Here is a 121,896-nt window from a genome sequence, read left to right as displayed (position 1 = left end):
TTAATTACCTTTAGGTTTGATTTTTCAGTCAGTGATTCCAAACTTTTTTGGCTGGTCACCCCTTAAAATTAAACAGTGTCTGCTTGCAACCACTCCTCAGGTTAAATCTGTTTATGAGTTGAGTGCATCATAACTAATTGTTAAAGCCCTGAAGAGGTCAAACGTTTCAGTATTTCACAAGAAATTTGCAAAAAAAATGTTAAAAATTTAATGGAAACATCAGCCAAAAAGAACTTTGTGGGTGAATAAAACATGAACATGAGCGATTTTCTGAATTCACACTACAGTGATGTTACAATGGTAAGTTGGGCATCTTTTGATCAAATCTGAACAAGTCTTTCCTTTGTTTGAAAGGAACAGAGGCAAGATTGTAGATGGCGTCTTCTTGGAACAAATCCTGGAGCTTCTCCATGCATAGTTAATAATAGAGCAGCTCCTAATTTATGAAAGCAGATTTTACTGGGGGAACACATTTTGTGATTCACAGCCAGAGGCCCTGCAGAATCTAAATAAAAAAGAGTTAAAGACTTACAGTATTATACTCTTTTTTTTAATGTAATTCTAAAAAAAAAATGTTTCTAATTCGCCGTCAATTAATTGGTTACAAAAATTTATCTCCCAATGACATAATCTCTGATTTCTTTTTTTAGCAGTTTGATTGTTTCAAGTTATCAACCTTACCATCCAAAATAGTCAAACCAAGATGATGTAAATCTTTTTTAAACTGGATGAAACATAATGTATTAGTGGCATATATACTGTATAGACTGGGGCTATGATGCACTGAAAGATAACATGTGCATGTATTAGAGAGATTAGATTTTTTTTTAGTATTTTTCTTTATGAGCTCTGGTATTTGATAGAAGGTGCTGGAACAAACAATGATTCATAAAAACCTGCAGACATCAGTTTCATTTGATGATTTATTGACATTTATTTTTTTCCACCATGGTTTCTCTTGATACCGATGGTATTTACCATAAAGTTTCTTTTTCATTTAAATTACATTTATAATGTTTTACTCACATACACATTTATTGTTTAATTTTCTTATTGCAATAAACAAGAGTAGCCAGAATGAGTCAGGTATTGCTACAATTCGCCATACAAACTCTTTGTCCCCTCAGACAATGAAATTCAAAAATAACTTTATTGGCAAGACAAAGTTACACGATAGCCTCTCCATCTCTCTCTTTCTGCTCTGGGAGAGACTGAGGGCAGAATAAGGCTAAGGCTAGTAGCCTAAACACAGCTAACATGAAATACCTGCCCAGAAAATAGGAATCTAACATTTATTTCCCATATGTGAATTATGAGGATGGATCAATGGGAATTACCACAGAATGAACATATCAAGAACAATATGAACATATCTGTGGTGCTGCTACTTGACTGACCTACAAGGGACAAGATTGGAGTACTTTGATCACATCTGAGAGTATCCAGGATGATTGATCAATCTTCCTAAACCAAACGTGCAGGTTTTTGTCTCCATTGTTGTATTAGGCCACTTTATAGCTCCAGGTTGCTTCTGTCTCTGATTGGTGGGAAGTGGGGAGAGAGCCGGTCCCAACACACACTAGAATACATATGTTACACACACCAACAGGAAAGAGAGCACAGGTCCTGGAAAAGTATCTCACTCACAAAATGAACTCTGCAAAGGAGGTTTCATTCAGCAACAAAAAGAGCACAATGGTGGAAGGCTGACGCCAAGCCAGCTTCTTCTTTAAGTAATGGCATTGATAATGTTCCTCAGGATTTTCACTTAAACACGTTTCGCACACACAGAAAAAAAAAAATGCAATTCAGTAAATCCAACTAAAAATAAGCCTGTTGAACACATCTATCTTTAATCCCTTGATACCTGGCGTTGTACCCTGTTCCCCAAGCAGAGATTACCATAGTAAAAAGGCCCTTTAATATGAAGGGTCGGTACCTAAGCCCAGCTACACCTCTGTCGCTCTCTGCCCCTCTCCAAATCCCTTCTAGGGCTAGCACTCCTCATGGAAGAACAGAAAAGTCTGTCAGTTGGCGTGCTCCCAGTTTACACTTGACTCCAGACAACATGTCACAACATGTCACAATGATAACAAGTCACTCTGATAAAAATTGCTCATTGCATTGCAATATTCAGACAAAGGTAAGACATTAGAGCTCATTGCTTCTCAATGAAAGGGCACAGTGTACATCTTGTTCAGAAAAGGGTGATAGCTTCAAGCTGTCGAGCAAGGTAGGTCTGCTGCTGCTTAGCTAGCTTTTGTGGCTCCCCGCTGAGTCAGTTAGTCTGCCTCTATGTCAGTCTGTCTGACTCAACACTTATATAATCCACTATCCAGTAATTCCACCCCTTTTTTCTTTTCCCTTCATGGACGCAGTTATTAGCATTTCCTACCTACAAAAATACTTTTATTGTGTTTTTTTATTTTGCTCTTGTCTTATGTGTGATATAAACACAAACAGTCCAAACCAAACAAAAGAAAGTGCTCACCAGTCTTTGTAAAAGAAAACAAATCATGGTGCATTTCATGGCTTTCAGTTGTAAGACAGGAAGTATTGATAGATGCCTTGGGCTGGACGTCTGCTCCGGGCAGCCTCGCTGGGCTTCTGGCTCGGTTGTCACTACAGCTCAAGATCATTTCTCCAAGAAAGTACTCGTCTTTCATCTTCATCTCTTTAATTTGTTCCAGTTCAGCATTATGGTTGCCAGTGTTGATGTGCCCTCTACCATAGACTCATATGAACCTTTGGAAATGGGAGAGGGGAGGAGGATAGGGCAGGAATGGAAGAGTTCAACCCACTGATGCTGAAGCCTGACCCTGCAGGACCTTATTGCGAGGCTGCATGCAGAAACGACATTAATACATCAGTGCAAAGGGTTGCGCCTAAGTCATACCTTCCCACCTACACAGTGAACCAACCTGTGATTGAAAACCACAGTAATGTTAAGGATGTCAATAAAATTCTTTTTGTTGGCTTAATGTGAAATGTAGTCTCATCAAATACATATGATCTATGCTCTCTCCAGTATAGAATTTCTCACTACTGTACATAAAAGCACAGAATCTTGCTATCAAACACAATCTAAGTTTAGGACAGTGACTATGTATCAAATACAGCAGTGCAGTATGTACCAATCTGTGACTTCTGCTGTTTCTCCCATCCTCTCTCCCCTTTGGTGAGGCTCTTCTCTGACTGTTATGAAGGTTGGCAGATGTGCCCTGTAGTGATTTTTGTTGATACAGTCTATTTTGAAACACAGATTCATTTGGGCCTGTGTGTGTCTGCATGCGCCCTGGGGTCAATCCACCCACTGACCCATGCCAGCCCTCCTCTCACCTCACCCTCTCAGGAAATGACAGGGGATTGCAGTCCCCCACAGTCATTTTTCTGCTCTCTGAACCCCCCCTCCCCCAACCATCAGACAGGTTCAGATGTGGCTACCACCTGCCTGTCAGATGAAGTCACATTGTATCTAGCGAGGACCTAGTGTCACAAACTGAAGAGTTGCTGGCCTCCGGCGCAGAACAGGACATGTACAGTACCATGAAGGCCGCCACAGCTACATGTGACGCATACAGCAAAGACCGATGGAAGCAGCTACCCTACTGACATAACATTATTGTCTTGGTTTTTGAGGTGCATAGGATGAGAAGAACACGTTGAGCCGTGATGACAGAAGAAAACCAACCTGGCCCAGAAAATAATGCAACACTACATGTGGTCTAATGTTTCTAGAAAGTTCTGCATGTGTTTCTTCTGTAGCTATCGAGACGGCCATGACAGGGCCACAGTGCAAGGGAGAGGGACCAGTGGATGTTAGAGATGTACAAGGGAGTTTGATGCATAATGAATATCTCTCCTCTGCTCATCCCATCTACAGATCACTTGGAAGTCTTTGAAATGGAGGGAGAATTTCAGGTAAAGGGAAAAAAAAGAGAGACATATACTTCTACTCCTTTCAGCTGCTCCTTTGCCTTGCTTTTCTCTCAGTTCGATACTTAAATTATTGGATTTTTTTCCCCTTATCAATTGCTGTTTGTGGATCATGTTTGTATCTTCACAGTGTGCTTTTGGAGTGGCTGCTCCTGACTGGCCGAAGTCAGAGGGTGATGTGTCAGTAAGGGGAGAAGAGGATTGGCCCGTGGGTGGTGCGGATAGGCCCTGGGGCGGGTCTTAGGATGGCGTGGCTGAGAGGTGGGCCTTGCAATAGGTGATGGTGTGGGTGTGGCCCAGGAGCGGCTGCACGGAGGGCCAGCGGGTTCGAGGAAGCTGCAGCGGCCATTGCTGCAGCAACAGCCAAGGGGTTGGGCAAGAGCCCTGCACCCAAAGCTTTGGTGAGATCCTTGGAGAAGGTCAAAGAGGACTAGTTACAGAAGGGTTTGAACAAAGAGACACGAGACAAGAGAAAGAGGAGAGAGAGGGATAAAATGATTAGTTCCAGAAGGTCAACACATATAGAGGAAACAAAAATATAGACCTTCCTTTTCAGACTCCCCAATCTGTCATAATACAGAGATTTCAGTTCAGCTGAGTTAGTATTTTTCAGGTGGAGGATACAGCCAACCACAGAACAACTGATAGGCCTTTGAATGGATCAGATCAACACGCTCTAACCACTCCAAAGCGTCGCAGACTTCATGTTCGTGGTTATCACTTTCTATTTGCTCTGTGGATCTCAGGTTTGCTGACTATGTCACAGGAGGCATCAGAAACTTGAAAGATTACCGTCAGATCAGCCCCCCTGTGCTTCTTGTGTCGGCTGAGGAGGGGGTTAGGCTTGCCCGCCATGCCGTCCCGGTGCCTTCGACTTGATATGTGCTAAAAAGAAAGAACACAGGAATCAGGAACACAAGTTATTCCCACTTTCCGTAAGTGAAAATATTTTCTATACTAGACCATTAAAGTGGATGAAATCCAGCAATGTGAAAATGCAGAGTTGTGTGAAGTTTTTGGACCGATTGTATCTTAAGACTCTGAACCATTGGTTGGATATCTTCTTCTTCCTACCTGTTTGAGTTGCAGTTCAGAGTTGACCCGCACATTGCAGATCTCACAGTGGAAGGTTCGTTCCTGAGTGTTGGGGTCGACCGGCCCCCCTCCCTGCTCTCCACTGGGTTTGGGGCCCAAGCGAGGATACGCCTTGATAGGGCCCAGCCCGCTCCGTGCCTCCAGGATAGTTTTGTGTTTGGTACCTTCAGGCAGACACACAAGCAAAAACACAGAAATGTCATTAACCAAGATGAAATTACAGTCTTAGCAGCTAATACAATCAAATTAAATAATACAGTGGAGATCTATTACAATTGATAACATATGAGTCATGCTGCTTCCACCTGTCTGAAGTAAAATGAGTCTGGGCAGTGTTTCTCTGTAGCTCAAAGCACTGATGGAAAAACAGTGACAGTGACAAATATCAGAGCATGAAAGAAAAGAATATGTATGAGTGTCTCGATTCTCCAGTAAATGACCACATATGCACGACATATATGGAACATGTTCCAGTATAAAGTCGTAGTGCTAAGTTTTTACCACTAGAGGGCTGCAGTCAGACAGCTGTGCACCTGGTAATCTGGAAGATGAACTCAAAACCCTCTCTACTGTTCATATTGCAATAACTGATTGATTATGTTTTATTCAGTGGAGAAGTTGAGATATGGTATGCACTACAGTATGCACTGTAGTGAATTATATGCACCGCAATGTGCCAGTGTGCCAATATCAATGACAGCGCTGGACCACTGAACCTTCACTTTCAAATCAATAATTTTGAAAGTAAATGTCAAAGTTTGGAAATTTAAGGGCAGGTTATTATTAGAAGCAGGTTTGTCTGGTATTATTCAGTCCAAGCATTTGCTTTGCTGAAAGATCATTACACCTGTGCTTTTTACTTTTTCACTAAATATGTATGTGATGAAGTAAAACTTCCAGCTCCGTGTTTTGTAAAACCGGGAACAAAATATGATACCTAAAATCTAATTCTGAATGAAGTTCATGCTGTATAACACTTGATATGGTCATGTTTCTGGTTGAGCAGCTGTTGTTTCTGTCAAACCATACTGCTGAGCAATCAAATTACTGACCTGTTTCATTATAGATGCATGTGTAACTCTAGACATAAAACAGTTAAATAAAAACATAACAGATGTCTTTCTTTGACATAAAGCAATACCAAGAAAAATAACACAACTACATGTGCACTCAGGCCTCTTAATGGTGTGACTCCCCATAGTCTCCCTACACAATGCTATTAATCCAATTGTGATTCCAGCAATGATAATTTAAATATTGAGCAATTCAGAAAAAGATATTCTGAGAGATGTTAGCAATAAATGTTGTCCACCTGCTAACAAGAATTTACAAGAGATTCTAAACTGTGGGGATGCATGTTTCATACCATTATGCATCGTATTTCTATATGCAGTATTTTCTTTACATTCTTAATTTGAACAAATCTCACTGGCTGAATGTGCAAAGGAGATTGCATAGAGAAAAGTGCTCTTGCATATTACCTTCCCTTTCAAGTTGTCTGCAAAGCAGCACACTAGAGAGTGTGCCAGAATAGTTCTTCATTAAATAATCACGTTGTGTTCTTGGCTTAAAAATTTTAGTCATGTCCCCCCTCGACCCTGTGGCTTCTTAACCTCCTTACTGCTATGCCTCTCTACTCCAAAAGTAAAGCATCTCACCATCATTGGCTCTAACTATGAATTTGAGTCACTTTCTAAAATCCCTTTGACCAGGGTTAAGGTTACAGAGGAGAGCGAACTCATCGGGGTTGGGTGGCCATGGAGGCTTGTGGGCTCCACTGGGGAGGAAGGGGCTGGAATGACGGATTTCGCTCTTGGCCAGAAATCTGCTCCTGGGGTGCCTGTTTTTATCCTTTGTTCTATTTTGGTCTGACAATGGATGGCTCAGTAGATTTTTCTTTGTCTTTGTATTGTTGATTCATAGTGCGAACCAAAAACGCAAGAGACAAAGCACATTGAAAATACAAAAACATGCAATGGGTTGAAGGGAGACTGTTGCATAAATGTTAAAATAACATTACATACATCCTTCTCTCTCTTTTCTTTTTTTGTCTTTTCTGCTGTTCATTCTCTGCCACGCACACTGTTCATGTCTTGGTGTCTACATGACATATGCTTTTATTTTTGAACCCTGCTAACATGCACCGTTTTGATTTTGTAAATGAAGGAGGGTGACTGCTTCCACTGCATTTCTCTCACTTTCAGCTCTGTTTTTATCCATTGGTTGAACTTGAGGTAATTAGCTGCAATTAGCAATTAGCTCCATGTTTAGAAGCTGTGTGTGTGATCTTTGGTTTTACTTCAATGTGCATGTACATAGTAAATGTGCTGGTGGGCAGATGCAATGCAAATCTTCTGTTGAGTAGTTATTAGAATGATACAGAATTAATCAAAGCATGATTAAATCAAAGCATGATAAAGCATGAATTCCAAAAGCCCTTCATACACTGTGCCTCTGTAGTTTTCCTGATGTACGGGTGATGTATGTGTAGGAGATTATACTCCCCAAAGAAAGAGTGGAGATACAGCAGATAGAAACTGTCTTCAGGGGGAAAAAAGGTCACGGGCAGTGCTAAATTGGTAGGGCATAAAGGATTAAAGCAGGCAGTGGGCACCTCACGGGTATTTGGAGCCTTGAGAAAGTGTTGCCATGTGTGAAAGCTGTCTGACTGAATGTTGAGGCTGGTATTGTGGAGAGCTCACCCACATAACAGCCTATTTTTCTTTTATTTTCCCACTAAATCCCCCATGCAGTGGTTTCTCGCCTTAACCTCCTCCCCTGCAAATTTTTCAAGAGAAAGAGGCTTCAGGCTGTGTGGAACACTTTTTATGCCGCGTGCTGCAAACGACAAGATAAATCATGAATCTTTGAGTGGTGGAAGAGTTTTCTTTTAAATACCTATATCTTGTGTGACTTAAGAAATTGTAGTGTTGTGTGGGTGTGTTAGCAGTGTGCTGTCTGAAAGAGCAGGCACTCACAGGTGAGGCACCTTGACAGAACTCCTGAAACCAGGAGAGCAGAGCTTGGTACAAAGGTCGTCCCTGTCAGTGTCAAAACAGATCAGTTATCTGCTGATCAGTGTTCATCTCAGCACCATCTGCTGGGTCGCACTCAACCTGAAACAATTACTAAGGGCATTTCTTTAATCAAATTCATGAACCCAGACAGGTACGCTTACAGTGAGTGCAGTCAGGTTCTTGTGCGTACTATACTTTATTTTTTATAGTTTGTGTGTGTACAACTGTGAGGAGCCCAAAGTAAGATAAATTAAGTATATTTTTGTCATTTCATATTAGTACATAGTACTCAACCTCCTCACAGTTAATAAGAACTGCTATATTGTTCTAAACACATGATATTGTCTGTTAGAGCTCATTAAAATATAATAATTCATCCCCTTAAATGAATATTAATTAATTAAATGTTGTCTTATAAATATATTTTAAGAGAGAGTGTAATAGTAAGTGCTATTATATAAATAAATGATGTTACTAAATTCACTTAAAATATGTGATGTTCTTTATTTAGTAAATATTTAATTTTCATGGCAAAAGTATCCCACATCATTTAAAAGCAGTGATGTTAAACTTTCAAAGTTGTGAACTAAAAGAGAGATTTTCAATGAATTTCCTCTCTTAAATTGACCAGTTTCTGGTTTTCTCTGAGTCCATTAATTTCTTCTTGTCTTGACATTATCAAGAAATGTATTGCATTAACAACCACTGCAATTTTTTTTTTACACTTGTAGACACATTTTTTAAAAATTCCAATACGTGGGTCGTTCCTGGCAAAATTCCTCTAACACACACCGGATGTGATACATTTCGTTTCCAGCCACAACAACAGCAGTGTGGTTTGAGTAAACAGAGAAGAATCCAACCATAGCGGAAGCAATGAGGGAGTAAATTCCAGCTCCAGAAACTAAACACAAGATTCAAGGAGAAAGATGTCACAGTTAGTCCCACGTGGTTTGATTGCCAGCTAATTTCTGGAAAGTTCACAAGCACCACAGCAATTTCAGTGTATCAGAGCTCACAGATTAACTAACCTTTGTTGTGGGCCTCCAGTTGTGACAAGGAGTTGACTGCCACCTTGCACAGTGAGCAGTAAAGCAGCTTCTTGGCCTTGTCCTCCTCTGTCTCTGGCTTGGACGAGCTGTTGGAGGCCGAGGTGCCGGCAGCTCCTGAAACCGGTGGTCCGGATCCAGGTTGCTCTGAGTTGGTGCCTCCGCTGCCACAGCCTGGGGAGGAGGAGGAAGGGGGGATCAAGGGAGGGGTGGGGGTAGGCAGGAGGGGGCACACTGAGGGCACGGGGGAGTCCATGGGGGGGGTAGGCGGGGTGGTGAGAGGTGGTGAGAGTGTTTCATCTATAAAAACAAAGGGAGAAACAAAGAAAGAAACAAAATAAACATTAATTCAGTGTTAAAAAAAAATCAAAGAACTAATTTTATAGTCCAAAAAGTTCATACCTCAAACAATAAAGTGTTTTACTACTGACCTCATTGTCTTTAAACTCTGTGGTAAAGCAAAGTCCCCCAGACAAAAAACGCTTACTACGTCAAACCATATCACTAACGACTCCCGAATGAATGTGGAAAGCACAGTCAGCTCCATAGATCAGACAAACCAACGTAAAATGCTTGCACACAGAAGTGCGTTTTATCTCCTAATGTATAGGCCATAATTGGCCAAAAAGAGCTCCTTTTAATTTAAGTTACACATGAGGTGGATCAGAGAGGGAAAACGTATGTCCCATGAGTGTAAAGGGAAGGGCATATGGTTTGATATGTTTCCGGGCTTTTTGAAGTTTTCAATTCAACCTTTCCACTGATGTGGTCTCTTATTGGAAATCTTCCGAAGAGAGAATTAAGAGGAAGATACCTCAGCCTGTGCATGTTTCCACTCTTTCCAGCACACCTGTCGTTTTTGGCTGGTGTTGAAGCAAAATGGCACTTGCTTTGTCACAGGGCAAGACATGAAATCCAAAGATAATATCATTAAGCCTCCTCTCATTCTCTGCTCACTTTTCCCCTGCTCTCTCTCCCTCTGTCTCTCTGTGTAGTTTTCATTTCTTATATTAGCATGTGTTTCAGTGTATGATGGTAACTCTTTCTTTTTTCATCACAGAACATATTTATACATACATTTCCAAACACATGTTTCTGCTCAGCCACTCCCATACGCAATGCCTTCGGTATTCACAAAGTAATGGGTGTTGGCTGAAAAAAGACCCCCTAAATTTGGGTGGGGTATCCAGAACGCCCCCCATCTGCAGGGACCAGCAGGCCCCTTTCTCAAACTCCACAGGATGTAGCGCCAAAGGCAGAAAATGGAAAAGCCCCACTGGATTATGGTATTAAAGGGATAATATGAAGTATTTCTGGGAAGAAAACAAACATTGACTTCAACTGCCCAGTTTCCTTTTTAGAATCTCCACATGCTTTATCATTTTGTCACATGACAGAATCCATAGGGGCCGTGGTATTTTTATGTTTTTGTTCTACCCTGTGATTCTTATGTGACGATATGATAATTTGTGTATTGTATAACTACAGAGTTGCTCTGGCTATTCTATTGCATCATCTCTGATGAAAATGATATTTTGAGTGCTTTCCATTCCACTGCTTTCCAAGATCAAAATTCCCTCTCTTTCCATATTGGAAGTTTCCAGCTGCAGAGCTGCTGGCTGCACAGAGCGTTTGTCAAACAGATGTTAAGTTAAAAAGGAAAAAAAAAAAAAAATCTTACTCTGACTCTATAAGGCGTTGAGGGGTCAATAAAGCAAACCTGGATCAAAGTGCTGTGCTCTTTGAAAAGCTTTGTGACTCATAATGTGCCTACTTTGCCATAGTGCAACTGAGCTGGTTAAGCTGATTGCAGTGCCTGTACCTGCATGTGCAGGAAGGAAGCATGATAGAAAAGCTAGAGTAGTTCTTTCCAGTATTGCTGTTGAAGTTTTGCCCACACACAGCATATTTCATTACAACGCAGAGAAACAAACCCAGAATCCAACACGTCTATAACATGTGGTTTGAGTTAAAATCAAGTGGGGCGGAACAGAGGTTGTTGGCCAAATAGTAATAAGAGATTTCATGATCGATGATAACCTGAAGGTCTGCCTTACCAAACCATCACATCCAGTCACTGTTTCACCTCATACCACGGTGAATGTCTCCTACAGTCATCCTCCTTACAAGTTCAGCTTGAGGCTAAACCCTTGAGGCCACATAGCCATAGCCACAGTAATGCACTGTCTGTCTCAGCAACCCAAAATAACTCATCTCACTGAAAAGAAAAGTGTTTCTTTTTATTGTATTTACTGACTAAAATGAAAAGCATGAAAAATTCCTTCTAGGGTAGACAAATTGCTTTATTTTCTTGCCCGGAGGATCCCACTGTCAGAGTTACTTGATTCTTCAGAAACTAGGGATATGAAAGTCTAATTAAAGGAAGTTAACTGACCTTCATCCCTGCTAGCTGGCCTCATAGCCAAATAGAAGAAGGCATTATTCACTGGGAGAGGTCAACAGAGGGAGATAACTCAGTCCAGATGCTTTACACCACAGCCTGGTGTGTCTGCATTGCCTTAATCAACTTCAGGAAATTAAAGCTATGTATAGTATGCAGTCCATGGGGAGAAGTTTTGTTGATAAAGCCATGGGATTTAAGAGATTCAGACCAATTCAAATTCAGACCAAAGGAACTTCCATTGTTTGCTGCAAGAATCAATGATCATCCTGATTCCTTAAGTGTGAAATTTTCTCTTTAGTCTGCAATAGCTTCCTGCAAATATAAAAAATATCTGACCGTGGAATTGGTGGGGAAGGCAGTATATTAAGGAGTGCCTATGTAAGCATATGTTCCTTATTCTACACAGAGTGTAAGTGATCCATGGCGCTAGAAAACCAAACAACGAGTAAGCCTTTTATTTTTACATAAAATGTGAGGTTGAAAGCAGAACAACAGAGTTATTGCCTTAATCAATCCTTTGTGTAGGTGGAGCATTATGCGGTGATGCATATAATTTTAAACATTAACTAAAGGCAGTGCAAGTAAAACCAAGATTAACAGAAATACAGAGGCTTGCATTATTTTGGGATACAAATCATCAAGCAAAAATACCAGGAGGTTTACCACAACACTGGGGTGTTGACTAAGTGTGGGTATAGCAGTTTGTAGGCAGGCCTGTTTCATTGTGTGTGTGTGGGTGTGTGTGTGTGTGTGTGTGTGTGTGTGTGTGTGTGTGTGTGTGCGCGCGCGTGTGTGACCAGGGGTTACTTAGGCAGGATGCCTCTGTCTGCCATCAGTACCCCCCCACCACCCGATGCCCATTCTTAATGTTTAATGACCTACGAAACCTAATGCTGGCCCCACAAGACCCAAGCCTATTTCATAATGCAGTTGGGTGCCTTTTTCCCCAGCCTGGCCTACATCCGAACTCTGAGTCATACACACACATACGCACAGTCAGGCAAATTATGTCCATCAGATACTCATGTTATTGCAGGTAGATTTCATCAAATAGCTCACTAGAGAGAAAAAAATTTGGTGAGTTCCCTCAATTAAACTCCAAGACCAACAACAAATGTAGACGGTGCATGAAAAGCATATGAGCTCTGTGTAACTCAATACTACAGTCACCTCACAGCCATGCAACCCTAGCCTTCTCATGAAAGTCAGCTATTTAATTGACCTTGGGTGTGTGCGCCTGTGAGTGTTTGTGTTGACTAAAGACTGCTATAATATCAGGGTGGTTTTAACAGGGCCCGTCATTAGAGTGGGCGTGTCGGACAGCGGAGGGATAGAGAGGATGGGAAGGAGGGAAGGAAGAGCAGTAAACAGCTGCCTCTCCATTGCCTACAGGCGCAGCCAAACCCTCAGTTCTCCAGGCCAAATCCCCCAAAGCCAAGGGCCTCCTCTTTGGGGGGGAACACTGAGCACAAACTCTTTAAGGGTCGTAAAACTTATGACCTTTTCTGTTAGCCATAAGGTTGAAGAAGCAACAGCATTCAAACTATAACTGACCTCTCTCTATTTAAGGAAGATCTTAATGTGTCCTGTTTATGGCCATCACTGCTTCGTGACTGTGTCATTAATATGTTAATGAGAAAGAGAAGGCCATCATACCAACGCTAGACTGTACTACTACTGTGTCATACCTGAATGTCTCAGAATACTGTGATATTGTGTAAGATCCCATATCCACAAACAGACCATGCACAGGAAAAAACGCTCAACATCAACAACAAATGCTGCTCTGGGTTGTATGGGATTTGCACTGTGGGAAATCTTCTCCTCGTCCTTGCAAATGTGTGCTTGCATGGGCATAATCACATTGTTTATCTATGTGTGTCTGTGTGTGCATACACAATGGATATAACCCGGTGCATCCAGTTTCAGAGTAACTGCCCCTGAATGACCTGCATTCGGCTCCACAGCCCAAATCACAGCGTCCGTCTTCCAGATGCTGCATTCCCAGTTGAGGTCAAGCACTGCTTCCTGCACCCAAAGATCTCTCCCCGTACCATGGAGCAGTGGGACAGCATTATGCTGAGGACACACACACACACACACACACACACACACACGTTTGTGCAGCTATCCTTGTAAGGACATTGCATTGACTTCCATTCATTGTGGACAGCCTAAACGCTAACCTTAACCTAACCTCAATTCATATCTCACCTTAACCATGACCTTGTAAATAATATTAAATGTTTTGCTTCATTAGGACCGTGCTTTGGCCCTGATGAGGAATACTGATCCTGAAAAGGTCAGTATTTTTACCAGAAAAGTTCCCTGTGAGGTAACAAAAATACAAACACACGCACACAATCACACACTCACAAGTAAGCAAGCATGCAGGCCGACCAGGAAGAGACAAGGTTCCAGGGTCACGAGAAAGAGGCTTGGATGGAAAAAGGCATTCTTTCACATGTTGCTACTTTCAGATCTCAATCATGGCAGGCTTGTTTTGGCTCCTCATGTGCTTGGAGTTCAACATGGGAAGTCTCGCAAATGGCAATTGGCCTAGAGCTGATCTCAGATCCCCCATGAGGGAGAGTGAGTAAGATAGGACTTGCTTTTTACTACTCTTGGATCAGCTAGAAGACATTTTTAAGTGTTATTTTTGTGGATAGTAAAAGACAGTGAAATGCTAAGACCTTTGGTCTGACATGTTGCTGCATTCTGGCCTTTATTGGACCCGAGTTTCATCTTTTCATTCATCATGTTTACTCTGTGCCCTCCTGTAAAAAAAGTGGAAATGTCTGGCAAACAGTCAGCTAAAGAAACCTTTGTAAATGTCATCAAAACAGGACCAGTCTATTCATTGCCTCGTGTTTCATCCAAGGACAGAGTGATGACACTGAGGGAATGGAAAATTCTGGGTGGAGAAAGGAGAAGGGCAGAGGCACACAGTACCCAGTCTCTGAATTACAGCTTGAAATAGGAAGATGAGCAAGACGGGGAGAGATTAAGTAAGACTGAGACAACAGGGAAAGAGCTAAAGACATACTGCTAAAGAAAGAGCTTGCGATGCCTTGATCATACCCTGTATATTTACCAACTAATAAATTAACCTGCCAACAGTGAATTGCTTTTCATTAAAGTCAGATCAGCTGGCATCTCTGTGCTATCTGGCTTAGATTCTGGTGTATTAGACTCTTCCACAATGGTGTCATATTTATTTTTCTCATTCAGTCTTAGCACTCATTACCACCACCCTGGACTCAGGTAACATGGTCTATTTTGACACTGTGGCAAATGGTGTTGCACTTCTCAATAACTCACTCAGGATTGTGCAAACACCCACACACACAAACATGTGCACAGCACAGTGGGGTTCCTTGAAAAGATGCCAAGAAACTGCCACATTGCCATGTTCTATGCCAACTCACCATCTCACTCACAGTCTAAATGGATGGACACCAAACTAGTTTTACATTGCCCAGCTGAACAAAGCATTGCTGTGGTTAGACTAATACAGAGGATTTTCTGTAGTACGGTAATGATGCTTCTACTTTGATCAACCTATCACTCAGACAGCAAGACACCTGACGCCTGGCTTTCATGTTGGTTAGTCTACCCATCTCTACGCTAAACAGCTGTTGGCCAGACAAGATCAATAAAAGGTGATCCTTTGGCCTCAGTATATTGTCCTAAAGTAAAACAAAATAAACCCTGTGATGTAAACTAATGAAGCATCTCTCATGACAGTAAACATGTATCTGTGTGTTTGATTTACTAACACTGCCTTAATACACTGTGGTCTAGCCGAGTAAGCAATTTTCCTAGTTGTAAATATTTTCAGCTTTGCCAGAACATACAACTGATTGTAATGAACTGAATCGATCTCTAATATGTGCAATGAATACATATATTTAATATCATATATTCGGTTACGGTCATGCTAGAATTTCAATTTTGGCTCTAACTTCTCAGCCCTATTGGAAAATGGGGTCAGAATCCCTCTGTTTTTAGTTTAACTTTCCTGTCAACATGCTTCCTTTCTGGCAGCTGATCATTATTTTTTCATCAAGCATTTGCCAGTGCTAATTAACTGTAGCTACATTCCGACTGACTTGGACACACTGCTTTGAAGTTAAAGCTCAGTTTAATTACCATTCCACCACTGAGGTTTTGTGATCATGCACGTTTGTTTGGTTGTGTGTTTGTTTGTTTGTGTGTTTGTTTGTGTGTTTGTTTGTTTGTCTGTTTGTTTGACAGCAGGATTAGGCAAACACCACTGAACTGATTTGCACCGAACTTGGTGGAGGGATGGGGCATGGGCCAGAGAAGAAACCATTGCATTTTTGGGTGGATCCAGATCATTTACTATGAATTTGAATTTTTTCCTCTGAAGTCTGGTTGTTGAATGTTGTTTGACATTGGCCGTGGCAGAGGTCTGCGCTCTACTGAGAACATTTTCTAGTTTCTTAATGACATTTAATGTGTCCAGGGTCACAGAAAGTAACTTAATGCTTCATCTGTGTCCCACTTTTAAAGTAACTTCCTCGGTATTCTAAGTTTATTTTTAACTTTTAATCATTAAAAATTGTTTTTGTCACTTTAAAATGAAGTCCTGGCATCTTTCTGCCATACAATAAACACTACTGTCAGTGCAAGCAGTTTCTGAGGTTTGTGGGACTGCGTTGTTGGCCATAAGATATGCTTCAGCCAAATCAGACCACACACAGAGCTGATATGCTCACAAGAAGAACAATACACTGAAAAGCCGCTGTGATTAGATGCCTTTGTTATTCTTACATATTTTCCAGAAAAACGATAAGCCTCTGAACATCCTGCATGGTTTGAAATGATTATTTCTACAACAAAACTCACACAAGCAGTTTTTCAGTTTCTAGAACTGGTTATAATTTCTGCTTTTCTCACCCGCTTTGCTGGGCTCGCCGTCTGAGACAGTGCCTGGGGCTCCGGGCGGAGATGGGGAGGAGGTGGGGGGCACAGAATTAGGCTTGTCCCCCTCCTGAGGACGACTCTTAGACGTTTCGATGCCTTTGACCCTCCTGGCATGACGGTTTCCTTTGTAATGTGCTTCTGCCTGGCTCTATAGGAGAACATGGAAGAAAATACATGTTTATGTTTTAAGTGATCACTGATGCCAAAAGGTGAATAAAACATTGCAAGTTGGATTATACACGTGCACATGCATGCATGTCATTATGATGGTATGTTATTCAATATACTCTGGGGACTGGATCCACAGACAGTAGGCAGGTTACAGCGGATAAATAGATGGAATACAAGAATGGGAACATAAACACGCAATGATGTGGTGAAGGAGACATCTGAGACCTATACCTGTCTGCCCCCCTTGTACCTCAGTCATCTTATTGTCAGGTTTTCAAATTGACAATAAATTATCATGCAGTATATTCAGACAAACAGTATATCTATTTTGGATAATCTGGTTGTCTACATTGGACATAACTGCTCAGCTCAAAGTGCATAAATCCTCTGCAGTCTAAACCCCTACATTCACCCTAACAGTACTTGGCTCCAGCTTTCATTACCACGGCCATGCTGACAGACATACCGAGGGGAGTTGCGCTTGGGGTCAGTGGGATGCCATGCTATCTGCTTTGAGGACCCATAAGCCCCATACTGACACTACTGTCCCTCCTCCAACACACACACATTATTACAGTACATATTGTCAATGGGCATACATGGGTTCTTACAACATAAATACTGTGATTGCCTTCAGCTGCTGGCTGGACAGGGTCAGGCTCTTGCACAATCCTAGACTTAATTGCTTGCCTGTGAAGTGGTCAAAATCTAAATATACATGCTCTCAGGCAGCAAAGACCCTGTCTGTAATATCTCATAGTAAAGATAAAATGTGGATTCTGAGTCTTGAGGTTTTCAGAGATTTAATCATTCTACATTCCAGCAAAGGAAAAAAAATGTGATGGGATCTATTACTAGTGTGGCTAATCTCCTGATGAAATTCTAGCTACTGGCTAATATGTTTGTTCAGAGCATAAACAACAGAGGTGAGTCATTTGTCAGGAGACTACTGGGATATCAGGGGAGTCTGTCTCTAGTCTGTATATGTTTGTGTGTCTGTACAGAAGTATGTGAGTCAGGGACAACATGCTGGATAGGATGCTTGGTTGCTATACTGAGCTGTCGCCAGTGGTCTAGCTTCACAGTATGGTGAATGTGAAACAAAACAGACATCGGCACTGACATACACACAGACACAGGTGGGCAGTGTGTATTCATGTAACCCTATTTCCCATCTTTTCACACGTTCTTTATCTCTCTTCTATCAGGCGGGCCTCAATTACCTAGAATTGCCACCTTGCCGTTGTATACCTCCGTCAATCAGACCTCCTCACTTTTTTTTTCACATTTAGTTATGTTGCAGACATATGTAAAATAATTTAAATACCCCCCCCCATCAATCTATATTCAATTCCCCATACTGACATAGCAAATCACAATTTTTGAAATTTGTGAAATTTTAGAAAAAAGGAAAAACTGAAATATTACATTGGAATAAGTATTCAGACCCTTTACTCAGGACTTAGTTGAAGCTCCTTTGGCAGTGATTACAGCCCCAAGTCTTCTTGGGTATGACACAACAAGCTTTACACACCTGAATTTGGGGATTTTCTGCCATTTGTCTCTGCAGATCCTCTCAATCTCTGTCAGATTGGATGGGGACCGTTGGGTGGACAGCCATTTTCTGCTCTCTCCCAAGATGTTTAGTTGGGTTCAACTCAGGGCTCTGGCTGGGCCGCTCAAGGGCATTCACAGTCCTAACCTACTCCTGCATTGCCTTGGCTGTGTGCTTAGGGTCATTGCCCTGTTGGAAGGTGACCTTTCTGCCCAGTCTGAGGTCCTGAGCGCTCGGGACCACTTTTTCATTAAGGATATCTCTATTCTTTTTTCTGTTCAGGTTTTTCTCAACCCTGACCACTCTCCCTGTCCCTGTTGCGGAATAACACCCCCACAGCATGATGTTGCCACCACCACACTTCACCGTTGGTATGGTATTGGGCAGGTGATGAGCGGTGTCTGGTTCCCTTGAGACGGGACACCAGAATTGAGGCCAGACAGTTCAATCTTGGTTTCAGAGAATCTTGTTTCTCACAGTCTGAGAGTCCTTTAGGCGCTTTTTTTGCAAACTCAAAGCAGCTTTCATGTGTCTTTAACAGAGGAGAGGCTTCGGTCTGGCCACTCTGCCAAACAGCCCAGATCAGTGGAGTGCTGCAGCAGTGATTGTCCTTCTGGTAGTCTCTCCCATCTTCTCACAGGATCTCTGGAGCTCAGCCACGGTGACCATAAGATTCTTGGTCACCTCTGATACCAAGGCCCTTCTTCCCCGATTGCTCGGTTTGGCTGGTCAGTCAGCTCTAGGAAGAGCTCTAGGTTGTTCTTCACTTCTTCCATTGAAGAATTATGGAGGCTCTTGTGCTCTTGAGAACCTCCAATGCAGCAGTATTTTTTGTAGCCTTCCCCAGATCTGTGCCATGACACAATCCTGTCTCTTAGCTCTGCAGGGACTTCATTTGAATTCATAGCTTGGTTTTTGCTCTGATATGCATTGTCAGCTGTGAGACCTTTATATAGACAGGTTTATACCTTTCAAATCATGTCCAATCAATTGAATTTACCACAGGTGGACTGGAATAAAGGTGTAGAAACATCTCAAAGATGATCAAGAGAAATGAGAGACACCTGAGCTAAATTTCAAGTGTCATAGCAAATGGTCTGAATACTTTATCAATGTGATATAACAGTTTTTCCTTTTTAATACATTTGCTAGAATTCTGTTTATGCTTTGTCATTATTGGGTATTGAATGTAGATTGATTAGGTAAAAAATGAATTTAAATTATTTTAGCATATGGCTGCAACGTTACAAAATGCGAAACAGTGAACGGTCGTGAATACTTTCGGAATGCACTGTATGTGGTGATGTGTTCACATGCTTAGCCAATTAATCTAATTCTGACTGAAAAAAAAGTTGTAGCAATGACAGTAGACAATGTGTTTAAATATGGATGTTGCTGCAAGAAATTCTAAAACGTGGATGCTTCACCCACATCTTCAAGCCCGGCAGCAAAGAAGATCTATACAATCACCACAGTTTCAAGGTGGGTACCCAAGATTAGTGTCACAGATTCAGTATCTGACCAACTGTGTAATGTGATCACAATCTCCCCTTCCGTTCCTGAGTTATGGTGTTGATTAATGGTCAGAAAAGTTTTTGCAGGACAGTATGATGTCACAGTGAAGTTGACCTTGACTTTTTGGATATAAAATGCCATCACTTCATCATTTTATCCTTTTGGACATTTGTGTGAAATTTTGTCATGATTAGTGCATGAATTTTTTAGTTATGCCTAAAAATATGATTTGTGAGGATACACAGACCTTGACCTTTGACCTTTGACCACCAAATTCTTATCAGTTCATTTGTCAGTCCAAGTGGACATTTGTGCCAGATGTAATGAAATTCCCTCCCCGTATTCCCGATATATTGTGTTCCTAAGACAAGGGGTCACAGTGACGTTGACCTTTGAACACCAAAATCTAAACAATTTATCCTTGACTTCAAATAAATGTTTGTGCCAGGCTTGAAGAAATTCCCTCAAGATGTTCCTGAGAATGGGACGGAAGGGTGGACAACCTGTAAACATAATGCCTCTAGCCAAGGCTGTTGCTGGTGCAGAGGCGTACAACCACAAATAGGCCCCTTGAGTCAGATAGCGCCCTGCTATCTCTACGAGTATACTGAGGGAGCAGGTGTGCCACGCCATGTGCTGTCGGCCAAATAATTTCTGTATCAAGGGGCGTATTATCAAGACGATTATTTCGTAGCTTGATTACACTTAGTAGCCAGTTGCCATTCATGGTCTTGAAGAGTGGCTGACAGCTGCCATAGGTGCTGAAAGGCTTGGAGGGTTTGACTGACACTTAGGACATCACACCGAATGCAGGCTCATAAGTGGGGATAGACTGGCTTGGTAAAAGAGGCAGGGGGTGATGAGTACTGTTTGCGAGCCCAGTTGTGTATGTTTGCTTTACGTGCGTGCCTGATGGCATCCAAGACTTGAGCTGGCATGGTAAACCAGGGGCATTGGCTGCAGTGATTTAGAAGATCATGTTTCTTATAAATCATGATGACAAACTGGGCTGAAACTGTACCCTGTCAGAGGGGTCTTAAGGAGCTGCTCTAGAAAAGCCTGCAGATCAAGGTGGAGAGAGCTGTGGGGGGAAAAGAGGGGTGAGTCGGGGGGGCTGCTGAAAGAGAAGTGATTTCTCAGATGAAGAAGGGAATGTGAGGAGATATAAAGGTACATGGTGCTGCATGGGCTGCATGGCGAAGCGGCCACAGAGGCTTTCTTAACCTCTCCCACCAAGCCAAGGGGATCAACTGCCAAGCCACTGAATGCCAGTGTGAGGTCCTGGATGGAGAGAAGGGAAAGAGGATGAAGTGGAGATGAAGGAGCAGTGGGTTCAAGCCAGGGAACTACAAGACAAGGAAGATGATGTAGTGCTGGACTGAGAATGGGAATGATGTAAAAGAGACAAAAATCTCAGAGAAAGGAAAAGCTGCACCACATCAGCCTGTGATGCCTGTGTTTCATTATGCAGAGGCTTCAAACTGAACAAGTGCTTTCCAGCATGATTATCATTCGGGGGGGGGGGGCTGTGATGTTACAGCATAGTTACAGCTACAGCTCCGGATGAGACAGAGGGGAAGAAAAAAAGGACAGGAAGTTAAAAGTGAGAGAAAATAACAGATAGACTGGGACGATAAAAGAAGCAGGAAACAGAGGGGGGGATGAAAATAGAGAGGGAGAGCAGTGAATGAGAGAGGAAGAGGACAAAAATAAGGGATGCATATCAGCCAAGTCTTGCTGCAGCAGCTGTGACGTTGGTCAATGCAGCGTGAGCCTGTGATGTCACTAATGCAGCAAGCCACCAAGGTTATTCTGCATAAAACCACCGCTTAGCACCTCACACCACCACGCAACGCACACAAACCCTCCCCGCATTCTTTCCCCTTGTCCCATCCTTCCCCTCCAACTCTCCTCGGTCTAACTTTCCCGCGATGCACTGGGGCTGTCAGAACCAGACCCCTTTCCATGCCCTTGATAAATTCCTATTATAATAAGTAGTGGCCGGCAATTTTAGGCATTTCCACATTGTAAATAATGCAGCATGAGAAAGGGACACAGATAGGAAGAAGGGGAGAAGGTTACTGGGAGAGAAACAGGAACAGAAAGAGGGAGGCACAGAAGAGAAAGATCAAATTGGATGAATGAATGGTGGCTAAATGATGCGTGAAATGAGAGGGAGCACAGGGTGGGAACAAGAAGGCAGAACTGGATCCTTTGGAGATAAATAGATTGATTATGACAATACATGGTGTGGCCCTATTGCCGTCTTTGACCTAAGCAACCATATCAACCTACAGAATGCAGATAAAGACAGAGAAATGTCAACATCAAGGGCAGAGCCCGAACTGTTTTATTTTTATGAAATATTCATTGTGTGGGTGGGAAGTAATTCTCTGGCAATATGGAGGCCAGCTTTTCTCCGGCTGAGCTTTGTAGGACACCACAAACTACACACAGCCTGCTGCAAGTTTGACATTACTGATACAGTATTTTGCAGTGTATGCTTTTTCTTTGAGCACACTGGCTGTGAAAGTGACAATGACAGCAGAGAGGTGGTGCAGTCCTGCACATCACAATCCTGAGGATTCACATGCGTGTGTATGTGTGTTTGTGTATGTGTGTCCGTTGTCTGTCAGAAGCCAGAACATAGAGTAGGCCATGGCTGCTGTATGTGTCACCTATTGTTACTTTTCCACTCATTTCCACTTGTCCACTCATGTGCACAAAAATTTGTTTCACTGTTGATACCAAATGCTCATGAAACCTTAATCTGTTTTCTTCACTGATCTAACCTAAATTTGTCTAGACTCTTTTATTGGATATGTGTGACATGGGTCTTAGTCTCGTTACATTATATTAATTTTCTATGCTGTCTTGTTGGCCCGGTCTCTCTTGAAAGAAAAAGAGATTTTAATCTCAGTAAAATTTTAACCTGGTTAACAATAGGAAAATGAAAATTAGATGAAGTCAGACGTATCTCAAGTCACTTGTCCAATTGTTCATAGTGTTAATGCCATTGTGAGCAGGGGGGATCTGTGCAGGTGTGGGGAAGTCTGTTGCAAGGTATCACTCCCTATCCCCTCACTTCTATGTATAAACAGTTTTCCTCAACCACCCTGCACATGCTTTCCAGTCAGAAATGCTCTATTTTTCATGATAACATACATTATTTTGCTTATTTTGGTTTATATAGGCCTACAAATGATAGCAAAAATAGTAGATTCTGTTCTGTAAGTATCCTGGGTTTCTTTTGTAACTTTGCTGCTTGTGGAATTTTAATTTTAATTCTTTAAATTCTACACAGATTTACATATCCTAACTTTATTCAACAGGACACGTCTTTACTAAAGAAGCCACTTTTCGATGGGTCTCAAAGTATTTCATTGTATAAACATCCTTGTCTGTTTCCTGTGCCTGTGAAGATATACAGCAGAGAACTGTGCAAAGAGTAGGCTCAAGATTACAGCCCTGCAGATCCCTGACCAAATGAAAACCATGATTGTAGACCTGAGGAATATATATAGCACCGGTCCACTCCTTAATGTTGTGTATTGTGGATGAATGTATGCCCTGGACCTGAAGTCTGCACCACTGAATATGGAGAACCAAAGCCAAATTATACACTACTCACATGACATTTGGCACTGATGTTGTCATGTGTCTATCCTATTCCTCTACAGCAAAAAAGAAAAACTGAGAATGAGTTGGTACCACTTCACAAATAATACTTCCATATGATTTTTGTTTTCATTAGTTTGTCATCAGTCATGTATGCATGTTGCCCTTGGGTATATTGTGCCATTAAACTCCCATTATGAGTTCAGATAAACTACACCATATGGACAAAGAGATTAAAGTGCCGTTAAATTTAAAAATAAAATACATCATGACATGCTGCATATGAAGCTAACTTTCCACATGTTCAAAATCTCAATCAAGCTTTGGAACTGTAAATCAGCAAGAGAAAATCACTTTGAAAATTCCGGGAAAAAAAATCCTGTCTCTCGCTCTCAGTTTCTGCAGCAGCTCTTGAAGCTTTGTGCTGCAGTGATTATTGCTTCTGCTAAACTGTCTTGAAACAAATGGTGTCGCAAATGTCAGAACACAGCCCAAACAAATGTACCACATCCTCTGTGTCAGTACCTGTACTCAGGAGAACAAATAGTATCCTATTCGTTCCCCAACGCATTCCTAAGGAAAATGTGTATGATTGTGAAAGGTGTATGTGTATGAAGAGCAGAATATAGCTTATTTAATGCCATTTGGGAAATAAAGAAACCATAAGAGATGAAGGGAGAGAAATACTGTGTATGTGGTGGCTTTATTTTGTGTTCCTGTACCTCTGAGTTGAAGCGGATCTGGCAGACGTTACATGAAATAACTGGCCGCTTCGTCTTGACCAAAGGGACTCCAAAGGTGTGGTTGATCACGGCCTTCTGCACCGGGTCCATCTGACAGAAAATGACAGGGGAGGAGATATAGAGAGAAACGAGAGAGAAGAGAAGAAATCTGTAAGCTATAATTCATACTCTGCAGTTCTCTGCTCCCAAAGTCCTGGTGCTACATCATAATGATGTGAGGGGTCACTGTGCCTCTGATGGTAGAGGCCATTGTGGAGTAGAGAGGCCCACAGTTTTTTCTGCCCAAGGGACTAAACCTAAAATGACCACAAACAGGGGGAGATAAAGTGCGCACTGACAGAAGTGTTTACAGCGTCTATCCAGTGCTTACTGTATGTCTGTGTTTATAGTCAGAAAACAGCGCTTAACAGTGTTGACAGCGTGTTGCTACAACTGAGACACCTGTTGCATCCTACCTAAGCTCAGGCTTCAGATCCTGACCAGGATGTAGCAGCAAACTGTCCCTATGCTAATTGTTTCAGCCAGGACGCCTATTAAGCACCTCGTATAAATTTAACTGACATGCTTTAGCGTGTGTCGGTGGCTAAGCTTCCCACTTAAACTCTGTCCCAGACACAAAAGACCTTGCCTGTACTGATCTAAAAGGGCATCATTCCAAATATTTATCTTGGTTTGAAGCTGAATTTATCCAGCAATCATTGTTAATTGACCTTAGCATTAGTCTGGAGTCAATGGCTGGTTTGGATTTCCACCACAGACAACTGTCTGGCACTATGTGTGCAGATAAAGCAAGCAACATTTAGAAGATGATGTGGTACTGTGTGGGTATTCAAAAGGAATGAAGAGAAACAAAAATCCTGGCCTGAAGAACAATATGGATTTGAGTGTGAGTGTGTGTTTTGAATTCATAAGGCAGTGAGGGAATGTTCCAGCGAGTCCTCCAAGTCTGATGCAAGCCTGTTGGTTTAGAGAGCCTGACAGACTCTAAATGACTCAATCTGACTCATCAATACATTTAATTTGGCTAATCACCAAGCTTTACCTTAAGCTGTATTACAAGCAGAACAATAGTCTCATCCAATATAGAAATGGCTCGAGATTCTGGCCTGAGGAGTGACAGAGTAAAGCGAGGCTGAAATGAATATTCTCATAACTCAAGCTTAAACAATTAGAATTTCTGAAAAGTGCTTGTTACTCGGCAACTCCAGAGAAACAGGGTAAACAGCGAAAGAAAGAAATGGGAAGGAGGCCCAAGGCATTTAGCTGGGTGACAGCACGGTACAGAAACACACCATCTGGAGGAGCGAATGAGTGGGAGAGGAAGATGAATTGGGACACATAGAAAGAGAAAGAGAGGGAGAAATGGGAACGAGCCAGGGAGAGATAGATAGAGAGAGAGAGAGGGCGAGAGAGAGAGAGAGGCCCATGCAGGACATCCTCACATTGCACATTCTTATCTCATTTAGCTCTCTTTACCATATTCTTCGTTCCATGAGTCCCCCTTATTTCTCTCCCCAGAAACAGCCTAAAGTAGGCTCTGCTGGTTCTCCTGTTGTTGTGAATTCACATGGATTGGAGGGTGGGGGGTTGAAGGATGGGGCAGGGTAGGGGGGTCGTAGGTGAAATTGGGCAATGATGATGGTGGATGATAACTGTCTGAACAACAGCAAGAATAGCTCAGCGGTGACTATGCATTAGTCAGCTGAAACCAACAACATGACTACTTTAACAAAAGAAGTGCAATAAAACACCCATATATATATATATATATATATATATATATATATAAACAATCAACTCTGTATTTAGATCAAATCATTCCGACTTCTCCCAAATGTCACCTCAACTCCATGCTGCATGTGTCCATGCTGTGACCTATCATCGCCCCTCTGAGGAAAGTTTAACAAGAGGCTGAGCAGGCCTGGTGGAGTAACTGTACATTCCTAACTGTACAATCATGGGCTTTGCCCCAGCCAGTCAATCCAGTGCTCTGGGTGTGGGTCAGCAATGATCTATCCAGTTGATTCAGCTGTTAAAAACACTGTCCAGCTGCCAACAAGCCTTTTTGGACGGCTGTTCACATGGCCTCTTACCCAAATACTCTCCAAAACATGTCCTCATGAAGTAGGAGCAGAGCAGTGTGATGTAACTGAAGGGGGATTTTCCAAAACTCACTCAGTCGCTTTGACCAATTTTAAGAAAATTAGCAGTTGTTTTTCAAATTGGCTTTGTTTCCTGCATTAATATTTAGTTTATAATTAAATTTATTAAATCTTGAAAAGCAAATTAGTACATAATATATACTGTCATCTTGATTACTAAAACTCAGCTTTTGGAAACTCTCATGTCAGGTGGCGTATGGAGCTGTCTGAGTGCGGTGAGAGCTCTGGCAGATGTAAGTAAACAACACAGATCACTGACTTTAGCATCGCTCAGTGGTCATGTCAGCAGCTCCACTGGGCCTTAAGACCCAAACACCCTAATGCCTTTTGTTACCACAGAGCCTCTTCTGTGGAGAAACAGCTCAAAGAGCAACCAAGCATCTCCTGGCACTGCACAATGGCTTGCACCTAACCTCAATAACATCCTCTTTTGTGATTTTTATTGTGCTTTCCTTTTCTTTATTGCTCTCTCCTTGCCACTATTTATTTTTCTGTCTTTCATCCTTTCTTTGTTTCTCGTCTCTTCGTCTAGTGTGTTTGATCAGTTCCCTGGTACAAAATGTATGGACGGGTTGAATTCCAGCAACAAGGAGCACACTGATCTGTTACTCAATGGGACCAGTCTGGCAGTCACAGTGTAGTCTGCACTGTGGCAGATAAAAACAGCCTTTGAAGTTCTACAGTACTTTTGAGTTGTGCTCAGATTAAGACACAGTCGGGTGAAAAACAAACAAACAAAAAAAACAGCAAAAGGTTCAAACCTTTAGGTACTCACCTTCTTCTCCTCTGTGTCTGTAGAAGCTTGGAGCTGCATTGGTCCTCCTGTGTGTGTGCTACTGACCGAGAAGTGTGTGTGGGTCTCAGCATGTGCGAGACTGAGAGTATGTGTTGCCCCTTCCTCACTCATTCAGCCTCCTGGTCAGTTGTCAATGCTGAATACGAACTAACTCACCAAAAAAATAGGACTTGTGCCTCGTGATGCATTGTCAGCTAAGATTTCTTTGTTTTTCCTTTTTTGGCACACACTCTGCTTCTCTTTGAGTTGCCACAAAAGATCGTCTGCTGTAAAGATTTTCTCAAATCTCTCCCTTACCCTCTGGTTTTTACTGACACATTACCTAACAAGTGCCTGTCCCTTTTGTTCAGCAGTTCTCCACCTCCTCTTCCCTCAGCTGCTTTCTTTGCCTCTGTCTTACAGTTCCCCATAGTGCATTTCCCTTCACTCCGCTTTCCAGTTATCTCCTCCCCTTCTCGCTCTCTCTCTCTCTCCCCCTTTTTCATGCATACTCAGTCTGTCCAGATGCAGCCAGGATTGTGTGCCCCACTCTCCTCCTGCTCGACTCTCGCCCTCTTCCCCATGATCACACCATCTATCAAATGTCATCATCAGCCAGTGGAGCCTTTAGCCTGCCTACCAGTCCCCCCAACGACACATGAATACACAGAATTCTCTCTGGTTTCTTGCTACAGTGGCTTTAAGACATACAGTATGGGATGCCTTTCAGCCAGACATCATTACAAATAACCCCAATGAGGAACTGGACAAAACATACTCTAAATGGTTACTATTTTTGATTGACCAGCCTCAGTCTGAAACCTGTAGAAGCAACAGGTATGATGAAACATCAGTCAGTTAGCCTCGGAAGATTAGTGCTGAAATAAAAGTGTTTATGAAGGAGGACCCACGCTGTTGTAGAGTGAGTAGTTTAGGAGGTGACTGGAATATAGATGAAAGGAAGACCGACAGCAGGTGAGATTCAACAAGTCTGCACACGGTTTCGCATGATTAGACACCTTCATCGGAAATTCCTGACTTTGCAGTCTGAGCAAGTCCACATCAGGGCAGGCAGTTCGGCTCAGAGGTGTGTGAGCATGCGTCTATATCAGGACCAGCTGCCGCAGATAAATAATTCAGCCTCGTCACTGTCTAGAGGCACACTGGGCGAGACAGGCAGGTAGAGGACAAATCACATTAGAGGACCATTAAAGCTGTATATGGCTTTAGGAGAGGCCATTTCTCTGCTGTGGGGCTAATAACCCTCAATGTGAAGTAGAGTCCCATTAAGATTGTACAAACTCAGCACAGGTCACTTATTAAGAGAGAATGATAGAATAACTGGCTGCTAAAGGCCGGCTTAGTGCAGGGACATTTCTCAGTATTATTGCCGCTGTAATGCTGTGTATTTATGGAGATATTGTGCATATTCATATTTATTACAGTACATTGGTGCAGGCAGACACCATTGGCTTCAAAGACACTAGAAATGGTATCTTTATTTTGAAATAATCCTATAGTTCACCCTCCAGTCATACAGCTATGTGAAAGAGATGAGATCCAAGCAGATGAGATCCATTCTCTGATTGTTTAAACATTCTTCAGCCTAAAAGCCCAACAAGCTCTAAGATATAGTCAGTGATGTAAAGAGAGCTGCAAACACTTTACTCTAGGACTTCCTGTAAAATTACTCAACTGCACACCACTAACTTAAACATAAAAACATCTCTGGGAAAGCTGAGAGTCATGACTTCCTCTGTATGAGGCAACCGAAATTGTATCTTTTATTTTTGCATTTTTACAGCTGGAAAAGGCATTCTAAAGATATACTATACATACCATTCTCCAATGTTTTTAATGCAATGCAGTACAAGACCTAAGGTCCTGTCCATGTGTACGTGCCAGTGTGCAGTGGTGCTATAAGGTCAGAATGCCCTCCAAGCCTCTCCTATGGCCCCCTCTCCTGGCCACAGGGCTGTAAAACACCAATCACTCAGGGCTGGCTCGCAGTCATCAGCAGCAATAGCTGTTATCATTCACAGGGTCCCTATGGACCTTCAGACATAGTTAATGTTCCGAGGAGGACGATGGGGAGCAGAGGGATGTTACAGAAAGAGGGAAAGAGCGATTCACAGGGAATATTGCAGAGGGAGTGTTGCAGAGGCGGCGAGACAAAATGAAGAAAGAGCTAACAAGAATGATTCCGGGGCTGTGCTAACAGACACAAGAGTAGAAACTGAGTGCCTGCATAATATCAGTATCTCTATTAATCCATGTCTGCTGGGTGCACTGCAGCTTTAAGATCAGTGAGAATGCTTCCACTTATGTCATGGCCCATGGAGGGCTATTAAAATGAATGTATTGTTAAAACGTGTTTAACAGTGTCTGCACTCCTGTTACTATCCCCGTAGTATCATACGTGGTCAGAGCACATGCCAGATATTTCCAATTAGTGACAGGAGATTGCTATGTCACGCCGTTTCAAACTGCAGCTAAATATACCAGGCTGACACATGCAGAGAATAACTCTGGTGCAGACATGGTCCAGGAATAGCACTGCTCCACATACAGTACCTACAAAGTTCACTGATTTTACATATTGCTGACAAGAAATGTGTTGACATTCCCTAATGGAGTCTGGAGGAGCAGGCGGCACATTATGCTTAGCTGGTGAAATGCCAAATGTCTCTACAGTCTAATCTAAATTATGAGATGTTAGTTAGGGCCTGTGGAAACAGGAAGATTCCTCTCTGTTAAAAAAAAGACCCCATTAAACAAACAGTTGTGAAGTACACAGCTATAAGGGTGGCCTTAGAACTGCTCTTTAATTCTCAGGTCTTTGATAAGGAGTAGGAGAGAGTGTGTGTACATGAAATAATATAATCTTAGGAATGTCCTGCTTCCCTTATACAATGAATTATTAATGTGGGTATAGCAGCAATTCAACAATTTAAAGACACACTTTAAAGCGTAAAAAAGCATTAAAAATTACATGTTACACATAGATCGTGAAAGCATCATGAGGGTAAATACACAGACACTATGCTAGTACAACCTTAATGTCCTGCATGCACTACAGGGCTCCCAGATTTTGTGGAGGACATAGCTCTTCTTGTTTGGTTTTCTTATTGCACTGGGTGAGTTAAAAGAATGCAGTATGTGTATGCTGCTTTGTGTCTGCGTATCTGCATCAATTCTCACCGTGTTGAAGTTGTGGAAGAGGCTCATGCTGTGTGGAGGAGGGGGGGTCTCCATGGGGAACTGCAGGAAGGGCTTCATGTCCAGGTGGGGCTGGATCACCGTGGGGGTCCGCAGGAACGTTGGCACCGCCGGCCCGGCCCGGTTTATGCCTCCTACACACATAAAAAGACAGAGATAAATAAATATACGACCCTCTTTATTATTAACCAAATGTATAAAAGTAATGTAAGATAATCGTACTGGTAATAAATGTCTTAAGTAATATTCTTAAATAAAATATAAAAATAGAAGAGCGAAATAGAGAAAAACATAACAAAACATGTACCTCATTACAAATTGTGCACTGTTGTTTTCTGGAATGTGCTACTTAATTCCAAAAGCACAATGAACCATAATTGCACTGCAAAAGCAATTATTTCTCTCTGGACAGAGCAAAGCTATGTGATACCCCAATGGATCACACAATCTCTAAACTGTGAGAAAAAGCAGCATTTGGGCCGGTAAGGACGCTCCAGTGATTGCTGTGGACGGACATTCTAGTTTTCCTGACAAGTTGACAAGACTGAAGCGCCAAAGTGCAGCGGCAGATGCGGTCATACTGATGGTTTTGTGGGCTTTGCAGAATTTACATCACTGAAGCATTTCATTATACTAAAACATTCACATCAAATGAAGCGGGAATGCCACGGAGAAGACAAGAGTGCCACAGAGGCAGTGGGGATTCCTCTACCTGCCTGCCAGTCTCCTCTCTTCTCCAGGCAGACATCTGCAGCTTGAAGATAATGAGTTTTATCTCAGCATGTGTTGCTTTATGTCATCCTGCCTCTTGCACCAGAGTTGGATTGCTTGGTTGTGTGTAATTATAGAATGAATGAATCATAGACTCTGATTCCTCTACTCATGTCTGACACATGCTGCCTTGCTTTGACTATGTCCAACATGCTTTTTGACTGGATAGAAAACACAAAAACACACACACACACACACACACACACACTTGTGCACTATGTTGATGTTTAATTCTCCTATAAAAGCATGCAAGGCTGTCATAATGACACACGGCTGCCTCTTCCTGTCATTGCTCCCATCTGCCTCCTCGTCCTCTCCTCCTTATCCCCCCTCGTCTCCTCTTTAACCTCTGTCAAGGATGATAGCGATGGGGCCCACACAGCAAAACTCTGCCTCAGCAAGCTCTTAGATTAAGCCTCTTAATATCCGCAACTGGATTTCTGTGGCTTTCAAATTCCCCCGAGACTTAAAGCTCTGCTGCTCTCCTTTTTGGGATTGCTTTAAGCTACTCTCTCGCTCCGTTACTAGCTGTCCCTCGCTCTGCTTCCTACTGCAATTGGTTTCTACCTGCCCCCACACTTTCAAATGATAATTTGGCCATTATTTGACACCTCTGCATTTTCATCAAGCTTTATGTCAACCGAATGTGATGAGAGAAAATAATATGGCTGCTGCATGGAAGAATATGGTGTTAGGAGACGCAGTCTCCAAAGTTTGGATTAGAGAGAGTGGGAGAGAAAGAGAGAGAGACTGACTTTGTCAGACTGAGTGAAAGTGCTGTCTCAGCTGAAGCCCAGCTGCCTTCTGCTGCGCATCTGTGGGCCTCAGGGTGGAGAGAACTGCATCATTACCTCTAGTTAGGCATGTAAGTTTCTTCCATTGAACAAACCACAGATATACACATGTACACAAGCACAAGCTCATGCTCACACACACACACACACACACACAACTATTCTTACACCAGCGGAAACAAGTTAGTGGCCTTGTGCCTGTTGGTTTTCCAGCTGGTGGATTGTTTTTGTTTCATCATTGCAGGCTGACTCAGTACTCATAAACATTTCTGTTTACATTTCAGTATAAATACTAGGAAGTGATGTGTTTTTGTGTGTTTTTCCAAACTGGAAAGTCTCACCCATTCTGTTAAGTATACACAGTCACAAATTTCATCCAGTTTCCTCAGTCAGACTTTTAAGACGAGCTCCCCCTAGATGCTGTGTTTTGTGACGAGAGAGGATGGGAGGTCCTGGAGCTGCTCTCTCCTCTACATATACCTCCATGACTGATGAAGACACCTTCTCCTCTGGGGCTGTGCCACTAACAACATGACTAATACACTGCCTCTTGACTGCATTTATCATGACACTTTACCACATGTTGATACATGGCCTTGTGTCTGTGGCTCTTTGTGCAAGGTTGTGTGCCTGCATGTGTGTGTTTTGCTTGGAAGAGGTGACACTCTGTTAGTTGAAGTTGCACAGTAGTAATATTTGCAGCTCCCCAGTGAGTCTGCACTTTAACATGGAGACTGTTACTGGCAGTGGGTCGGCAAGCCTCTGGCACGCAGACAAACAGAGAGACTGGCTGACCAGGGAACACATCATGTCTCTGCAGCAACAGAAAACTGAGGAAGTGAACAGAGCTAAGGATCAGACTGGAGCGAGAGGAGCAGTCGTCCTTGAAGCAAAGACAGAGTCTGTCCCATTGGGGACTCTGGGTGTGTGTACGTGTGTGTGTGTGTGTGTGTGTGTGTGTGTGTGTGTGTGTGTGTGTGTGTGTGTGTGTGTGTGTGTGTGTGTGTTTGCGCGCGCACATGCATGGAGGCATGTGTGTTTGTCAGTGTGAATAAGTGAGAGTGTGACTGCTTTCTTCTCCCAGTGTATAATTACCCCATTAAATTAAACCTCTCTTTGGGGACCCTCTCACAGTGTAAATCAAACAAATTGCTGTATGGTGTCGGAGTGTGCCTGTGTGACCTGCACTACGTTTTGTGTGTGTTTGTACAGTTTGTGAATAAGTGAATATTTCTATGTGGTCCCACCAGGCTCTACTCTGCTCATTGACAAAATCTTCCAGTAGAGCCAGAGCTAATAAAATGATGAATCGTAAGTGTTTCTTCTTATTGTGTAACAACAGAAAAAGACAACCACGTGACATAATAAAAACACAGCATACACACTCTGCACTACTGTGGAACACTACTCACAGCTGTAACACTAGTGCTGAATGGCTGCTTTTCTCTCTTTAATATTATGGCAATTTAATATTTTTGGGTTGTAGACTGTTGGCTGAACAAAACAATCACTTTGGAGATATAACCCTTGGCTTCAGGAAATTATGAAGCCAAGGAAGCATTTTATACTGTTTTCATTTTATGAACCACCTTATTACTGAATAACAGATAAACAAAAACAATTATGCACAGAAATCATCAACAATCAGTAATGAATAAAACTGCGGGCTGCAACCCTAAGAAAAGCTAAAGCTAATTTCTGCATATTGAAGTAAGTGAGGACAAAATGGTGTCTTTACTGTGTGTATTGCCATATTTCCTCCCTCTTTTCTCCTTACAGGCATTAGGAACCTGATCTGCTTGAATGTTTGTGTGAGACAGAATGACAGACAGTCCAGTCTGGAAGAGCTGAGAGGACTTGGACAGTGATTTTGATGTTGTTAAACCCTCTGACATGCTAGGAATCCTACCAGGCTTGCAGGGCCCATAATCAGAGCTCTTAAACTGCCTCTTGGACACTGCCTGAAGGTTTGGTGTTGCAGCTCATGTATGCTATAAGTGTGTGTGTGTGTGTGTGTGTGTGTGTGTGTGTGTGTGTGTGTGCGTGCGTGCGTGCGTGTGTGTCGTGTGCGGATTTTGAGTTTTGGACCTTGGGAGTAATGACATTTTTAGTTGGAACTTTGATTTAGATTATAGTTAAAGGAATGGTTTGGGTGAGGCATGTACTTGTAATGGTCAGCACTGACGACCAGGGAATGCATGTTACATGGTCCTCCCAAGTATGAAAATATTCATATGTGTGTGTGTGTGTGTGTGTGTGTGTGTGTGTGTGTGTGTGTGTGTGTGAAAACACCCACATTTGGAGAAAACAGGGAAAACCCCATGCTCACACTGCTCTTGCATATACACAGATAACAGTAAAAAAGGACAAAACAAGCTATCTGCTGCTGGAGGGGGTGGGGGGCTGGGGGCTGGGGGATTTAAAGCTAGAAACTGGTTTAGTATAGACAGAGTGTAAGGGGGAAAAGAAGGAGGGTTAAAATTAGAGAGCAGGCAGCAGAGAGTTCAAAGGAGAGAGACTGATTCTCTTATTTGGCATAATTCGCCAGCCTGCGTGGCCTTGATAAATCTGCTTTTGGCCACATCACCGCTTCCACTTGGGAAATACATATATATATATATATATATATATATATATATATATATACACACACACACACACACACACACACACACATACACACAAATCAATGCTCCCCAATCCTATTTCTCCATTGGACACACTTAATTTCCTAACTTTATATGTGTGGAATGAACAAGTGGAGGCAAATAACACACAAGTAAAATGCAACAGATGGGGGATCATTGCATTTTCTTATTGTTACTGCCTATGTTTTTCGTGTCTTGTGCCTGTTTCCCACTTCATACAGTAATTACGATACGATGCAGCATCATGATGATAGTGAAAACAAAGCTCAGACTCTATTCCACACTCATAGACAACCGCATAATTATTCATAATCAATCAATTATTCAAATTAAGGAAAAATATGTTTAAAGAGGGTTCACAAGATGATTTTCACATGAAAAGAAACATTCTGTTATTAAATATTACATTATAAAATTATTAAATCAATACTATATAAGGTTATTATGCTCATGCAGGATTGTATTATTACATCGGTGAATGTCTAACTCTAGAAACAGAAGCTGATAGAGGAAGAATCTTATTGAATTCCCATTTGGTGTTTTCCTTGCCTATGCTGCAAGACAGAAAGCTGTCTCTGGAATCTAGGCTAAGAGAATCTTTTCATGTCTTGAGATTATCTAACAGGCTGTGTAGGTTGGGCCACACTGTGTTCAGCCTTCTTTCCCATGGGCGTTGGGTGCATTCAGGAGAGAACAATGAGAGCGGGGTAGTTGGCACAAGGCATGCTGGACAAGCACAGATGTGCCAGGGTTGCTGGCAGCAGAGACGGGGAGAAGGAGGTGGTAACAGTCAGACTGCCAACTTGCCTTTCTGCAGGGCTGTGAAGCAGGACCCTGTCCTCCACATGGCTCAGAGGCAAGGGAGACATCAGGAACACATACACAGTTTATAGTCAGTGCTGCCGATAGAGTTGACGTTGGAATGTGACCAACAGAAACACGGATAAGATTCAAAACATTTGATAATACAGCACCTGACTGGGATTAATATAAGTAAACGACAACCAAGAAATATTTTTTGGCATCTCAAAATTTTGTGGCAAGCTTTGGCTTTAGTGATTAACTGTGCAGTTTTCATAATTTACTTTATTGATCTAGTGCATGCATGGCATTTAAATTTCAGACTAACTGCCGACTCTAAAGCCTGAGAAAACCTGCTCTCGGCTTATGGATACATTATTGAGAGAACTCGAAAACAGTGAGATGATTTAAAGACACCGGGAGGTGCACTGGGAGCTTTCTCAACATAACCCCCAACATTGTTTCTAATCACACCTCCTTTTTCACTCTCTCTCTCTCTTACACACACACACATGCACACACAACAGAGTACACTAGACTCGTACTGTAGGAACACCATTAGCAGCTCCTCAGTCCCAGTCTGACGGTTCAGAGGATGGTGGCTGTCTGCACATTGACAAACTAATGGCAGAGATAAAAAACTGTGGGTGCCTGACTATTTTATAACCACTGAAGAGAGAATTCTCATGACCTAAAATGACTGGCTTATTATTATTACAGTATTTGTGGTCAGGCAAAGCTGTCAGATTTTTCTGTTACATCCCTCCTGGTTTACTGTTTCATATGGTTTGTAGTGTGTGACGGATGACTAGCCATCTGTCTGTCTGTCTCTCTCGATTTCTCTTGCCATCTCTCTCTCTCTCATCTCTCACTTTACATTCATTTGTTGCCTCCCTCATGATCCGCTCAGTGTGTATTCTGTGCTGTACACAGCTGTGCCCAGGACTATAGGAATAGCCAATTCATTTTAGCAGTGGAGGCAGCGCGATAGAGTGCGGACACAGGGTCCAAGAGGTAGAAAGAGAATGAAAATTTGGCCCTGCTCCATTCAGTATTCCCTTCCAGTCTCAGGCCCAGCAGGACATTGTGCCTCCCTTTCACCTGACCACCAGCGCAATCAACAGGATCACAGGCCTTGCCAAAAGCCCTGCTGAACTGTACATAGAAAATAGCACAGACACACTAAGGTTGACAGATACATACACGAGCAACAGACAAATGCATGAACATACACATGAAAGACACAAGTTTGTGCACGCACGCACGCACACACACACACACACACAGTGACAAAGACTGAATTAACTTTGTCTGTAAGACACACTTAAACCTCAGTGCACTCTGTTGTACACATGTAGAGGATTATCCAGTCAGGCCCATTCAAGGCAACATTCCTCTGACTCACATGTCTCAATGGCTTTATACCTGTGTCCATCATAAAGCATTTGACTCTGTTTTAAGTTTGCCTCCACACACCCACATACACATGCCACGTCATGTTCATTGAAAGAACTGGTTCAGCCTCATGCCTCACCTGTCCCCTTAAGATCCTGCACAGAGGCACAGAGTGCCATGCAGGTCATTAGTCTTGAGTGTTTGTCTGGCAGCTGTGTCCTGAGCTGCTTACCTGCCTGGATGCTCCCCTCCCAGACAGCTGTGGCAGCACCATCCTTCATCCAGATAGCTGCCTCAGCCTCTGCTAGAAATGAATTAAGGACTCATAGTGTCAGACTCACAGGGAGTGATGCACTTCATCACGGAAGGCAACAAGCCACCACCTTCACGCCATCAAGCAAAACCACCAAACCCCCAAAACCTGAGCAGGCTTGACTGTAAGTGACCACAAGAGTGTGCTGCTGAGCCCCTCTGTAAACTTCAAAGCAGCCATTTCAAGTTCTTACTTTAGCGCCTGAAAATGATTATGAAACATAAAAACTGCATGTTCCGATTAAACTTTATCTCCCCCATCTTTTCTAATCATAGTATGCTAATTTATAGCTTCCTATGAAGGTTAATACAGGCACACAAGGTAGGTGGATGGAGATAAAGATCTGTTTGATTTGCTGCCTGGAACTGCTGGTGTTATACTACGGTTTAATGGGAGGATTATGCAGGAGAAGCTGGGAAAACTGAAACTTGTGTGATTACCACAAAAGCCAGTTGGCTTCTCTGTTTGTATTTGTGTTGCATTTAAGATGTGTGTGTGTGTGTGTGTGTGTGTGTGTGTGTGTGTGTGTGTGTGTGTGTGTGTGTGCGTGTGTGTGTGTATTCCTGGAAGTATGTGCATTTGTGTGTATATTGGTTAGTGTAAAAGGGTCTCGAGAGCTTAGTTTCTGTGATATGATACAACGGTTGCTGCTCAAGACTTCAGCACAGTGCTAAGTATCAATCCTTAATCCAGATCTACGCACTACAGTGAGACTCATGAACAAACACTCAAACAGACACACACACAAACAATGTGTTATCTAAATGGCTTACAAATGAATATTAGCTTTGCTTCTGAATTGTTTTGTTAGCATCTGTGCAGCGTAACTGCGCGGGCAACATGTTTGTGTCTGTGTGGGATGGTGTTAAACTTTCCCCTCTAATTGCAGGTCTTTTAGATTTTACCCAACCTACCAATTTGGAGAACAGCAATTTACTGCATTCATTGTACTGTAAGGTAGGAGTAAAGTACAGCCTGCAGCACGCATGGTATTATGCTCTGTGGCTAGAATTTTTTAAAGAATGTCCAAGTACCAGCAACATGAAGGTCAAACAAAGTTAAAACAGCTTCACATTAACGATCAAAGCTTCCCAAATCTCATACGCATAGTTTAGATTTTTAGGTAAAAGGACCAATTAGTGTAAGTTCATCATTGCCTCCCTTACACACATACACACACCAGAAAGTCAGGCTGCCCTTTGCAATCTTATCAGGGAACTTAATTCCAGACAGGTCCATTTCAAGAGCAGCTTCTATTCCAAAATATATATAACCCATAACAAATAACATCAGACACACCAGCTCCTCAAAAAACACACACTAAATACAGATATACTTGATTTAAGGAAGGGTAAACCTTCAGTCTCTCCCCAAGGTGAGTATTGTGCATAATGACAGAGTGGACGGGGTGGTAATGACACCCTAGTGAGATAATATGACAGTTGCAGGCCCCAAAAAGCCCCCCTCCAAGATCCTACCTTGATCTCTCCTAAGTAGCTGTATCAAGGCAGGGAGGGTTTAATTGCCCGTCTGTCTCTTTGGTAGACACAGAAGAGCTGACTGGGGATTCCAAAAGAGATGGAGAGAAGAAAGATGGGAGCTAAGGGAGGAAGCATGATGCAAAAATAATGCCATGGAATGAGGGTGAAGACAGTCTGCCCCTGATACCCCTGCCTACGTTGCCTGTCAACCCTCAGCTCCACAATAGACAGAATACACACTAGAGCCAGTGCACATGCTTGAGCCGCAGAAGCAGATGCACACCCCTTTAATCCCTCAGATAAATCTCCTGCTGGCTCCTCATCCGGCAGCAACTGAACTTTTGGAGAGTGTTGGCTTTTGTTGCTTGTGGGTTGAGGGATTGTGTGCTGGTACAACACACAAACACAGAGACACACTTGCACACTGACATGCACACACATGCACACAGATCCCTGATCTCTGTAGAGCAGCCAGCGACCTTCCTGATTTATGCTGTAGATATGCTGTAGCGTGCCGATCAGCTCAGTAAAGCCAAATCCTTTGACTCATTTTCCTTTTCTTTTCACACTGGATCTGTAGTATCTATTCATCCAAGGGCAGTTAAGGTGGGCTAGTAAAATGATACAGTTCCATCCCTTCCCGCATGACTGATATCCTGTTTGTGTGTGGCTCCTACCTTAAATCAATGGCAGCACTGATAATGATGATACTTTGGGCTTCATGTTGCAACTTGCACCAACCCATTCAGGACAGGATTAATAGATTTAATGAAAATGTCTGAATTGGCCTCAGTCTCATTACATTCCAATGGGATATTTATCTCTATAGCACCTTGTGTGATGAAAGCATACCATGTAATTAAGTTTGAACTATAGTACAGGCCCATAATCATTTAGTGGTGCAAAGCTCAGCAAGTGCAGCCTGGGTGTGTGCGTGCGTGCGTGCGTGCATGTGTGTGTGCGCGTGTGGTTGTGGTGATGGAGAGTGTTTGTGCTGTTTTGAGGTCAGTAATGACAGACAAATAGCAGTCAGGGCTAATGGGAGAGGACAGCCAAGGATAAAGTGAACACAGAGAGAACAGTGCAGCATAGCTCAACGCAGGCTGACTGTGGAGACAAGGCATACAGCACTGTTACAGCATTCACACACAGAGAGGGTCACAATTGGTGCATAAAACAAACACACAAATATGCGCAAACACACACCCCTGTGTGGTTACCCTTGTCAGTGCATGGGCTTACATTCATTCCCTAACTTCCCTAACCTTAGCACTAATCCTGACCCACATGGTTACATAGCTAACCCTATTTTATGTAACATTAATTCTAAACCTGGACCTTTAAAAGAATACTCCACCCAAAATGCATATTTTGAGTATCAAATACTCACTGCTTGTATACTTGGAAGGTAGCTCTGAAAAGTGTGTAGCTTTCTTTTTCACAGACGATGGCAGCTGTAAAAAGTAGGATTTTGTTGTAGTGGTATGAGAATTTTCTATGGACATTTGATCATTTTTGCTATGACTCACTATTTGAATACATTTTAACTACTATGAATTTAAGCTGACAATATAAGCTGCCATCCTCAGCAAGTGACGAAGTTTTTATTATTTGAGACTAATATATTTGAGATTCAAAAGACAGATTTTTTTGGTGGAGTATATATCTCAATATTTCCATACTTACAAAAAGCTATAGGGAACATTGAGATGAAAAAGCGTACATACAAACAAATGAACAAACAACAGTTCCCACAGTGTACAGTTCCCATATTTCACATTGGTACATGTTTTGGTCAACTGTAATTTTTCTGCAAAGCCCAGAAGTTTCAGTAGTTTCAGTGATTACCCCTTAAAACGGAATGAACTGACATCTGTCATCCGGCAGCTAAAAAGACGAAAAGCTTCACAGCAGATTCCAAATTCCTCTCTTCCAAGACCCCTGTCTTCTTTGAATTTCCTAATGTCTGCTTTCTTTCTTCCTCAGGTTTCTATCTTTTTATGTATTTTTCTTTTGTAATGAATGCTCCCTTGGCTGACAGCCAGTCAGGTTTGTAAGATGATCACCGAGTTGTCCAACAGAGATGTGTCTGAATGTCACTGGCTAAGGGCAAAGTCTTAGTCAGTGATGGATGGACTGCTGGAATGCAGTGGAGGAGAAACCGGAGCACTGCTTTGTTATGTCTGTTGAAAGACAGTGATCCACTGTAGCGGGGGCAGGTTAGACTTACTGGTAGAAAGGGGAGAGAAAATGCTGTCTGTACATCAGTGCACTGCAACAGAAACAGAGGGATAAAGAGATGGAGAGAGAAAACCAGAAAAAGAGGGAGAGACAGAAAAACAGAGGACAAGGTGACATTCTTCGTCTGAGAAGGCAGTACACCGGAACACGTACCCTCTTTGCCTCTCCCCCTCTCTCCACCTGTTCTCTTTTGCTGGTTGTTTTCCTTTCTGCAGCCTGTTCAGATCCGCTCCCCCTTGTTCCCTGCCAGCCAGCCCCCACCCAAACCCACATGTCTCTCCCATCTTCTCCCCTTCTTCTCTTGTTCAAGGCGGTGGTCACACACCCAAGTGGAACAATAGCCAGCGACTTTATTCCCATGCACCTCCCAGAAACCTGTGCCCTCAGGTATGGAATTCTATCACTCAGCCACTAACAGTTGGATCAACCCAAATACACTTCGAACAGAAGCAACAAAGGCAGCAGATTCTCTCTAAGATTAGACCACCAGCCCTAAGGCTGAAGAGAAAAGAAGGAAACATGATGGGTTGGTAGAAGGTGTATGTGGGATTTTTAAAAATTAACCTGCGCTGTTTGAACAACACCAACCATAATATCCTCCTGCCTGGTGTTTGCCAGTCCATTTCATATCTTCCATTCCCAAGGGAGGGTAGAGGGTAATATGCTATCAGCCTAATAGAGTGGGGGAGGAGACTTTATGGTTGATGGCCACTGCTTTCATTGTAGCCCTGCAGTGTATTGTCTATGAACATGGAGTAGCCTAACAAACGAGCATGTCCTCTAATATAGTGTTCTCTGTTTAACCTCTCTGTTCACGGCCCAATCTCTTTAAGTGCTGGGGGTCTTTTCCGTAATGTCACTTGTCATTGGTGTGACCACAAATGACACTTTTGTTTAAATCAGCATCCATCACCTCCCCCTGTAAAGTGTGGCAGGCAGCTGGGGAGCTGTGCACACTCAGAGAATCCGGACAAGCCACCAAGCATTTTTTAAAGGTTAAAACAACAACTGAAATTTAAAATTCTGTGCCGAAAGTGAGCACCACCATAGTGTAATTGAGACTTGTGATAGAAACACACACAAAAATCCCCCATGGATGCTAATTCCCCTGGCAAAGCTCACTATATGAAAGAGGGAAACCTCCTTGAACCAGACCTGAGCTCATTTTTCAAAGTAGAGAGCAATTCCCACCGTTGTCTCATACATAGAAGCTAAGTCGAGAGTAATCTTTTTGCTTTTTCATACCACCTCCCACACCATCAAGCTCAGCTGAGGCATATTCAGCACATTTTTTCATGATAGCAGGTGATGCATTATTCAGTCAGCTCTGGTTGATTTTGGCTGTAATAAATCTCCAGTCTATAGACATGTGGACATAAACCCGCACAAACTCATACACAAACTGGCATTCTCCAGAGTTGATGCTTGAGGAATAAAGCATGAGCACTGAGCATCCACAAATCACACCTCCGTGGAGAGATCTTAAACAAAGCATACGGTGGATGAAAGGAGTGCTAGGCTTTTGAAAAGCTATCCAAAGCAGCATGGTAATGAGAGTAATGAGGATATCAGACACTGAATGTGCTGCAATATGCTTGTTAAATGTGACAGCTGAATTACATCAGAGGTTCACCCCTGTGAATCAAAACACTGCTGAAGCAAATATTCTGTCCTATGGCCAAACATTTCCTCAGTTCACACTAACATTTAAGGACACTTTACTGTAGGCAGGGTCATTGAAATGTTCAGAGTCATTACATAACTTAAGAGAGGGGTAGCAGGGACACCTGGCGATGGGCAAAACTGGTCCTGAACTGGTGGGCCATATGATCACATACCTTCAAAGAGAGTTAAAGGGCAGCTCCACCAATTTCCAAAGAAAAACTCAGTTGACTAGTCATGGGGAGTACCACTCAGCCTGTGAAAACAGTTGTATAATGTTCTCTATGGCACTGGAAGGAGTCTGAGAGACTTGTCTGATACATCAATTGTGACCATTCTTCATGAAAGTGAAATACTAGATCACTGCAGTGCTATTTTAAATAAGATACTGAACTTAAAGGTCAGCATTTTGCTTTCTGGCAGAGTTAGATGAGAAGATTGCTAAAACTTTTATATTTTATATCATACACAGATTAGCCACAACATTACACGCTACACGTTTCAATGGGTGAATGGGATATATATCTGTGTGTGTGTATATATATATATATATATATATATATATATATAGTTTTGGTTGATCGTGTGTGTCTCTTAACACAAAGCTACAGGTCTGCACCCTCACGCACTCTGCCTGTTTTCCTTCACCTCCTCCTTCTAACTCACACCCACCCCCCATGCCCCAGTCTGACTCCTTGGTTTGTCTGAAGATCGGAGGGCAAAAGGAGGATGGGTAGAAAAGAGGGATGATCGTCCAGCAGTGTTTTCTGAGAGAGCAGAGTAGAAGAGGGTGTTCAGTGCCATGGCTTAGGTGCTGCTTGCCTTTGCAGCCTGGGCCTCATTGTTATTATGATTTATTTTTTAATGAGCAGTGCTGCCCTACCCTCTGCCATACAAAGGCCTGATTGAATCTGGCGTTCCATTAGCATGTTAAAGAGGCCCAGCTTCATCTATGAGCTGCTGACTGACAGTGGATATCATCTCTGTAATTGCTCCGTATACTGGAGCCAGAGCCAGCCAGCCAGAGAGAGAGAGAGAGAGAGAGAGAGAGAGAGAGACGCACACACACACACACACACACACACACACACACACACACACACACACACACACACACACACACAGACTGTGGAGGAAGGGGGGAGTTGAAGAAAGATGGGAAGGGAGGGATTAGGATTTAAAAAAGAAAGATGCAGGAAAGAGGGGGAGAACTGATGAGAGGAGCTGGTGGATCAAGCTACATCTCGGTATATCTCAATTTGGCACGGATGGGACTCCATGCAGAGAGTTGGGAATAGTCTGTTTGAATAAGGTTTTTTTTAAAGCTACACTCACAGGCTATGACACTTACCAAAGCAGAAACAGTGGCGGTGTTTCATAACAGAAGCCCTGCATGTACGTAGCTGAAGCTGTTATACAAGGAAATTATGTTGCACAGATTTTACATCTATTAATGTGCAAGTTGAAGCAAAGCACATATGAGATTCTGTTGCATGTACAGCTGGTATTTTTGAGCAGGGATGTCACGGTGTCATGTAAGTACATGTCACTGTGCCTGACACCTTTATGTGACAGTGTGCTCTTCTTCTTTTTGTCAGCTCTGCACCACATCTAACCCCATGTCTTCTGCTCTCTCCCTACCTCTGTATACAGAGGGGTTTTGCATGTTCCCTCTCTCTCCCTCTGTTTTTGTACTCACTCTATTCTCTCCAACTCTTTCACATCTACTTCCTCATCCCCTGCATCACTGAGCACCACTCCTCCACCTCCTCCTCTTCCTTTCCTTCCGTCGCCCTTGTTCTTCCCTTTCTCTGTTCCCTCCCTCTCTCTCTCTTTCTCTGTGTCCCTCTCTTTCTCTGCAGTAAATGGTAATTGAACAAACAGTGTGGTGGAGGAGAGCTGCAGAAAAGATGGTTATCCTAACCCCACATGCCATGCATCCAAAATTAGCCCCCCTCCCTCTCTCTCTCTTGCTCGGCTCGCCTCTGCTCTGCTGTGACAGTGTGACATGCATGCAGTCCCACAGTATCATCTGCCTTGTGTATTAATATTGGAGGACAGCCCAATGGTACCATGGTGAGTGAGTGTGCATGTGTGTCTATGTGTATGGAGGTGGATGTGTGAAAGAACTCAGATGTGCAGCGCCAGCACATTTCCAATCCTAAGGAGACCAGGTCATAAAGGAAGATGACAAGCACACAGAAGTACTCATATCCCGAATCTGCACAACATTGCAAAAGGGAAGGCTCGAAAGTGTCAACGTGCCACACGTAATCCTGACTCATTATATTAAATTTGCTACTGCTTGTCCTATCATCAGAATGTGATAGATGCTTCACGACCTGCCTAGATATAGCTAATCTATAAAGATGTTTTTATTTTTTTTTTACATCTTTTCAGGATTAATATGAATGAAATGTCGTGTTGTGCAGCTGAAAAAAATATGTGGGAGTAATGGGGCTTCCACATCAGAAACGACAAACCACAAAGCGCAGTATGTCACAAAGTCTGTTTTAAACAGACTGGATAGATTTACTAATGACATAATTAATGTGCTCAGTTAATGCTTTCAGGTTTTACTGTCAAACAAAGCAGCTTAATCCATCAACAACAGGAGGGTAGTCTCTGAGTTTTATTTGGCGTTTGAATGTAGTTTATTTAAACAAAAACAGCTAAAGCGTTCCAACTAACCCTGTTCTCGCAGATATTTTCTGCTGCTTCAGATTTTTTATTTTTTTATGCCAAGTTCTGGTATGAATATGTAGAACTATGTTATTTTGGATTCTCTGACACAGATGAAACTCTGACAAACTAAAAATTAACTTCCTTCCTTTTTTCTTCGTTGGAGTGAAAAATGCTAGCTTTTTAGTGGCATCGGACATGCTTCATAAAAGTAAATATGGATTTCTAAGTTTAATTTAGTTTAAACAAATGCAGAGGCCAAGTGCACAATCAGTTTCATATGTAAAGATAAGAAACCTTACAGTGCTGGTCATCAACAAGGAAAAGGTTCTCCAACTCTAAATCAAAGCAAGGAGAAAAGGTATTTTAAGAAGCTTTTATTTAATCAGACATATTCATGATCTAAAAGGCCAAAGGTTTGACCGGATAGACTTTGCATCATGGCAGACCTAATAAAAACCTTGTTATACAGACAATTTGGGACAACATATGGAAATAAGTTATTTTGACTTATAGTCTGTATCAAACTTAAATTTTATGCATGCATATTTTATATAGTGTTCATGCTTGTTTTATTCTGCTTTATGTTGTATTTTGTGTTTTTTCATTTGATTGTTGTATCTTGGATTGAATGTGTGTCAATGTGGATGTCAGTGTTTGGATAAGTGTGTCATGTGTAGGTTGTTTTATAACAAAATAAAACCAAACCAAACACCAGAAGTATAACTTCTTCTATCACCTAAAACTAAAACTTTTAGGTGATCTAAAACTTCTATCACTAGATTATTAATAATTTAGTTATTTTGGCCACAAAAACTGTTGGAATATCTGGTCAGAGTCTGTCTCACACATGAAAAACACAGAAAGGCGCAGCAACATCTTTTATTGAGAAAATGACCTTACTTTTCACATCAGGTGTGAAAGCTAGGTAGCAACACATTATTTCATGGGCACACTGGCCTTTCACATTAAACATTGGTTTAAACCAAGTCCATTAAATTCATTCAACATCTTCAGTGTAACCCCCCCCCCCCAGCACCAGCACCAGCACCACCACCACACACCTGTCCTTTCTTTTTTCCCACCTTTATGTTTGCATTCATTATAACTATCATTTATTATCATAAAAATTAGTACTAACTGAAGGGGTCTTGACTCGGTGCCACAGCACCTGAACACTATGTACCCTTCAAATATACAAATGCACACATACACACACACAACATAGTCCTCCTCCCACCCTCCAGGCTCTCCTTGCTCCACTAACACACCATGAAATCTCTAACACTCACAACACATTTACATGACATTACCGCTGAACTGCTATAAAATTGGTGCCTGAATAGCAACTGCTGAGATGCATTGTTTGTGTGTGTGTGTGTGTGTGTGTGTGTGTGTGTGTGTGTGTGTGTGTGTGTGTGTGTGTGTGTGTGTGTGTGTGTGTGTGTGTGCGTACTTGTACTGGCAAAGCACAACAGGAGTTTCAGCGGCTGTTTACATTGTGCTGATTGTCAAAAACATAATTTTACGACCGGTCTGTAAAATGGAGAATATTAATATGTGTTTGTGTGAAAAGGAATTCTACATCTGAGTTGAGACTATATTCGAGTCTGTTGTCTGATTGTAATGATCTCCTGTGGTCTCCTGTGTGCTGCTCTGGGATTAGCATGGTAATCATGCAGCATGTTGACACACACTGTTAGATTGATGTGCTTGTTTGTGTGGTGTAGGGCTGCACAGCTTTAAACACCAACTGACTGCATTAGCCACTTGCTACTAATCTGAGACTTAATGGCTTTCCCCAACAATGTTGTTCCCATGCACATGTTTTATTCAAATGCTTGCTGGGTCTGTTCGTAAAGTGCAGAGATCTATCACTGTTACTTTCCCTTACAGAAACGCTCTGGCCAGATCAATGTAGTCGTGTCTGAAGAGGTAGTTTATCACCAGCAATTATCCTCCAAGTAATACCCTCTCTTGTTTGTCTTGGACCAAGCAAATGGGACAAGTCAGAGTTTCAGATTCAGTGACTATTGATGCAGCCCCTAAGGCCAGTGCTGACATATGTATATATGTGTGTGTGTGCATGTTTGTGAATGTGTCCAAAGTAGAGCACAAAGAGGATCAGCTGGTAGACTGCTTTGTATCTGCAACAATAAAAACAGCCACAGGAAACAAGCAGACTACTGTCTTAATTTCCATCTCGCTCCCCTATTTTTGCCCAGTTGCTACTATTCTGAAAATGTGTACTGTGATAAAATGCCATGCGTATCTCAAAGGCTGCAACTGTAGTTCTTGGAGCTACTCTATATTTGACCAAAGCTTTATACAGCTATGGCATCAGAGTTAAAGATTTGCTCATGTCTTGGATAAGATTTATATTCTTTGCCTAACCCATGGGGTCTTATTCCGGGCATGCATAGCACACGTAGCCAAATAACAGCAACTCTAAGTGTCTTCATTCAGTAGCAGTGAAGAAGTGTGCACATATAGTTTGCATGCTTGTACATGTCACTGTGCACACGCACTTGAGGCCACTGACAGTGTGGTGGAAAGCCTTGGTGATGCAGACAGTGTAGCTTTGTGTGCTAGCTGGTGCTCCGCTGCTGCTAAAAGGACAGACAGATGTGACGCTACAGTGACGATGACAACAAACCATTATGTAGCTTTTCCTGTTCCTGCCCTGCGTGTTGCACACGTTCCACGCGCACCTCCTTCACCCTCATCTGTCTGCTTCTCTCCCCTGCTATCAGAGTCTCAGACTGCGGCAACACAGGGCAGTGAGACGGAAAATACAGTGATTGTTTCCGACGAAAATAGAGGGGCTCAGTGAGAGGGAGATGCAAAAAGAGAGCAGGAGAGAGAAATAGGGAACCAAAGGATGACAAGGCAAGGGGAGAAACCAATGGAGTAAAGGCAGAAAGAGAGAGACAGCGCATTAGAGCAGACCATTTTAAGGTCACTCTGTTGTTGTATAGGCTCAGGGGAGATTTTTGAGTAGCAGCTCCACTGACTAACCCTGATATTGTGTATATTTGAGGGAGTGAGCATGAGAAAGAAATGGAGGATAAACAGAAAAAAGGGAGAGGTTGAGAGTAAGAGATAGAGAGAAAGACAAGGAGGGAGAGAGTGCTGGACTGTACCATAAAGAGTCTCACCTTGTTCTGCACCATGCACACACAGCACCCCAGCTGTCATCCAGTTTTGCTCTCTTTCTCCATCAGGGCCGGTGGGGACATGCATCATTCATGAGCAGGGACTTATTTGGCTGCGTCATCTCCTCACATAACTGTCAATAACTTTTTTTCTAGCTCTGGCTTCACCTTTACACAGGCAGCAGGGTGCACTGGATGCACACAGCAAATGATAAATAGCATTTTTTCTCCAAGACAGAGCAAACTGCAGGAAGAGGCTTTATGACTGAATGGACTGTGACAAATTTCTTTCCAACAAGATCTTGACTTTCACTCAAGATTGAGCTATACTCCATTAGAACCCATAACATTTACAAAATGATAGATATAAATGATATTTCAAAGGATAAAGAACAAGTGTCAAAATGACAATATATTTAAAAATGGAATACACTATATATAGAGGATTAAATGGATGTGCTTGTTTTCTTTTTGAAATTAAAACATAGCCTTTTGGAAAAGAACACTTTAATATTCATCATAGCTGTTGCACGAGAAAGCTAGCAGCCACATGAAGAGAGTGTAATATGAAAAAGTAATTATCTAAGAACTGCCGTGTCCTGCCCCCAGCTCCCTTTTTGCCCAGCCTGTCCTCTTCGCTGAGTGCCTGTGTCGCAGCCTGCTGTGAGGCTGCCTGCTGTGAAGGTCACCCTCCCTGCAGCTATGGATTACACAGGAGCGCACAGCGAGGCAGAATGCGATACTGGCTTTTAGGGGAGGTCTGAGGCTCAGGTTGGCAGAGATGAGACCTCTGGAACTTCTGGACCCCACCGGGACTAGCCAGAATGATAACATAGCTACCTCTAGTCAAGTGCTGGAGCAACAGTACATATAAAGATGTAAAAGTCATCTATCTGTCTATCTATCTACCTACCTATTTATCTCATATCTATGAGTTGTTTATAAGTTGTTAGCAGTTCCACCAAAGATACTTTTCATCTCTAAATTTCTAGATGGTAGCAAAAAAGTAAAGGTTAGATTAAAGTCCCAAATATTCATACAAATTTATGCAGCAGAAATTCCAATTTTCTGTGGAACATGCACTTTTCCTTTTGAAAAGTACCTGTTCTTCAATTGGTGCAGAACACACAAAAACACAAACACAAAACCAGACATCAGTTTGCTCCAGTGTATCCGTGGCTGCTGTGTAGGCTCACCACCAAAGTGCATGAAAAGGAACCGTCAGGTATCAGAGCAGCACTGACGGGCCAGCAACAGCCCTACATGAGTCACAACACTCCCAGCAGGCACAAGAGGGAATCTAATCCTGTGGTCTTCATTAGGTGATATCAAAAAGCCTTCAAAAGAGCATTCATCACTCTGTTTTCTAGCCTGAATTCAAAGAAGGGGGGTGGCACCTTTTATCCTGCAAAATGGTGCAATGAGGGTCATTTTTCCTTTGAGTGGGACCAGAGCCATTTAACAATGGCTCTCTCTGGAGTCATGCCACTGTTTAGAGGTCACAAGAGACAAAAAAAAAAATATTCACGCATACATAAAGATGCACTGCGCAGATCATGTTGTCCTTTGCTGGCTCGACTCTCCCTGCTGTGACCTTAATTTGTTCTGTCTTGAGTGTAAATGCCCACCGGGCAGCTGATGCACCCCAAGGGAGCAAACTGACAGGATGTGTGAGCATTATGTACATGTGGGTTTGAGCATATGTGGGTGAAAGACAGAGATAGAATTAGATTAAAAGAAGAGGGTAAAGACTGAGACAAACAAAAAGGCACAGAGAAAGAGTATACATTAAGATGTAGGTGTGGTGTGTATGTGTTTGTGATTGTGAGATTCTCAGGTGAGCCACAGCTATGTTCACAGGTTTAAGTAGAGGCGACAGGAAGGGGAGAGACCGCAGCTGAAAGTGCTGGAACCAGGGCCACCAATAAAAGTAAAAGAACACAAGCTGTCTGCCTGCCAGCTAATCCTCTAATGAAGATCTGTGGCAGTGGCTGGCTGGTGATTATTGGTCCAGCACAGTGACAAAAACCATCTTCTTTTGCTACTGTAAATACAATCTCTCACATTTACACAAGCTATCACAGGCGCGAATGAGAAAATTTAGGATGGAGGCAGAAACACTGCTGATACAATGTATATGGGCTGGCTACTGCTGTGCTCAGACACGCTGTCAAACCCCTGATGCTAAATTAATAAGCAATCCCATTACAAGCCCAAACATTAACCAACATTATTCAGTTGTGAAGAATGCAATGCGAAGTCGCTTATGTTTATGCTGTTATTCCTGTCTCATTGGGCCAAGTGCACCGATCCTGACTATGCTAATTTTATGGAAATGCTTGTTTCCATCCTTCCTCTCTGACTCCCATTTGTTAGCATTCATCAGTGCTCTTTTGAACCAAGACAACTGCAACTGTCTGAGCTTCAGTCTTAGCTGAGATGTGTGTTGAACATATAAGCAGGAGTTCATCCATCCATGTATCCCATAACAGACACTGCTACTGCATTAGGAGAAACTGAGAGGGGTAGATTTGAGAATTCAGTCCAGCCTACCATCTCCACACTTCCTGAAAAGATCAGCACTTGGATCTTTATATACCACAAACACAAAAATCGCTGCAATAGATATGTGTTTTTCATAAAAAGTTGCTCTTCAAGGAAACCAAGAGCCCAAAATACGGCACGTTACAAACACCAGCCTCAAGGTAAGTAGACATGGTAACACTGTAAATGGATGACCTCAGATACCACATTACCCCTGTGTCCCTTACAGCCTTCTAATCCACACCTCTGGCACCTCACCCTCCTGATCCTCCCTCTCTCCTCTCCCCTTAGGCAAGGGCAGGGAGCTACGTTGCAGGTCCTGGCAGAGTCCTTTCTCCTCCCACCCTCTCCCTCTCTCTCTCTCTCTCTCTCTCTGAAGGGTAGGGCCGCTTGTTCAGGGAAAGAACTTGTGTGGAGACAGGTGTGCATACCAGACGGCTGCACTAAACCCTGTGCCACACGGATCCAATAACTACCTGCTAGAGAGGTTTCTCCGGCTCTCATCCAACACGGAACTAAGCACATCCAAAGAACCCTTCTGCTGGTCAAAGCTACGGTAGCTGTCAACGGACAAGATGCCACAGAGGGCAGGTCTGACCTCAGCCTACTGCCACCTTTTTTATTCACAGGCCTTTCCGCATCCCATCAGCAATTATACACACCATTAAAACACATTGGAACAGATTTAGCTGGCAGGGGGGAGGCGTTTGGGGTGGAGATTTAGGCTATTTTGAGCTGTTCATGTAACATTAAGGATTAAAAGCTAGCTCAAGGCTTTCTTGGAAGCAAAAGCTAGTAGTATTCATTTAGTCTGTGTGCCTGGTTAACCCTGTGTTAGTAAAGCAAGAGCTGGATGGATGAGGTCACAGAGCGAGGAGATGTCCTTGTGGCTATAAGTAAAGTTCAGGCAGGGCTGTAGGATGACATTCCCAACAGTGTCAGTCGGATATACTGCTCGCATTTCCTCTTTGCATGAGTCAGATGATACAGAGAGACTACAGCTCAATGCAGGCTGTTGGAAGGAAGCATCTATTTCTCCCCGTAGGCCAGCTTAAACCGAAAAATTGTCACACCACCCCATATGCAGTCTTTCTCATCTCACTGTTTGCTCATTTCCTCTCTGCCTTTATCCCTTCAATACTCCCTTAAGTCTCTCTCCTCCTACACTATTCACTTGGTCCTGCGCTCTCATTCTTTGGTTGCTTAATCAACTTCCTCCACCTCCTCCTCGCCTTCAGCTTCCTCCTCTCTAGCCATGCCCCTACGAATTGACCTTGCTACATCTCAAGGAGAATTGATTTCTCTTTGGGTCTTTGTGTGAAACCCTATCTCAACAGCACTCAGAGGAATCCCCCCCCCCCCAGAGCTGCATGGAGGTAATTCTCTTTCATAAGGACACTTTTCATTCCATTTTATCTGTCTGCCTTTCTCTCTCTCTTCTCCCTCCTCTTCTACCCGTCTTCTCTTCTGAGCACACAGAAATAGAGCAGGCATGATTAATGCAACATCTATCGCCGCAATGCTTGGCTGCTGTTTGGGAAATTGTTATTTATGCACCTTCCAACACTGCTGAATTATCACATTAGTTGACTGATAAAACAGTTTGACTTTTTACATTTGATGAGGATGATTGGTAAAGAGAAAACACAAGGGCTGGATCAGACATTAATTTAACATGTATTTCATATATTTTCATAAATCCAAATACGGGGGGGGGGCACTATGCTACTTCAAGCATTGCAGCAATAGACTGTTGTATTTGATATAAAAAATGTAAAATGAAATTGAAAAAATTGTCATGTCAACCTTTTAAAAGTAGCCAAGCACGGTTGCTTTGACGCTATAGGTGATACATTTTTTCCGTACATTTATAGTGCACCTGAACTTGTAGGACGTGTACAATAATAAACCTCAGTATACTGACTCATGTCATTATATATACTATACAGTGTGCACATGTACTATCATGCCAGTACTCATTGGAAATGTAGTTCAGCCCATTAGTAGTTTCCAAATACATACAAAGTTCTAAAAAATGGCATGTCACAAAACATGAACATTAATCAAAACAACAGGTAATTGACAATAAAAAAATCAGTCAGTTATATCAGAGTGAAATATCGGAGTGAAAGTTTAGAGTTACAATACTACAAACACATCATCAAAGCAGACAACAGTAATATTCTACATGATAAAGGTAACAATGCCATTTTGCAAACCCTAGAGAGCTGCAGTGTGAAGAATCATCTGTACCTCTTTCCACTTTGTGATCAGACTGATTATTGAAGCATACGGAACATTTTCCAGGCTTCAACTCCCAGGTGTCTTGTAGCCCCAGGATTCCCAGTAAGTAGTCAGCCAAGCTGCCTTGGTGAATGCACTAATGTGACACCATAATCATGCACAGGTGCATTTTTGTGCTTCACAGAACAACAGCACCAAGCTGTTGGTGGTGGTAGGTGCCGGCACTGGTATATGTGTGCGCGTGTTTGTGTGTGTAAACTGTACATTTTATTAAAGTGTAGGCTTGTTCTGAAAAACTGCATCATCTTTACTCAGTGTGTGTTCTGAGTAAAAAAGACCTCATCACTCAAATTCACAAAATAAAACCATGCGTACTCTTGTACCGTTGTGGCCTTTACTTTTAATGAATGGTCATTGACATAGGGCACTGCAGTGAGGCAGAAGAAGCAGTGGGAGTCAGAAGAACAGACACCTCCACCTCCCTCTGCTCTGCAGTGCTACATACACTGATAGGCCACACACACACCCAGATGCACTCACAGACACAATGGGTTGCCTTCCCACCGGTCCAATAACAGGCCTATTCATTAGAGTCTCTCACAGACAATATTGACAACCTGCTGACATTGAGTCACTCCAGCATAAACAAATAGACCAATAGAGAACAGCAATGGAGGGTTGGGAAGGAAGGGAAGAGACCTGTTATAGTGGCTTTTTGACTGAGGAATCCTCTCCACAATCCAGGGGTGAGCCAGATGCAGAAAAAGAAAAGAGAAGAGAAGAGAAAGACAGCTGTAATTCCTGCTACTTCTACCCAGCCACATACATAAACTCCCGTCCTCTCACACGCACAGACAAGCACACACAACACAGTGTCACATTAATCTTGCATCCTAGATCACTCCTGAGATGTGTGGCCGTTTCTAATTATGATTAAGAGAATACGTCTTATCAATGAGTGCCTTACCACATGGATGAACTACTGAAAGGTGAACAGGGTCAAGTGCAGTGGACCTTCTCATCACACAGCACCATGTCATGCCATCCCCCCCGAAGAAATATCCTTGCTGAAAGGAAACGGGATATTCTTCAAAATAACGTGGGGAAATTTGAATCCACTGTCCCACGTGTCCCAACATCCAATTTAGCAGTGAGTTTACACGGTGATTTAGCGAGATTTATCACTCACAGGTGCTAATTGCTTATGAAAGTTTATATCTCAGTATATGCCAAAGCATCAAGAAGTATTAATGCATAATTTGTTCAGCATGTTTCTCTGCAGGATTCTCACATTTCAGCTGCAATAAGGTGTTCCAGCTTTATGTTGGATTTGCAAAGAAGCGTAAAAGGACTAACTGTGCTATGCATACCAAATATCTGACTCATTAAGGAGTTATAATTACTCTGTCACTTTGACATAAACTAAGAGAGCAGAGCAGTCATAGGGAAAAAGGGGGGGAAAAAACTGCTGATCTGCTCAATGACATATTCTCAGATGTCTCTTTGACCTGACCTCTGAAACCAGGTGAGTGTGTGCAGGCGGTTGGAGGAAGGGGGGATGGAGAGCTGGGTGAACGGAATGAGCAATAGCTATGCAGACAGGTCAACAAAGAGACACACTTTATTAAGACAGATGAGGCTGGAGTGGGCACACAAACACAAAGACAAAGGAGCAGATAGACTGCATGGCCCTGAGCTCAGGAGGTTAGCTCTGACTCAAACAAACAAGATAGATGAGACAAAGAACGACATCCAAACATGAACTGATTATGACTGAAGCTCCCCTAAACACTTTGAGATGAAGCTAAAAAAAACAAATGCCCCAGGAATGCTTGTCAGACAGTCATCATGCAACATTCGGGGTGATAGTGAGAGGACTTTACAGACATTTCTTATCTAATAGTAGATTCCATACCAGCAGCTCTCTCCAGGCATCCGCAAGCTGGAAGCGTAGGAGATTTTTTTTACACAACATGGCGGCTGATCACAATGACACCACAGTCAATCGAGAGGCTCTACATTAACATTAGCCCAGTGATCATGTTCTCTAACAGCTTGCAATTGTTCTCTCGCCACTTTGCTCTGTTCTCTGTCCAGATGACATACTCACATTTTAATACATGCCCATGTCAGGCTGAGCTAAACTGGCTGCCCGCAGCTTTGTATAGAGCAATCTGTACAGCACAACCACACATCCATTGCCATTATCAGCATCAGGACTGTCATCACTATCGCAGACCTCTGCCAGGGCCACAGATTGCCCACGTAGCTAGTTATCATGGATTTGTGAATACAATGTCAAGGACAGAGCAGCACTGGAAAAGGTTGTTTGCTCAAGGTCATACAAAACGAGGAATAGGAACAGACTAATAGCCATACAGTCACAGCTAGTGAGGCACTCGGTTTACACAGGCATACAGACACCATTCATATTTTACACACTAATTTTTAAAAACGATATATATTGCCATTTGTCAGAGATATGTTATCACAACCTTGCAGATTTATATCAGTGAGCATAATCAGGAAATATGCTGATTGGAGGTCCAGATCAGCCAGTGCCAGAATTGTAAAGGTCATTACAATGACATTACCCTTTTCAGAGGAAGAAACCAGAAATGTCAAATCGCTCAGCAGCCACATCATGCAAATGGAGCGGAATGTTAGGCACTGGGAAATCTCAATATTCCGACAGACATAATGGAAGATACCTATCTGACTGACAACTTAAATAGAAGGAGTTTAGGTCAGCTTTTTTGGCTGCTGTCAAGGGAGACAGACCATCAGATGTGATTAAAAACAGACACAATTGGCATTTCTGAGTTACAGTACATTACCACTCTTTAAACACGACTCATTCTGGTGTAAATAGCTGCCATACATGCAGTGAACTGATACTGACGGCATTCTGTGTTGCTACAGAGGCAGAAAACATGGCACTGCACAACAGAAGTCACATTCCATCTTTTATTACTTCTATCACAAATGCTGTGCCAAACAGTTAAAACCGACCCAGTGTAATAACGACACTAAGCTCAAACCATTGCTCTGATGATCAGGTTGACCCACTGTTTGTTACTGTGGTACAGCTGTAGTTGAGAGTTAATGTTGCTATTAACATCTCCTGACCAAATAACATTCACAGGAGGTGCCACGACATGTATCCTGATGAAGACACTGCTTGCCTAAATGTTAAATGAGGATGAAGTAAGGGAATTCTTTACTTTTGACCGGCTGCATTAACTGGAAATGTAGCACATGAAAAAACAGACACAGACACAAAATGACACAAATCTCAATATAAAACAGACAAAAGAAAAACTTGAGCGAGTGAGAAAGTTCCCCATTGAACAGTCATTCTATAGCATGAACTTCAATAACTTGCTTAGAGCCTTTAGCTCACGGGAATATATTTCCTTCAACGTGCACACTTCAAACTCCCGCACCTAAGACTACATGACTCCCTATAATCATTAGAGATGTCTGCTTGAAAAACATGCCTGCCGGGAGAGTAGAGGAGCAGAGCTGCGCCTGAATCAGCCCAGGCATGCGTTAAAACAAAGTGGCCTCTCTGGCCGAGCTCATAGCAACACATACACACTTAAAACAAATGCACACACAGTCTCACAGACAGGACCATACAAAAATTAGAAGACTCTAGAATACTTTCACAAGCTTACATGCACTGCGTTACTTATTTTACACACACACACACACACACACACACACACACACACACACACACACACACACACACACACACACACACACACACACATACACATATGCGTTCTTTCTATCATATCACTGGACTTAGAAAGGCAAGCTCCCATCCTCTGTATGAATGTACAAGCTGACTATGTAGAGCACAGAGACCACACAGAATCCCCTCTCTCAGACATGGCCAATATGAGACCAGAATACTAAAGAAGAAAGGACTGGCTGACTCAGAACAGATCATCCCTGTATAATAAGTAAAAGCTATACTGTGCTGCAAGCAAAGGACTGATTCTTTGTATGCTCATCATTGATTAGGATGGTTACAAGGAAAGGTTACATAGGAACTGGTACTAGTGTAACAAATTCCCAAAAGAAATACATACGCAATGCATTAATCATATATCAAGTTGTTCTATAAATTTGCATTTCATTAGTTATCAGTAAGTTGGTATGAAGCCATGTTTGTGACTTCACCTCTGCTGGCAGGATGTGAGAATGGTGGAGCCTGGTCATGTGACCAAACAGCCCATAATGATACAGTCCAGCTCCAAACACTATGACCTTCCCTGTCATCATTCACACCTGCCATATTAATGGCACACTGTTATTGTAATCACACGCACTAACCATGATTTAAGGGTTCATCCCGGCCAGTGCTCAGTACTGACAGATGTCTGTGTGGAATGGTAACCAAAGTTTAAGTAGGGATTAGTGATCCAACGGCATGACTGGCCTCTCCAAAATCCCATGCACCAAAAACCGACAACTCACCCAAAATCATGCTGTGTGTTGCCTTTGTTATCCCGGGTTTGACTAGTGATCCCTCACTGCCCCTGTCTCTCCTGTTTTTGCCAAGGGACAATGGCTCCAAAATCTCTTTTCAGAGTTCCTCTCCACTGTCCAGAAAGAGGCAACTCAGAGAGGCAGTGCTAGATCTGAGGAGAGACTTCTGCTGCTGCTGCTGCTGCTGTTGTTTCTGCTGCTGCACATGTCGTCCCTTGCGCCTGCCCTCTCCAGGTGAAAAGCTGAGTGTGTGTGTGTGTGTGAGAGAGAGAGCGTTTTTGTATGTGTGTGTGGAGGAGGGGATCCAGCGTTTCTGCAGTTGTGGCTCAGGTAAGCCCGAGGACAGTATGGAATGGGTTAGAAGCAGAGGGAGAGAGAGGGAGAAGAGGGGGAGCCTAAAGTGTGACAGCCAATCAGAGGGGGAGGCTACAGAGCCAAGATCTTCTTCTCCACAGCAGCCAGGAGGAATTGCAGTGGTCTTCAACAAACAGCTGACAAGCAGTTTCTTCTCAACTGTATAATTTCGCAGGGATCTTCAGAGGGATGGTCTTCAATGCACTTTAAAGTCGGCGCTTGCTTTGTCTTTCTCTGTAAAATACACACTCCCTTTTCCACTCTGGCTTTTGCTCCCTCTCTCTGCTTCTTGTTTTTGGGGTTGGGTATAACCTAAAGGTACCTTACATGCCTCTGCTCTGATTGGTGGCAGCCTCGACCAATGGGAACAGCGGCAGACACTTGTCATCATGCAGACTGGAAGTCATGCAGGAGAGACAGAGCATGACTGAAAATGCCGTCTCCCCCAACCACTGTTTCTCCCTTTCATTTCCCACATTCTCCTCACCCAACTCCCCCGCACAGAGAGCCTGATTGTCAGATCTGTTTATTGCGTTTGTTGTCTATTACCCCTCCCCCTCTCTCCATGTGTATGTGGACTTGTCAAAGGATTAACCTTTTATCTGTGTGGCTCTGTCTCTCTCTCTTTTTCCCCCTCCATCTCTTGACCTGCCCAGGCAAGGTTAGACATTTTATCAACCTCTGTGTTTTTGGCAAAGGGATGGAATTCAGACTTGGAGTGGAGTGGGGAGCGGGGGGTGGCAAGCAAAAAGGAGAGATGAAATAGAAAGCGACAGAGCGGAGGAAGCAGAAGAAGGAGGGGCAGAGATTAAACTAAATACAAACTGACAGAGGGATGAAGAGACGTGGAGTGACAAGAAGACACGACCGCGAGGATGGAATACAGAGACGAAGACAGACAGTCGGACATAGAAGAAGGGTTGCGGAGAATTAAGCTGTGGACCATAGCAATGCAGTCACTAATTGAAGAGGAGCTTCACAGCCAGCTTCTTATGGTCCACTTCCTTCACACCAAGAAACCACTCAAACAACGTCTGCTGTCATGCCTCTGGACCACTCTCTGCTTCTCTCTCTCTCTCTCTCTAGCTTCCCTTGTAAAGTAGAATCACAGGAAAGCTAGAGACATAGAGAGAGACCTTTTGAAAATCACACAGCCACAATGTTATTGAGAAGCTCAGTGCCTAAAAGAAGGCTTAACAAAGCTGTCAAAAAATTAATCCCCTTGGGCAGGCATGCTTGCAAACACACAGATACAAATACGTGAGCTTGGGGCTACAGAAAATGCTGCCTGGTGTTCATAGTGCCTCCTCTTGTCCTGCCCCCCCTTCTCAGGCTGAGGCTGTGAGTCACAGGGTGTTGGAGTGAATACTAAGGAGGCTGGCTGACACCTCCAATACCTCTCTGCACAGCAGCTCCCTTGCACACATTTAATCCATTGTATGTAAACACTGGCAGATTTAGGGGCCACAAACACCCACACAAATTCTTATGGATTGTAAATTTGGGTAAAATCCACTTACTAAAAGCTGCTGGTATTATAGAACACATGGTAGCTCTTAGCGAAGGTGCACGAAAATCAAGATGTAACACCTTGTAGTAGTTTATCATACACATTAAATAGTGAACTTAAAAAGTGACAGAAGAGGGCCAAACATCTTACAATGCAAAAAGACAAAGAGACAGAGTAGAAAAGGAATTTGACCCAGTGAGTCCCTGGATCAAACACTCATCATGTCTGCAGGAAACTGACAGAGCACTGACAATATTAGCTTTTAAAATGGGACACTAGCAGCTGGACCTATAGTTATCAGCAATACAGCTATGCGTGCCAGTCCTTCCATGAGCATCTGTGTGTGTGTGTTTGTGTGTCAGCAAAAGGACTGAGATAGGGTTTCCTCATTAGTTGTGTTGGTATCAATAATTCAGAGCCGGTCCTTGTTGGCGTTCAATGGGCCGAGTGCTAATGTGCTGTCAGGCCAACGGGGGCCCAGGGCCCAGCGCCACTTTAATGGATGTCATGATGAGAGGGTGAAATCGGAGCAGGGAGATCCTGTATCATCCATAGGAAAGAAAAAGGTGGGAGGACATGGCAGAGGAGACAGGAGACAGGAGACAGGGGTGGGGTGAGGGCCACGGGAGGGGAGCACAGATGGCATTTTTGGACAGGTATGTGTGCAGAGAAGTGATGGAGAGAAACAGGGAGAAGAGAGAGGAAGAGGGAAGGAAATTGGGTTATTAGGTCCCTTTGTTTGCCACTGGCTACAGATCAATCATTCTGAAGATGATGTGCTGACCTCTATCACCTCTGAATGGGGGGGGGGGCATCAAGGGACGCATCTTAAACGGCCACTAGGGGATATTTTAAATGAATAATTAACTGACATAATTTCATTTTGCCAACCACTTGAATCGCTAGAGGTAATTTACACACAAATGTCTCTTAAAAAGTGATGGGAAAAATAGAATATACGATGACGCTTTATTTAACAGGTCCATAATTTACAAATCATTCCCCAGGAAAATTTCTAAAAAATGTGTCACTTGGGACCAATTATAGGGAAAATGGTATTTTCTTTGAAAATGCTGTCCCATCAAAACCCTTCATTTATTATTATTCATATATGTTGAACTGTGTGCTTGATGCTTTTCTATTTTTGCATGTTCAGCTGACCTGCTGATCTCTGACTGAAAACAACTTTTGGAATTAATTTGTATTTCTATTTTTCATGTAAAACCATCAACTTACATAATTATTTTTGGGAAACATTTTAGGAAATTATTAAGATATTATTCAGACATTATAGACCAGTAAAATTAAGCACTTTTATTGTTATAAGACAGATTTTCAGTATAAAGATTTTTTTTCTTATCCTAGAATGATTTTTTGATCCGTTGTTTTTCGAACAACAGATTAAAATTAGCCTTCCAAGATAACTGTGGCTCATATACAGTTTTTTCAACTGATTGTCAGGCATTCCAGGCTAAATAAACTAACCTAAGAAGAATTACTCTACTTTATAGTAACAAAAAAAAAAACAGGCTCCTGTGATGCATAGGAGAAAGAGCGAGAGTCAGATACGCCCAGTGTGTGTGCTGTGTGCATAAGGTACATGATGATAAAGATAAGATGCCTCTGAGGTGATAAACACAGCAACATTTGACAAACCAAAATAACAAAATAGAATGGAAGGACAATTAAACCAGGAGAGTGTCAAGCCTCAGCAGTGCTCCAACTGTGAGTCTCGTAGCATTGTCAATGGGAAAAGTGAATAGAACTTGTTCTTCCTTTACTTCCTGTGGCTGAGTTTTCTAACATTTTGTTTTCTGTAATGCTGTTACATTTTATGAATTGTTGTTTTGTTTTTTATTTTGTTGCAGTGTTTTGTCCAATGTTGTTGTGATTCAATATTATATTGATGCACCTCAGACCATATAAGATGATGGCAAGGTTGAGGAAGATCAGTGAATTCAACCAACATAGAGTACATGACTATTTCACTCTGCGGTATGAGAATTACATTACCTGTCAGCCACCCTTCCACCCACACACAGAGACTTGTTTTTTTTACTTGTGAGAATGTTGTTTTGACTCACCCTAATTCCCTGAAGGCTTATCCCAACCTTGACCTTAAGTACCAGATGCCTAACTCCAAGCCTTACCCTAACTTTATCCTGAGCCTAATTCTAACCATAACACTGTAACCAAGTATTAACCCTAAAAATAAAGGGATGACCTAGCGAGGAATCCGTCTTTGTCAGGAGATTGAAGGGGTGGTCCCAAAATGTGATTAATAAAATTGTAAATGCACAGTGTGAAGCTAAGAGAGGACTCAATTCACTGGACATCACTGCTAAGCTTAGATAGTGATTACTGGTTAACCTATGCTGCCGTCTACTGGTGTAAACCTGTCAACACAAGATAATCCAAGCAGACACTGGGAATCTGTCACAGTATTCTAGCTTTAGCGATCGGGTTACTAGATTGGAAGTTATATAATGAAAAATGATCCCATGTAAACTGCGAGGCAAGTATGTTACCAGATTCATTACAACACACAGAGGGGTAAATAAGGGAACCAAACGGATATGAGGTACAGCTGGTATAGTATTGATGGCCTGTCAGACTGAATCAGAAATACCTTACTCGAGCAGAAAGCTTGACTATCTACAGCATACAGGCTATCTACAGCATACAACAAACTTGACAAAGCAGCTGATGCCAGTACCGTTACTGTAAATGTTTTTATCGGCAGAATGGTGAATTACGCAAAGTGCAAAGAGCCTGAGTGCAGCAGGTCAAATGTGAAAGGAATGACTGCTGAGTATGAATGACTTATAAAGCTGATGTGAAGCAATAGTGTGTGAGAGATATATCAAACCTGAGGGAGAGAGCACATCAAACTCCACCGATCATATAATGCTATGATCTGTCTTCCTCATTCTTTTCCTGCGGGGGATAACCACAGTAAATCTACACTCACTGAAATCTGTCAGACAGAGCCTAACTCACTTCCTCAGAACAGCTCAAACGCAGTGTCAATACGCTGCTTTTGTTGATCATAAATTCTAGTCATATTTTATGAGCCGAGGCCTGCGGGCTCTTTGTGACTTTCCAGAAACCTTAGTTTGCCTTTTTCCTTCTTCTAGAGTCTGCTTGCATGATGTAATGAAAGGGATTTCTGTTGATACAGTGTCTGCACCTAGGTCATATATCATGCCTTGGGTGTCTCCTGGCACTGGGGTGGTGAATTTAGAGACTGTCTACGAAGGTCAAAGGTGAGAGGGCCAGGCAAGCACCAAGCAGCATACTTGTACTTCCCCTCATAATGTGGCAAAGCATTTACTAAAGCCTATTAGACAATGAAATCTTAAGTAACTTTAAAAGAAAGCAATCACCTCTCTCCGTTTATATACCAGGTAATGAGCCTGTCATGACACGTTTTCCATTTGCCGGCTTCATTAAGAGCATGCATGGCACATAACAAGTAAGTCAGCTCAGTATGAACAAAAGGACCTCTGCATTCCCCTTGAACTGGCCTGAGCCTGCAAATCTGACAGTTAAGCATATCAGTTTGCAACTGTGAGGGATAATCATCTCACTAAATTTAGAGTATTGATCAGGTGTGGATATGTGCAGGAAATGTGGCTAGCTGTACAATATGTTTCCTGTGCATTCATTTTTCCCCAGGAAAGAGTTCCTGGGGAAACATGCTGTGTTTTGATTTCTTACAAGTGAAGTGGGTTTTTTTGTTGCTTAGAAAGCAGTTGTTAGAAACAATGCTGTGGGGAGTGTGAAACTGAGAGAATGGAGAACAGAAGTAAATTTTCCTATAAAATGCCCGAGGTACAAAAAACAGAAATGGCATTTTTCCCAAATTTACCAACCCAAAAATCCATTATGTTCCTTGCCATTCAGAAGAATTGCTTACTCAAACTGTTCAGCAGACAAGGCTAGCAAAAGAATATAGAGCCGTTTGTCATAAATAATGACAAGAAATCAAGGACATATTTATGTCCTCTTTATTTTAATAAACTGTAAAACAAAGAATTTTCACACTTTCTTTTCCTGATTCTGAGTATTTCTCTCTTTGTTTAAGTGTTGTGAGTTGCCAGTTGGTTCATTTCATATGTGTATGTTTCCGCTTTGGCAGCATGTTTTTTGATCAAAATGTAATTGAATCTATAGAGAGAGAGATAAAAATATAGAGACTGGGTTTTGTGAGGATTCACAGTTGTGTGTGCACAGGTGGGTGTGCCCGTCCTGTGAATCCACGCCTGCCTGCAGAGATGGAGAATGTTGATGTTGACTGTCACACTCTCGCACTTCCCTGACATTTTTACACCAGCACCAGAGGACAGGACATCTTTCTTTCTGACCACATTCAGGTTACACATATTTGCTCTATAACTGCTTGTAGTTTCTACACATTGAAATTTTGCTACATTCATTTCTGTTATGCTGCTCTCTGCTCTGACTAGACTAAATACTTTAGGCTGACACATTTCTAGTTGTTATTACATAACGCTGTGAGTATTTTAGAACATAGCAATTTGAAGTAAGTGTCCTCTCTGATGAACAGAGTCTAAAGCTATGACATGAGAGTGATGTGGAAGATGGAAGAAAAACATCAAGGGTCAATTACGTCCACGCAACAAAATTTAGTCTCATTTTTATCTTATTTTGTTCTAACACACAACTACAATTGGTCCACACACTAACATGAACAAGTCTGACACAAAAAACTATTCCTTAACCCTGCATACAAACACACACACGTGTACTCCCTGAAAGCACGTACACACACACACTATAAGATCAGCTAGCCCATATGTGCATTTTCAATCCGGGTGTGAGGGCAGTAGAAGACAGGTGGAGCTGTCAGGACAGTTGTCAGCTCCACAGGCACATGTATATATACATGTACAGTATATATTTAAGCCGAGAGTAAAGATCAATCACTTATACGCACATGAAAGGACATACACATATTTGTCTAATCATTCATTGAAAAAAACTCACACAATAATCTCCAGAAAAAGATGTCCAGTGTAGTGGATGTATTTCTTGCTCCCCATAAAGACAGCAGTAGCAGTGGATGGTAATAGGTTTGATTTCTTACCTGCGCTCCACATTGATTGCACCTCTAGTCCTCCTGTTGCTCTTACTAAGTGAGTCCAATCTCCAACCCTACACGGGCGCACTGAGAAACAGCTATTTCTTCTGTGAGCTCCTTCCCAGCATTAACCTGGCCAGGGCTCTTCAGGTGCAAGAAAAACGACCAGAAAGATCCTCAACTGTTCTCATTCATTCAAAAAGATTCCAAGAGCTGCGAATACAAACAACACAGCCTTACACCCACAAAGGCAATATAAAGGACATGTGGAAATAGAGACCACAAACACATTGATTCTATCACCTCCCCTCCACTTCTCTGCATCGTATCTCCTCCCTCCCTCCCTCCCTAACACTCTCAGCCCTGTGTGAAAACAAAGCTGGAGAAGGAGATTCCAGCAGCTAATCGTGGCAGACCTTAATGAGTGAGGGCAGTTGTGTCAGAGGAAGGAGAGAGCAGCGAGCTGAAGGTTGTAGCAGAGAGGCAATGAGAGGAGTAAATGGAGTCAAATGTCAATGGAGGCACGAAACGTAAAAGTGAGGTACAGTTACAGGGAGAAGAGAAACATCAACCTAAGAAGAGATGATTTGTGGTACAGCACATGGCATAGTTTTGAACTGTCTCTCATAAAGAACCACCCACTGGGCAAGGGAAAGTAAAAAAAGCAAATTCTTAAACCTCTGTAATGGGGCAATGCTATGGTCCAACAATGTTGAGAGAAACAGCACAAGTTGAGAAAAAACAGCGCAAATATTGATTGTATGGAAAAATGCTGCGTGGCAACAGTAACACACACATGCAGAAATTCTGAAGTAGATGTTATTCTGCAGTTACTAGAGTAAGCAACCACACACTATACAGGCCACTCTGAGCCACTATAACATGCCATCAGATGTACAGTAGATGTCCAGTTCACCTATACTGCTCAGTAAGCCCTTACACAGCATCACCTCTTACAGGGCTGCACACTATTAGTGTGATACACACAAAGTATAAAAATCATACATTGCCAAACTTGGAAGCGGGCACACTGTGTCTCAACACTCCCATCGGCACTCTGCGGGAAGATAAGGACAGCAGTTTACAGTTGTAAGCACATTTCAACACCAAGGGGCCTGAGGGTAGTGTTACAGGGTCATACTGCAGACCAGAACTGTCCCTGTCTCTCACAGTACTAAACACACTAGTAAAGTTTACACCACAAATCATTAAACTGGACAATGGGTCACTGGTCACGGTGTCTTTGTTTACTTTTATATTTATTAAAATTTTTCAGCTGGAATCTGTAATTCAGGTCTGAAAAGTCAGTTTCAATAGGGAAACCTCCTTGTTTTTGTGGCTTTGTAGTCACATATGCATACACTTATACAAATCTTTGACTGAGTGAAATATATGTGATATGGCGCATTTTTAATATTAGTTGTTTCTTAGACAACATGAAAGACCAGGTTATAAAGAAATTAAAATGTCATGACAGACTAAAAACAACCGTTTTGGTTAGTACATTGCATAATGAGACAGGACAAGAGAAATGAGGGAAATATCCTTCAGCAAACAGCATCTTTAAATATTTCTCAAGTGCTACCAGGGGGAGTCATGTTCCCCCATTTTGTCCAGTGTTATTAGATCATATGTTAGAGTTGATGTGACTGCCATTTTAGATAAATACATTTTATTTAATCTTTTAAATATTTATGATTTTATGAAACGCAAATGCTTCAGAGGGTAAAGTCGGGAGATCAGTTGTCATTTCACAGCTGTGGATTAAGGTGCCTTAAAGAACGGGTTCACATTTTTAAAATCCTGTCCTAAAATGATACTGACACTGTACATTGAAAGAGTTTCCAGTTGCTGTTATTGTTTCTTCTGTCCATAAAGACCATTAAAAGTGTTTTTGGATAAAATCCACAGTCCTAGTTCTGTGCAAAAATATTTTCCAAAGTTAAACTCAAGCTAAAATGAGGCTTCAGCAGTATGACTTAGACAAATTAAGTCCTTATTTTCAAAAGTCACAGTCTTTCATGTGTAAAAGTTCATCTTAACTGTCCCTCGACTGCCGTTCAATCAGGAAACACTGAAGAGGAAAACACAAAGAGGGATTTTGGTACTAAAAAGAATAAATATGTAAATAAATTAGAATAAGAAATATAAAGGATACAAATCTTTAAAAAAGAATGTAAATAAATGTAATATAAGTATTAAAATTCTAAAGTGTACACTGGCTCAGTGTGTTGTTGGGACGTGCCATTTTTCCAGTGTAAAATACACATATGTCACAGTAGTAAAGCAAACTGTACAATAAGGCCAAGTCCACACAGAGGTCGGTTTTAGGAGTGGCAGCAGTGTCCTTTGATGTAAAGAAAGCATTTGACATGTATGTCACAGAGAGAGGCACTTCTGGTTACAGTAAGTATTACTTACTTTTTCTTTTGTACAGATAGTTAGAGTTTTAATTGGATATTTAACTTTTGGATCTGAGAATTTTTAGTCTCCATTATGAAAATAAATAATTTGTAAATATAGCCTTAGACGTGAAATGCAGGGACAGGAGGTGTATGGGGGTGCAAAAGAAAGAAAAAAGACCTCGTAGATTTGGAATTAGTTCAAATTAGATTAAGAGATAAAATGTTGATTTAGTGAGTGAGTATCCTAGATAAGAAGAAGGTGCTGAGGCCCAGAAAATCTATGTTTGGATTGCACAGTTTTATAGATGGTGTTGTAGATAGAAAAACATTACCACTGAAAAATAATTATTTCTAATGAAATGGACTTTGTGGTGGACAACATGAATTTATGCACTGGTTGAATCTTTCTTCTCTTTCTCCGTTAGAGAAGACTTTTGGAACATTAAAAAAAAAAAAAAAAAAAAAACTCAAGCCAAACTCACACAGAAACTCAGTGTAGGCCTACCTTGAACACTCTTGCTGAGATTTTCATGTTGTGGTGTGAATGGTGAAGAGCGCACACTAGCATCTTGGCAAGTGGGCTCATTTACCTCACACTGGCCAAGTTGTCCCAGTAACAATGATGGGCTCATAGCTCTACCCCACTAAGTAGCTGTCTGCAACAAAAACACTCCAACTTATAAAACAGACCCAAAGCAAAGAATGTTGCTGTTACACCAAACTCTTTACTTATGCCCGTGTTGAAGTGACTAATATTAGAGACAGACAGAATTTACTCCATCTGTTGATGAACACTGTGAGATGCTGTTGAAAGCTTTGGAAAAGGCAAGTAAGAGACTGACTTGAGTTAAGATCTAAGTTGAAATGTTATTCATATATGAGAGCCTTTAGAAAGGAAGGCTGGTATAATCGTTAGATTTGTTTGTACTGAAATGCACTTTGTTGTTTTATGTAAAATCATAATATCTGTGTTGTATATTTTCATCAGATGTCTTACATACATCCTGGTGTAGTTCCTGTAATAGGTAGAAAAAACATACATGCCACTTCTGTTTTGCTACATTTAAAACATATAGTGTAGCAGTACAACAGATTGACTTGTAGTTTTCATGCATGTAGAATATACCAAACAAACACATTTAAGGTGTAAAGTAACTGAGAAATGATCAAGAAAATGTATTTTTTAAAAACTGTTTAACAGAAAAAAAAAAAAAAAATATGGCTACAGATCTGCCCTGCTGTATTTTTGCCTGATTAGACCTATTGTAGATGGAGTCTGGTGACCACACGTTCCCATCGCAGCCCGGCCTACCTTGAACCTGAGCAGAGTTTGATCAGCCAAAACTTGAAACACCTGTGGAAGTGTGCAGGGCAGTCTGGCCATCGGTATATTTCCACATCAGCCCTGACAGTGTGAATTAGATATACATTGGGTTGAGCTTGTTTTTGCTGAAGATATGGCCAGCATAGATGTATTGAGAACCAGGTTTTACTTTTATGACAAGATGTATAGTCATGATTTACGTGAACAAAGCTTTGCTGACTGGCCATTTAGAGAGGAGTGTAACTGCACACCTGAAAAGGTAAGGGGGATGCTGTGCTTAAGCAGAAATCCTAAGAAGTCTTAACTTCAGAACAATGGTTGAATTATCATAAAATGCTTTAAAAATATTTGATTGATAGTTCATTTTGACAGTGCAGTGGTAGAACGTATTTAATCAAGAGAATCTTTCTGCAGGGAAGGCACTAACAAGGTTAGACCAGGCCTGCAGGATGCTGGACTGGGCTCATACAGTATGTGTGATGTGTCCTCTAATTTTAGACAGCATTGTGTCAGAAACCTCTTATGCAATTCACAATATAGCCTAACTTACATTAACCTACACAGTACATGACTATGGCTTATGAGAATAATTTTGGATAGTATACCCCTGCCTTGTTTACAAAGCAATTTTTATACCACGGCTTTTTATCTAAGGCTGTGACAGGTTGTGATTTATGGTTAAACAGGTGTCGGATTCAGTTTCGTTGTATCAGATTTCGAGTGCATACCCACTGCTCTCTGCCCACCCTTGTCTTGTCATGATGGATGGGCTGCTGACACCTCACTTGATGAGCAACACTATATGCCATGTTGCCAGCTCATAAACTCCCCACCCAATCATCCCCAAGAACCAAAAGGCGATCATCCTGTGGTTTTATTCCCACTGAGACTCAAACATGCATCAAACATTATTTGTTGCTGTTTGTTTGTCTTTGCAGATGGCCAGGGCTGGGTTTGTCCACTGCCCCAGTGAGAATGAGCCTGATGTTGCATGCTGTTTCTTCTGTCTGATTGAGCTTGAGGGTTGGGAGCCAGATGATGATCCCTGGTGAGAAAAGCACGTCAACTACCTTCATATAAGCTTTGACCCACTGAAGAATATTATGCCAAGATCGTAAGGACGTTCAGTAGCTTCAGATCTGAAATTCTTCATCTGTATTTCTGTAACCGATTGTTAGCTATAACTGTTAAAGGGCAAATTTTGATATGAAGTACATCACCAATGAATGAAATGACAATGAAAAGGAAAGATGGCTGCCATATAATGTTAATAACTCCTAAAAATTCCTACTTGGTTGCAGCCATTTCTTAATTTTGATCAGTATAATGCCAAATTAGAATCTCTTAGCTTTTTGAGGATTGTATTCTGATTGAGCTGGATTATTTAAGGATAGCATTATTTGTCTTTATATGCCACATTCACTTGTGTCTTAGACAGATTTTTCTATAGTATCTTCTCTGCCCAGGACTGAACACGTAAAACGTTCCCCTAACTGTGGATTCTTAACCATGAAGAGAGACTTCACCGAGCTAACTGTGGCTGATTTCTATCAAATGGAAAAGGAGAGGCTAAAGGTCTACCTTGTAAGTGTCCTTACTATCTGTGTAGATCGTGTGCAATGAAGTGAGGCTTAAATACTTGTGCAGTATTTGTTCCACACTCTGCTTTTTATTTCTTTCTAGAGAAAGGTTTGTCATAAGGAGATGGCATATTTGCGGGATGACATAGACCATACACTTGAGAGCCTTAAATCTCAGTTGGACTCCATATGACTGAAAATGTAATTTTTATGGCTACACTGATCTTAAGGGTGTAGCAAGAGCCTGTACTCTTGACCCACTAGTTTGATGCAATTGAAGATTAAAATATTAATAAAGTTTGGGGAATGTTACACTTTGGTAGTAGTATTGTCTTTAACCACAAGATGGTGCCTTTGCATTAAAGCTACAGTTCTCCCATGTCACAAGCACACTTTTTTTATGGAGTTCCCAATCTCCCACTCAAAACCTTCACAAAGGCGACCTGAAATGAAAGCGCACATTGTGCAGGATTACAATGTGCTATATTTCCTCCTTTTTAAAACCAAATACTTGCCATTTTCCTGAACGTGCCACCATCTCTACCACCCCTTTTCAAACCTTGACCCTGGACAGATGGCCTGAAGCCCCTCCCTTTCAATACCAACTGTTGCCCCAGTAACATCTGTTACATATAGGAGGGATAGTGTGCACTGAGGACACTATCACAGGACACTTGCCTTGCTCTGTTAGGACAGATTTAAGAAACGCTGAAGGATGCTGCACCTAGCAATGAAAAGAGAAGGTCCTCATGCAGTAAACACTCCTAGAAAGCTGTTGTACTGTAATGCCTCACAGCTCTTATTGAGCATTTCAAGAACAAAGGTTTAACATTAAAATTATTTGCCAAAGTTGCTGCTAAGTCTTGAGAGTTCCATGTCTTTTGTGTAACAGAAACAGGGTTTGAGAGTCTCTCCCAGGTGTCTTATGGGAGGGTTGGCTGGATGGAGTGCAGGATTAAAAGATGCTATCCCTTCTCCAACCTTCCACTGTTCTGGATTAATGTCTAATGTAACACTCTGGCCACTGAGCACAGATCAGCAGCTTAATTCTCTTTTATCCGCTTGCTGTAGAGCAAATTGAAGAGAATATTTTTATCAAAAAAAAATACGCATATGTGATGTAACATTTCTAATGAAACTGTTATGCTTAAATTTTTTCAGGACTTATTATACTCTAAATCAGTGGTACTGTGAAATACTTGTATTTTGCTGTCATGACCCAAATTATTCATTTTAGATGTTGCTATTGCGTATGGAGAGAAACAACAACTAAATGAACTAGGTTTTTTTTCTTTTTAAAGATTAAAAAAATTCCATGCAGTTTACTGAGATAGCTGGTTTTGACATTTAGTTAGGTAAGTGGGGTGATTTTTGCATAAGTACACAGATCATAAGGAGAATGTCTAGAGTAATTGCTAATGTAACTCTAATCAGGGCTTATACCCACATACCATGTCAATCCATTTATGTGTGCTCAGAAAATGAACAAAGACTGGCATGGCGTGACTTCTGTCCCTGATTAGCACAGATGTGATAAATGTACTCATCTGTGGGAATGGTGCAAAACCGTTAATTTGATTGGATCGCAACTGGGGGGGGTGGGATTTTGCTTTCTTTTTTTCCCCCCAACCCAGTTTATTTTGCAATTATAAATATAAACCAATCAAAATTTATTTAAAATGAGTCATTAAGCTAATAGGAATTTGCATTTCACCCCTGCACACAGATTTGGGTCTTTTCTGATGTAATTAATAGACGTTGACAAAGTGTTTGCACCACTAGCCTCTACTGCAGTTTTCTAATTAATGATATTCTACTAAACAGTGAGTGTAGCAGATGGACAAACGGACAGATGTTACTAACAGAAAGTTTACAACCTGAGCTTTCCATCAGGCCCCATCTGTTGCTCCTGTGACTGGTACCTCCCTCTATCCTCCTCCAATGATTCTCCTTTCTTCTCATCAGCATCATACCTTGAACCTTCTCCCTGATGCTCCATACACTGCATTGCTCCAAATGAATGACATCAGTATTTACCCTCTTGCCTGACCTGGTTTAACCTTTAATAAACAAAGGCTAAATGAACAGCATAGTATCACATCAACTAGGATTTACACATCTTACATCTTTCACAATATAATTCTTTTAGCTTTGCTGGCTTGTTTCACTCTGAAAGGTACTATACAAAGCAGCCTAAATGACTATAAAGACTGGCATGTATACAGGCCAGATGACAGAGAAGCCTAGACAGCACAGTGGCCCTGAACCAAAGCCATGTGAATGTGTCTAGATCATGCTGAATTTACTGACAGATTACGAGAGCAAAGGGACACTTCGAATTACTCTTTCTTGCATTATAATTAGTAAGAAACTGAAATCCCTTTTCAGTTTCTCCTCTCCCTCCTCCACCTCTAATGTTCTCCCACGTCTCTGGCAGTGGGGCATGCTGGCTGCTTGCTCCCTGACATCATGGCCCTCCTACCTTGGCTGTTTTTTGTGCCCTCTTCCAAAGGGACCTCCATCTGTCCCTACACTCAGCCCATTGTGGTGTCCCAAAGCCGTGCAACTTCCACAATGCAGTGGGCGTGCAGAGGGGGGCCAGAGTAAACACGACAGCATCCAGATCCCATTAGAAGCTCTTTAACTTCTATACCCTAATACTCTCAGAGAACTCTGGGAGGAGAAGGCCAACCCCTTATCCCCATGCACACGATATCATCTCTTACACCCACTCCCATAGGTAATGAGTCTGCGAGCTGCCCTCTTTCTTCCCGTCCCATGTCCATCTCCTTTTTTTTTCTTTTTCTCTTACCATAGTAGAACAAGGTGTTATTTTATATCTTTATCATTATTTTTCTGACAATATTGACATGATTATGTGAATTTAAATTTTTACATTGGAGCTGGAATTAATTTTATTCATGTCTCACTAGAGTTCAGTTTATAAATGAGTTTAATCTCATGTGATATGCTAATAGACAGAACCAGGGTCAATAAAAGGTAGCGTTTTATTTATATCTAATTGCCTCCACCATGTTGACCATGACCATCCCTCATCATCTTAATTCTCCCCCCTCCTCCAATCCCTACATGTTCTCATAATGCCAGCATTGCCATCTTTCATTGTTTCCATCGGGCTTTGCCCACATCTCTGTCTCCATCCATCTTGGTCTTTCTTCTACCAGCTGCTCCTCTAAGTCTGGGGCGTCTCCGTTTCGGGGTGCTCCACCTCTCAACCTGGGCACTCATATCCCTATGCTCCCCACACAGGCGTGTGTGTGTACATGTGTGTGCATGTGCACTGAGGCCCAAAAGGAGGGGGGGGGGGGTTCGCTGTGTTCGCCCCAGCTTAAAGGCAGAGGGATTACCGGCACACAGACACTGATTAAAGCCTTCCAGCCTCCTATGGCCCCATTAATACAATCTTAATCACAATGCTTTATCCCTCGATCTAGCTCCTATGGATCAGGACCTTTTCATTTTAGTTGGAGCCATTCTTGTTTGTCCTGTGGATTAAGTGTGCTGCACACAGAAACTATAATATAAGTGAAGAGAGAGAGGGGGAAAGAGAGAGTAAGATTCATACTGCACTTCAAATATTCTATTCCGCTCATATTTTTTCTGTTATTTTTCTGTGACGTCAGCTTCCACTGCCAAGTGAATTTGCCTCAAAGTTAACAAATATTTGTTGTACTAAGGGCCCATAGTGTTGCATCTATAATGTATATAAAAATAAAAACCACAAAGACCACAAAAGTTTAGGAAACGAGTTGGATTGCAGCTACATTAATTTTCTGTGGGCTGATATCTGTCATGACCTCACTCTCCCAGGGGACTGAGCTACAGGTCGCGCTCTGCTGGCTGCCGCCTCGGCCAAGATGGCATTACAGAGCATGTGTTCCGTTCCATTTAAGATACCCTCATGCCCTTATCATAGGTGAGAGCCACTTGATACACCAAATCTGTGTTTACTGCCTGTACTAAAAAGTACTGTAAGGTCAGGACTTTTTGTAGCACATTTTGAAGTATTTTACAGAATGATTTGTTTTATCATTTTAACATGACAAACTTCCTTGTTTGTACCAATGAAATATAAGCTGAATACAAAATACTTAACCTAGAAAAACTTGTATCTTTTCTATATCTTCCTGAACTCCATGAAATTATCAAACTATTTCTCCATTACTATACAATTTCCCGAGACTCTCCTGCATCTCTGTATTTTGTAATCTTGTATCCAAAGTTAATTTACGTGGATTATTTCCATATCCACCCACTCATGTATTTGGACTCAGGAGGATAATCCGCATACTCTGCCCCCCAACGTTTTTGCACTAACAAAACAGCAAAGACAAAAAGAGGGTGTGCGCCAGCGAACTCCGCCTGTACTTTCTCACAGGCCAAATGTCTGCCTGTGTGTAAAGCTATGTGTCAAGGCTGACACACAAGAGCAAAGAGGACAAACTTGTGAATGAGGAGCAGGGACCTCAGTCACCTCTTCTGCCCTTTCCTCCTCTTTCCTCTTCTTTTTCCCCCAACACACTGACTCTTTTCTCTCTCTCTCTCTCTCTCTCTCTCTCTCTCTCTCTCGCGCTCTCTCTCTCTCTGTCTCTCTCTCTGCAAATTGGCCCAGCTGTCCATCAGCCCCCCGCAGTTCCCCCAGCTGTCTGCCCTCCGCAAATGAGAAACCCCACAACAATACAGGTCACAGGTCAAGAGAAAGAACAGGCTGCGTTCACAATGGACCATTGGCGCCCAGTAAAACAATCATTCCCTTTTTCTCCTCGAGCCTTTCCCCACTGTTGCCAGGACTGGAAAAGACAAACCTTCGGAGAGGTAGCTGAAGAGGGGGGAAGTCCTCTTTGACAACAGCCTCCCAGGCACCTTCCCCTTCCTACAATTGCCTATAGGACCACAATGATAAGCACACTTGTACACACCAGCACTTGCTCTCACCACTCCATCTTTGCACTCTGGCACCCCATTCTTTGTTTGTTTCGAGAGCCATCATGTCCTTCAACACGATCATTAAAGTCAAAACTGAAACTTTTGTCATTAGTTGAGTGATATAAATGTGCTAGGAACCTTACCAGTTGGAGTTGATCTGAAAATAGGCATCAGTATACTGTAAATTTCATTGCTGTTATGCTGAAAATTTCACTTAAAAATACTTTATATATTGTATTTGAGGTTCCATTTTTTTCAAAATAATATTGAAAAAGTATCTGATCAATTAATATATAATCATATCTGTATTCATATGCTGTGTCCCTGAAGATGAATCTGGTGCTTTTCTCTTTTAGTTTAATGTGGATGAATTCTTTGAAAATGAGTTCTTGCCTGACAGTGTTTTGGCATGAGCTAGATGGGAAAATGGGACATGTGGGAGAGAAAGTCAGAGAAGCCTCTGTGACACATTCACCTGTTCCCCAGAGCTGTTTTCCCATGGCCCACAACAGCCTGCCGCCTGACCTGATAGAAACCCCGAAGCAAGTCTCTGAATGTCATCATACAAACACACACACATCCTGCAACATATCTCTGTTGCGTGGCCACAAAGTGCTCCTTTATTCCAGCAACTTAGTCTTGTATATTTTCTTTGTTTTTGATATCGGTGTGTCCGTTAGCTATTGTGAGCTGAAATAGAGCCACTATGATCTAAACATTCATTTTCTTTTGTCTGAGATTCTGTTTCAACTTTTTTTCATATAGAGATATGCCTTCATATCATACTACTACTTCATATCGAAGTACTACACTACTTGTTAGAAAGTTGCACATAATCACTGCCATAATACACGGGAATTCAATAAACCAGCTGAAATTGACTGTGTGGAAAGGGAACACTTAGAGTAAGTGTGATGTATGAACTGCTGTTGATTCACCTGTTTAAAATTCTTACAATAACTTGGATTTTGTTTTGACATTACATAAAACTATCAATTTTTTTTTAATTTTTTTTATTTGTAGTATCTCTCATGGGTTGTGGGGAAAAGTGGGAATACTTCCATCTGACTATACTCAACCATATTTTCTGGAAACCTCACTATATTAATATTCAAGTAGTGTCCACATGAACTGTCTATTGAACTGAAATTTTAGTACAGCCTTATAGCATAACAGAAGGAAACACATGGAAAACATTGTTACTATGGAAATAGCATATAATATAAGAATATTTATTCAATTAAGTGCGAAACAGCAAAATATTTACAACGTACAGTATGACAAAAAGTGTTACACCAAATGAACAAGTTCCTGAAAGACTTCAAATAAATAATTTAAATACAGTACAGCTGCCAGTGACTGACAACAAACCAAAAAGACAGTGAAACAAAAACTGTGCTGAGAAAAAATATAAAAAGGACAAGACCTTATCAAAATAAATATTAAATACAGATATAAATAAATGCATTGCTTTTCTTATGGCGAGAGGGACTTGGCTGCAGGCCAACGCAGCACTGAACCAATGCAGGCCTCAGTGCACAATTTAGGTTGGATGACTATTTGATCTTTTTTTTTTTTTTTTTTTGATAGGTAGACATGCAGAACTTCTCAGAAAGTTTTCATGTTTTTGTTCAAACCCTACACTTGAAACGTCTGTGTGATGCTTAAGGTTGGATATCCGATTTGGTAAACTAATCTTTAGTTCCACTCTGTAACAACTGAGGGGGCAATTTATAAAGAAATAATTATAATCCAAGTATCAACGTAAAATCATGACAAAAAAGAATAAATAAAATATTAAAAGTTATGGGTGCATGTTTGTATCAGGTAGATTGAGTTGAGGTGATGAGTCTCTCTCTCTCTGAGCATTCAGTGCTCTCCCAGAGTACTAGACAACATAAATGCAAACCATTTTTTCTATACAGTCTTTACCTTGGCCATTATTTTGACAGCAGATTATTCAGGAGCAGTGTTTCTCCCCTGGCTAGTTTCATAGCAGTCAACCACAGGTCCTCTCACTTCTCCATGGTCACATTTCAGATGGTACCCATCTGAGAGGTGACCAAGTGAGAGGGAGTGAAGGATTCAAAGGCCACATCCAGGGGCAGCTCATAACGTGAAGCCTGAAAGAGTGGGTGGCCCTGAGGCCCACCTGGCAGGCCACCTGTCGTGGAAATGGGGTAATGGTGCGACGAGAGGTAGTGGGCATGGTGGCCAGGGTGGGGTGTGTAGTTCCTCTCTGAGTCATGGGGAGAAGGCTCCTGCTTCAGGGCAAAGTTGCCACTGATGCTGAGGGGAGGGGTGAGGGGCCCATCGTATGGTGGGGTGCCAGTGCTGCATTCGTTAGAGGAGGGGTTGTCGTATACAGGCCCCTTGAATCCCTTCATGTGGAGGAAGTGGGATGCCTCCAGGGAGCCATAGGGGGGGCTTGGAAGGCCTGGGGATGGGTAGCTGAGGGGATGGCCAGCCTGACCCCCCACACCACCCACCCCGGGGCCTCCACACTTGTCTTCTAGCTTGTTGAGCATCATCGGACTGGGTCCCAGCTGCAGGCAGCCAGCCACAAGGTTACTGGTGGGCTGAGACAAACCTTTACACAGCATCTCCACAAAGCCATGGCTCTCTGGGGACTGGCCACTCTCAAGCACCTCTGACAAGGCCCAGATGTAGTTACGGGCCAGCCGTAGAGTCTCAATTTTTGACAACTTCTGTGTCTTGGAGTAGCAGGGCATAACTCTGCGCAGATTATCCAGAGCATCGTTCAGCCCATGCATACGGGAACGTTCTCTGGCATTGGCCTTGATTCGCCGGGCACGAAACCTCTCCTGTCTAGCTTTGGTCATCTTCTTCTTCTTCGGGCCTCTCCTTTTGGGAGCCTGTTCTCCATTTGGTCCAATCTCCTCCTCATCATCCTCTTCCTCTTCCTCCTCCATATCTTCACTGCCCAGTTCTGTGCAGGAGCGGATCCGGCCCCCTACAGTCAGGCCAGGGCGCCCCCTCATCTCTGGGCTTTCCTCTCCATCCTGTGAGCTACCGTCGTCCTCCAGCCAGCCGAAGGAGCTCACCAGCTCACTCACATCCCCGCTCTTCCCAAATGGTTTGGTCATCATTTTGATCTGAAGAAAAACAGCATAAAAAAAAAAGTTCAATCAATCAATACTACACCCATGTTTTGATATCTGTAAATGTAAATGCATGATGGTACTCTCTAAAATGTATATGTAATGATAAAATTTTGTATTGTAAATGATGAGGGACAGGGACCAGAAGTAGTGCCTGGCATATATTGATTGGCAACTCGTGTGCCATGAAACACAGAGTGAGTGCTCACATTTCAGCACTGCAGTGTGGACAGCTCACTCCTCTCACTCAAGAGCCAGTGCCTCTGTCCAACAACATACCAAATATTTAGAAGAAATGCTATAACTCTTTAAAATGTATTGTATTGTGATATTGACAAATAGATGGCTGGTTTTGTAATAGTGTGGCTGAATGGACCCCTGCTGCCATGCTGTAGTCGTTTCAGAGACGGTGTCAATCTGGGACACGACGGGATTTACTCAGCATATAGAGCTCAAAGATTAAATAGGCAGCCCACAAATCAAAAAACATGTGGACAAGCAGCCCACATACTGTTTTTAATGTTACAAAAAGTGGATTTCTCCGTTGCTTTTCTATTTGTTGATAAAACTTTCACATTTAGCAAAATAACTACACATTAGCCTAAACGTTATAAGAAGTCAATTGTTATTTTTTAAGTGAAACGCAGACCTCGGACAGAGAATTTGCTATTGTTTTGAACAAAGTGCCCCAATTCATTATTGTGCACCAACGCGTAAAAGTGGGACAGATTACTGCAATTTATGAATTCAGAACGTAAGGCACATAATTCTGTCTGGACTATGTGCTACTGAACATAATTAAACATAATTACAAGACCACTGCAAATATAAGGCTTTTATTTTAGTTTATTGAAAACCACATGTTTTTTTAAATCGGCTTTAAAAGGCTTTCTTTAACCGTTGGAAGGCAAACACAAGTGCGCCAATAGGTGCATGTGCTGCATTTAGTAGCCCAAATCTGGTTAACTAATAAGATATACAAAAGTCTCTTTCTTTATATTGGATTTGGACCTAAAAAAATGGACAAATCAGTAAACTCACCTGTTTGGATTCGCTCTGTGTAAAGTAAAAGAAAAACCTGGCTAATTCAAAAAGACCAGCAAATGAATGATAAATCCAGAGTCACTGTGTTTCTCTCCTTCGCACATCTGCCGGTATCCCAAACTCTTCTGCTCCCTCAATTAGCCATGAGTGCGCTTGGAACTTTCATCTCCAAATGACAAGACCCGTCTGGTTTCTTTGCCTTTAGCCGGATAAGCCCCTCCTTTTGGCGCCCCACCCACCATCAACTCACCCAAACGCGCGTGGCGGGCTCGTGGCCAGAAGTTTCACCCAGCAAATGTGTTGAGGGGGAAGAGAGAGCGCGCGTCCGGGTGCAAGTGTAAATCAGGAGGTCCAGTAACACTGGCATGGTGACGGTCCGACGGGTGAGTGCAGAAAATGCGTGCCCATTGGGAAAACACCTCTTAAAGAGGCTATGGCCCTCACGAGTGATGTTGAGAACCCCTCCTTGCAATATAAGGAGCATATCTGACGTTACATTGGAGCTCACGGTAGCTACAGATGCACGTATCTACCCACATCCATGGGACTTGCAAGTTTTCATTGGCCACAGACGCTCTTTTCCACACACCGCACAAACGCAAACCTGCTTAGCTGCAGATCTTCTATTTCGCCAACAACAAGAAGTACTATAATAAATCTTCGTTATCATCTCCCTCTGATGCCGAACTCGTCATGTCCTACAGGATTTTTTCTTATTTTAAAATCAGCTGTGTTGCCACCACGCACTGCAGCACACGTTTTTTCCATGCATCATACATTTCTATCGCTTTTAGGCCAGAAACTGGAGGCCAGTATTTCTGTCTTCATCCCCTCTGCCAATATTTCGTAAACCTGTAAGATCAAAAACACATCAATCTGTTTGTTTTTTTTTCATAGATGACTTCATTTCAAAGGGTCTGATGGATCACAGATTTATGCGTAACCCCCGTGCTAATCTGGGTTCATCTGGAGGCCGAATCTGGCAAAAATGAAGTCCTCCGTTCAGCCTAATTTGTACTCCTAAAAACGGCACTGTATATACAGTAGACTTCATCTTCACACCTGAAAATGTAGGACAGACCAAAAAAAAATCCTCTATTCTATTTTGATTTCGTGTGTTAACTATCTTAATCGATTGTCTATGTCTTCATTAGTCGGTTGGATTAGAAATTTTCCACTTAATTAAACACAGCGTAGGCTGGTCTTTGCTGAGTAAAGAGACGCGCTTCCGTGTGTGCGTATTTAAGTGATTTTGACAGCTTGGTGTGCAGAGAGCAGGTGTGCGTTGTTCACCCAGTCATTCAATTGTTTTCTTCCATTTTTAACGTCATATTCTGCCTCCGAGGACTATCTGATTATTAAAATAATTGGTGCGATATGAAGAGATTGGTACTTTTTGTAGGCTTAAAAGCCACGAAGATAGTGAAAACTGTAAACGTAGCATATAAAGTTAACTAGACTGTCGATAATGCATCAGGCTTATTATATGTGTTATTTTATTTTATTTGGGGACTATTTTATTTTATTTTTTATTTTTTTAGGACTATTTTATTTTATGTTATTTTTGAATGGGAAAGGATAATCAACCCATTAAAAACTGACAGCAACTATTACACCTGACTTTTCAACTCAACCCGCGCGAAGCTTTTAAAAAACTATATGGCGTTTATTGTTTATACACTAATCGTATTTCAATATTGAGCATTTTCCCAGTTTTGACTACAAATGCCACGGCATAATAAACGCCCTCCGGTCCTCGTGCGTGGCGAGCCGCAGCTCAGTGGGGGTCTATTGTCATCACCGGCCATTGACAGCCGGGGTCTCGCGAGTTGCACGTGCCCCCGCATTGATCCCATTGTGCGCGCCAGTGCGCACAGCTGTGCTCGAGATTGAGAGAGACTGAACTTTGCCAAGTGGGCTCTCCGTGTTTCTGAGTGTGAGATATATTTCCAAGTCTGGGGAAATAAGATGGGGTCACGTGGTGAATCGGCAACATCGCGTAAAAACAGGCACTTATCCAACGATTTATTGAACAGACCCTAACAGATGGCTGGATATAGGAAGCGTTGGGGGCTGGGTCATCTGTTGCTTGGATGCTCACGCGTCACTCGCTTGCCCAAGTTGATGTCTCGTGCTGAAACAGCGTTTATCCACCTCGCTAACGGCCCTAATCACTCCTGGTCAGTGCACTGGCCATAAAGGCATGTGGACAGAGAGAAAGAGGAGCCCTGTCCTTTGTGTGTGCTTGCGTGCGCTTGTGTGTGTGTGTGTGTGTGTGTTGCCCCATATTAACCAGACATTGCATGTGTACAGCAACAACTCTACACTAATGTGATGGGCCCAAAGCTCCCCAGGTACATGCACCCCTACCCCCGAACACACATACACTACTACCTTTTTTTGTCCCATGAGTGTGTGCATGGCCTCCACCACACCTGCAGCCTGCATGGGGAATTGGAGTCTCGTAGTCTCCCACAATCGCAATCGGTTTCCCAAATGACTGTCTGACTAACGGAAAGGGAATTGTCCTGCTTCCATTTAAGCAGTAACACAGATAGCCAACCTTCTGGAAGAGGTCATGGTGAACGCATCTGATCTGAACCAACTTTTAAATGAGTTTGCATGATTACAACCTGGGTAGCCTACTCAAAAATATTTATCTAACACATTTATTTTTGTACAAAGTTATGTAGTCCATCACTGACTTTACTTGTTCCTCAGATATTTAAAGTGTTTATGTGTATGAGATTCCGAGGAAGATTTTGTGGGTATGTATTTGTTTTTAGTGCTTGTGGTGAAGAACGCCGAAGAATAAAGGCATGTTAAGCTTAGGCATGAGCTGTCCAAAACAAGTTTCTCTTTAAAGATTTGTCCAAAATAGTACCAGTCTTACATTAGCTATTTAAATGCTGTCGTCGCTAGTCATGGGGGTAACCCCCTTCCTTACAAAAAACACTGCCACAAGTGAGTTGTCTCTCACTCTTGTCCCTGGGGACTCAGAGTGGAATGGGAGGGATTTGTGCGCTGTGCTGACAGATGGGTCCTTGTTCCTGTCTTTTTCTTCATCTCTATCTCCCTCTCCCTCTTTAGCTAAAACACAGACACACTCACACACACCAAGACTGCACGAATACAATAGGAATTAAAGCTCTACACACATGCTCCCTGGTCTACTCCTGAAAGCTGAGCCCCTTGTAGTGATCATAAAAGATGGAGAGAGCTTGGATTTTTTTTTTGAGAGAGGTTGGCGTGCTAAAGGGTGGGGGTTGTGTGGCACAGGGTGGTGAGGTTAGAGAAATGAAATTGTATTGTTGCTAAACTAAAATAAAAAGTTTGGTATCATCAACTAGTTGTATTTATTGGTATACATTTTAAAGTTTTATTTTGTGAGATTTCCCGAAGTTTCAGCAACAATTTCCTGTGCACATGCACTTTATCCGACTATTTTAAGTTATTCTATTGCTATGCTTTACAGTAATTGTGTGTGTGTGTGTGTGTGTGTGTGTGTGTGTGTGTGTGTGTGTGTGTGTGTGTGTGTGTGTGTGTGTGTGTGTGTGTGTGTGTGTTAAGAAGTCCCAGGGCTCAGTTCTCTATTTGCTGCTCACTGAGGCTGAATATGGTTACACAGCAGACTTTCCTGAGGGAGAGACTGACAGGCCTACTGACTCTGCTGCACACTGGGGAACATCAGTGGTCTAACACACACACATACACACACACACACACACACACATACAATTTCTAAATCAAACTATATTATACACGGAGCCTACTGCTTACATGGAAGCTTACAACCGCAAGTTTTCACACTGTGAAACCTGCAGCCCAATCACTGTACATGTTTCTATGCTCATGAGCACACAAGACACATGATAGCTGTCGACTCAAAGAAAGGCATGCATGTGAATTCATGTCCGACAGACAAGTAGACTGTTACTTTTATCTGCTCGTGTAAGAATATAGTCCCATGTTTGACTTCAGAGCACGTACATTTTTGGAAAAGGGGTTGTCATATCCGTAAAGCTATAATGTCAACAACTTAAGAATCGCCTAGACCACAAAGTAAATTTTGATAAGATCTAGCAGCATTTCATCCAGGCAATATGAGCAGATTGTTTGCAGCTTATTCCTCTTCCTTTGGGCTAATGGATTTGGAACACATTCCAATCGGGCAGAAATGTAGCTACAGAATGGGAATCAGGCCTGAGGGCAATTCTCACTAAGTGGGGAGAGAGCCATTAAACAAAGGTGCCTGTGGTTTCATATTCAGGATACTTTACAACCTCCATCCCGGGACATCAACAGTGTTTTTGGGTGAGCTGTTAGAGGGGGCAGAAGAGGGGGAGGAGGATCCATCTGCCATGCTGCCGGTCCTCAGGGAGACGGGCATATCCCAGGGGTGTTTTGCAGGGAGAGGGGCTGAAAGGATTACACCCAACCACTAATCAACGACGGTAATCTGTGGGCCCCCATACAAAATCCCCTCCGATCCAAACAACAATTTGGGACACAAGATAAAACCTCAGAGTACAGGGACATCTAACTGATGTTGAAGAACCTGACAAATACAAGGACAAATACAGGTGATTTTTAATTGGAAATATCAACTCTAGAGGTGTGATTGGCAAAGAGCCACAGTGTCTCTGTGATCAGGTGCAAGTGTCCCACAAGTGGCCCAGTCTGATTCCCAGTGTGACCATTATGCAAATGCAGCAACTAGACAAGCCTACAACATAAATTACTCTAACGGATAAAAGCACTTTTCTAATCAAATCAGATTGCAAAAGGCTTTTTTCTTATACTGCATTTTGGTGTATATGACCCAAAATAACAAAATATTGGTAAATTTCTCAATTTGAAATTATTCACGAGTGTTTCACATATGCTTTTTTAATTGGACACTTGTTTTCTTTTTTTCAGTTGACAGGAATAAAAAATTGTTTTCATTTTTCTTGAACATGAACTTCTATCAGCTTATGTCATGCTGTCAAAAGATGCGCCCTGCAGAGCAGTTGTCCCTGAGCCTTCTCCAAAGACTTTGTCACAGCAGGATCCTACACAAGCTGCAGCTGTTGAGGTGTTGTCCTGGCAGGTCTCTCCATTTGGTGAGAGAATCGCAAGGAATCAAGGTGCCACTATTTTCATGGTCCCTTGTCAGTATGGTTTTGATGTCTGGGGCCTGGGTGGGGTTTGGATCTGGTATTGGTGGGTTTAAAGCTCCCCAGGACTATGGAAGAAGCCGCCTAATGATGGTACCAGTCCTCCAGGGCATAGGGAACTGGAGCATCCTGGCCTGCATCTCCTCTACCTCCTGCAGTATGCCCATTGGCTAGGCAGGCTCTAAGCTCCCTATCCCCATAGCCTCATTGTTTAGTGGGCCCGGCACTGTCAATATTAAGCCTGGCTAATGTGATCTAGAGGCAGCTGGAGCAGCCCGATTATTACCATGACACAGCCGACTGAGGGGTATAATATCATTAAAAATAAATCAGGTGGTTTGGAGATTTGCTGTGGCAGGGGGGACTCTGAATGACATTAGGTGGGAGAACTGCCATAATTTCATTAGTCAGTTGGGGCACCTCAGAGGATCTGTTGAAACATTTCCTTTAAGTTGGACTAATTGAATTTGCTTTCACAACACTGCACACAAAATGAAAGACAGGGAAAACGATGATGGTAATTTTTCCAATTAAGTGCCTAATAACTTTGAAAATTAATTTCAGACATGCTAAGAACTATGCAGACACCTGAATATCATAATAGGATAATATTTCAATTTCCTAATTACGGCACATACTCGAGATAATCTATCCGAAAGCAGACATATAGGATATTCCTGTTGTTATTATTAGCCTCTTGCGGTGGATTATTGTTGCAAACGATGAGGAAAACGTGAGGCCCTGCTAATCTTCTTAAACTGTTTGACACTGAGCTGTCTGCTCGGCAGACTCCTCAGCAGCAACCTGCTGGCCAGTGAATAGGCTGTGGGCTGACAGAGTCTATTGACATTTCAAAAATAAAAAACAAATTAAACTATTCTCATTACTTTCGTTGTATCCTATTTGTTGTTATTTTGGCAAAAGGCCTGGCCCCGGTGACTTTGCTGGGAGGCCCCCCCCCTCCTCATTTTGCGTCTTCGATCTGCCACTAAAGCGCCAGAAGTGCCGTTGGTCTCGCAGCGAGGGTCTTATGTCGCTATTGTTTTGACTCTCGAGCCACGTAAACGGTGATTTCAAGGCCCATTGAGCGCGCGATGGATTGTGCCCGAAATCCGCGGACGACCTGAGAGCATGGATTATTGGAGGTGCGGGTAGAGTGACGCCAGGAGTTGTAAATCTGTTTTCTGACCTGCACAGTGACGTTAAATTCAACCCGAAAAAATAGCACTCTTTCAGCCCCACTTGGATAGATAGATAGATAGACAGACAGACAGACAGACAGACAGATAGATAGATAGATAGATAGAGAGACAGACAGACAGACAGATAGAGAGATAGATAGATAGATAGATAGATATTATGATTATTATTATTATTAGTAGTAGTAGTATGAAAAATGATCTCTGTGTTGTAACAAATTTCTACTTGAGACAGACCTGCAATTCTTACTGAGCTGAGTCCAAAGGCTTTATGGGGTTTTCCTGTTGTGTAATAGTGACATCTAGTGGGACCCTTCGGGACTACTATCTCCCTATGGTTCTAATGTTGTTTTATCCCACGCATGCATGTATAAACAGTGGTGGAAGAAGTACCGCCATACCGCAACAATAAAATGCTCTATTGCAAGTACATCACGTGGCTAAAAGAAAAAAATAACTTCATTAAAAGTATAGGAGAATTATCAGCTATATATCTTACAGTATCAAAGGTAAAAGAACTATTTATCCAGAAGCATGAAGCAGTGTCCTATTGGTATATGAAATGATTATTGGTTTTGACGCATTACTATGTAAACAGAATTTTAATGTTGTAAATGGTTGAGGTGGTGCTTTATATATGGTTGGCTTCTGTTTAACATTTATTCTGTCAAGTCAGTTTTATATATACATGCCAAAATAACAAGTCACAAATGTACCAATACGGTCTCTACAATCTGTACAGTATACAACAGCATCTGTCCTTAGACCCAGGAAGAGGAGCAGAGGAGTGATCTAGCAGTAAAGCTTCCATCGTTGAGAAATAAATACAGAGGAGTGAAAATAACATTTGTCCCAGAAATACAGTAGAAGTCTAAGGGAGCATAAAATAAATCCTAAAGTACAGGTCCCTCAAAATAAAAAAAATACAGCAGCTTACTTGAATTAATGTACGTAGTTACAGTTCATACCAACTGAGAAGCTAAAAATTCTTGTAATTTTTGGATCCATGTCAACCTCAACACAAATAATGGTAACCAATTTACTGTGGCAAAAAATCATTTATAAACAAACGCTGCTTCACACAACATCCAATCATGCACATTTAAGCATTTATTGATATCACAGGCCACTCATAGCTCCTTGTGCACTGTTCAGGCAATAATATCGTGTGTGAATCATTGACATTCAAACTTCAACCTTCACAGAGCAAAACATGTTCTAGAGTCTAAATTTGGCTCGGATCATGGTTCGGATATTGTTCCATTCTTCTGTTTCTGGACATGTAGCAAAAGTGTCAGCAACTTTGCAGGACACAGGTGGAAGGGGGCATCTGAGGAGCAGGACAAATAGAACATATATTCCATCAGCCAAATTAGAACAAATTATTATTAGCTGCATGACGGGTTATTAATGAGGCACAATATTTGCTCATAAGATTTTGACACCTCTTATAAGACCTCTTAACAAACATTAGAGACTGATGTCAGTTAGGCTGTCATCTGTGTGTTAAGCTTGACACAGAGAACCCGCTCATTGCTGCTTCACTCCCACGCACACACCGGGAATTTCTGACCCCAATAAAAGCATATCCTTGGAGTCATGCAGCTGTGGCTGGTTCTTTCTATATCTATCCCCCTCTTTATTCTACAGTCAAGCTTTCATCTCCACTCCTCCTACGCTTTGCTTCAGAAATTAACTCACATGCTGTTCCATACATCCACCTCTGCCTCATCCACCTGCCAGTCCCTGAGCATCATCAGCATCATCAACCTGCCCCCCTCAACCACCCACCCCCACCCCTCGTAAGGATACACACAACTGACACACTTTACTTCATAGCTCAATATCTCATCTCAGCAGACATACCGGCAGCAGGTGCAGAGATTTGAGACTAAGTTTAGGCTGTCCAGGGCGTTAGGAATGGCTCCTAAAAGAGAACCCTCCATTAAGAAGTCGCCTTCACAAGTGATCCAACCCAGACTGGGTCCCCCTTATCCCTGTCTGCCTTCGGCTCCTGCAGCACCAAAACCAGCTCCAGAGCAGAAGCCTAGGATGCTGCGTCCCTCGGATTCACCATTTGACCCCAGTACTTTGGAGGTGAGTGGGGTTACTGCAGTATAATTTTGCGACAAAGCTAATGTGTGGCGTCCATAAATGAGGACTATTGGAAATAACTTATTAATTTCCTTCCTAATATAGTGTTTATTAATCTTAGCCAACAAAGTAAATCTCAGCCAGAGATACACAATAATGGTCTGTTGTCAGATGTCAGTTAGTACTGTAAAAACATTTTAAGCTGATTATTTGCCATGTAGCTTTCTATGATTCTGAAGCTAACTAGACAGACCAAACTGTCTGCATCAGTTTGGAATGAGGGAGTGCAAAGAAAGGGGGCAATGAGAGCAAGGCTGTTAGTCAGCCATTGGCCTCCTTAGGGAGAAAGAGGCTGTTTCCGGCTACAGTTTGTGCTATTTCTTTCATCAGGCGGGGGATTCCATCAAATCAGTAGCCTTCCCCTTGTGAGCTACAAACCCGTAACTGTTGTAAGAAAGAAACTGCTAGCTTTATTTCAAAACTCAAAGAGAGTGGACCTCTCTATAGACCGTTTTCACAGCACACATATTGGCTTGTCGTAGCAGGAAAAGTACAGGTGGAATTGATGACATGAAAAATGACTGCATTCAATTTATGTGCATTAATCTGAGGCTCCTGGTATTGTGCATGCAGGCTCACTGCCATTGCTTACTGGGGCATTTGATGGAACGGTTAACAAAATTTGTGTCACCCGTGCTTTTCCTACCAAGTCAGAATGTCTGCTGTGAAAAAGGTCGGTGCTTCTGTCTAGTGGCTTAGATAACAGTTTGTTAGATAGATTACAGAGTTTATTGGTCATAGACCTTTTTCACAGCAGATATTTGAAGTGTCGTGGCAGGAAAAGCACAGGTGTTATTGATAACATTGACCATCCGTTCTATTCAAGTGCCCCAGTAAGCCATGAAAGTGTGACAGTGAGCTAGCATGCACAATACCAGGACAGTGAAGCCAAAGCAGCAAGTGGAATTCAGCCTATCATTGGCATATCATAAATATACTGGTGATGGCAAGTCCTGACTGTGATTTCAGTATATATAATAAATACAGCATATTGAGCATCAAGTTATGAAGCAAAAGCCTGAGGTAACTAAGAAAATGTTTCATTATTTTGTCCAGAAGCAAGATCTGGATTCAGTATATAATACTCTTCATCAATTATTTTTGCATAGCATCATGTCACAACTGAGTAGATGCAGAGTCTGTTAAGAATTATACTTTTATTTTTCAACTGTAAAATAATCTGCCTGTATTTGTCACAGGTCTTAGATAACAAAATTTGAGGGAGCCATGCTAAAAAAAATGAAAGCATATATAGAGTACCATAAAAAATAAGAACCAATGTTGCTATTGGGTTTTTGGTATATTTTTGCACTTCATAAACTATTATGTCATCTAAATATTTAGTCCCATTTCTTCAACTCTTTAAATAACCTGAAATTTAGTCTTATTAAATATAAGATATCAGTAAATATAGGACTTTAGTAAACCAATAAGGCACCTTGACCATTCTGGAAAATGAAAACATTTTAACATTACTAAAGTCTAGACCATTACAGTGTTCTCAGGTCAAAACAGGTATAAGTCAATCAGACAAAATACTTTAATGTAAAGAATACTCAATATCTCAAACTACTGATGTCCACATTAGACTTTGCACTAACATGCTTAAGCTTTGTTGGTGCTTTAGCTTTGCTGCGATTCTCATGGGCTTTCAATGTTACACTGTGTACTGTATGATTTTTTGGTGTGAGAATGCGAGGATATGTAGGCCATGTTAAGCAACTGCTTCTGCTCACAATGGAATCATTGACATGACAGGAGGACAGATCCCCTGCTGGGCAAAGACAGCACTTTAGCCAGGCTGTTAAGAGATGTGGCATCAGTCCATGATCTCACTGGACTAAAGTAATCCCACCATTCCTGCATGGCCAGACATTCACATCTTTCATGCAAAGACGAGCAAAGTCATTCACTGCAATCATGCATTAATTTATTCAACTGGGGTCAAAATCACCAAAGTCAAACACACACTACAAAGTGACAAACATCTCTCAAAACATCCAAAAATGACTTATTCAGGTCCATTGACTCGCTGATTATTTTATAAGGTTAAGCGTAGGCTGATTTAATATGTATTTTATATGTTTTAGGACATATAAAATACTCTGCTTGGAATAATAACTTGTGTCCGATGTGGTTTTCCTGCAAAGAGTTTAATTAGCATGTTGCAAACTGCTTAAAATTACATCTACTTCTTCTCCTTCATTGAAAAATTCTAAATCTCTGAAAATGCAAATATTGTTCATCAGTTTAATTATTATTAATTATTTAACACAAGCTGTCTCCTACATCGGTGATAATTCCATTCTTAGTGTATTTGCATTAGACGTTTAAAATTTCCACATCACACTTGAGCAAGTTGCACATTGAAGCAGGATCGGCTGGGATGAATCCAAACAGGTTGTGATGGCACAAAATCATTTTTGTAGGTACACATTTTAATCTCAGATTTATGGTGAGCACAGAGAAACTTTCCTCCTTCAGCAGATACATGTGAAAACTGCCTTCTAGTATGGTGAGTAGTATTGAAGCAAAATTATTTGCAAGTGCGTGTGGAGAGTTGTCTGTATGTGTGTACTCAGAGTTGTGGATGTGTAAAGGAATCTGAAAATGTGTATTCAGATTTGCATGTGTATTGATATTTGTAAATGTGTAAAAGAAACTGAAATGTTTACTCAAATCTGTAAATGTGTGTGAGATTTGTAAATACCCACAATAAGCCTGGGCTCAAGGCAAAGAGAACCCTGAGCTACAGACAGTTCGCCATACACATTGGTAGATCTCAGGATTGGCAGGAGTGTAGCAAAAGTCACATGTAAAAAAAAAAAAAACAAACATAACAAACAATAAATATTTTTTAGTTTCTTTTACACATTAAGAAATCTCAGTAAACTTGGAAATATGATTACACTTTTGCAGATTCCCTTACACATTCACAAATAAGACTAAAGATTTAAAGATTCTTGCAAACATTCACAAATCTGAGTATACACTTACAGTCTGAGATACAGTTTTGCAACTCTCCACACACATTTGGAAATAGTATTGCTACAAGAATACCCCCATATTTTAATGTCAAAAGGCCAGACTGAGATGAATAAATTACATTTAGGCTTTCTTGCCTTTGGACTCCTTGGATTAAAGTCAACTCTGTAAATTCAGATTTTAAACTTTAAATTATTAATTGCATGTACCGGTCATCTCAATCATAACATGAAAAGTTTAAGGAGTTTTAAGGCCTATAGTTAATGTAAAAGTGAACCACAAACCATACCAAGATGTTCGTTTCTATATATGGAGCGTGGCTGTCCGGCCATCCCTCCTGCTGGGACGTCGTGCGTGCAGTACGTCATGACGCAGTGCTGCTAGAGTTTTCTCACTGCGCCCTCTTTTTGGGTCCGTCACATTCTTCGGTTTGCCGACGCCTAGGATACACCTCAGCCATCACAGCCATGGTGGGTTTTTTCGTTTACCAATACTTAACTTGTTTTTTTGTTTTTGTTTTTTTACGGCTGTTCTTTTGCAGTTACTTTTGTTTGTCATTGTTTCAAGAAAATGGTTCGGCTTTGCTAAGCTGTTTGAATCTCTGAATTGGCTCGCTGGTCGGTAGCGGAAGTGCAACTTTTGAGAAGCTAACGTTAGCTTGCACGGTAGATAACGATAACAATCACACGACGAGCTAATTAAGGTCGACAAAGTACCTACGTTTACGTTATTCACTGCTTAATGTGTTATAGTTAGGAAATATCTGTTTTGGGTGAATCTAACTAACTGAAAATTTGGTCAAAAGCCTTTTGAAGTCAACCCGAGCTAGCTTTGCGCAGCAAAAGGGAACAATTTTCATAAAGCCTAATTTCTTTTTGAACAGTCTGACTTCTCGGAAGATCAAATACTTGGTGAGTTTTGACTTTGTGTTTGACATTTTACAAACCCCCCTTTTTTTGCATGCTCTCATTTTTGCTTTGTTCAAATGACACTTTGCCCTGTATCTCCACTATCACCCTGCTCTATACCTGCCTGTCATAGTAGTCGTGGTTAGGCTAGGTTTCCTTCTTTATTTCCGTACTGTTTCATCACTCTCCACTTGAAACTGCTTGTCCTTTGCAGATTGAATTTAACCTGGATCAGATTCATGGTAAGTCAGTGAAAAGGGACCGCCTTAGCACAAAACTGGTGCCTATCTCGGGAGTGTGTAGGGTGTGATCTGCATGTTGATTTTGGATAAAACCAAATTTGTTTTAAATGTGAATGAGAGTCGCTTTGCACTGTTGTTTGATACGTCAAAATCAGTCATATTTTGCATAAAACGTTATAATCCTTACCAGCTTTGACCATGTCTTGCAGTGTTTTTGTATATGGACAGTCATGCATTAGAAATCCAGATAAAGCTGAACATTGCTAAGGCTCATATCTGTTCTCATAAGTCTTGTTCTGTTAGACTGTAGTCATTCCTGGTTGTGTTCATTTGCCTTAAACTTCGCCTGTTATCTTTCAAGCAGCTCATCTCCACAAGTGTGCCCTTTTTTGGTGCGGGATACAGTGGTGGATGGCTTTTGTCCTAGGGCTGGTTTGTTTAATCACCGTTGACATAATAGGCTAAACTCTGGCTCTCCTCCTACTTTCCTCCACTCCTCTAATACCAAATATGGTGTTTGGGAAAAGTCCTCACATGCCAGAAGGGAAGAGGCACATTCCTCAGAACAGGAAAAACTCCACAACAGTGCCTGAGCTTTTTTTTTTTTTTTTTAAACTTAAGAAACAGCCTGGCGACCGGATATTGTGAAGTACAACTCCATGTCTCTCCCGAACTGCTATATCTTAGCAAAGCTTTTTGTTTGGCTTAGTACAATGCCTGATAGATCAAAGCTACATTAATCTAATCAACCCTGTGAACAGCAAGATCGCATCATTGTTGACAGCTGATAAAGTCAAGCCAATTCCACTTAAACAACAACAAAAAAACAAAAATACTCAGTACTTGTTAATGTGAATGCTTTAGAAGGCTCAGGTAGCTCAAAGCCTTACTGACTATTAAACAGTGCTGTAAAATATCGTTGTCAAATGGGAGTTTGTAAACAGTAGGGGTGTCAAATAAAGCATTTTAAAGCTTACTTACTTACCTTATTAGACATTAAGAACAAAGGCAACTTTGAAAACTGTGAACATGAGTTTCAATTATACACCCCTTACTGTAATCTAAGCATTTAAAATACAAGTGCTAACTGTACTAAACTTATCTTGTCCACTTTTGGGTCACTCTAGTGAAGGACTAACGCTTGTTTGAAGCTTTTATCTGTTGTTGATGTTAATGTAGGAATTTGTGTTACTTCTGTTTAGACCTGCGGCATTTCGGAGTCTTAGGTCTTGGCCATGTCTTATTTTCTTCGAGATAATAATTATCTTTAAACAGTTGAGCCCTAGCAACAATTTTCCTTACTTTACCCTTATCTTCCAAGCTTTATAAAAATTTACTTCAAACATACTATAGCCACAATTGTTTGATCTGGTTCTTTAATTTAGCCACAACTTTCATATTTACTGCTACATTTTTAACACATTTCTTTGTTATTTAGACATATTTTGTATGCTTGGAAATTTAATCCATACGCATTTGCATGTTCAAAGTACAGAAAAGATGACAGAGCATGTAGGCCCCGCATTGAAGTTGGATCAACTTGTTGTTTTTGATGTGTAGTGAAAAAGTCAGACTGACCAGATGACACGAATATATGTGCTGAGTTGAGGAAGTAAGAGGGGTGATTGCAAATGTCAAACAGCAGAGTATGGAGAGTAAGCGTTCTTTTTTTTTTTAAATTTTTAAACTTAAGAAACAGCCTGGCGACCGGATATTGTGAAGTACAACTCCATGTCTCTCCCGAACTGCTATATCTTAGCAAAGCTTTTTGTTTGGCTTAGTACAATGCCTGATAGATCAAAGCTACATTAATCTAATCAACCCTGTGAACAGCAAGATCGCATCATTGTTGACAGCTGATAAAGTCAAGCCAATTCCACTTAAACAACAACAAAAAAACAAAAATACTCAGTACTTGTTAATGTGAATGCTTTAGAAGGCTCAGGTAGCTCAAAGCCTTACTGACTATTAAACAGTGCTGTAAAATATCGTTGTCAAATGGGAGTTTGTAAACAGTAGGGGTGTCAAATAAAGCATTTTAAAGCTTACTTACTTACCTTATTAGACATTAAGAACAAAGGCAACTTTGAAAACTGTGAACATGAGTTTCAATTATACACCCCTTACTGTAATCTAAGCATTTAAAATACAAGTGCTAACTGTACTAAACTTATCTTGTCCACTTTTGGGTCACTCTAGTGAAGGACTAACGCTTGTTTGAAGCTTTTATCTGTTGTTGATGTTAATGTAGGAATTTGTGTTACTTCTGTTTAGACCTGCGGCATTTCGGAGTCTTAGGTCTTGGCCATGTCTTATTTTCTTCGAGATAATAATTATCTTTAAACAGTTGAGCCCTAGCAACAATTTTCCTTACTTTACCCTTATCTTCCAAGCTTTATAAAAATTTACTTCAAACATACTATAGCCACAATTGTTTGATCTGGTTCTTTAATTTAGCCACAACTTTCATATTTACTGCTACATTTTTAACACATTTCTTTGTTATTTAGACATATTTTGTATGCTTGGAAATTTAATCCATACGCATTTGCATGTTCAAAGTACAGAAAAGATGACAGAGCATGTAGGCCCCGCATTGAAGTTGGATCAACTTGTTGTTTTTGATGTGTAGTGAAAAAGTCAGACTGACCAGATGACACGAATATATGTGCTGAGTTGAGGAAGTAAGAGGGGTGATTGCAAATGTCAAACAGCAGAGTATGGAGAGTAAGCGTTCTTTTTTTTTTTAAATTTTTTTTAGTGGTTGCATCACACTCTACCTTGCAGATGAAAATATTGGTGACATATATTATTTTTAAAAAATCAGCTTTAAAAGTTTAAGATTTGAGTGTTTGAGGCATGACCGTGCAACATGAGTTTGGGGTTTGCCATAGATATGTAGTATATCAATACATTTATTATCCTGGATAGACTTTCTAGAATTATCTTGTCTAGAGAGGCACAAGAGACCTAGGCATGCTCGTCAGTGCAGTGCTTTGAGCCCTGCCTCTTCTCTTTTTTAAATTTAGGTTTACCAGTAGAAAACCAGATCATTTATAAAGTTATTCACTTTTCATAATCTGTGCTTTCTCTGGTCTGCTTGTTCTCATTTTCCTCACAATCTGTCTTGCTTTTCTGTTTTCATCTATTACCAGTTTACGTCCTTAATCAATTTCATTCCTCCATACATGTCTGCTTATTTTACAACCATGTAGAATAACCATGTCTGCTAATTTCCACAATAATTCATATCCCTACTCAAATTTGTCATGTGTCTTTGTATCCTGCAGAGTTTAAGGAGGCATTCCTGTTGTTTGACAAGACAGGAGATGGGAAGATCAGCTACAGCCAGTGTGGGGATGTCATGCGGGCCCTGGGACAGAACCCTGTCAACGCTGAGGTGCTCAAGGTCCTGGGCAACCCCAAGGCTGAGGGTGAGAGCTAAAAATTTAACTTGCTGGTAAAATGTAAAATGTAAATCATTAAACTATTGTGGCGGAAAAAAGTCTCTGGAGGCTCAGACTGAGAATTGCCTCAATTATTCTTGTCTTTATGCAGAGATGAATACCAAGATGCTAGACTTTGAGCAGTTCCTGCCCATGTTCCAGGCCATTGCTAAGAATAAAGATCAGGGCTCCATGGAGGATTTTGTGGAGGGACTGCGTGTCTTTGACAAGGAGGGCAACGGCACAGTAATGGGAGCAGAGCTACGTCACGTCCTTACCACGCTAGGCAAGTTCCATTTTTATCCCCCTTTAAAAAGATAGCTAGCACTTTTTAATTCAGGTAAAATACTGCAATCCTAAGAATGGAAATCTCAGTGCAAATCTATTTTACTGAAAACTGAATATACAGTACATATCAAAAGTAAATGGATTGCATGTTTGTAAAGTAATTTTGCATTAAGAACATCTAGTTTGTAAATGTATTAGTGGTAGTACTAGTATTATTTTTACTTATCTTTTATTTCCTTTTCTTTTTTTTTCTAAAAGTGAAATCTTTTGTTATCACAATAAAAAATTGTGATAAAGTCACTTATGTAATGTGAATAAACAATTTTATGTTAAATTTTCAGGTGAGAAAATGACAGAGGAGGAGGTCGAGACACTCTTGGCGGGACATGAAGATGCAAATGGCTGTATCAATTATGAAGGTGAGAACGAAAGAAATAAAAAGGAACAAGACGGGATGCCGGCTGTAACTAGGCTGGTATGACGATGCCATTGCTATAAATCTGCAAAAGATTCATGGTAACCATTCAACCTAGTCTTGGCAATGTGACAACGCAACCTCATTACATTGTACGTGTGCTTTGTTGATGTGAAATATTGTGTAACTGCTAAGAGAAGTACTTTTGAGGAGAAACATGTAGTTTGAGTTTGTGTTAATGCAAATACTCTGTTTTCAGTAAATCCTAGTTTTCTAAAGGCAATCATTGGAAGCAATTTAAGTACTAAACAGGTAGTCACAATATTTGATTTAGTCTTATGATGAGGTGTGGCTGTCTAATCATGTTAGCAGCTACTGTCTAATATGTATTCTTAACACTTATGGTTGAATCACTGTTATAAGAGACCCTGTATAAATGTCAACTGCTGACAGTGTGTGTCAACTGTTCTTCCTCCACAGCATTTGTTCGCCACATCATGTCAGGCTGAGGGCCGGTACGGGCACTGGGTATACCATGAGATGGCACCGCCAGGCTTTCCTGCTTTAAGTGTTAAATAATCCACCCCCATCAGGCCATCCTAACATTTATCAGCTGTAGTTTTGCTCTTCATATTGGCTAACGGGAACAGTGTGCTATTGCAAAGTAGATTTGACCTGTAGGTGCCTGTGGGGAAAGCCTGGTGGTCCCTCTCATCTTTAATCCTGAGGCTTTGGCCCATGTGTAGGCTCCTGCTGTTCTGTCTCTCTCTCCTGCAGCCCTCTGTCTTGGCCCCTGGCTGCAGCATGCCCCTCTGCATGTGTCTGAGACTCCCCTCAGTTAATAAGGGGATACGGTGGACACACAGGGAAGAGACTGGTCTCATTCAGGGAAAGCCTGGTGGACACTGTCGAGTCTTTTGAGCTGTTTGGTGTGGTGGCCATGAGGCAGCTCTTCTAATCTGCATGTCATCGGTGCTATTAAAATATGCCTCTTCTGTTGGTGTCAGGGGCGCTGCTCTTTTCATCAACGCTGAATTAGATGTATCAGTTCATTACATTGTAGACATGTTTTTAGATTCAAGTATAGCCACCAGCTTTGGGAGAGTGGACCAGTCCCTTTTTCTACTAACCAGAGATTTGCAATGAGTTGCTCTTGTGCTGATTGTTTTCTCCTCTGTACTGATGGAAGCTGAATTTGTAGCTGGCCACACTGTGACTGGACTATAGCTTCCTTGATCTTCTCCCCTTTTCTATGCTTCTCAAATAGAGAAAAGCATACAGCGAGGATGGCTTCTCTAACCAGCTCTTCTTGGATCATAGACAAGGCCTAATTCTTTGGCTGAATTCGAGATAGAGATGATTACCTCACCTCTTTCTCTTAGTACCTAGTTCAGCCCTTCTTTCCTCTGGGTGAGCAGAATGTGGGGATCTGCCTCCAAATGCAGCATCTCCCACCCCGGCTCACCAAAGCTGGATGAGGAGGGAGCCTTAGCTCAACATGCTGTAGTTGGAGTAGGTCTCTGATTTAGACCATGAAACTCAAATTTTGTCTCTTTCTCATGTCTCTTTACAGAACTGGTCAGGATGGTGATGAGCGGGTAAAGACGAAGAGCATCCCAGTTTTGTTTTTTTGTTTTTTTTCCTTTTCCATGGATTTGCTTTCCACATTTAATTTAAGAAGTGCCTTTACATTCCCTAAAGACCACAAAATGAGGCTGGCTTTGCTGCCAGGTCAATTCACATATGTGACCAACTTGTATGCATTGTAATACTTTCAGCAACATACTGTACTATTGGCTAAAACTTAGTTAGGCTGAGGAAGATGTTCCTCTGATTCTGCAGTAAACCAGTATATTCAAAGCCATACTATCATGAGGTAGAAACATTTCAGATGGGTTCCCATGTTTTTAATTGACCCCAGTTATGTTGCTTCATTTAAATAAATGTTTTTCCTGAAAACCTATCTGGGTTTTTGAGTGAATTTGTTTGATGAAATAGAGTAAAGCTCAAGTTTTTGTAACGGCTGTGTCTTAATGATTTTGCACAGTGGATTGATGTGTCTGTGCTGTTTTTTCCATTGACACAAGAGGGCAGTGTTGTTGCTGGAATCTGCTATGTTAAAAAGGCCATTTGTCTATATAGATAGTGTAAAATAAGAGGCATATCTTGCTCTTTGTGCTTTCATGAGCCAAATGAAGAACTTAAAGCACACCATTTGTTTAGGCTTTGGTGCTCAAGCCAATTTAGATCGTGGTTTTCTCCTGTTGGTTGTAAATCTTTGGGAACATAATGTGAAATTTCAGCCTAAATAAATAGGTTTTATACTTTTTTTGTCACCATGCTGTAATGTGGTGACCAAGCACTAGGATATGAGCCTTAGAAGGCTGTTTGGTGGCTCTCTGACCTTTTCTTCATTTTCCTCACAAGCAGCCACAACTATTTCCCCTCATTAGGCACCACAGCTACCGGGAGTATGGAGCTTATGTGTGTTGGGTAAGGTTTAGGAGGGTGTCATAGTCCACTGCTGAATAGGTTGTCCGCTAATTACTCTGTATGTGTGTATGTGTGTGGTCGATGGAAGTCAAGACTATTGATTATTTTAATCCTCCTATTTGTGAGTCTGTGATCCTCATGGCTCTGCATTCGACAGGGGAATCACTAATGGGCCTCAGCACAGCCTGTCTCAGACCTCTCCCCGTCCAATTAACTTTCAACTGGAATCTGCCAGAAGAGAGAGCCGGGGGCTGGGCCCAGGCATGGCACGGCAACATCCCACTTTCTCAGTTCAGGAGCAACAGATTCACCAAATCCTTTAAGTCTAGAATGCTATCGGCTCTCTACTCTAATTAGATGTTTTCCTTTTCGCCAATAATATGGGAGGTATTCGAGATGTATTCTCTTTAACATGAGGATGATGGCTCTCTCTGCTCTGGTTTAGAATTTTTTATGGCCTTTTGGATAAAGTGGTGAAATTAACTGTGTAGAAAACAACACATAGTAAAGAGAGATTCATCAACAGACTAGTTTTATATCACACACAATTGCAATTTTTGTAAGCATATTTAGGTATGATTTGTGTTTTGCACCTTTGATTATATATAATATGAAATGGCACCCACAGTGGTCAATATACATAGTGTTTATCTCAGTCATTTCATGCCAGGTTTAACATAAAGACTAGTTTATCGATCATTCATAAACCTAAAGCTGTTAATATCACACAAATATTTCCTTTAAACAAAGAGCTGTCTACTCCACATAATAGTGAACTAATTAAATAGCAAACACAATCTTACCTCTCTTTTTAAATAATTAAAAAATACCGTATGGGATGATTGTGATTATTAGTGCATAGACTAAGAAAGACTAAGAGTAAAAGGTTGTGATTTAGAGCTGAGATAATCAATTATTCGATAGAAAATTAATCTGTAACTATTTTGATCGTGCCAAATATCCACTCATGCCAGCTTTTGCAATGTGGGTGTTTGCTACTTCTCTTTGTCTCATATAATATTAAACTGAATATCTTTGGGTTTTGGACTGTTGGTTGGACAAAATATCTGAGGATTTAACCTTGGGCTCTGGGAAATTTTGATGGAACATGTTTTACTTTTTTTTTTTTTTTTACATTTCATTAGTGACTTAATTGAGAATATAATCAGCAGAGTAATTGGTGCTTTAAAAAATTGTTTGATTAATCCAAATTTCGGAAGTGATTAAATTGGAGATTTTGGCTATTTACATGGCTATTTTTTTTTGGACTGTAAACAATCTGTATGCATCACCATAGGAATATCAAATAAAATGAGAGAAATGACTCAATATTATTTAGGAAAAATTTTACCAATTCCCTGGATGTATTTCTTGTTATTGGTGTGCTCTCCAACAAACGGTCTTGGTTCAAAACCCTAATAAACCATAACAAGCCCTTATCAGACACTGAACCATTTCGGTTTGTTTGTACAATTGATTACTATATTGTTACATTTGAAATGTATATTGGCTGGATTTTGTAGATCCTGGGTGTATTATAAGAGGAGATCAATATAGCGGTATTAATGTTTGTGTCTTAGACAGTGTCTTAAGACATATTGGAAATCCATGTTGTAGCAGGCAGTGGCTGTGGTCAGCCACTGTTGCTTCGATCTCAGCTGTAAGTCGATGCAGCCATGTCATATATCCAATTCTCCGCAGTCAGTCCAAGTGGTCACTCCAAATAAAACTGAACAAGGGTCTGCGTGTGTTTAAGACTATTGAATGTACATGCCTTTATTCAGCCCTGACCTTTACCATGCCAAAACAACATGTAAGAACACAAACAAGGTAGGTATAGATATTTTAATAACAATATTATCTACTCAACCTCTTCAACATACCAGATAGCCCATCCCAAGATTACCGTGTTTATACATATAATGATATGTTGACAGGGTCTCTCAAAAATAAAGTAGTAAGTAAGTATGGCAGTTTAATTACAGCAACATGTCTGTAATGTATTGTACAACAATTAATGTAAGTAAAACACTGCAGCTGTCACTTTTTCACCACCCCCATATCTCACCATATCTATATATCCACTCATACCTACCATACCAAACCTCACACACACAATAATGTCATAATGCACTTGGCAATTAAAACTCCATTACACACAAGTGCCATCCATAAAATGTGTTTTGATTTGTTTACTTGTAATATTAGTATGTTTTGTTTTATCTCACCATGTGTCATCCTGTGTTATGATGGGAACACGAAGGGAAGGTCAAACATCTGTGTTGCCAGAATGCCCTATTTTAATCAGTACTGTCCTAATGCAGGCTGAATCACAACAGGGATTCAATTAATTTCAATCAGTATAATACCCTTTGAAGCAAAGGGAAAAAATATTTTAACAAAGATGAGTTGCAAAATATAGGCAGGCCATTTGATCAGAGGTCATTAAAATGGAGGGCAGAGATGTATAAGTGAAATTCTGCTCAGTTAACAACTGGAATACCCCAAGTGTGCATTTGTCATCTTAGTCATTTTGATTAATGGAAACCTCAACACCATTATTGCATTAAAAACAATCACACTGATGGTGTTTGTTGTATTCTAGTTATCACAATGTCAGTTAATATGGAACACATTATAATATTTTAGATATTTCAGAGCCACAACGTGCAATTCTTATGTGCACTTATACTGTACATATTCTGAAATTTATGCTTTGCACACAAAGGGTGCCAATAAATGTAGTTGCTCATGATGATTGGCTCAGTATCAAACAATTCAACTTAATTCCACTTATCTCTGATTTTAACTCAATCCACACTTCTGTAGTCTGTTATAATCTCAGGATTTCTGTAAATGTGTATGTGTGTGTGTGTGTGTGTGTGTGTGTGTGTGTGCATTTTTTTGTTCATCTGCATTCATTTGCATACATACATGTCTTCGTAAGTGTGAATATGTCTTTGTGTATGTTGGTGTTTTTCTAACCACTCCTCTCACTGTGAGTAAGGATTAGATTCAGTCTGGATAGATGAGGAAGCCGGAGAAGGTGCTGTACTTGTTTGTGTTCCCTCCGTGGACCTTCCCTCCGTCCAGCTGCACACACACCTCATCGCCCACGTCCAAATGCAGGATCACACTGTTGGAGGCATAGTCGTAATTCTGATCTGCATCCTGAGCGATGGCGCTGGCTCTTACCTGTCACCCACAGAGGACATAAGCACTAACAATTAGAACATGGACAAAACTGAACACATACTTGCAAATGTCACTGCCACTTACTCAGCAGCTCCAGGTACTCAGGAGCTCTTTAAAACGAAATCTACCATATTACACTTTCTTTCTTTGTTCCATTTTATTTTTTCAGGCTGGGTCATGATCAATTATTAACACTTCAAATGAGACCCTCGTGAGTATGACATCACATCCATATTCATATTGGTGGACAAACAGGTGGATGGGACTGTGACCTGTGACCCCAGAGGTGGACTGAAAACACAGCCACTCTGCCTCTTATTGATCAGCTATGGATGGGGCTCAGGGTAAAGGACCAGAGGATGGAGATGTGATTGGGTTGTGGAGATAAGCGGACTCACTGGGGACAACAGGTTGTCTACAGGGAAACTAGCAAGGCTGAGAAAGAGTATCACTATCCACACCAGCTATTGACCTGTTGCTTATGGTCCTGGGCCGGTTCAATATGCATGATATTGAGTGGCTATACCTAAGCCAGACAGTTTCACATTTGCATGCTGTGTGTGTGTTTGGTGTTATTGACCCAGCAGCAGTGGATCTTTACTTGTTTGTTAACACATTTAATTGGGTTTACACATCGTGGACATTTAAATACACATGCCTAGATTGAGTTACAGTTGTAGCGGAGACAGGATTTGTCCATTTATTTTTTGTCCATTCCACTTTTAATCTTCATAAGCAACATACCAAACATAATGTTTTTAAACTGGTATGTGCATATAATGCACTTAATGTAAAAAGTATGTGTATACAGAAGATCTTGCAAAAGATTCAAAGGCCTTTCTTGTATAGTATGATTAAACGACAATTTTGAAAAAGCGTAGTCTCAAATAATGCTTTTTTTGCCATGTAACCTTTTCAGATTCTAGTTCAAGTGTTACTAAAACATCTAGAATGTTTTTGACAATGCAAAAAGTACAATCATATACTGGGTAGCATTCCTAAAAATCTCCATAGTAGGATGTATCAATACTTCTGGTATAGCAGCTCCAATCATCAGACATATGTCAGCCATCAGTGGCCTTGTGTCTGGCTCAGTGTCCATCTACAGTGGGAGCACTCAATCTATGTCAGCAGCCAGACAAGCCGCGCACATCTCTATGACAGCCACAGAATATGATCTGCAACTCAACTACCATCATGTCATTCCCATCACTGGGGCCCCTTTCTCCCCAGCGAGCATGCATCAATTTGAAAACAGCCAATCGTTGAGCATCAGAGCCCGAATTACTGTAACTAAAAAAACATGTTCTTTTCCCCTTGCACCCATACATTTCGCCCTTGTCTGAGCACATTGTTCATCATCTATCAACCCTGGAGTTGTGCTCTATTACCTGGACACTATCTGTGGGTCTCCTTAAATGAGATTCAGGTCATGGATGCTGCATCCAACATGGAGCATGCTGGTGACCAATGGTTAAGCATGTCCCTGTCCACTCTAAACCAGATTGATTAAGGAGGCAGAGAAGTCGATCTCCCGGGGCTTCACAGCTCAATAACCACATAGTAAAACCAACCACAGCTATTGTTACACTACTACAACAGTCTTGTTTCATTAGATTCCAGATTCTGTAGTCCGCGGGGGTGTTTTTAAGTTTAGATAACCGAGGGCACCTATGCCTTAACCATTATACTCCGTACTGCGGACCTATTCAGCTTTTCTAATTTTAATGTAGGGTAAGTGTGCACTGCAGGCAGTATTATGGTGGAAAAGTTAAAGAATTAGAATAAACATTGACTCAGCGGGAAAAAAAAAAAACGTCAGGAAGTGAAAGTTTAATACAGCAATACCTGCTCCTCAGTCTGTCTGTATATGAGATGAGATGTGGATGAGATGAGATGAGATCTGTTATTATCAGAATTATGTGCTGTATATAATTCATTTACATAGTGTAAGGTATTGCAATGTTTATTCTGCTTTTAGCTTTTTCATGCCATATCTTCAATTTTTATATTTTCACATTTTATTCTCTCAAATTTATTTAATTGATACAGTTTTTTTGTTTTCTTTCCTCTTAGTCTGTCTATGCTGATGTAACATGTAATGTGAATTTCCCTCCAGGGACCAATAAAGTCTCCTCTTATCTAAATGGGAGCTGAACAACCAGTGTACATGTAAACATCATATCCTTTTTTTCATATCCTATATGAAAAAAATAACCATGACACTGGTATGGTGTGCATATAGACATAATCACTGCAACCCTGTCTCCTAGTAATTATAATTATATATTACCCATTTGCTCTAGCAAATATGTTTTAAAAAAACATGTTTGTTTATGACTGAAGTTAAATGAAGGTGAATGAAACTAAAACAATTTGAATTTATTTGGCTTTGAAATGATCAGAGTCCTGAGGGGTCCCAGAGTAAATCTGTCCTTGAGCACAAAAATGAACAAAAACAGTCTTCTCTGCTGACACTATACAGAACCTTGCATCTCCTTATGGTTAACAAGTTTACTGATAATCATGATAACTACATTATTTGCTCCCCTCGTGAAAACATGATGTCAGTGTAGAGATTAAAACAATTCCAGTGTAATCCTTTATATATTTATCTGTTGATGTTATGGGAGAAAACAATATTTTGTCTCCTCATCAACAGTCCATAGGCAGCAGGTGCCTAAACAGAATGTGACTAGTTATCAGTACATAAGTGTGAACATATAAAAAATGTTTATTTAGCATTTAGAAAAAAAAAATTTAAAATCAAAACATAATATTAAAAAAAAAACTTTTGGGACCCTTGTGTAAGCCTCACCAAGTGATATAATTAAAAACTGAGCATAATCTACCCTTTTTTAGGCCCTCATAAGACCATCTCTCAAATAACAACACCAATCTATTGTCATCTGTAAAGGTTATATTGTTGTTCTGCTTGACATGTGTAGTGACAGCCAATATCACATTTGCATCTTTGCCTGCCTCTGACAGTGATGCTGTTGTTGTGACTTCCTATCGACATCAGGCATATGTCATCCTGCTCATTATTTTGGCCAAACAGTGTAACGGAGGCAGCAATAACCCCCCCCCCCCGAACAGCCTTGTTCTCACGACTTACTGTATGAAAGTGAGGTTGAATTCTATACAACAGAATAATATTTATCTCTCAGTGTAGAGATCATTTTGCCAAAATATGATATATTAATTGATGTTTCAGCTGATGTTCCTGTGCGTGAAGGAATAATGCAAGCCATCCATTAATTTAGACAACCAGACACAGAGGCATGGGAGAGCCGTGGTGGGATTAGGATGGGAAGCTGACAGAGGAGACGGATATGGCTGGAGGACACAGACTGATCCATGTGAACCAGGCAGCACGCTGTGCTGATCCTGGAGCTGGAAGGGTTGTGAGCCGTGAGGCAGGGCCCCCCAGGGCTTGCCTGTGGCTGTCTCTGTCTCCGCCTAGCCCTTTTATTATAAGGCCTCCAGTGAATACGCCTGGGAGCATAGCAGGCCACAGGCTGGGGTTGTAAGCAGCTGCAGTGTCATTTTCTATACAAGTGGAGCCGCACTGCAGACGACAGACAGGGATAGACAAAAAGAAGGGAAGGGGAAAAAACAAAATCAAGGGCCAGAGGGTTGAGCAAAGGGGAGGGAGGGGGTCTGGGGTAACAGACTGATCAAGCGAGGCTATTTTGTGAGACCAGGGAGATGTGGAGGTATATGAAGTCTTGTTTTTATCTGTGGTGCTGTGCTCCACTGGTAATAAAACTGACAGGATTCATTCACTGTGATATACTGACCTCTTAGAGCAGAGACAATAGAAAAGTAGCTGTTAAACTTACCTAAGGGACTCGGTACATGGCAAGAGGGTTGGGGACCATTGGGAGGGGACTGGTGGTGGTGGTGCTGGGGGTGTAGAATATTTATTGAGTAGGTTTCCCTCTCCTCTGGGAGCCCAGGGATTACATGGCAACCATCCATAGCAGAACCGTAACTTAGATCGGTATTACCTGCCGTTCACTATTATACAGTGGCAGAGACAGCTCATTGCAGTGCACGTAAGAAAACACATACAAATAAACAAAACACAAGCAAATTAATGCTAATACACAACCAAATACAGAAACACGCTGCAAGTAGCACTGACGAAGCAAGTGTTTCCGTGGGCCTCAAAAAAGTGATGAACACGCTTGTTGTTCAATGCTTTGCAACTTTTGAAGTTACTGAATTTGGCTACTCGTCAGTGGTGCTAGAAAATGACCTAAAGTGTAATTTTTTTTTTGTTAATTTTAACATCATGAATGCATGATTCAGATATTGCCTCTGCTTTGAAGCTAGCCTTAGCCTTTTTCTTATTATTAGCCTGCCAATTCGAATCACTGTCCCAGCCGGGTTCATCAGTCTTTTTGTGTCCCCTGGAAACATTTGTTTCTGTGTCGCTTGTGCTACTTGGAGCAGGTTTCTGTATTTGGTTATGTTGTGTGTATTTGCAGTGCTTTTGTCTATTTGGTTTTGTTTTGTGTCTTTGCAGCGTGTTTGTCTGTTGGGTTGTGGTGTGAGAATATGCAGCGCATGTGTCGTCAAATTGATGAAGATGTTTTCTTAATTTGCTTGCATTTTGTCTATTTGCCTGCATTTTCTTAAGTTGCAGTATGTTGTGCTCCCTCAGCCACCAGACTGTGGTCAGGAGCACAGTAAAGGTCAAACCTGTGCACAGCATGACTGGAACTGACTTACCTTAATTAGTGTATGTCATCAGGGGTTCATTATATTCCCTTAATGGACTAAAAAACAACATTTGACTTGTCCTCATAGAAAAAAATTCTTCTATGTTTGTAACTCTTTCTTGCCTCTTAGGGTAATTATATTTCACCTGTAGCATATCTATATCTTTGCTGGAGGAAGTTAATAAAGGTATCGGTCATTACATTGAGTGATGACATTTTAACACTACTGTGAAATAACTTGACCTTTAATTGAGCTATTAAAAGAGTCTATGATAGGTTAAAAAAAAAAACAAAGGTGAGATTAAATGGGAGCCGAGCCAGTATCTATTTACCTACATTGTACATTGTGTTAAGAATATTTAATATTGATCAGTACAGTGGTGGACTATGGGAATATAAATGAACAGGTGAACAGCTTACATACCAGTTAATAAGGGGAAAGGGAGACGTTCTGCTGAAAAGGTACGAAGGACGTCTTACCACGCTTCACAGCATTAAGTGAGCCAGCATGAGTTTAAACTGTTCTAATAACATTTGCTAGCGAACTGGAATATAAAGTAGCACAAACCCATCTATCCCTGACAGTGAATTAAAAATAGAGTAATTAAACACATTTATAATAGTGGTGGCACCAATATGAAGGGCATTCATGACTATTTATTTTCAACAAGGCTAAGTCAATATTATATCATTAAGTATCATAAGGATATAATATGGATCCATCATCATCCCAAGCTGGGTCATCAAATTTGGCATTGTGTGCCTTGTGTTTCCTAGCTGTGCTTATAACACAACTGATCAGCTGAGCAAGAATAGAGCGTAAAGTTGTTGAGCTAACATTCACATCACACATTGGAATTGTACCACAAGTCAATTACTGTCGCATTACACACATGGAAGCAACTGAGGTGTGACCCCCTTCAATCACAAATCCTGTGACTCTGAAGCCCTGTCATGCTGCAATGATTTGTGAAAGTTACATTGAGGTGTGAGCAGGAAGACTTTACAGAGTGGGGGTTTAGTGAAGGTAATAGGTATTGGATCTATAGGAATCTCATGGAAGCCCTGCACAGCCCAACACATCCTCCTGAGATCTTGGCATAGCAATATTCCAAGTCCAACAGCCAGTGCATTGTGCCACTTTAAACATCACCAGCAATGCTAAAGATGGAGTTATCTATAAAATAATCCCAGAAGAAATCTATTCATATCTACAGTTAATTATTTTACTGCTTTTAAACTGTCTCTAACGGGAATCTGCACTTGCTGGATGGTGCATAAAGATAGTTTGTAAACCAATTTTCTCTCTTTCTCTGGCTGGCCTTGATCACTTGTCAAGCAGAGACATCTTGAGTGGGTGTCCATTGGTCATCGTACCTGATCTCATCCTGGCCTTCACCACCAGCCTCCCAGATGCCTCGTCTACCAGCCCACTGTCTCCACACCTCCATTAAGTCATCTATCTTCCTCTGCTCCACCCCTGATCTTCCCATCAACTCACTTGTCTTGTTTTGCTCTCCCTTTCACTGTCTCCAAGCGGACGTCTCAGCATGTCCGTGTCATGCTGAGTCTCTTGTGTTTCATTCATTCTCACTGAATCTGTCTGAGTCCTCAATCTGTTGGACTGGCTGCCTAACAAACGCAAGGTAACAAATGACCTTATCTGTTAAGGTAAAAAAGTTACAACAAAATCTGAAAGGGGAGGTGGCACATTTGTGACTATGGCAAACATTTTTTTTTATTAAAAAACCTAGTGGGCAGACAAAATATCCAATAAAGCTTCAGCACCTACGGCGATAGTAAAACAGGCCATTTGATTTTACAGGAATGCAACCTGTCAAACACTGTGCCCATTTAGTAAACCCTAGCCACTGATCGGCCTCAGGCAGAATACCCACCTGCCTGTGGGCTTCAATAACTCCAAACATGATCAGGCTCTCTGCAGCAATTCATTTACACTCCATTTTCATCTAGCAGCAGCTCTGTTTGGGTAGATCCCTGTTAGGTGAGCGCTCTATTTAACACAACTGTTTAAGGAGGCCACCTGACGGGTGTCAGATGGACCTTGGTGAGGTTAAATAATTGAGTTGAGTGAAAAGATAATTAATGGGGAATCAATGAACAAGCTGGGGAGGGGTTAGGAGAGGAAAGTATAGCGGGTGTTCAGGGGATCTAATCTGAGATGGATAAATTATTTAGCAGTCTAAGATGACTTGAATTACAATATAGGGCATTAGGCAGGCAGGCTTAAATATATATATTCATCTTTGTGGTCTTATGCATATAATCAAGTGATGGTTAATGACGAATTATTTTAAACATTTAGTTTTACATCTCACCAAATCAAGTCTAAATTTAAATCAGGCCCTATTCAGTACAACTGCGGTAATGAAACATATAGAATGTATGAGCCTACATTAGCCTGCGTGTTTGAACAGTCCTTGGTACACTGCATGTTTAGAGAGTGAGATCTGAGTAGAGACTATTTGCATGTAAAGTCCTTGATGAATGAATGAATGAATTTAAAAGGCAACTTGAAGAATGTTTCCTGAATTTGGAGTCCTCTGATGAAATCCCTGTGATTTCTCCCATCTCTCGTCTCCTCTTCCCCCCTTCAGCCCCTCTGTCTTTAATTAGTGTCTGGGGAATGAGGGAGTGGATGAGTGGACTGTCAATTTTACATTCATTATTTATTTATCTGAGGTGTAAACTGACTGGTCCACGTACTGACAGACATTTCTCCTGTGCTCTTTTGCACTTGTTTATTCAATAATCAAGCTCTGTGTATGATACTTACTAATTAAGTATCATACACAGAGCGGCGGCTGCATTCTGCCACTTGTCATTTAGCCACAGCAGATGTGAGAACCCAAATATCTGTAGCTGCAATTTTAGCCAGTATAGCATGAATTCCCCTTAATGAGGAGAAAGATTGCTGTTTCATTCTTTGGCTGTCATGTTACTACCTGCTAAGTGGAATGTGCCGTGAATCTGAAGAGCTCAATGTTACAGAGGTGAACATGAGTCAATGGTAACACAGGATGGTCAACAGTGAAAAAAATCTGCTACATGATCATGTGTGCGCATACATACAAACACATATGTACACACACTTTCCTGCATGCACATGCTAAAACACACACGCACACAGTTTTACTAACCAGTCCATTCTTCTTCAGGTCTGCCCACATGCTGGTCCCGTCACCACCTCTCATTAGAACATGGTAGGTGAAGAAGTAGATGCCAGGCAGAGGGCAGGTGAACTTGCCGGTGCTGGGCTCGTAGTAGTTACCTACATTGGTCACCACATCATCAAACTTCAGTATTTCACTCCCCTCATGCTGCTTGCGTAGCCCTGCGTAAAAGGCAATTTTGGGAGTGTAGAGCGAGGGCGAATAGCCACCAGGACCAGGACCTGGGGGTCCCTGTGGCCCCGGTTTGCCTGGCTCTCCGGGGGGTCCACGTGCTCCTGGAGGGCCAGGAACCCCTGGAGGCCCACGAAGCCCAGATTTTATCTTCTTTCCAGAGTAATCCTGGGGCGGTGGAGACACAGCTGTCAGCTCCTGGCCTGGCTGAGAGGTGGTGTAGGGGTCGCATACCATCCGGCAGCTTCCAAGCATTTCATAGTGGCTCCCTGAATTTCCGGTGTTCCCCCCTTTGGTTGTGTGGACCAGCAAGGGAATGGCCACCAACAGTATCAGAACCATCGCCACACCTACAGCAGCGCCAATGACACGCTTCCTGCGGCTGAGCCGCGATGCGGCCAGCGTCAGGAAGTCCTCTTCCCCCTTGGCTGGAATAGTGCCGGCCAGGATGAAGCCTCTCAGAGAACCAGTTTGTTATGAAAAAGTGAAGAAGGATGTGGAGAGGACTGGGGGGTAAACAGTGTATCACTAGGCCAAGTATGAGAGAGGCAAAATGGCAGACAGTCAGGAAAGAAACAACCAGATGAGAGGATCCTCGAAAAATGATAAAGATGTCCAGAAGACTACAAGATATTTAAAAGCCTATATGGTTAAAAAACAAAAAAACTTTATATATCACAGTGTTTAAGGAAATTAACAGAAAAAGTTGGATTCTTTGATTTGTGGTCACACACTACAAAAAATATAATTTATCTGATGAAGTTTGGTTCACCTTTTTTGACCTCTCCCGTCGTCCTCCAGTTCAATTCTATTTGCAGCATCAAACAGAAACCATGACTGGTACTGAGAGGGGGCTGTTGTGAAAGCAGAGCTTATCAAAAGTATGCTGAAATGAGAGCCGGTGCCAAATTCAGCTCATTGAGAAGGGGGTGGGGGTAAGGTTTGTTTTGTTGGATGAAGAGGTAATTTACAGTTTTTTCCTAAGAAAAATCTTCTTTCAAGCCCCCCCTACAAAGCACAGGATTTCACTTCATGTAGATGTCTCACTCAATGCCATGACTGTAAGTGACAAAAGTTCATCAGAGGTCTTTTCTGGGCAGAGTCATCTTATGACCACCCACTTTTATCTTATTTCCACTGTCCACATTAAAAAGGTGTGGTTTTCAGGAAACCAATAACACTTGCCAACCTGGGTGTGCTTTTTATAGATTCCTCTTCTGTCTATATTTGGATCTGAAAATAATAGCAAAAAGGGGAAAAGACACTTAATAATCGACTTGTCCCTATTTACCTGTTATGTACATAATTTACCTGTAATATAATTGCATTAAAGAATCAAAGAGTGATTAAACTGAAATGATAAGGATGAACATCAAAATAATATTTTTTTAAATAAAGCTAGTAATAATGTTTTCTAAAAATAAGCAAAATAATTATTTTAATTTTTTTTACAGATTATACATGTAAATTTCATAAAATATATAATGATCTACATTGCGACATGAACATTTTTCAGGTTCTATTTAAAAGACAAATAAAAACTCACCATCTGTTCCTCATAATCCGAAATAATCTTGGAGGATGAAATTCTCCGTACATCAGTCCAGCCCGCGTCCCACCAAAATGACTGAGGGACTTTGGACCGCTGGAGTGCCAAATGCAGAGCTGGAGATTCGACGGCGCGCAGGAGATGCCAGGAAAGTGATGAGAGTTTCTTAATCAGCGCTTAATCCCCTCTTTTCTTTCCAGGTGGAGAGTGGAGTTTAAATGTCGCTAACTTCAGAGGAAATGAAGCCCAGGAAAATACCTGCTAGGACACTTTTTGACGCAATTCCAAATGAGGGACACACGGCAAATCTGACGCTCATATCCAGTGTCTGTCCACTGAATAGCCTATCGCAGTGTTTGGTCCATGGGCAGTCCTAGTCGACACCTGTTAGATCGCTCTCTCTCGCTCGCTCTCTCTCTCTCTCTCTCTCTCTCTCTCTCCTTTACATCCTACCAGCATCTTTATTTTCTTCTATGTAAACTGTAGTCCACAGCCAAATGTGCGAGTATTGAAGTCGATTGCCAACATATGTGAGAATTTCTTTTTATTCGTTTATTTTATTAATTTTGGGAGCCACAATCAAATGGTAAATTCAGTTCGCTGTAAACTGATACAAATGAAGACGGGGCTGCACTGATGCTTCCAATCTGTGTTTTGTTCGCCTGAGATTCACCAGTTGTTAGAGGCACACTCTTTGCAAGCAAAATGTTTGATAAAGTGCTGCAAAATGAAGGCAGATGTTTTCATCTTCTGTGTGCTATGGAAGAGAGGACAGGAGGGTGACTAAGTAAAAGCGGCCTCTGCATGATGTGTGAGGAATGGAGAGGAGACACTAAATGTTCCCCAGACCATTGTCAGTGTGTGTGACTCGCATCCCACAGCTCTAAAGCCTCATTAGTGAGACACCCTGCCCCACACGTTGTACTGCTCTTTTTCCTTTACCTAAAACCTGACACACAAACACATACTATGCCTGCACTCTTGTGTATATACGCACACAAACACACATGCACGCACATAGACATGTGATGGTATACATAGACAAAGAGTTTTCACATCATTAGTTATGGAAGACCCTTTTGTATTCTTGTAACATTTTCTCGCTGCTGAAATATGTCGGCTAAAATATGATTTCTACTATTTATTTACCACAAAGTCACATTCACTGGTGATCACGTTTGACTTCAGGATCATCTTGGGCAGATTTTTTGCTCATATCATAATATCCTTGGAGTCTTTTGTCACCTGTCTGACAGGAACAACCGCAGATCTGTGAGTTTAAAGTTTAATGGCAGAAGCAGTGGGAGCAAGGGGAATAGGTCTGCATACAGTATTGATGACTGCCTTTTCATCAACCACCACGTCCTCGACCTCTCTCTCCTTAGATATGATGACCACTGTCTGGCAATATAAGGATCATTCCGCCTGATCCCACCAGACATAGAGAGGCGGATAATCACTGAGTTTTAAGGTGGTTCCAAGGATGGTTTGGATTTAGTGGGAAATTGAGGTCGACGGTGTGGGAGGTTTGGGGAGTGATGGCCTGTGATATTTCCATTGGGAAATGTTGGTATAGCTGAGCAGCGTAGGGACAAGTTAAATGCTGTGTCAGTCCCGGTTTAGAGGTCAGTCAGTCTGGCCCGCTAGAACAGTGCACAGCGGACCTAAGCAGCACGGCGCAGATAATCATTGCCAACAGTCAGAGGCAATATGCTCAGGATTGGATTTTTAAAGCCTGTTAAAATATTACTGAGGTGATTAATATTGAAATATCCGCATGTCTTTCAGCCGTCTGTCTCCCTCTCTACCTATTCTCATCTTGATTTGTTCCCCTTATTGTTCACATTGACCTAAAATTTCAACATTATGCATTATGTTGATGAAATGTGTCTTTTTTTTTTTTTATTCAGTGCAATTGCTTTATCATTTCACTTGCTCTGACGTCACTGTGACTCTCAAAGTCTCCGCTGTCACCAACAGAAAACGGGCCATAGGGGAATCAGTACTGGGCTGTTTGAGTTATTAGTTTGTTTAATAATTAATTTCATATATTATGATACACCAAGAATAAATCTCTGTCTTTTGTGCACACGTCTGCATAATTTGAGCACTAGCTTTTCTCTCCTGTGTTCTGTGTAAACAAGTAAGAGAGGGGCAGGAACTTATTTATGGCTACATTACTCATGTTATATTTCTCTTCTGCTATGGCTGGTTTGTCTACATAGTTTCTTAAAGACATACTAATTCTACAATTCAGCCATCCACAGCAAGATTTAAATAATTTTCTACTTTTAATGTTTTTTAATTTATGAAATGTATGGCACAAAAAAACCCAACCCCTTTCTTGCAAGCAGAATAGTAAACCGAGAACTATCTCAGCTACTTAAGTCAGTAATATATGTGACATATCATATAAAGGTATATGCAACATAATGTGTTTTACTTTGAGATAGCAGCACTGTCACACAATCCACACTCTCACAGGGAGTGTGACCAATACAAACTGAGCATCAGCACTGAGGGATGATGACATGTTGTGTCCAAGAGGCACATAGCTGCCGGACGGCCGTCACTCCCAGGGGAAACACTGCTCGCGCCTTCTACAGTTAACACTGACAGGATTCCAGCTATCAAGATCCCGTTCTTTGCTATGTAGATTACTGTCTTGTAAATCAATTTAGAGGTCATTAGGGATATAAAGAGGTGGCTTGGGGGAAGTCTAAAACCAGGGACAACTATACAGTTGAAGAAAAAGAGGCTGGAAAAAGACATCCACCATGCTGCATTTGCACTCATGTCTTTACATGAAGTGTAATGTGAATCACTGATACGTCTGATGCTTAAATTTGCGTTGACCCTTGAACAGAGGGCTACTGTAAGATATATTGTGGGGTAGAAAAGAAGAGAAATGCAGGTCCTGCCACACAAAAAATATGTCACATTTTAGCAAGATTAGGCAAATTTAAATATGAGGTTTGTTTATTCAGGCCCACTAGTCCATGCATCAAATTGTTGTTGCACTGCGATATGAAATGCTTTATCTTTTCCCTGACTTACCTGAGCATGTGTGTTTACTGTACAGTAAGTATAGATTTGTAAGCAGAGTGCACGGGTGTGGACGTGTCTACATCCTGGTGCTGTGCTGTTTCATTAGGTTCTGATTATGGGACCTGATGCAGAGTGACAGTGTGCAGATTGAGTTGCACAGCCACTCTAATTCTCAGTATTAATAACAACCCTGCACACTGCCATCCTGAACCACATTTATTAATCACAATTTGTCATCTGTCCGAAGCTCCACCCTCCCCTTCTCCCTTTCTCTCGCCCTCCCTCTTCTTCAGCTGTGTTCTTCTCCTCCTCCTCCCGCCCAGCAGGGGCAGTTACCGACTGAAACTCCCAACCCCCACCTCCTCCCTCCCTTCCTTCAGCTCAGAGACATGGTTCAGCATACAGAGGGATGTTCTCACTCTCCTCCCTCACTCACACTTTCCTGCTTGCTCACTTTAACTGCACTCTGGAAGGAATGTGATTAATCAAAAGCTTTCCAGCTTTAATTGGACAAATTACAGTTAACATCGTGGGTTGTGTGGACTGTTTTGGTAACAATCTACAGAAGATTATACTAAATTATAATACAACAAACATTGATTTGCAAATATTCATGATGCTCTTTGCTGGCCCTGCAATCAGACAAACCTTGTACAGTGTAATGCATCATTATAAAGATGTTCAACCATTCACTGAAATAGCATGAAATGGCCTTTCAAACACATTGATTCTTTTTAGTATTAATCCCAGCAATCTGGAATTTCTATGTACACAAAATTATGGCATTTAATCAATATGTATGCTAGGATATGCACACTATATTATTGCATTATTGGTGAGAAAATATTTCCATAACTAAAATCACATTTCTGCTCATGTCTCAGTCAAATGGCCCTTGACCCCACTCAGAAAGATGATTTATGAGTCAGCTAGTCCCCTAGGTCCTGTTCTGCCACTCTAATTTTCAAGCTGCTTTTAGGCTCATTATATTGACACATTTAACATATTCATTTACCCTGAACTGCAATTTCACACAGGAGAAGTTTTCTCCTAGTTTGTTTCTCCAGGAGTTACAACCATGTAGAGTGAGACTGATTGTTAACTGCTCAGCACATCTATAAGGCATTGCCTCCACTGCTGTGTGTTGAGGTTTGGAGACAGCAGTGTTCTTCTAATAACAACACCCTCCACCAACCCTCCCACTCCTCAGTGTTACCCACCACAGCCCTGTCGCACAGAGCCGGGGTCCCTCCACTGTTTTCTTCGAGCAGAATGGGTGTTTGGGGGAAACAGAGGCGATTTTCATGTGCAAATGTCAGTCAGACCGCTCCCAGCAATCACAGGCCCATCTTCTCCAGAGATCTGGGCTTGAGACACAGCCTGAATAATTTAGCAGCTCTGTGCCACCTTGCTTTAGGGTCGCAACCTTCTAAAGTGATGACAGAAAGACGTTGGCTGACTTCCCCTCCCATTCACTCCCATTACCACTTATTTACCGTTCCTGATTCCAGGCAGACAAAGCAGAAGGCCACACTGGGGAGGAAAAATCATTGGCGCTGTATAAACTGTGTCATAAAGCAGAGCACAACCAAACAATGACATTTTTGCAGCACCTCCAAGTCAGTGGCGATCCCCTCCTGTGCCACTCTGTGAAATAAACACACGCCACACACATGGTCACTCAAGCCAACAGTCACAGACAAAAGAGATGATGGGCACACACACAGAGAAAAGGTCAAGAATTGACACACAGCAGGGACATATGTCAGAGCGAAAACCCTACCGATGTATGAAAGGTGTGGATTAAGATTCAGATAGTGGCGGGAGAAAAAAACCTCCAAATCTTCTATTTCAGGGGAGGAGAGATTACAGTGAATTTCAAGGTATGACAAGGAAAAGCACAGAGGTGTAGAGGACAGAGTGAAAGAAATTGATCTGTCTTTCTGTACAGACACACTCTACATTTCTATCATTCAGAGGGAGACAGACAGCGTTTGGTTCTGACAAGGGTGGTCATCACTCGTCTGCAGCGGGGATCTGACAGCAACAAGGCGAGGATGAATGGACTGTCCAGCTATCCCAAGCAAGACACATGCTGCTGCAGAGATGATACATTTATCTGCCTCATAATTTCTTTCAGTCATGATCAAGTCCCTCACATCTCTTGTTCAATTACACTTTTTATGCTGCAGAATTCATATCTACTGAGAGGACTGGCATAGATCTGTGGTCTTCATAAAACTGCACATGTGAAAATCCAGGAGACACAGAAACACAAAAACAACCACAGCTGACTCTGAATTTCTCAACAGTGCAGGAGGATATTATTGGAATGTGAGCAAGCAGCACTGACTTGTGTACTACTGATGCAGTGGGACGTTCCCATGGCGATGTAAATTGTGATAGCCTATTAGTCCGGCCAGTGAGATGCAGGATCACTAAGACACACTGTGAGGAATGAACGGCGCGTCCTGCTTTTCTCTCACCCTTCCCCCTAACCCGTTGTCATGCACTGCAGCAATACAGTCAGCCAAGTCAAACCTCGTCTGGTTACGCTGCATTTATGAAGAGCTTACAGTGTCAATGGGCATGTGGTTTGACCTCGTGTCATGGGAATGCGCTACAAGTGCAGCAGAGGGGAAGGGAGGTGAGGAGAGATCCCACTGAATTATTGAGAGTGATTATTTGGTAACTTATGGTTGGTGGCTGTCAGGGACGACATGATAAATTGTGCCAAGCAAGAATTACACTTTCTCATTTCTCCGCTGTCTATTTATCTGTTTTTCTCTGCCTGACCACCTCTTCTCTACCACACACTCATCCCTCCACCTCCTCTATCCTTGTACTAGTAAGTTCTCAGAATAACCTTTGGGGCCACATATCCTCCAAAGTCCTGTAATGAAGCAGCACGATAACAGTTGTGTTCACTTTAGGGTTTGTTATGCTTTTTTGTTATGCTTTTTTAACCAAGCCGTGCTGGCAACATGGCTCTGTGGATGGCAATGTCAGTCTGTCAGTCAGTTTTGTTGGTTGGTCAGTCCCCCACTTCGGGCTAAACTGATATTTCTTAACAACTACTGTATGGATTGCCATGAAATTTATAATACACATATCCATGGTCATCGGATGATGAACCCTATTTTGGTAGTCCCCCTGACTTTTTGTCCAGCGCCCCAGCAGCTCAACATGTTCACTTATCCTCTGAAAATATCTCAACATCTGTGTCAACACAATATCTTGACATATATTATTTTGCACATTTATTTGTGGTTTCTAGACAATGTATCCTACTGATTTTGATGATCCCTTGAGTTTTTCTCTACATCCACCATGAGGTTTACACTTGTGGTTTTAAATGAAATGTCGGGGCAACTTTTGAATGGATTGCTGTGAAATTTGGTGCAGACATTTATCTCCTGCTCAGGATGAATTTCAATTTGTACAAAACAAATGACATTCCCATCAGCCCCAGCGGTACTTTGCATTTAGTGCTAAATGGCAAATGTTAGCATGCTGACATGCTAAACTGAGGTAGAGGACAAGGTAAACACTATACATACTAAACATCAGCATGTTAGCATTGTAGAGTTGCTAGCATGGTTGTATACTCTTAGTGTAGTTTTCCTTTCACTTAAAGTTGAGGCATTTGGGTGATAATCTCATTCAAAGTAAAATGGCTTTTTTATCACCATCATTGTAAGGAAAGCAATAATCAGGACCAATGTGCCCTAACAATACTGTCCTACTTGAGGAGCCAATATCCTGCACAAGAGACGTGTTTAGAAAAATAACAAATAAGACCCAATAAGAAAGGTAGAAGATGTTATTTTTTGAGAAATTGGAGACAAAATGATTCAATGGGGATATGGTATTTTTAAAAAAAATATGTTTTCAGTGTTTTCAGTAAATGATGGATGAGGGGGTGTGACTATGCTTTTCAGACCAGAGGGGGAAGGTCATTCCAACTTCGAGGATCCAGCAGGGGGAAGAGCAGCGACCATTTGAAAAGATGGCCACAGAAAGGAGAGGAGAGCTAAATGGCTGGTGGACGGGCTGTATAGCCCTGGCCTTGAGGTAAAGGAGTGTGAGCTCATACACCGGCACCAGGGTTTTATCTAACTACAAACAGCCTGCAGAAGCCAGTGGAAGAACTGCAAAAGGAAGGGGACAAGGGTGATTTGGCGAGGATGAAAATGAGGCAGCAGCATCATTCAGAGTAGGAGGAGGGAGTTGCTGGGGAAATTATTAAAGCTTGATCAGGGAGCTGGGTTGAAACCCCAGTCTGATGCAGTGCATATCCTTGGTGGAGTTCACTTAACAAATAGATAAACTCATGGATGATGAGAGGACACACGGCGCAGGGACGATCTTGACTGTGGTTGAGCCCATTAAGGCTGAGAACTCCTCTCTCAGTGAATAATAATTCTCCCAAGACCATGAAGTTTTAGTTTCTTCAAGACTTTTCATGGTGTATGTTATCCACTTGCTCCTTCTTGAGTGGCTTTGTTTTCCTTTTTAGTGTGCACATACCAGGAGACCTATTTCCCCATTTCTAATTGACATTCCCTGTTGCATAATGTTTCTAACTGACTGATCAGGTATCAGAGATGGAGTTCTTTGTGTAAATGCAGCCTGAATAATTCATACAGGGCTGTCAGAGAGAGAGAGAAGGGGCATTTTAGAAATCAGCTCACTAGGCCCCTGACCATGAATAATTGATCTGAACTGATTAAATTTTGCCGTGATTACCCCTTACCTCCACAACAGATAAAACGCCACACCTGTGTTTGCTGTCTCTTTACTCATTCTCCTTTTTTTCTCCCTCCTCTCACTCAAACATGTTTCAGCTAACCATGTGGTCACACTGTGTGTGCTGGAATGTAAGACACTTCAGTATTGTTACTGCATCATACCATATTGTCAGTTGAATCTCTAACAACAAGCTGAATTTTCTCTCCTCATGTGCATTCATAGGCGTGCTCAAGCAGAATTCAGGTTATTAAACACTGTGTTTGTATTCAGAAAACAGTTCTGTGCTACTGTTTTCCATCTCCCTGATGAAAAATAAAATTAATCTATGTTTTAAGTGCATTTCTAAATATTAGACCTTCATCTGAAGCTGTTGAAGTGCTGAAAACACATTTTTTCTTTTCTTCACCCCTAAGGCAGTGAATCTTCAGACAGCCATAAATTCTGTCTCTAACACAACTGTAATTGCAACAGTCATACAGGCTGATACACTGTAACACTTAAAGGTACGGGGCTCCCAGCAGAGCTACCTTGATCAGCTTGTCTCCACTCACTGCACATCTGCACATCAGCTAACACACATTAACACAGACAGATTAACACTCATAGTAGGCTCATTCTGCTTTGGGATTGCTTCTCACTTTTCCTAACCTTCAAAGTCCAACTAAGGATGGCACTTTGATCTTTCTTCCAGAGCCGAGGAAAGACATGCGTGACAGAGAGCGACTTGAGGGAGGAGAGAGGTAGGAACTGTGAGAGAGTATGGAAGAGTGACAGCTAATACAAGCTGTGACCTTTATAGCGATCACACAGGCATGACGAACTGGGCTCAAGGTGACAGAGAAACCGGCTACTTTGGAAGAGGATGTTAAGGACAAAAAAGCTTTGTGTGTCTGTGGTTTGGCAGTCATGGTGCAGCAGTGGTAATGGAGATTATAGGTACAAGGGTGATCAATAACATTGTAAGTTTTGTCAGAGAACAATGGTTAGATGTGTGTAAATGCAGTTAAAGATAAGATAATCACTCAGACAGGGCGCCTGTGGGGGAGCAACATTACCTTTTTAAACTTTATTTATCCCGGGAAGGTCACACATGCACACATGCTGCTTCACACTACTGGTAATACAGGCCTGTATTCACACACACAAACTTTTTCTCATTTGCCACTGAGCTGCATGGGAATTTTGTGCTTTGCTGAAGGGTAAATTGACAGTAGTCAAAGAGCAGAAGAGGTTGGTCATTAATTTTCACCATCTTTTATTTTCAGTGTGGTCTGGGGAATTTGAACCAGAAACCTTGCATCTCTTTAAAGACTGTATGATTGAGTTTGCATGTTTAAGCCCGCAACCTGCAAATTTTATTTAGCCTGGTTTAAGATACTACTGACCATTTTTTACAGATTTTGTAAAATTATTTCATACTTTCCAGGCAGTCATTGTTTTCTCTAAATATCATTATTTTATAATAACATCAGCATGCTGAAGCTTGAGATTTGGGCAGATAAGAAATCCATCACTGTGGACTATTTGTCACCTTTCTGTTTTGTAAGAGGTATTGTTGTGTAGAGATGAATTTGCATGCAGGTCTACAGCCATGCAAGCGGCTCTCTTGTGAGACTGTAATTAGGCGCAGGCTTTGAGTTAAATGCTATTATCAGCATGCTAACATGCTCACAATGACAATGTTAACATACTAACGTGTAGTAGATATAATGACTGCCATGTTCAGTATTTCAGTTTAGTAGCTACTAGTGTAGCTAGCACTAAACGCCATTTAAAGATGAAGCTGATGGACATTTTGTAGGTAGGCTATTTGATCATAAATCAAAGCATTGGAGAAAATGAAATTTGGCCTAATGATGGCACTAGATGAAAAGTCAGGGGGTCACAAAAGTTATTACAATTTATCCTCAAGGGGTGTGTACCAAATTTCATTGCAATTCACACAAAAGCTGTCAAACATTTAATTTAAAATCATAAATGTGCCTCATGGTGGCTCAACAGAATAAGTCAGGGGATCATCAAAGTCAGCAGGATTCATCCTCTGGAGATGATGAATGTCTGTACAAACTGTCATGGCAATCAAACTGAAAGTTGTTAAGACATGTCGTCTGGTTCAAAGTGGTGGGCCAGCCAACCGACAGACTGTCAATACCATCCCTAGAGCCGTGCTAGCATGGCTAACAATCAGAGTTGGTCCACCAACACTCACATCGGAGAGGCAAACTTTTGATCGAAGCAATAACCAAATTTACTTTAAGTAGAATTTGAATTGGTTCCAGCTGTATGTGAAGATAAGTAATTCTTTCAAGTTCCTCAAATTAACTAAAGTACATGCTTTATTATCTAATGTTGCCTTCATTTGGGTAAAAACTGTCAAAACATGTGACAAAGTGCTCTTTGTGATAGAAGAACTTTTAAGTTTTAAGTTTTTGCAAGTTGATTTCTAATACAGAACTGAGATAAATAGAACCCAAGGGCAACATGTAAAGTAGGAAATCAATTTGAAAATGTATGGTATGCTTTAGAAAATGGTCAGCATGGATGTAACCTACCCAGTCTGAAATACACACACACACACACACACACAAACAGAAAAAAGCACAGGTTGTCCTATTCAGTCAATCCACAAGTCAAGGAGGACTTACAGCAGCAGGCCTAGTTCATATTTAGGTATGAATATACACGTATGTATTTACTTGACATATGACTGGAAAGTAAATACAGAGAATTATAAGTGCAGCCTCCATCAAGCATACATCGTAAGTGCACTGGTTTTTTCATCACATCAGTACTATCAGGTCCAGGTCTGAGAATAGGCAGTCCACCGAGTAGACCTGATCTACAGGTTTTTTTAAAAAAAAAAGAGGGAGGGAAGAGGAAAAGGGGGTGTACAGGGAAGATGTGTCCAGTTCGGGTCCCTGGTGGAGGTTTTCAAGTGACTGGGTGCTCTGTCTGTCGTGTCAGCCCTGAGCAAACACCCGATCCTAAAAAGGAAAAAGGGAAAAAAACTCCCAGATAGCATCACACACGGCTGACCAGGGCCTCACTAGCAGTCCACTTGTCTGCTTTCCCCTCCGCAGAGCCTTCACAAGAAGTGGGAGGAATACTAAGAGAGCAGGCATAGATTTTCTGCTG

The 121,896-nt window shown here is 41.6% G+C and overlaps 5 protein-coding genes across 11 annotated transcripts; 2 read left to right on the top strand and 3 right to left on the bottom strand.

Moving 5' to 3' along the window:
• Positions 1-936: 936 nt before the first annotated feature.
• Positions 937-57,736, bottom strand: znf385a (zinc finger protein 385A). Of its 4 annotated transcripts, none has more exons than XM_040153391.1 (8): positions 57,432-57,736; positions 30,192-30,343; positions 24,033-24,143; positions 16,425-16,599; positions 9,080-9,397; positions 5,011-5,195; positions 4,729-4,821; positions 937-4,366 (listed from the first exon to the last, which is right to left on the bottom strand). In XM_040153391.1, the coding sequence occupies exons 1-8, from the start codon at positions 57,439-57,441 to the stop codon at positions 4,118-4,120; spliced, it is 1,293 nt and encodes a 430-aa protein (XP_040009325.1). In that variant the 5' UTR covers positions 57,442-57,736; the 3' UTR covers positions 937-4,117. The 4 variants fall into 4 exon arrangements, with proteins under 4 accessions (XP_040009325.1, XP_040009328.1, XP_040009326.1 ...); XM_040153394.1 differs by lacking the exon at positions 57,432-57,736 and adding an exon at positions 30,517-30,543; XM_040153392.1 differs by lacking the exon at positions 57,432-57,736 and having other exon boundaries at positions 937-4,345; positions 30,192-30,353.
• Positions 57,737-68,119: 10,383 nt separating this feature from the next.
• On the top strand, positions 68,120-70,032 carry birc5b (baculoviral IAP repeat containing 5b). Its single transcript, XM_040153323.1, has 4 exons — positions 68,120-68,399; positions 69,079-69,188; positions 69,607-69,724; positions 69,824-70,032. The coding sequence occupies exons 1-4, from the start codon at positions 68,274-68,276 to the stop codon at positions 69,911-69,913; spliced, it is 444 nt and encodes a 147-aa protein (XP_040009257.1). The 5' UTR covers positions 68,120-68,273; the 3' UTR covers positions 69,914-70,032.
• Positions 70,033-76,703: 6,671 nt separating this feature from the next.
• On the bottom strand, positions 76,704-77,777 carry neurod4 (neuronal differentiation 4). The gene has a single exon (XM_040153466.1). The coding sequence runs from the start codon at positions 77,775-77,777 to the stop codon at positions 76,704-76,706; it is 1,074 nt and encodes a 357-aa protein (XP_040009400.1).
• A 9,334-nt stretch (positions 77,778-87,111) lies between these two features.
• Positions 87,112-97,592, top strand: zgc:153867 (uncharacterized protein LOC337226 homolog). 4 transcript variants are annotated; one of them, XM_040152641.1, is made up of 7 exons: positions 90,681-90,800; positions 91,214-91,241; positions 94,771-94,914; positions 95,039-95,212; positions 95,556-95,633; positions 96,110-96,144; positions 97,203-97,592. In XM_040152641.1, exons 1-6 carry the CDS (start codon positions 90,798-90,800, stop codon positions 96,136-96,138), a joined length of 456 nt encoding a protein of 151 aa, XP_040008575.1. In that variant the 5' UTR covers positions 90,681-90,797; the 3' UTR covers positions 96,139-96,144; positions 97,203-97,592. The 4 variants fall into 4 exon arrangements, with proteins under 4 accessions (XP_040008573.1, XP_040008572.1, XP_040008575.1 ...); XM_040152639.1 differs by lacking the exons at positions 90,681-90,800; positions 91,214-91,241; positions 96,110-96,144 and adding exons at positions 87,112-87,288; positions 91,453-91,480; XM_040152638.1 differs by lacking the exons at positions 90,681-90,800; positions 96,110-96,144 and adding an exon at positions 87,112-87,288.
• Positions 97,593-101,137: 3,545 nt separating this feature from the next.
• Positions 101,138-109,760, bottom strand: c1ql4a (complement component 1, q subcomponent-like 4). Its single transcript, XM_040153309.1, has 2 exons — positions 109,209-109,760; positions 101,138-101,317 (listed from the first exon to the last, which is right to left on the bottom strand). The coding sequence occupies exons 1-2, from the start codon at positions 109,752-109,754 to the stop codon at positions 101,138-101,140; spliced, it is 726 nt and encodes a 241-aa protein (XP_040009243.1). The 5' UTR covers positions 109,755-109,760.
• Between the last annotated feature and the right edge of the window lie 12,136 nt (positions 109,761-121,896).

This window comes from Xiphias gladius, chromosome 18, assembly GCF_016859285.1.
Source record: "Xiphias gladius isolate SHS-SW01 ecotype Sanya breed wild chromosome 18, ASM1685928v1, whole genome shotgun sequence".
In the NCBI taxonomy this organism is placed as follows: domain Eukaryota; kingdom Metazoa; phylum Chordata; class Actinopteri; order Istiophoriformes; family Xiphiidae; genus Xiphias; species Xiphias gladius.
The sequence above is the reverse complement of the archived record's forward strand: the minus strand, read 5'-3'. Positions and strand labels throughout refer to the sequence as shown.

Bases quoted from the DNA above. Each gene is read 5' to 3' on its own strand.
- c1ql4a (XM_040153309.1), bottom strand. From the start codon at position 109,754: ATGGTTCTGATACTGTTGGTGGCCATTCCCTTGCTGGTCCACACAACC. The intron at 101,318-109,208 runs GTTAGTAAAACT...TGTGGGTGACAG, and splicing joins ACCTGAAGAAGAATGGACTG to GTAAGAGCCAGCGCCATCGC.
- zgc:153867 (XM_040152639.1), top strand. From the start codon at position 87,112: ATGGCTCCTAAAAGAGAACCCTCCATTAAGAAGTCGCCTTCACAAGTG. The intron at 87,289-91,452 runs GTGAGTGGGGTT...TGTCCTTTGCAG, and splicing joins TTGACCCCAGTACTTTGGAG to ATTGAATTTAACCTGGATCA. The intron at 91,481-94,770 runs GTAAGTCAGTGA...TGTATCCTGCAG, and splicing joins TAACCTGGATCAGATTCATG to AGTTTAAGGAGGCATTCCTG.
- znf385a (XM_040153391.1), bottom strand. The intron at 16,600-24,032 runs GTACAGGAACAC...GTTCTCCTATAG, and splicing joins AGATCCGCTTCAACTCAGAG to AGCCAGGCAGAAGCACATTA. The intron at 4,822-5,010 runs GTAGGAAGAAGA...CTTTCTTTTTAG, and splicing joins CTGAACTGCAACTCAAACAG to CACATATCAAGTCGAAGGCA.
- birc5b (XM_040153323.1), top strand. From the start codon at position 68,274: ATGGCCAGCATAGATGTATTGAGAACCAGGTTTTACTTTTATGACAAG. The intron at 68,400-69,078 runs GTAAGGGGGATG...TTGTCTTTGCAG, and splicing joins GTAACTGCACACCTGAAAAG to ATGGCCAGGGCTGGGTTTGT. The intron at 69,189-69,606 runs GTGAGAAAAGCA...TTCTCTGCCCAG, and splicing joins GAGCCAGATGATGATCCCTG to GACTGAACACGTAAAACGTT.
- neurod4 (XM_040153466.1), bottom strand. From the start codon at position 77,777: ATGATGACCAAACCATTTGGGAAGAGCGGGGATGTGAGTGAGCTGGTG.